Source organism: Suncus etruscus, chromosome 10, assembly GCF_024139225.1.
Source record: "Suncus etruscus isolate mSunEtr1 chromosome 10, mSunEtr1.pri.cur, whole genome shotgun sequence".
Classification (NCBI taxonomy): Eukaryota; Metazoa; Chordata; class Mammalia; order Eulipotyphla; family Soricidae; genus Suncus; species Suncus etruscus.
Genome location: NC_064857.1, coordinates 73902698 through 74046876, shown reverse-complemented (window position 1 = coordinate 74046876; position 144179 = coordinate 73902698).

Here is a 144179-nt window from a genome sequence, read left to right as displayed (position 1 = left end):
ATGGGATGCCGGGATTTGAACCACTGTCCTTCTGCATGCAAGGCAAATGCTTTACCTCCATGCTATCTCTCCGGCCCCAGTATTTATTTATTTATTTATTTATTTATTTATTTTTTTTTTTTTTTTGGGGCCATTCTATGTGGCACTCAGGGGTTACTCCTGGCTCTGCACTCAGAAATTGTTTCTGGCAGACTCGGGGCCCCATATAGGATGCCAAAGATCGAACCCGGGTCAGCTGCTTGCAAGACAAATGCCCTTCCACTGTGTTATCACTCCAGTCCCTAAATGGGAGATGACTTTAAAGCAACTCTTCATAATCTGCATCACATCAACATTGTTATCACTCACTATCTCATCTCATACATCATATTCCCAGTGTGGTGTGTTAAATGGTTCTATCTTCAGTTTGTACTCAGTAATTCTCTTTCTCCTCTTTTTATTTAAATGCATATTTTTGTTTTTAGCAGTATGTACTTATCATATATTTCTTTTGCAGTCTTTTTATACAGTGTTTTATGTATATAATTAGCATTTGTATAAGGACTTTATTTTATCTTTATGCACATGCTTTTGATGATCTATTTTTAATGATTTAATAACTAATTATCTTTCTATCAGATCTATATATAAGTATGCCTTTATAGTATAGTATCTGGTCATTATAGACAAAATTGAATAAAAAATAGTAGAATTAGTGGATATTTCTGCTTTCTGTTAGAAAATGTATTTGAGGGGCCGGGTAGGTGGCGCTGGAGGTAAGGTGTCTGCCTTGCAAGCGCTAGCCAAGGAAGGACCGCGGTTCGATCCCCCGGCGTCCCATATGGTCCCCCCAAGCCAGGGGCGATTTCTGAGCACATAGCCAGGAGTAACCCCCTGAGCGTCAAACGGGTGTGGCCCAAAAACCAAAAAAAAAAAAAAAAAAAACAGAAAATGTATTTGAATATTAGCTCAAATATCAGATAGGCAAATACTTAAGTTTTAAAGTTTTAAATTATATGGACTCAATTATTTTCTCTAGAAAATACTTCTTTCTCTCAATCTCATTATCAAAAACATTTTCAAAATATGTTGCCTAAAATGACCTATTCCTAATTTTTTTTCTTTTTTCTTTCTTTCTTTCTTTTTTTTTTTTTTTTTTGGGCCACACCCGGCGTTGCTCAGGGGTGACTCCTGGCTGTCTGCTCAGAAATAGCTCCTGGCAGGCACGGGGAACCATATGGGACACCGGGATTCGAACCAACCACCTTTGGTCCTGGATCGGCAAAGCATCTGTTTTGTAGGCATGATGTCTAATGATGTCTCAGGCACTGTCTTACATGTTGAGTATAATCTAGGGGTCTGTAGCCTTTATTTTTTTGGAATTTTTGGGCCACACCTGGTGATGCTCAAGGGTTTCCTGGCTATGTACCCAGAAATTGCTCCTGGTTTGGGGAACAATATGGGATGCCGGTGATCGAACTGAGGTCTGTCCTGGGTCAGCTGCATGCAAGGCAAATGCCCTACTGTTGTGCTATCGCTCCGGCCCCTAGTCTGTAGCCTTTTGAGGTCCCTAGCACCACTTCTTCAGCACAATGCAGTTAAAGCTGTCTGAACACTATAACTAAAGTGAGCCCTGCCCTACTAAGTACCATAACCTAGCCTGTATGCTCTTTGATCATAACAACTAAGAAGAAAGGACAAATAAAGAAAATTATAATAATGTATTTTGATTTTTTTATGATGTTTGTTTATTATGAAAAACATAGGGACAATAAACCAGTACTTGAGATGGGAAAAGCACTTTTTCTTTTCTACTACCTACAGGCATTTTGTACTTAGCCATCAACCAACAATATCAGCTTTGGGGTTATAATCCTCCACTCTTTACATTGTTTGTGTGTGGATAGAATGCAATGGAATCTTTCAAGCATTTCTCAGGGCTGGGACAGCTAAGACTGACATGACAGTTCTATACTAAGGCCTTAGGGGTACCATCTAGTAATGCTTAAGCATCCATTTGGTGCCTGGTCATGACCTCTACACTATTTGCTGGCCTCATAGTATATCTTTTATAAAATTTATATATTTATATAAATTTACATATTTTTTATTTAAACACTTTGATTACATACATGATTGTGTTTGGGTTTCAGTCATGTAAAGAACACCACCCATCACCAGTGCAACATTCCCATCACCAATGTTCCAAGTCTCCCTCCTACCCACCCGACCCCCGCCTGTACTCTAGACAGGCTTTCCATTTCCCTCATATATTCTCATTATTAGGACAGTTCAAAATGTAGTTATTTCTCTAACTAAACTCATAACTCTTTGTGGTGAGCTTCCTGAGGTGAGCTGGAACTTCCAGATCTTTTCTCTTTTTTGTCTGAAAATGATTGTTGCAAGAATGTCTTTCATTTTTCTTAAAACCCATAGTTGAGTGAGACCATTCTGCGTTTTTCTCTCTCTCTCTCTGACTTATTTCACTCAGCATAATAGATTACGCATACATCCATGTATAGGAAAATTTCATGACTTCATTTCTCCTGACAGCTGCATAATATTCCATTGTGTATATGTACCACAGTTTCTTTAGCCATTCGTCTGTTGAAGGGCATCTTGGTTGTTTCCAGAGTCTTGCTATGGTAAATAGTGCTGCAATGAATATAGGTGTAAGGAAGGGGTTTTTGTATTGTATTTTTGTATTCCTAGGGTATATTCCTAGGAGTGGTATAGCTGGATTGGATGGGAGCTCGATTTCCAGTTTTTGGAGGAATCTCCATATTGCTTTCCATAAAGGTTGAACTAGACGGCATTCCCAATGAGGTTAAACAAGATAGAATTTATACGTTCATTTACTCTCCTTTATGGGCCTCTTAGGTATTGGATGATGACAGTGGAGAAAAAATCACACTCACTTGCTCTCCAGATATTGGGTTTTATTGAATGTACCATAGTTTTCCCTAGAGCGCTTAGTAAGTTAGGTTGAGACAAGCCTCTTTGGGGATTAGTAGAACTTTAAGGAAGCAATGAGAGTCTGTATGTTTTGATCCAATGATACTCAGGATAGTTATTTTCTTAGCTAAAACACTGTTAGCAGTAATATTGGCATCAGAAACTTTTGTATAATATCATATTAGCTATGTTAGCTATGGTGCCACCCAACAGGTCCTTACTCTCAGCTTTCTCCTCCATCCAATCACTAGCTCACTTTTCTGTTTTAAGTTTTTTTTTCCCTCAAAGGAAAAAAGTCATAAAGAATGTAATGGAAAAAAATATAAATGATCCAAAGGAAACATAATAAAATTAATTCTCCCATCCAGGCTCCTAACTCTTAGATACAACTGTTTTTTAACAGATTTTATGCCTGTTAATAATATACGATTTTCCCTGACTATACAACCAGGTGCATAGGTAACTGTGTGTGACAGGCAACTTTTACTATTTTTTGAATTCAAGTAGAAATAGACTGTATTCGCTTTTCAGCAAAATTTTAAAAATAAAATCTGGCTTAAAAATTCAAATCTAGTTCATTAGTATTAATGCTGCATGATGTTTATTTTATGTCTGTCTTAAATTATTTAACTAGTTTTATATTGATGTACATTTTGACATTTTTATAAAATATGATGACCATAGACAAAGACACATGCAGTATGGATTTTTAAATATAAAATGTGTAGCCTAAATTAGTTTTTAAAATAATTTGATGGGGCCGAGAGATAGCATGGAGGTAAGGTGTTTGCCTTTCATGCAGAGGGTCATCAGTTTAAATCCTGGCGTCCCATATGGTCCCCCAAGCCTGCCAGGAGCGATTTCTGAGCGTGGAGCCAGGAGCTGAGCACTGCCGGGTGTGACCCCAAAACCAAAAAAATAAAAAAAGTGATGAAAATCATTTGAATAATGCACTCCTGTGTTTTTAAAATAAGAACCCCTTTAGAGAATAATTATGCAAGTTTATAAAAATTAAAGCAATAAACAATAATTAAACAAAGAAAGCAAACATTCACATATCTTGAACTATTTTTTATACTGGATGACTATCATAATAGACATCCATTAATACTTATGTTTAAAAAAGCTGTATAGGTAAACTTTTGTTTTCTAAAATATATGTAAAAAATATGTAAGTGCTAGTAAATATTTTGAACTGGGGTGTTAAAACAACAGGTACTGTGCTTGTCTTGCATGCTGCTGACTCAGGTTTTATCTCTGGTTTTCAATATGGTTCTTGAGCCCTGAGGTAATCCCTGAGCCAGGAGTAAGCCTTACTTAGCATCTTCAGATGTGGTACCCAAACAAAAACTAATTCTCCCCACATATTGCATTTAAGTTTTATTTAGACCGAACTGAAAAATAAAATAGGTAAAACAGGGGAATCTATATTTTTAGATAACTGTTTTATTACTACAAGAGTATCCATTGCTACAAATCCCTTTCAAAATTATAAAACATCACCAAATTACTGAGGAAAGAATCTCCTTTTAAAGATTATTTCAATTCCTCTTTTCTACCTCAAGAGATTAAGTTTTAAAAGTTCTTTTGCTAAGATCCATAACTTTAGTCTCATCTGTAATAATTATTCCCTCAGTATTTCTATATTTAGAAGATTAGATTCAGGTGTTATTACCTTTTCTAAAGTCATAGCTTTTCTATTTTTGAGGTTTTTATTTTGATTTATTTCTTGATTTCCTGAATTTAATTGACTTTATTATTATTTTAAAGAAGGAATAAAATTAGTATTTTTTTAGTTGCTTAAATGCTTGAGAACTTAATTCAGCTGTTTTTATATATAAGAGATAAATTGGAGTAAAAAAAAGAGATAAATAGGATAAGTACTAAAATTTTGGGGTTTCATTGCTTCAGAAGTATCTATACATCATTGTCTTTTCTGAAGAGGAACTGCTGTATCAATGGCCTGGTTTTCCCTTTACTTCTTACCTTGAAAAGGGCTTATATTTGCTGTATAGAGACAGAGAGACAGAGACAGAGAGAGAGAGAGAGAGAGAGAGAGAGAGAGAGAGAGAAAGAGAGAGAGAGAGAGAGAGAGAGAGAAAGAGAGACTGCAAGCTAAATTAAGCTTAAAATTAAAATTGAATATGTTTTGATATGGTTTTTCAGTGACAGAATTTCTTGGAATAAGGCATACATTTCTTATCTGCATATTTACTTCTTCCTGTATTCCAAGGACATTTTTGTTGTTGTTTTGTGTCACATTTGGCAGCGCTCAGGGGTTACTCCTGGCTCTACGCTTAGAAATCGCTCCTGGGAGACCCTATGGGATGTCGGGATTTGAACCACCATTCTTCTGCATGCAAGGCAAATGCTTTACCTCCATGCTATCTCTCTGGCCCCTCCAAGGACATTTTTAATGCTATTTTTAATATTTTATTTAAAAATATTTGACAGCTCCTTTTTTGATATGCTTTATTTTCCCCCATCTATCTCTTATTAATGTTAATTCATGTTATTTGGTTCATTTTATTCCTTTGTGTGTTTTTTTTCCCACACAGTGTGGGAAAAAGAAGAGTGTGTCTTTCCAGTAGGAAAATTTCACCTGGAAATAGAAAAATCTCATTAATAAAAATCCCAATAGAATTCTGGAGTTTATTCCTACAGTTTCTTTGACTTATTTCCTACACCTTCAATATGCCTCTCAAAATTGTAGCCCTTCATGAGAGTTTTGCCTTTTGCCTTTTTACACTTTCCCTAGTTCCATTTCTGGGCAGTTAAATTGTAAAGAGTGACAAGGGAAAGTGTCAACATCCTTGATTTATTTAATTGGCCATAGCATTCTGAGATCATGCTATTAAGTTATTAATCCTTACTTATTAAGTTATTACTTTGTTCTTTGTTTTCTCCTGATTTTTTGGTTGATATTTATTTAGGATGGGGAGTAGGTTTGGACCACAACCAGCTTAGAGGCTATTTCTAGTTCTGTGCTCAGGAATGACCCCTGGCTGTGGTGGAATTGAACTGGAGTTGGCTGCATGTCTGGCAAATATCTTACCTCCTATACTGTCTAGCCAGCTACTGATTATTTTTTTCATATCATTATCCTGAGAGTTGTTCTTGATAATTTCATTAGATATGGAGGATGGGGGAATACTTTGATATGGCATATTTTTATTTAGGCTTCCTCTTCACTGTGTGTGATGGAGTTTATACTTTGAAGTGGTAGCACTCCATTGAAAGTGACTTTGGAACCCCAAACTACCAACCTTTTAATTTTTTTTTGCTAATTAGATATATAGCAATATTATTAAATTTTAAGGAACATTTTTATTGAATAAATTTAGGTAGACACTTTCATACTGATTTGTGTGAACTTTTTATTATAGAAAATGGCTCTTGCATTTCCTCTTGTAGTTCTCATTTTTAGCTTTGCTTTTTATATGAATTTCTATGAAGTCAGATGTTACATTTTAATTATATTTATAAATTAATGTAATCTACTTGAGAAAGACCTTCCCCATATATTTATATTTGTAATTTGTTTAAGTTAGCAACTGAATGTCCCCCATTTCCTTCTCATCCCACCACCATCCTTAATCCTCCCAACATACACACGGCTAAACCTAATTAATAATGGGCAAAGGACATACCATATGTTTTAAAATATTTTTCTGATTGAGACTCAATAGACCTTGATATTCTTTACCGTGTCTTCCACACTTGATTTTTCTCTGGCAGTAAATGATACCTCACAAATAGGAAAATAATCAGCATTTTGTGAGGACAAGGTACTTACAAATAATTAGTACCTGCAGCCACTAATTATTTTTTAAAAGTTAATGTTTCCAAACTAGGACATCATAACATCCAGCGATTTTCTAAGTTAAAATGTATTTCCATCATTTAGGGATAAAAGGTATAATTTCTCTTGTTAAAAGGGCTTTACTTATTAAGACCAATAATGGCAGGAAAGAGTCGCTCTTTTAACCTGCAGAACAAATACTCCATGAAATTAACAAACATTTGGACATTTGGAGAAAAACAAGAAACAAGGATGGATTATTGCTAGGTTAGAAGTCAAGCAGATCAAAAGAGGACAAGTAAGGAAAGAAGAGGGGAAAAATGAATATTTAGTCGAGCTTTTTTGGGTTACTGTTATCTCAGAAACACATTATATCAAAGGCAAAAATAAAACTAAGCTTGGTTAAATGATTACAACACTGCCTGGCATCTTCTGAAGTAGTTTGATCTGAGTATCCTATCATTATCAAATATGCAGGCTTCATACACAGGATCTCTTTTCTGTTCAGAATGATAAGGTGGAGAACATGGAGCCAAATGAAATTATCCAAGTGGCAGAACATTCGCATATAAAATAATTTATAGTTCACCATAAATGGTGTTAAATCTGGGACTTGTACAATGCTGAGTTATGAATTCAGTCCTTGTTAATGTTTCCTTTGCAATATGTGGTGGGAAACAGCTATTAAAAATACTAGCGTCACTATTTATTCAAAGATTCCACATTACCAGAATAAATTGCCTGAGAGGAAACATCTTGTTCATAATGATTTGGAATACAGAGCTTGAAGTTTAAGGCACTGAATGTTTAGCTTATAATAAGGAAGCATTCATAATATATGTGTGATATTTGTTAGTGCTAAAGATATAGCTAAATGTTTCATGAAAGAGCTATTGTGCACTTGATTTTACAATAAACAGTTAAAACTCTTAGAGTAGGTTTGATGCAAATGGAATGTTTGCTTAGATTTAGCAAAGAGAAATACTGTAAATAATTCACAGGGTATAATTTGACTTGATATTTTCCTGGCCTATGAGTACATGGACCTATTTTTTTTCCATATAGTTTGACTTTCTTTCCTCTTTAGGTAGCAAGTTCCTAATGTCTGAAATTCCACTCTGGGGTTAATTTTTAAATTAATTCAGAAGACCTACTCAAGAAAATGTATGTGACAGATCAAAAAGAACTGTATTAGTTTTTCTACATCTTTATGAAAGTCAGTGAAAGGAAAGAGAGACAGGAGGACTGAAGTCAAGAGGGAGGACTGAAGTCAAGAGGTAACTTTTAGTTTCTGCAAAGATCTTTGTCGTGACTTTTTCCTACAGGAAAGTAAGTGTAAACAAAGTATACAAAAATGGTATCTTAGGGCTATTAAACCATGGTGTAAAATCAGTTAACTAGAATCTTTTTAATTATGGTACGCAGGTCCATCTCAATGACTTGGATAGAGGTCTGTGCTCCTTGAGACAAAGACATTAAGGCAGAAATTGTCCCAAAAACTATGAGGAGCCACCTTGGAATAAAAAATGGAGAAAAAATGTGGGGAAAATAATTTTTCTTAGTGAGATAGAATGCTTCATAAATTTCTAAATTGCCAAGGTCACCTTGTTACCCATCACCTTCCTTGGAAAATGTTTTACTTATTTCCTTAACTACTTTTATTTAAGTATTAGGATTCTGAATTCACATTTTTCATTTTTAGTCATTATTAAACTATAATGAGGTTCCTGATTATTTCTTTTCTTTGATTTATTATTTATTAATATTTCTTTATATCTTAACAAAACAAATAATATTTTAAAGTTGGCTACAGATAACCCATTCACTGAGTGCAATTTGTATCCAGAGAGGTTTTTTTTTTCTTTCAAGTGTGAGTTGTATTGAAACAGGTTTCTGAGAGGGTAATTATTAGGCCTTATTTGGTCCTCCTTGACCCTTACCACAAACACAGAGAAGGAAACAGTCCCTCAGGCCTTCAGAAGGAAATAGTTTTAACTGAGTGATAAGTTATTCTTAAATCAGAGAAACAAGTCTTTAGAAAGGCTCTAACAAGAGCACTAAAACTTTAAAATAACAAGGGTGTGGTGCACATACTCCTTCTTATCTGCTTTCTTATGCCAGAGCTGGAGAAAGGTGTGCTAAAAACTATTTCCTCAAGGAGCATTTTCTATATAGGATACAGTTCACAAAATTCTAAAAACAGACAATGCAAATTCTGGCCTTGGCTTCAACAGGAAGTGGTGACTTTACTTAGTCCCTTCTCCATTCAGTTTCCTTGTGTTAAACTGAAGAAACTAATTAGGGATGATTTTTAAATCTTTTCCAGCTATCATCTCTTGGTATTTAAACATAAGTTTCTGGAGACCTAGTAGAAACAGACTAGAGGGTTTTTGTTGTTGTTGTTGTTGTTGTTGTTGTTTGTTTTGTTTTGTTTGGGGGCCACACCCAGTAGTTCTCAGAGTTACTCCTGCTTCTGCACTTAGGGATCACTTCTGGCAGGCTCCATAGACCATATGGAATCAATCCCGGTCAGTTATGTGCAAGACAAGAGCCCTTTTTGCTATCGCTTTGGCCCCAGAAACAGACTAGAATTAACCGGTAAATTCTAGTAGAGAAAATTGTGTTCCTTGCAATGTGAACAGAGGAGTTATTCTCTTTACACAAGTCTGAGTCTGTTGAGAAGAATTTGATTATTTTTTCTATGATCAGAGTCTAGAAAAGGAAGCTTTACTAACTGTGGATCCACTAGTAACCCCAAATATGCCATCTTGATCCAGTGTTACTTACTGATAAACTAAGGAACTTGGGTACTTTGATGCACCATGGAGGGCATGTGTAATTTACTACACAAGACTGTACAAACATCCGTCAGTACATCATGGTATTATCATGGTGATACTAGATCACATATGTCATGTCACATGAGAGCCTATCACAAGGATTTTATAGACCACTGTGAGATGGTCTCATAACCCCGAGGAGATGGACTCCATTTGTTTTATTCTTGTTTGTTTCTTTGTAGTGCTGGGGATTCATTCTAGGACCTCATACAATGACAGAACATGAGCTGCACCATCCCTACCTCAAAATGACCTGCAAACAGGCAGAGCTATCAATCTCTTCAGTTTGACTAAGTGACCTTTCACCACCTTCCTCTTCCTCTCCTCTAAAGCATAAACGATGGGCCCAGGTAGCTCGCCCTCACCAATCTTGATTACTAATTCCCAAACCAAAATAAGCTCAATGAAATTTGTCTGATGAAAGGGGGAAGAAAGGGATATTTTTAGTGAGAAAGGTAAGGAAAATGTAAGAGATATGATTGGAGGCCAAGAGCCCATATAAAAGCAGTGACAGATCACCCACACAGAGATTCAAGAGGCCACATGCTGCCCTATGGTTATAAATTTGGAGAACTATCCTCTTGAGGCAAATTATTTATCCAGAGAGTCCTTTATAATTATTTTTTGTTTTTTTTTTTCTTCCTAGTAGCCAGGGACTTGAGTCGTGAGCCAGTTCAGAGGCACACACCTCTTTCTGAGTCACAGCTTTCTAAGACAACACTCCTGTTTTCCTTGTAGCTTGTCCACACAGGCTCTACCAGGATGCCCCTATTTAGCCTGTGAAACCTGACAGTTTTGTAGCTAACAGTGGGTGAAGAGGGAGTTCATTAAGGTTCAGATCATGATAAGAGGTCCTGCATGAAATGGGAGGCTAGACTTCCATAAAGGGATATTATTTTGGGAAAGGTTGGCATGTTTATGAATCTTGAGGCTATGTGAGCTCAGTTTTTCCTTTTAAACATCTGCTGCAGGTGCTGAGGAAACACTGTATTTTTGTATTTTTGTATGAACATGGTGTAAATAATGTCCACTTTCAATAAACCTTTCAAACCCAAACAGCTGCCACTTGAGACTTAAAAACAACTTGTGACTTTCCGTAAGTCTCAGCGACCTTATCACCAGTGTTCATTAAAAAAAAAAAATAAAACAAAACAAAAAAAACTTCCCAGTCATCCCACTGTCACCTTCAGTCTCTAGCCCGGTAATGTTTACAGTCTGTCATTAATCCATAGTAGTGATTTTTTTTAAAGGCAAATCAACACTTGACCTTGATTCTGGGAAGCAATGCAGAAGCCTAACCCTGTACCGCTCACCCAGTGCAAAACACCTCCTGCTTTGTAATTTCTCAGCAAATCTCTGGGGTCAGAGAAATAGCCTAATGGCCTAAGTACATACTTGCATGTAGGAGGCCTTGATTTTGGTCCAACACATGCCTACCTCCCCTGTGCATGTAGGAGCAATCCTTGAGCATAGCGCAGAGAATAGCCCCTGAACACCAGTAGGCATGGCCCAAATAAGCAAAACAAAATCTTTGTATAACTCTGGTACTCACACACTATCTCTACATTTGGTAGGAACTTTGTAGTGATGGAGGGTTGCATGCAGGCCTTATGGTGTTGTTCAGTGGGGGCACATAGAGTGGTTGAAACATTTGCCTGGAATTGTTGTGGTGCTCACTGGGGATTCTTCTCTCAAGCCTGTGAGCTCACATATTTTATTGTACATCTATAGTACATTTGTCTCTGTTCATCCATCAATGGGCATTTAATTTGCTTTCACCTTTTGACTACTGTAAATCATTCTTCCACAAAAAAAAAGAGTATACAAAATACCTATTTGAAATCCTTGCTTTAGCTGACTTTGGCTATACAGCAAAATGTAGAATGGCTGGATAATAGAGTGCTCTTATGTTTAGTTTTATGAGAAACCATGATGTTATCTTTCACAGAGGTTGCACCATTGATAGTCTTACCAGTAGGATAGAAGAATGTTGATTGCTCCACATCCTGGATGACTGTTTCCTTTTCTGTAGTTTTGATAATAATCATTCTAGTTGTTTAAGTGATATCTTACTTTGGCTTTGATTTGTGTAAATTGAAATCATATGATTAATTCACATACAACATTTATTTATATATTTATCAGTCATTTGTATTTGCTTGTTGATGTGTAAACATTTTCCTCAAGGGTTTTGGTATTCTTTATTCTAGATAACAGTGCTATCTTTATCAGATATCTTATTTATAAATAGTTTCTCCTCACCTCTGAGTTGTCTTTTTACTGATAACATTCTTTGATTCACAAAGGTTTTAAATTTTGATGGAATCTTTTTTCTCTCTCTTTTTTTAATTGTTTAGGATTTTGGGATCATAATCAAGAGCTCATTAAAAAGTACAGTGTCATAAAACCTCTCCCCTATATTTTTTCTATAAATTTTATAGTTTCAGTTACTACACTTAGGTTTAATATAAATGTGGGGTTAATTTTATATACAATATAAGGAAAGAGTCTTGATTTCCTTTAAAAAAATCATATGACCATCCTGTGAAGATTTATTTTAGGACTCGATTCTGTTTCATTGGTCTTAGTATCTCTTTCTTTGTCAGTCTAGTGTTATTTTGCCTAATTGCTTTTTTTTTTTTAATTTTCTTTACAGTTGGAACTTTAGACTAAGCAAATAAATTGAAATCTTGAACACGAGAGACCGATTTATAAACAATTGGTATCTATATATTATTGCCACTTATCAACTATGATCATGCCTGGTCTCCTTTCTTTTCATATTTTATGGCCTTGAGTAAATTGTTATCATTTTAATATATCTTGTATATTTTATTTGTTTTATCCATTTATTTTAGTTCAGTATTTTATATCGTTAAACATTTTTTTTATTAGGGGGGTCACACCCAGCTGCGCTCAGGGGTTACTCCTGGCGATTTGCTCAGAAATTGCTCCTGGTAGGCTTGGGAGACCATATGGGATGCCAGGAATTGAACCAGGGTCAATCCTGGGTTGGCTGCGTGGAAAGCAAATGCCCTACTACTGTGCTATTGATCCAGCCTTTTGTTGATTTTTTATTAAATGTTTTTCCATTGTACTTTCTTATTGGTTGTTGTTAGACTGAGTAAAGATTATATAGTAGGTATGGGGTTTGCCTTGCATGCAGCTAACCTAGGTTTGATCCCTGAACCCCTATATTCCCCTGAACCTGTCAAGATTGATGCTTGAGCATGGATCCAGGAATAAGCCTAGAGCACAGGAATAAGCCCTGAGCACCACTAGTTTGTGGTCCCTCCATAAATGATTATTTTGAATTTTGATGTTTTTATCCAATAATATAATTGAATTCAATGACTTATTTTAATACTATTTTGAATAAATTATACCTTACATATATTAAATCATCATCAAAAGTAATCAGTTTTAAGTGTTTAAATCTCATTTTATATATCGATTATTAATAATTATATACTAGTCTCAAGAACATAGTATTCCATGAAAATAGTACTGGCAGACATTCTTTGCATACTCTTGGGGGTATGTTTGCTCAACCTTAAGCCTTAAGCATAATTGTAGCTATCATTTTTACTTTATAGTCATCATAAAGATAAGACTTTTCATATAAATGTGTCACCATAATAATAATTATTTATCCTTAATTTACTGTAGTATGAAATTGCATCTTAATTTTGAATTGTTCCTGTAGTTCTGTGATAATCCTTCATTGATTCATAGGTTCAATTTAATAATTTGCTCTTTTTTGGGGGGGGGGTTTGGGCCACACCCGGCGGTGCTCAGGGTTTACTCCTGGCTGTCTGCTTAGAAATAGCTCCTGACAGGCACGGGGGACCATATGGGACACCGGGATTTGAACCAACCACTTTAGGTCCTGGATCGGCTGCTTGCAAGGCAAACACCGCTGTGCTATCTCTCCGGGCCCAATAATTTGCTCTTTAAGAATTTTTGTATTTATATTTATGAATTAGATTGATGCAGAGTTTTGTTATACTTGATCTAAATTTGATGTTTTTGCTTACCTTGTGATATGAGCTTTAATATTTTGATTTTATGTTAAAGCTGGAAATATGTTACATAATAGAATTGACCTTATCATTAATGATCAATAAAACAATAAAATAGAAATTTATATTTAACTAACATTGTAAGCTTTTATGGTTATCAGGCTAAATAGACTTTAAAAAAATTTCATGAGTCAGTGTTGTCTTAGACTTAAAGAGTACTCCATTTTATCGCAATTTAAAAATCTAACATAGCATACTCTTAAGGTTTCAAAATTTATGCCTATAACTAATTTCCTCTTCTCACTTCAATATTATTTGTAATTTTTTTCCTTGAAAAGTTTTTACTTTTCAAGTTGTATTCTTTTTCATTTTCTTTTTTTTTAATTTATTTTATTTTATAAAGACAAAGATGTAAAGAAAGAGGACAAGGTGAAGTTACCATGGGAAGACAATCACCCATAAACAGAATTCTCAGAAGAAATCCCCTTGCTGACACCTTAATTTTGAACTTTCAGCCAAAAAGCATTAAGAAAAATAAAACACATGCACAATTACTTTGTCCCTCAAGTCACCGGATTGTAGTACATTATAACATTTCTTAGCAGTACACAAAGCAATATAAAGCCACAACATTTATTTAACTCCTTTAACATTGAAGGCATAGTATTTTTTTTACAGTTCCATGCATATGCATATTAATTTAAGTTAACCTCAAAAGTTTAAGTGATAGACCTTGAGACTTCCTAATCTGAAATTTAATACTATTATATTAGTCTGCTTTTGACTTTTTCTTTTTTAATTTATTTAAAGAAAGTATATCACATAGTTGACACAATTGATCATAATACATTTATTTCAGGAAGAACAAAGCAAAGTTATTATTTTCTTCTCTCTCTTTTTTTTTCTCTCTCATTTTCATTTTTGTTTTTATTTTCGGAGGAGGTAGTACACTGACTCACTTATCCTTTAGCTTTTAAAATATGAGTTCAGTTCACTTGCTTTCAAGAAATTCCCAGTAGGGCCCAGAGAGATAGCACAGTGGCGTTTGCCTTGCAAGCAGCCGATCCAGGACCAAAGGTGGTTGGTTCGAATCCTGGTGTCCATTATGGTCCCCCGTGCCTGCCAGGAGCTATTTCTGAGCAGACAGCCAGGAGTAACCCCTGAGCAATGCCGGGTGTGGCCCAAAAAGCAAAAAAAAAAAAAAAAAAAAAGGAAAGAAATTCCAAGTGCCCTGAACTTACATATGTAATGCCCTCTATATTATACCTTTATAAATAATATTAGATTTAAGTATGAGACCAATATATAAATGCATTAAAATTTCCTGTAGCTAGATTTTAATTTTTTAATTATTTTTTGTAAATATTTAGTTGCATTACATCATAGCTGTAGAATATAATTCAGGATTTCTATTAGTGAAAATCTTTTGAGAATATTATTTGGAATCTAATGTATTAGTATTATATATGCTATATAATTATTTGTAAAGGATGTTTGTTTTTTTTGTTACAATCTTCTTCATATATTAATTAGAACAAGTCGCACAACTGTACAATTCAAAATCCCTTTGTTTCTTGAGTGTGTGTGTGTGTAATTCTGCTATCAATTTCTGAGAAAGAATGTTTACATTTTATCATTGTGCAATTTAGTTTCTTAGATGCATAGGTTTCAAACAGATTTTTATAGCATAGTTTGATAGCTAAGCATTAAGTGTACTGAGTTTTTATCATTGATGTGGGTTACATCTATCATGCTACTAGACTTGTTTAATGCTCCTGGGCTTGACCTACCACAGTGCTGCCATTATTGCTTTCTATTATTAGCATTTGCTTACTATATCTTTGCCCATCCCTTTATATTTAATCATTATGAGTCATTTTGTGCAAGGTGTTGCCTTTGGAAAAAATTGTACCTAGATTTTCCTTAAAGGAGAAACTAAGCTGAGAGATTCTGGTTTTGAATCTCACAAAACCAGAACTTATCTATTGCCATTTACTAAGAAAATGAAGACTTTTTTAAATGTTTGTTTTTTGGTCACAAAAAAAACAGGGTTTATTCTTACATCTATGCTCAGTGATCAGTCCTAGCTTGATGCACTAAGCCTGATGCATTATCAAACCCAGATCATCTCCATGCAAGGCAAATGCCCTACCTGCTGTATGTACTATTGTTCCAGCCCCCAAAATAGAAACATTTGGCTTCTCTGACATCTTCTTTGATTTTTTTTTAAATTTAAATTTAGCCTTTAACATTTTATTTAATATTAACTACATTTATGTTTATTTAATATACAATTGTATTTGATTTATTTACATTTAACTTTAAATTTTTAACCTTTCCAGGAGTAATTGACATTTCTTTCCTCTTTTGTTTATTTATTTAAATGGTGTTTAGTTGTATACAATACTACTCTAGGACTTATGTTGATTCTCTATTAACATATTTGAACAAAGGAGATCAATCTTTTCTTTGGGGGGGATGCATCCAGCAGTGCTCAGGATTTAATTCAGGCTCTGTGCTCAGTATCACTTCTGATGGTGCTTGAGTGGCTTTATGTGGTGAGATGTACTAGGGATTGAATTTGATTACTGATGTGAGATTGGTCACATACGAATCAAACACTGTCACTCCTATCCATGTCTCCAGCCCTGGAAAATTAGCATATTATAGCATATTTTACTTGGTCCTGAAATAAGACAAGATGAACACTTTGCCTCTTCATTCCTTTTCTCCCTTATTTTCTGTGTTCATAGTCAGCAATTTTAACTTTATATATTTTTATAGTTGGCCTTTAGTTTACAAGGAATTATTTCTTTTTTTTTTTGTACTGAAACTCAACCACAATCATGCTTGTAATCACGGTGTTTAAATAAAAAATATTTTAAAAAATGTTAAGAACAAATAAAAATAATAAAGTGGAAATCAAATGTTTCCTTGAAATAAATAGAATGAAGACACACACAAATTTTTATTTTATTTATTTATTTATTTTTTCCTGAAGAAAACAGCTTGTATTCCATGGAAGAGGCTTAAGCCAAAAGGCCCCAGAATCAGCCCCAGGAAAAAAGCCCTCACCTTCCACAGACCCTTGCTTTTATCCCCCAGAATCAGGAGCCACCCAATGGTGGGATCAGATACCACCCAATGGTGGGAGCAGAATCAGGTACCACCGTTGGGTGAGGGCAGAATGCCAGGTCACACCCTAGGGTAGGGCAAAATCACCTATCAGTAACATAATAATTCCATTGAATTGTTTACATACACAACACATGTCTTGCATGAGAATGACTGTAGTTTAATCTCTGGCACCTCATGGTCCTTTGAACACCTTAGATACAGCCCTGGAAGTTTCCAAGCATTAGTATGGATGGTCTGGGAAATTCACAAGGAATTATTTCTAAATAATTCAATTTAGAATAAAAGCACAGTAATGAATAGTGATTTGATTTCACTGTGAGTTTTGTGTTCGCCTTACTTCTCATGCTTTCTTGAATCTCAGATCCATCTCATTGGGTTTCTTTTTAATTTTTATGGCACAAGCTCTTGAATGTTTTAAAAGGGTGACATTTTTTTCTCCAGTATCTATAATTGGATTTATTAAGTTATTGTCCTTACAAATAGAGATCCCAAACCTTCTTTCTTTTAAACTTTGCACCTATAGATCTTAGAAATCCATGTTGCTTATGTTCTATGAAAGAATGAGAGGCAGTGTAGTAAATTATTTCATACTTTAGCTACCATATTTTTGGCACAATATAAGGTCACTTTATTTTTCAGAGATGGAAATACTAACCTGTAATTCTGTGAAAAGATGAGAAATGGAGTCACTGTATTTGCTTGAAGTAGTATTTGAAGCAGCAATAGTTGAACTGCTCATTGAAAAAGAAAAAAATTAATAAGAGCTTTTCATAATTATCTGCATTTCATGTTTTGGTTTTTATGTTAAAATGGTAGATGAGGGGCTGGAGAGATAGCACAAATAGGGCGTTTGCCTTGCATGCAGCTCAGCCGGGAGGAACCTGGGTTCAGAGTTCGATTTCTGGCATCCCATATGATCCCCAGAGTCCACCAGAAGCGATTTCTGAGTGCAGAGCCAAGAGTAACCCTTGTTTTTTTTTTTTTTTTTTTTTTTTTTTTGTTTTTTGTTTTTTTTGGTTTTTGGGCCACACCCGGTGACGCTCAGGGGTTACTCCTGGCTATGCGCTCAGAAGTCGCTCCTGGCTTGGGGGACCATATAGGACGCCGGGGGATCGAACTGCGGTCCGTCCTAGGCTAGCACAGGCAAGGCAGGCACCTTACCTCCAGCGCCACCGCCCGGCCCCAAGAGTAACCCTTGTAGCCCAAACACCAAACACCAAAAACCAAAAAACCAACCAAACAAACAAACAAAACCCAAGAAAGTCCAAAAATGTTAGATGAGATGAATGTAGAGTAGATTCGTATTTCATAGAACTAGAAATAACTGTATCTTTCCAGGGCAAGAAACTGCATTCTAGTCCTGCTTTCTAAATACAGACTCTCTTCGTTACTAGACTTCCTAGGATGGAGTTTGGTAAATAGAGACCTAGCACCTGTGTTTTGTACAGGAAATTGGGTTGAAACAATGATGCTCGTTCATTTCCATTTCCATTTTGCCGAGGGCCGTTCCCATTGCAACAGCAGGACTGAGTACTTCTTGCAACAGCCACTGAATGACTCAGAGTCTAAAATATTGGCTCTCCTGTTCCTTACAGGAAACCCTTGCTCTAACACTGCTCTATGTCATTCATCAGCATGGAGGACCAGGGCTCACTTCAGTGTCCCGACAAGCAATGAAGGTTAGGTTACAATAGCAAACTCTGATCTCTTTAAAATCTAGAGTCAGGCAAGTTCGCCAGTATTTCCTGTAGAGAGAAATGAAAGCTTAATGCTCAGTCATATCGAATTGCTAATAATAACTTGCCCTTTAAATTATTCCCTTCTTTCATTTTTGTTTCTTTCCTGTGTTCTAGGAGTTGTGCAATTCGGCATTGCAGATTTTTGTTTCTTTGACTGCGTGATGTGAGGGAAGTTGGCATATTTGCTAATGTGCTCTTGTGTGGGCTCGGGCTGTTGATTGCTTTTGGCCTAGGTGCTGTGCAGAGCTCCAAGGTTTGGCTTTGTGAACACTGCCTGGCAAAACGGAAACATTTTGTGAAATTTCACAAATGTCACACACACACACACACACACACACACACACACATTTAAAATTGCAAAATTCCTCTGCATTGGCACAGAATCCCCCCTCCCCAGTTTTCGTTCTTTGTAAAAAAAGAAATCTTTAACCATCTTTAGTTCCACAGGAACTCCTTAGCTAAGGGTTGACTTGCTTTTGCTCTGATAAAACTTAGACTTCAAAGTTCTTCCTTTCCAGAATGTTCTTATTGTTTTCCCTTTCTCAAAAACTAATATAATCTATTATTTAAATGAGAAAGCAGTTTTAATTTACTCTCAACTGTTTCTGTTTTAAATCCTTAGCAAAAATCATTTTTCAAGACAATATTCATAGAAACTGACTTTTCAGCTTCACTGTCCCAAGCTTAGTGTGATACACAGAAAGTCAAATGCAGAGAAAAAAGAGGAATAAATTAAATGGTGTGTGTGTGTGTTTGTGTGTGTGTGTGAGCATGAATGAAATAGCTAAAAAATTATACTAAGTTTGATTAATTAAAATAAAACAAAACACCTTTTAACTCATTTTCTTTATGGGTAGTTAAGAGTACTTTACCAACAAGACATTGGCTTTAGAATGAGAGGATAGAATTTACTGTCATTGGGTCACAGATGACGGTAAACCATGGAAATGTAAACTTTTGCTGAACATCATTCAGGATGTCAACAGGATCAGATTCTAATTTTGCGGGTAGTGCTTCTGTTCTGAACATTCTACCAATGTCTGTTGTAAGGGAATTTTTCAATTTAACACTCAATCTCCCTCTCTTCCCTCTCAACACTCCCCCCTCCTCTGGCAATTTGCATCTTTCTATGGACTTAAAACTAGATTCTATAGTTTCTTGGCATTGTACTTCCTAAGACTTTGCTTCTGACATTATTTTCTACCCTTACTCTTCAGTTTGACCCCTAGTGGCCTGCTGCTGCCCATGAGCTACCATCTTGACAGCATAATTAGATAGCCTTGACTTGTTCATATTCTTAGTTTAATTTTTTCAGGGTAACAGTAACTGAATAGCCGTCTGGATTTGGACCATGCTAATGCAATCAGACCAAATGGGACCTTCTCAATTCTATTTTGAAACACAACATATTTGTAGAGACCAGACATGCTGTCGAAAAACTTAAAAGAGGTAACTTGTGTCTTTGTTTTGTCAGGTACAAATCTGGCTTCCACTGTAAGAGGTGGAAAAAAAAAAAAAAGAAAAGAAAAACCACCAACAAACCCTAAATGGTCCATCCAGTAAATTAAGTAGCATCATTAGGCAATGCTCACTGTTCTGAATTAATTAAACAGGCAAAATTAGTCTTAAAAATATTTAGCTTTGGACCCGGAGAGATAGCACAGCGGCGTTTGCCTTGCAAACAGCCAATCCAGGACCAAAGGTGGTTGGTTCGAATCCTGGTGTCCCATATGGTCCCCCGTGCCTGCCAGGAGCTATTTCTGAGCAGACAGCCAGGAGTAACCCCTGAGCATCGCTGGGTGTGGCCCAAAAAACAAACAAAAAAAAAAAACAAAAAAAATATTTAGCTTTAACCCATACTTTGAGGTATGCAACCTTGGATAAATTGCATTACCATTTTGTGTCTCAGTTTCCTCCTGGAGATCAATCTTGGACTACTTCTACATTATTTAAATTTAAGATCATTGAAATGAAATGAGCCAACTAATTTTCTTACTTGCCATGTTTCAGAGATCATTAGTCATGTGATTTTGAAATGACAAGATTAAAGGTATACTTGAAACTGGACATACCATTCCCTTTCCCTGGGTGGAAATGACCCCCATTTTAACCCGGAAATAGGTTTAATTAAACTCATGTGGATTCTCTTTGGGAATGAGGTCATTTAGAGCAAGTCTTTGGAGCAATGAGATTTCTCATCCAGACATTCTTTAAAATTGACAACCATTCCAAAGTGCTCCAAAGTGCCTTGAGGAGGTTTTGGATGATCTCCACTCTGGGCCCAGAAATGCCTTGAGAATGACTCCACTACTGGTTTCTTATTCATACTTAGTCCTACTGGCTTAAGGTATGTTTGTCCTGACACCATTAATGACCCATAAGTTGGGTTTTAATTGGCAAGTGTGGCAGAAATGCAAGTGAAGGAGGCAGGAAGTAACTTGATCAAACACTGTATAATTAGTTAGTAGGTGGGACCACTGATTAGATGTAGGAGGCAAGGAAGATTCAGATCTGACTTCAAGGTGTTAAAATTGGTGGTTGGGAAAACCAGCCATTAATTTTCTGTTGGACCTGAATCTGATCAACAGTCTGAAGATGAGCTATGTAATGTAGCTTTATCAAATATATCCTGATGGAGTTATATGTTTTCATAGGTTTTTATAAGACATGTCTAAAGGCAATCATATTTTATAACTTGACACTATGAAATTGTACAATGAATTAACATAAGAGGCTTGAAAAATTATGATATTCAGGTAATATTGTGACTGTGTTAACTGAAAAATAAATAACTGGTTTTTTATTTCAAGTGAATACTCAAAGAACTAGAATAAAAAACAAAAGTGGTTCTTTTCTGGAACAATATATACTAATATTTCCTCAGCTTGATGTTATAACTACAATACTGCTTCATCAATTTAGAGGCAAGAGAAGATCTTGGAAAGGGAAGTTGTCTTTTCCTTTTCTAAGTGAAAATCTGCATGGTATTTAAGATGTGGGCACTGTCATGGAAAAGTAATATGTCCTCAAGTGCTCACGAATATTATTAGATTATGACGGGCACTTGATGAATGATTTTCACCATTGTTTATAATTGTTCAAGTAACAGTAATTATAGATCTCAAAGTTAAAAAAAAATCCTAACTATTAGTTCTAAGAATAAGAGGTTAGACCTCATAGAAAAGTGATCGTTTTTAGTGGTTGTGGAGACAATGTTGAAATGACTAAAGGAACATATGGGGAAGTACCAGCAGACCAATCCATGTGCTTCAGCTATTTAACAGAATTACAAAAGCAAAATGCATTCTTTTCCCAGTTTCATTCCATTTAAACCCAAATGGTTATGTGAAATGGTGTCATACCCCTGGTGAAAGCTTTGCTGTTTAGAAATTGTATCAGTTCACCAAAATGCCTATTGTTGAACCAACAATTTCTTCTGCATTTTTAAAATCAAGTTTAAATCAATTCTTTCTGTATTTTAAAATTAAGTGTAACCCCTACAGAATTTATTTCCCTTTTCATGAAAACACTGAACATCTAAAGAAATTTAAAGGCACTTTCCTTTCTGCCTGTTATTAATCTATTGACATCAGTAATGATAATCATCAATAAGGAATAAATGAGAAGAATTTTTTAATTGAGGAAAAAGGGAAGAAAAAATATTGTGATGGGGATGTAATTAAGAATGGGGGTTCAAATTCTATAAATTAAAAATCTTGAATTATACCTGAAAATGTAACATGAAGAAAACCAGAAGTAACAGGTGATGAGGTAAAGAAACAACAACCATGTCTTTCATAAAAGTAAAGTATTTATTTGATATATTTAGAAACAAGTCTATATTTAGTTATAACAAATAGTATAAAATTTATGCAGAAAACTGTGTTCCTTAGTCACATCTGACAGTTGTGTTGTTATCTGATCTACTCACTGTTCAAAGGAGTTCTTATTGGCTATCAACATTTAACACTTAGGAGCATTCACATAAAAATCCATATTATTTATTTAAAAAATTTGGCAACAATGAATTTGTATTTCTTCAAGGTGTCAGTTGACAGCAACTAAGAACAGCTGCTTTTTTATAGGTGGGGTGTATGTTCTCCAGATTACCTAGTCTCTGTGACAGAGAGATGGTACAGTGGTTAGGGGCATTGCCTTGCACTTGGCCAACCTGAGATCAACCCCTGGCATCCCAGATGGTCCCCCATGCCTTCCAGGAGTGATCCCTGAGTGCAGAGCCAGGAGTAACTTCCAAGCACTATCATGTGAGCCCCCCCTACCAAAATTAAAAGCAGATTACTTAGTCTTTACCACCCTCCAATTGCCTTATTATGAGTCTGTTCCTCTAACTGTTGTTTGGCCATATAAACTAATCTACCAGGTTTATAACTCTGCTAGTGATCTTGCAATTCCCCTGCAAAATTATGACTATGAGTTTATGCATAATGAAAGCCATGATTGCAGTCACATGAGTGCTAGAACTTGTCTGCTTCTAGATGAAGTAAATTTGGGATGTATTGCAGTATGAGTCTCCATTTTCAGTTATGCTTGAATGTTCTGGTGACTGTTGTCTATTCCAACAGAAATCACTGGGATTGATTTAGATATTTTTATAATTGATCAGGACTTTCAGGACAGAGAAATAGCTCCAAAATATCCTAGGTAATTGATGCCATTTGTTTGGCTTCATCCAGGGGATTGGGTCTAGAAAATATTGACTTAACCTCAACTTCCCATTCTGAAAATAAGACATTTAACTCTCTTGATTGAAAATGTCAATACAGTTGTAGTCTCAAGTCACCATAATAAAACTATTTCAAGTCTACAACACTCTTGGTTGTAGACTGTAATATTAACTTATAAAACATATAAAGTAACAACCTATATAAGTTATGAAAGAATGAATTAATAAACTCCTGCATGTGTTTTAAACATCGTAAAAACACTGTGGGATATAAAAAAATGGTTTGTTTATGTGACTCTTAAAGAGTCTGTCAAATAAGATTCATATAATGAACATATTATATATAAATATATGTTTATATTTTTAAATATATAACTATGTTATATATACATATATGTTTCAATACATAGTATCTATAACATATAATATTAACATGTCACATATATTCTTTATATATTATATGTAATATTTATTATATTATTATATGTTATGTATTATATATGATGGAAGTAATATTTTGGAGAGGTTGGACCACACCCAAAGGTCCTCAGGGATTATTCCTGGCTCTGAACTCAGAAATCACTCTTGGCATGCTTGGGGGACCATATGGAATGCCAGGGATGAAATTTGGGTCTGTCCTGGGCCGACCATGTGCAAAGCAAATGCCCTACTGCTGTGCTATTGCTCCAGCCACTTTGGGTAATATAATTTAAATATAACATTTAAAGAGAAAAGTTATTCAAAGATTTTTAAGAAAAGTTTTCAAAAGTTTGACTTTTCGGTGTATTCAAGAGCAATTCTAATTACAGAATTATCATCTAGAATAATTTTTCATTGGGTTTGTTCTACAGCAACTGAGTCATCTAAGGACAGAGAAACAATCAAATTTCTTTAACAATAATAATCATAATAAAACTATTTCAATTCACTGACTGCACAATCAAATGGCATTAGTATTGAAAAATAAAAGAAAATAAGAAGAAAAGAACCAGATCCACCATTAACCAGCAAATAAGTATTCAACCCATTTCTCTGGTAGGAGAATCTGAAATTTTCCATGAGAAGATGAGTTTCTTGTCATCTTTCGTTGGGGCCAGAGAGGTGGTGCTAGATGTAAGGCGTCTGCCTTGCAAGTGCTATCCTAGGCGGGAGAGTGGTTGGATCCCCCCTGTGTCCCATATGGTCCCCCAAGCTAGGGGTGATTTCTGAGCTCATACTCTGAGCATCAAACGGGTGTGGCCCCCAAAACTAAACAAAACAAATTTTCTTGTCACCTTTTGTTATTTGCATTTTACAAATGAGAAAACTGGAGTCTCTGTAAGATATTTTGCATATGCTCACAGTGTTACTGAAGAAAATACCCAGGGTGGAAGAATGAATCTCTCCAGGAAGAAAGACTGTCTCTTCTATGAGTGCCTATGAGCAACATTGAAGCTAGGAACAAGTAGTCCTAAACCTCAGTTTTCTTTTTTATTGTTGTTGTGCCTGGGTTAAATATCCCCTCTGGTGTGGGATGACAGCTCTTTAAAGCCAAGCTCAAGTGACATAGATCTTGTGATTAATATCAATTTGCTGCAGAACTCAGCAAATCTACTCTTTTCACTACATCTATATTCTTCACTAGATTTTTCCTATTGTGATTTACCTTTGGTGATTCATATTTTAAAATCCTTTTGACAGAATCCAGCAATCTAATAATGCTACTTGATGGCTCTATTCACAATATACTGCTGGACCCTGTTTAGCCCCCAGGTGGCCTTTTAAGCAAAAGCACTTAATTACTTCCTAAACCTAAGGGAATGGGGAATTACAAATACAGCTAGATGACTAAAGCACATGTTTGGTTCATAATTTGTCTCTTCTCATTTCCATCATGCAATGGAATAGTTTCAAGTAGAAAACACGTATAGCAATGGGACATTTGAAAAACATGACTTTAGTCTACTTTTGAACAGACTATTAATTTTTGGTAGCCTAGAAAATTGGGCAGATAATAAAATACACCATCTTATAATGTAGCATCATTACTTAGTTGAAGAATTATAAACTTCCTGAATGCAACTTACTTAATGGTTTACTGTAGAAATGCCTATCATATATTTTACCTATATCTCTAGCCAGTAGAAGGTATAACTAAGATTATCAATTAATATTATGAATTAACTGCTATATAACTAGACAGTTTACTGGTATATTATAACATTCATCATTATTATTATTGTTATTATTATTTTGTTGTTGTTTTTATTGTTATTTTTCATTACTCCCTGCAGTCCTTAGGTATACTTTCTGATGGTTTTCTGAGGATTCTACAGTGATGGAGATTGAACCCAGAGTTCCAGCATGTAAAATATATTCTTCAGTTCTCTGAGCCATGTCCCCATCTCAGCATTTTAAATATCACACTCAAGTAAAGCTCATGCTTAGATTGCTATAGGACTGTAAGAGGAGAAAAAGTTCATGTTTGTTTTTAAGTGATTTTGAATAGAGGGCCCTCTCTAAAAGCTGAGGAACTCTTAAAAAAATATCAGATTCTGGGGCCGGGCGGTGGCGCTGGAGGTAAGGTGCCTGCCTTGCCTGCGCTAGCCTAGGACGGACCGCGGTTCGATCCCCCGGTGTCCCATATGGTCCCCCAAGAAGCCAGGAGCAATTTCTGAGCGCATAGCTAGGAGTAACCCCTGAGCGTCACAGGGTGTGGCCCAAAAACCAAAAAAAAAAAATCAGATTCTAAACTATTGCTTTTTTTTTTTTTTTTTTTTTTTGGTTTTTGGTTTTTGGGCCACACCCGGCGTTGCTCAGGGGTTACTCCTAGCTGTCTGCTCAGAAATAGCTCCTGGCAGGCACGGGGGACCATATGGGACACAGGGATTCAAACCAACCACCTTAGGTCCTGGATCGGCTGTTTGCAAGGCAAACACCGCTGTGCTATCTCTCCGGGCCCAAACTATTGCATTTTCATGATCTTTTCCTTCATGAGTAACTCAGAAAATTTGATTCAAATTTTCCAAAATAAAATTTTCCATTGGCTTGGGACTAAAGCACAATGATTTTCAGTTCAAAAGGAGCTGTTGGTGGACTTTTTTTTTTTTTTTTGACAACATGAGAAATGAAAGAAATTAGGGCCTCACATAGAACACTAGTTGTTGGCTTTCTTAGGGAGCAAGGATTGCAGTGCCATAGTTACTGTAAATGATGCACCCACACCATCCATATTATTTAGCTGTAAATGCTTTACTTTCTCTTTACAAATGTGTGTTTGGAGCTTAAAAGTTTTGACCGGTGATAAGTATGTCTGTGTCTTTTTTTTTCTCAATAGGAATCTATTGAGAGGTGAGTTAGGTAAAATGTCCAGGTGAAGGGGCCAGAGCGGTGGTATAGCAGTAGGGCATTTGCCTTCCAGATGGTTCCATCACCCTGCAACCCAAATGGTCGACCCAAGCAAGGAGCGATTTCTGAGCGCATAGCCAGGAATAACTCCTGAGCTTTACCGGGTATGGGCCCCCCAAAAAAATGTCCAGTTGGAGAGGTTGGAAGGAAAGTCTGGAAGATGGATAAGAAAAAGGTGAGCAGGAAAGAGTAGCCAGCAGGGCTACTTTGGGATTAGCGCCCAATTTAGTACTATTCCTCCATCAAGGCCCAATTCCTGAGATTTTCAGGATATATGAGAACAGAAAGGGGTAAAGATGTGGAAAGATGCAAGGGGAGGGAGTTGCTGGAAGCTCTGTAGAAAAGGAGGAAGAAAAGATTGGAAAATGTTCGGAGCATTCTGTTCATGTGTCACTTAGTGCAGTCTTGTCTCCCCAGCCCACCAATCTGGAACGCAAATCAGTCTCAAACATAACAACAGACACTGGGGAGCTCTCCAACAAAAGATCACCTCCCCCCCAAAGAACAGGATGGCACTGGTGACTGAATGCCAGCCACCACCGAGCAGCAGTAGAGTGAGGAGCGCCAGGGCCTGCAGGTCTCTGAATGAACTGCTAAAAGACCAAGGATTGTGCGGGCAGATGAGAAGACCCAGGAAGCCCACTGCTGTGATGGTGTTGGGGTGCACTGCAACCTGCGGGCAACACACCATTCTGAGTGCTGTACCTCAAAGAGTAGGACTGTGACTTAGAACCACGGAAGGGTGGTCGATTTCTGGCATTCTCCTGGGGACAGAGCAAACACAGGGGCTTGCTTGGAACAAGGTGTGTATAGATACTCTCTCTTCAGTTTAGAGGTTTTCTCTGAACCACTCCCAAGGGTGGGTAACAGAGGAGGTGGTTGGTGTCTACTGACCCTGCAGTTTTGCAGTGGCAGAAAACCTATGATTGGCCTAGCCTGTGGCCCTTTACCACACTTGCCTTTTCTCCCTTACCATCGGCCTTTGCTATAGTGTCCATCAGATATGCCCTGCCTAGTGTGGGATGATCATTTCCATATAAACTATCAACTGCAGTGGAGCCCTGGTCTCAGAGGACAAGGCCCTCGGCTCAGCCTGGCCTTGCAGGCAGTGACTCAGCACTTTAACAAGTGGTGAGGAGGGACGGTCCAGTTGTTGCTGAAAATATTACTTAACTCTTTGATATATTTTTATTTTATGTTGGGGGTGTTTGGGAGCACACCTAGTGATGTTCAGAGCTTACTCCTGACTCTGTGCTCAGGGATCACTCCTGGTAGATTCGGAGTACCATATGGAGTGCTGGTGATCATACCAGATTGGCCATGTGCAAGGCGACTATCCTGCCTCTGTACAACTGATTGCTCCAGCCCTTAGTTCTTTATTTGACCAATGTTAGTGTTTTAGACTCTTTCTTTATCTTTGCCTGCTTTGTGTCTGTTGGCATTTTGAAGTTGGCACCAGCAGTATGATGAATTCCCAGCTCTTATTTTCCAGAGCTGACCCACTCCCAGCAGACTTATTACTCCGCATACCACAAACCTCAGAGATTTCCTCACTGGTCCTTCCTCACTCCACAGCAACTGGTGGGGCCATTAGTCACCAAATGCTGATTTTATCCACAAACATCTTTGGAATCAGTCCCTCAATCTTGCGTTCTCTACTCTCCCTCCAGAACATATTCTCTCCCGCACCTCTCTGCATTGCCCCACCCTCCTGTTAAGCCTTGCCTTGTAGTGATCTTTCTAGTTTAGAGATCTCATCATTGTACCCTACTATTCAAAATCTGTTGTGGTTTCCTCCAGAAAACAGAACAAAATCCAAACCCGACTATGATCTCAAAAGTCCTTTACAAATATTTCAGCAGACACCACTAGAGAAGATATAAGATGACAAATGAACACATGAAAAGATGCACAATTTTATTTGTCACTGTGAGACGGAAATTGGAACTACACTAAAATGTCATTTCATAACTATTAGACAACAAAGAACTAAACTGAAAAATTTGCCATGTCAACTTTACCAACTATATAAAGATAAATATATATTATCATATGATACAGCCACTCCAAACATAGGTTTTACCTAAAAGAAATTAAAAGCACATGTCTTGAAAAAGACTTGCACACAATATTCGTAGCAACTTAATTCATAATAATCAGACATGGAGAGCAATCTAAATATTCAGCAATATTGAATGAGTAAACAAATAGTATAATTGTGTGGTAGAATGTGACAAGAATTTATTGCTGTATCTAATAAAACAAAGTGCTATTGTGGTACAGAATATATCACAGAAATTAATTTTTTCCTCATGTCTAGAGGTTAAAAGTTGGAGATCAAGGTGCTGCTACCAGTATTGGTTCCTCCCAACTTTCCTTGACTCATGAGAGGATCTTTGTTCTCTCTCCCACAGACTGTTCTTCCCCTATGTGCATATCTGTGTCCAAGTGCTCTCTTATAAAAATGAATGCCAGTCATATTGCTTTTAAGATTCCCCTAACACTTGAATTTAATTAATCTCTTTAAAGAACCTCTTTTCAGGACCCGAGCAATAGCACAGCAGTAGGGCATTTGCCTTGCATGCGACTGATCCAGGATGGACCTTGGTTCTATCCCCCACTTCCCATTTGGTCCCCCAAGCCAGGAGTGATTTCTGAGCGCATAGCCAGGAATAATCCCTGAGCGTCACAGGGTATGGCCCCAAAAGCAACACAAAACAAAACAAAACACGAAAAAGAACCTCTTTTCAGAGTTCTGAGATATTAGGAGTTAGGACTTTAAGATGAAATTGGGAAAGAAATATAATCAATCTCATTATACTGTATTATTCCATTGATATAAGATACTAGCAAAACCATACTTGAAGGAATAAGATGATTAATAAAGGGTCCAAAAATTTACTTGGAGAAATAACAAAATATTTGATTTATTGCTTATACAACACAGCCTGAAATGAGATTTAAAGTATTACAATGATTAAGGAGAAATTTATTTAGAATATTCAAGGTGCCTTAAAATATAGATATAATGAGGCAATACTATGATTTCTAAACCAATGAGCACAGAGATTCCCCGTGGAAGATACATTGGTCTGAATGTCACATCTCCAGAGTTTTGCTCAATAGGTCTGAGTGAGCCAAACATACTAATATTACTATTCCATGGACTACAGTGAGAATTACCAATCTATAATTAACCATTGAGTACACAATTCCATCCTACTATATGAAGGCATAAACCTCGATCTATTCTATAAAAGGAATATATAATATATTAATATATTATCAATTTCATTTTATAAATGAACAAGTTAAAAATAAGCTAATTTAATAAAATTTTAACTTAATTAAAATTTTCACTGAATTAGGGGTAGGGAAAAATTATTTTTCACTGAATTACCTCTGCATGTTGGCCCTCCTATTCATTTGCTCTTAATACACTGAGTAAAACTGGATCTATCTAAATGATAATTATCTGAACGTCTAAAAGTCAATTGTTCTCCTGACTTATATGAGTTCTTCTTTGGGCTTATGAGTATGGCATTATAGAATTGTGACATCTTAAACAATCTGTTTGTTAAAGAGAATAAATGCTATTTATTAAATCTGTCCAGAAAATGCTCCACAATATTCCATAGTTGCATTCTTGAATATTAAATGCATATCAAGAAAAACCTCTAGAAAATTCAAATCAATATATAGTAACGGGATGATCAGAATTGTTCTGAGACATGGAAGAGAAATTATTAGGAAGTACAAGAAAATTTGAGGGACTATAGAGACATACCTTGATATGGTGATATTTTGTGATTGAACACATGTCAAAATGGATGCATTCGATAAAGAAGTTGATGCTGAAATAGCTTAAAACTATTAATTAGCTTCACTCTTAACTTGAGCCTGTAGGCAACTTATATATATTTGTTAGACACATGAATTAATTTATAATTTCCTTATCTGGCTGTTAGAATGGATGAAAATGCAGAATTTGTAGGAGATCAGATCTTCTTATCTAATAGGACACAGTCAATTATGAAGGAGAATCTGGTAGTCGTGCTTTGGCAGGAACTGAGTCTCTGTGCCTCATTCACAGATGATAAACCAGCCTTAAAGGAAAAACTGACAGGTCTACTCTAAGACAAGAGAGACCAACAAACACAGCAAACTTATCTACAAAGATGACATTAAATCCTATGACAATCATCTCCCTCAATGTCAATGGACTAAATTCACCAATTAAAAGATACAGAGTGGCAAAATGGGTCAAAAAGATGAATCCAACCTTCTGCTGCCTACAAGAAACACATCTGAATAGTCAGAAAAAAACATAGACTCAAAATCAAAGGCTGGAGGAAAATCATCCAAACAAACAACACCCTCAAAAAAGCTGGGGTGGCCATATTAATATCTGATGACACCAACTTTATATTCAGAAAAGTGGTAAGGGCCGGGGCTGGGCGGTGGCGCTAGAGGTAAGGTGCCTGCCTTGCCTGCACTAGCCTTGGACGGACCGCGGTTTGATCCCCCGGCGTCCCATATGGTCCCCCAAGCCAGGAGCAACTTCTGAGCACGTAGCCAGGAGTAACCCCTGAGCGTTACCGGATGTGGCCCAAAAACAAAAACAAAAACAAAAAAAAAAAAAAAAGAAAAGTGGTAAGGGACAAAGATGGACACTATGTACTAATCAAGGGAATGTGCAATAGGAAGAAATCAGACTATTAAACATATATGCACCCAATGAGAGACCAGCAAATTATCTAATACAATTACTGACAAATATGAAAGAAGAAATCAATAATAACACAATAATTGTGGGAGACCTCAACACGGCCCTATCAACACTTGATAGGTCAACCAGACTGAAACCCAACAAAAACATACTTGCCCTGAAAAGAGTAATGGAAAAAAGAGGACTAGTAGATATATATAGGACACTCCAACCCAAAAAACCTGGATACACATTCTTCTCCAGTGTACATGACTCATTCTCCAGGATAGACTACATGCTGACACATAAAACATACCTCCATAAAATCAAGAGGATAGAAATCTTGCAGGCTACCTTTGCTGACCACAAGGCTCTGAAATTATATGTGAACTACAAAGCCACACAGAAGAAAAACTTTAACAATTGGAAATTAAACACCCTGCTACTGAACAGCCAGTGGGTCCGAGATGAAATCAAAAAGAAAATCAAAACTTTCCTGGAAACAAATGATAATGAAGACACAAACTGCCAGAATCTATGGGACACAGCAAAAGCGGTCCTGAGAGGAAAAGTTATAGCTCTACAAGCACACATCAGGAAGGAAGAAGGGGCATACCTGAATAACTTAATGACAAAGCTCAAAAAATTAAAAAATGACCAACAAAAGGAACCAAAAAATAGGGAGACAGAAGGAAATAACAAAGCTGAAATCAAAACTCAATGAAGTGGAAAACCAAAAAACAATCCAAAAGATCAACGAAAGCAGAAGTTGGTTCTTTGAAAAAATAAACAAGAATGATAGACCATTGGCAAAACTCACAAAGAAAGAGAGAGAGAGAGAAATTTGATAACCCGTATTAGAAATGAAAAGGCGGAGATCATGACAGATATTACAGAGATCCAAAGGGTAATCAGAGACTACTTTGAGAAACTTTATACTACTAAACATGAGAACATAGAAAAAATGGGGAAATTCTTGGACACTTATAACCTTCCACATTTAAGTAAGGAGGATGTAGCATATCTAAACACCCCCATCACTACTGAGGAAATTGAAACTGTAATTAAACATCTGCCCCAAAGAAAAGCCCAGGCCCAGATGGATTTCCTAATGAATATTTTCAAATCTTTCAAGAGGAGCTACTACCAATCCTAGCCAGGCTCTTCCATGAAATTGAAAAAATGGAAACACTTCCAAACAGCTTTTATGAAGCCAAAATCATGATACCAAAACCAGACAGAGATGCTGCCAAAAAAGAAAATTAAGACCAATATTCCTGATGAATGCTGATGCAAAGATCTTCAACAAAATCCTGGCAAATAGGATCCAATGCATCATCAAGAAGATCATACACTACGACTAAGTAGGTTTCATCCCAGGAATGCAAGGATGGTTTAACATCTGTAAATCTATCAACATCATATACAACATCAACAAGAAGAAAAATAAAAATCACATGATCATATCAATAAACACAGATAAAGCATTTGATAAGGTCCAACACCCATTCTTGATCAAAACTCTCAGCAAGATGGGAATGGAAGGAACCTTTCTCAATCTAGTTGAAGTCATCTACCACAAGCCAATGGCAAATATTATCCTTAATGGAGAAAAATTAAAAGCTTTTTCTCTAAATTCAGGTACAAGACAAGCTCTCCGATCTCACAAATCCTCTTCAACATAGTACTGGAAGTTCTTGCTATAATGATCAGGCAAGAAAAAGATATCAAGGGAATCCAGATAGGAAAGGAAGAAGTCAAGCTCTCATTGTTTGTAGATGACATGATACTCTACTTAGAAAACCCTAAAGATTCTACAAAAAGCTTCTAGAAACAATAGACTCATATAGCAAGGTGGCAGGCTACAAAATTAACGCACAGAAATCAATGGGATTTTTATGCACCAATAATGATAGGGAAGAGAAGGAAGTTAAGAAGGCAATCCCATTCACATTAGTGCCACACAAATTTAATTATCTTGGAGTCAACTTGACCAAAGATGTGAAGAAGCTATACAAAGAAAACTATAAAGCCCTGCTCCAAAAAATAAGAGAGGACACACAGAAATGGGAACACATACCCTGCTCATGGATTGGCAGGATTAACATCATTAAAATGGCAATACTCCCCAAAGCAGTATACAGATTTAATGCAATCCCCTTAAAAATACTCATGACATTCTTCAAAGAAGTGGATCAAATACTTATGAAATTCATCTGGAATAATAAACACCCTCGAATAGCTAAAACACTCTTAGGGAAAAGGAAAATGGGAGGCATTGCTTTCCCCAACTTTAAACTGTACTACAAAGCAATAGTTATCAAAACAGCATGATATTGGAATAAAGACAGACCCACAGATCAGTGGAATAAGCTTGAGTTCTCAGACAATGTTCCCCAGACATACAATTACCTAATTTTTGAAAAAAATGATTAAGACATCCTAAGTGGAGCAGGGAAAACCTCTTCAACAAGTGGTGCTGGCAGAACTGGTTAGCCACTTGCAAAAAAGCAAACATAGACCCCCAGTTAACATCATGTATGAAGATAAAATCCAAATGGATTAAAGACCTTGATATCAGACATTATACCATAAGGTATATAGAACAACACGTAGGTAAAATACTCCATGACATTGAGACTAAAGGCATCTTCAAGAAGGAAACTGCACTTTCCAAACAAGTGGGAGCAGAGATCAACAGATGGGAATACATTAAGATGAGAAACTTCTGCACCTCAAAAGAAATAGTGCCCAGGATACAAGAGCCACCCACTGAGTGGGAGAAACTATTCGCCCAACACCCATCAGATAAAGGGTTAATATCCAAAATATACAGGTCACTGACAGAACTTTATAAGAAAAAAAACATCTAATCCCATCAAAAAATGGGGAGAAGAAATGAACACTTTGATAAAAAAAAAAAAAAAGAAATACAAATGGCCAAAAGGCACATGAAAAAAATGCTCCTCATCACTAATCATCAAGGAGATGCAAGTCAAAGCAATGATGAGATACCATCTCACACCATAGAGATTGGCAAACATCACAAAGAATGAGAACAATCAGTGCTGGCGGGGATGTGGAGAGAAAGGAACTCTTATCCACTGCTGGTGGGAATGTCGTCTAGTCCAACCTCTATGGAAAGCGATATGGAGATTCCTTCAAAATATGGAAATTGAGCTCCCATTCGACCCAGCTATTTCACTCCTTGGGATTTACCCTAAGAACACAAGAATACAATACAAAAGCACCTTCCTCACACCTATATTTATTGCAGCACTATTCACAATAGCCAGGCTCTGGAAACAACCAAGATGCCCTTCAACAGACGAATGGCTAAAGAAACCGTGGTACATATACACAATGGAATATTATGCAGCCGTCAGGAGATGAAGTCATGAAATTTTTCTATACAGGGATGTACATGGAATCTATAATGCTTAGTGAAATAAGTCAGAGGGAGAGAGAGATGCAGAATAGTCTCACTCATCTATGGGTTTTAAGAAAAATAAAAGTCATTTTTCAACAATCCTCAGAGACAATGAGAGGAGGTCTGGAAGTTCCATCTCACTTTATGAAGATCACCACAAAGAGTGGTGAGTGTAGTTATAGAAATAACTACACAGAGAACTACCATAATCATGTGAATGAATGAGGGAACTGGAAAGCCTGTCTGGAGTACAGGTGGGTGGGGTGGGATGGAGGGAGATTTAGGACATTGGTAATGGGAATGTTGCACTGGTGAAGGGGGTGTTCTTTACATGACTGAAACCTAATCACAATCATATATGTAATCAAGATGTTTAAATAAAAGAAAAAAAAAAGAAAATGCCCAAGTCTGTGAAGGAAATCAGCTGAAATGCCCCTGAAAATCTGAAAGCAAGCTCAGCATGTCCCCAATAGATTTTAAATGCTGCTTTGATCAATAAAACAGACCAAGCAACTTTCCTGGTTTATCTCTGGACATTCTTGTGGTTCCTTGAAGTCAATGGCTTTGCTATTCTTCTCTCTAGGTTATTCAGCCTATCTTCACTGCCAGGATATGGTTGATAAAGTTCTTCCAATTGGGTACAAAGTATATCAAGACAGTTTACTGTCCACTCTTAGGGCATCCTTTACATCCAGCATCCAGGAGTCTGGGTTGAGGCATGCCAGGAAGTTATGTTTAGCTTTGACCCTGTTGGTTTAATAAATGGGCTTTGGGGTTACAGAAAGATCTAAGAGTTCGCAAAATAAGTCATTTTTACAAAATTCTTCCCAGAAGGTTGTCATAAATGGGTTTTTACTGAAATGACAGAAAGACCTATAAAGCATTTCAAAGATCTCTAATTGAATTCGTAACAACTGTTCTATTCCCTGGCTTTATAGTCTACTCTACAGCCACATGGATAAGAAGTGATGAGTAATGAATGATAGTGAGTGATAAGAGAGCACAGATTTGGGGTTCTCCATTTCAAACCCTCTTGCATGCTTCTATGAGGAGGGTTCAGGCACCCTGCGACAGCTCTGGGTTTTTCAAGACACCTCAAACAGGACTCTAAAACAAGTTGGTTGTCCCTAATTTTTCCCCAATGACAAGTTTTTTGTCTATTTTCCTGAGCACTACAATTAGAGAGTGGCATCTTGGGGGAGAGTTCAAGCAATTTTCATATAAAAGTATATCTCTTGTCCTTAGAATATCACAAGACAACCTACCAAACAGAAACTGAGGTTAATCTAATTTCCGGTTTCTCTCACTTTGATCTAATTTCTTAAGAACTTGATCTTATCCCGTGAGCTCTTTACCTTAGATCAGAAGCTGGGAAACATTTCTTGTAAGAGATTAGAAAGTAAATATTTGAGGCTTTGCAGATTACAGTCTCTGTCACAACTACGCATTCCCACTGTGAGGTTTTCCCGGTAATAACAATAAAAACATGAAAACAGTCATTGACAGTATGTAAATGAATGAGCATTTGCTTTCCAATGAAACTTTCTGCACAAAAACAGGTGGTGGGTTGGATTAGACCCATGGGTCATAATTTGCTATTGCCTGGCTGGCTAATAGATTCAAAAAGCAAACAAGAATTATTACTCTTTTCTTGTAGTATGCATTTTTTCTTTTCAGTTGGGTGTTTTTGTTTGTTTGTTTGTTTTGGGGGCCACACCCAGCTGCACTCAGGGTTTACTCCTGGCTCTTCGCTCAGAAATCTCTCCTGGCTTAGGGGACTATATGGGATGCCTAGATTAAATTGGTGTCCATCCTGGGTCAGTTGCATGCAAGGCAAATGCCCTACCACTGTGCTACCACTGCAGCCCCTACAGTTGTTTTTCTTTTTTTTTTGGGGGGGGGCACATCCATTTGACGCTCAGGGGTTGCTCCTGGCTATGTGCTCAGAAATCACCCCTGACTTGGGGGGACCAAATGGGACATTGTGGGGGTGGGGGGAGCAGACACTTGCCTCTAGCACCACCTCTCCGGCTCCTATAGTTGGTATTTTTATAAGTTATACATTTGTGAAGCTTATTGGAAGGAAACATCATATTAGTATAAGGATTAAATTTTGAAACTGATGCTTTTGACAAAACTATTTTTATAACATAAAAGTCACTACAACCCAGAAACAGCAACAGTCTGCATTTAGGGTAGGATTCTCTGCAATGCTATCTTAATGATGAGATGAAACCAGGAAATGCTACTCACCACCTAGGATCTGTACAGAAACCAGGATCTATAAGTACAGAAACCTGACAGCAACAACTATGATGATGAAGAACTCAGATTAGGACCACAAAGAAGGACCCAGGGGTTGGACAACCTAGTATGCCTGGAGCCTATAGTTGGTCTTTTGCCAAAATACTTCTGGGGTAAGGTCTCCCTGTTTTTAAGGTCAGAGGTTTTCCTTCCAATTTCTTCCATATTTTGTGTGCCTATGCAAACAACAACAAATGCCACACACATCTTTTTTTTTAGTGTATCTCCTATTTAAAAAAAAAGTTCTGCTATTGTATTAATGACTTTATTGGTGATACAATAATTTTTATAAATATAACTGCCAATGAACTTTCCTCTTCTTTTTCTAATTCTTTTTTTTGGGGATTTTCTATTTTCTTACTATTTTTTAATAACGTCACTTTCTGTCATCCTGAAACAATTGTATTATGATCAGTTATGTCAACTATGTAATATGTTTTATTTAAATTAATAAATTACAAATACAAATAAATAAATAAATATCACTATTGGCAATTTTTATTTCTTTTTTTAATTATCCTTATTTAAACACCGTGATTACAAATATGATTGTAGTTGTATGACTAAAGTCATGTAAAGAACACCCCCTTCATCAGTGCAAGATTCCCACCACCAATTTCTCAGATCTCCCTCCTCCTCATCCCACCCACACCTGTACTCAAGACAGGCTTTCTATTTCCCTCATTCACTATTGGCAGTTTTATGAAAAGTGCCAGTAAAATTTTTCTACAAAATTTTCTCCATAAATAATTTATGCTCCTCCTCCTCCTTCTTCTCCTTCTCCATCTCCTCTTTCTCCCCCTCCTCCTCGTCCTCGTCCTCCTCCTCATCCTCCTTCTCCTCCTCCTTCTTTTCTTCTTCTCTCCTCCTCCTCCTTCTCCTTCTCATTCTCCTCCTCCTCCTCCTTCTTCTCATTCTCCTTCTCCTCCTCCTCCTTCTTCTCATTCTCCTTCTCCTCCTTCTTCTCCTTCTTCTCCTTCTCCTCCTTCTTCTCCTTCTCCTCTTCCTCCTCCTCTTCCTCTTTCTCCTTCTCCTTCTCCTTTTCCATCTCCTCCTCCTCCTTCTTATCCTTCTCCTCCTTCTTCTCCTTCTCCTCTTCCTTATTTTCCTTTTCCATCTCCTCCTCCTCCTCCTCCTCCTCCTTCTTCTTCTTTTTCTTGTTGAATTGGAGGGTGTAAAGATTTCATGCTGTTCATGTCCTGAGTGCTGGGGACCTCCAGAGTTATCCTAACAGTGCTTGGGGGCTTCAAGGTTTGCAACCTGTGGATAGTGTTTAGGGACATCTTAGTGCTAGAGCACTGACTAGTGCTTGTGGGAGGACAAGGTGTTTGTTTTAATTTTGGATCAGCCGCAAGTAATGGATATGCTCTAACCCACAGGCTATTTTCTGTCCCCAGAGGACCTCTACTTATATTATCACTATTAGCTTTATAAGTGAGGCAAAGAATGAAGAGAAATTACATGATAGACTTAAGGTAGCAACTTATTACATGAAAAAGATATGTGTGTATATACATATATATATCAGTCACCCTAAAACACAAGCTCTTGACCCCTTCAATCTTCCCACCAATATATTTTGAGTATTCCAGCTCTTGCTAATGTTGTACCATCACTGTACATATGAGAAGGTAAAGCTTATTAATAAGATAAAAGGGCACAAAACAATGTAAAGTATCTTTAGCAGTTTTCGTTGTATTTGAAATATGATGGAAATTCCAAAGAGAAAAAGAAAATCATAGACAACAAAACTGGGAGATGGGGGATATTATTCTGAACTGAATTCTTAGGAAACTTTGGCTATACTGTGATACACATATTAAGAATGTCAGAATGAGTCTTTCTTGTTTTGCTGAATAATGTTGTATAAATGAAGGATAATTGGACTTTGGTTATTGAAATGTTTTAGCTCTCTGGCTACTTCAGATACCATTTTAAATTCTAATACTAAGTTGAGGGAATTTCACAGTTTGCTCTTATTTTTTCTCTTTTTTATTATAGCATATTGATTGCTTTTTTTTGTTGTTCATTTTCAGAACACATAGTACAAGTCATGATGGGCCAAAAAAGGGAGCAGGGGCATGACAGGAATGTTCACTGTCAAGAGAAATGAGCAAGATGGTCATTAAGTATCATCTCTGCCAATGATAGACCACAGTGATCACTGCCTGGTAAAGCTCAGGAGGAAACAGAGGAGGACACCAGGCATCTGACACTCTTGAGTATTAAAGAAGAGGATGATGTTTTGCTAACTGGATAGGCAGGGACACCGTATGACAGAATAAACAAAAGCCACAAAAAACAAAGCATAAAGATAAGATCCTCATGAAAAGAACCAGAAGCAGTTGGTTTGTTTGAATATTTATGTCAACCATATTTGGAGTATTTAAAAATCCAAAATGGACTTTTTTATGGGAGGCCATTTTGGATTTGAATGTCAGATATTAGATAAAAGCCAATCCCCTTTTGGGGGGTGGAGGTAGGATGTCCACTAAACAGTGCTCAAGGAAGCCTGGAAGTTCTGCCCTGTGGTTCTCTGATGCTGTGAGACCAATAAAGTCCCAAAGAGTGTAGTGGTGTTGGCCACATGAAAGCCATGGACTTTCACCCCTGTTCTATCTCTTCAGAATTCATTCTTCTTGACTGTTGTCAAAGACTGTAAGCAAATTAAGAAACTAAGAATGGTAGTTTCAGCTGCTCTTTGTACCCAACCTTATTCTTACTGCTTTTCATAAATGCACATATATATTTAGTATATATAATATATATTTAGTAATAGTAGGTCCAAGATGAATATATATTTATACATATAAAACACACATACATATTTAGTACCAGTAGGCTAAGGAGAAAATTTACTGTTCTTTGTGTAATCAATAATTTTGACACGGCACTAAAATATTTGCACAAAGAGATCTATTTAGTACAGATGTCAGAAAGTACACGGAAGGTGTTGGTGCCTAGATCCTCAAAATCACAAAGCTCTGGTGACACATTGTGCCAGATCCCCACCTTATTTTGCTTTAATCAAGTCTTGGCGTTTTTCCACTAATTACTTTCTTTAGAAAATGGGGAATGGATTGGATTAAGAAGCATGACTGACATTCCAGATTGTCATTGCTTTTCACAGTCCCTACAATAGTTGATGATTCTATATATTCCAAAATCAGAGAATAAGCATCATGATTGAGACCAGCATCCAATTTAGGCATTCAGATGTTTAACCACTTAACAAAAACCTGAGTTTCATTATTAAAATGTTTATTGTAGCTAATTAAGCCTTCATAATCTTCTAAATGTCATAGTTCTAATGATATGACAGAAATAATAGTCATGTCATCCTTCCTTATGCTACCTGCTTTCTCTAACTTGGTGCATAGTTATTGTAGGATATTCAGAAATACAAAAAGCCATCAAGAAGGAAATCAAAATTAGAAGTTGGAGCTCGGGAGAGGGAGAGAGAGCAAGGGACTGAAATGCATGCTTTGCATGTAGGAGGAGGACTGGATTCCATTCCTGGAGTCACCTGATTTATCAAGCACTGATCTGGGAGTAGCCTCTGAGCATAGCCTGGTGTGACCTAAGAGAAACACACACACACACACACACACACACACACACACACACACACACACACAAAATGCCCCCCTTTATTTAATAAAAGCTATGGTGACATTTTGATGGATACATATGATACAGTTTTGAATCATTTGAGTAGTTTATAGTTTAGATGACAAATTGCTTTCTGTTTTCATGTATTTAAATTGTGTACATTTATCTTATTTCCTCTATTATAAGTGAGGCTCTTTAAAAGAAAGATCAGTTTCTATAACTAATAATATATTTTAAGCTAATTTATACTAGTGGTTGAAATCACCAATTACTGCTAAGTATCTATTCTCTTCTTAAGAGTGATAGAAAACAAGGAGCTGTTTGTTTAGGTGGGGAAAAAAGAAAGTAATAACACTATATTTCAATTGGGAGGGCATTAAAATATAAGTAGAATTTATTAGGAAAAACTTTTTGGAAATTGTCTTTGAAAGGCTTCAGGTAGAAGGGTGGCTAATTTTTGCTTTATCTTATTTTCCTTACCTTGTGTAAGGAATTTGAATGTCTTTTTTTTTTTTTTTTTTTTTTTTTTTTGGTTTTTGGGCCACACCCTGTGATGCTCAGGGGTTACTCCTGGCTATGCGCTCAGAAGTTGCTCCTGGCTTCTTGGGGGACCATATGGGATGCCGGGGGATCGAACCGCGGTCCGTCCTAGGGTAGCGCAGGCAAGGCAGGCACCTTACCTCCAGCGCCACCGCCCGGCCCCGAATTTGAATGTCTTGACTGGAGCTTCTGCAGCTATTTTGGGACCATGAGAAAATGGCCAAGAAATGTGGAGGGACTTTGCTCTGAGATTCTGAACCAGTTGTGAATTAACATCAAAACTGTTTATACAGACTTTCCATTACATGAGAAAATTAAGCCCTTGTGTGTTTAATCCACTGTTTTGCAATCTAGCCAACAATAGCTACAAGCTTGCAACCACATACCCCTTCATTTCAAAATGATTTGAGAGGACCATCAACTAACATCCCTTTATTTTCAAAAGTAAACCCTGGGAAATGTCCAAACTCTTTATTTCAATTTGCATTTTTCATATTCTAATATTTTATTTTTCATATTTTATACTCATTAGTGCCTGCATCTAAATAATAACTACTATAATAAAATAATACTTTTGTTTTGGTGCCACACTCATCAGAACTCAAGGATTTCTCCTGGCTCTGTGCTCAGGAATCATTCCTGATGGATTCAGTAGATTATTTGTGGTGCCTGAGATCAAACCCAGGCATGCATGCAAGGCATGCATCTTACCTGTTGTACTATCACTCTGACCCCAAGAATTGCTCAGCATGTGACATGTATAAGGAACTAATTAACTCCTTATTCTCTTTTTCAAAAACATTTTATCTGCATCCTGGAAGAAGGATCAAAATAGTGTGAATTTGCATGGGAGAGATAGCACAGGTGGTAAGGTATTTGTTTGGCAATGTGGTCAATCCAGTTCTATCTCCATCACCCCTGAGCACCTCAAGGGTCATTCCTGAGCACTACTGGTTGTGCTTCAAACCCCAAAACAAAACTTCAATAGTGTAAATAACTTAGGTTCTCACATTTCTTTATTTATTGATAACTAGTCTGTTTTCTCAAGAGATCTCAAAATTTTGATCTAGTGTGTCAAACTCTTTACTTTATATTGCACAATTTGACCTTATGGAGTCATGTTAAGTAGCATTCTGCAGCCATGTTAGGCAAAATGTCATGAAATGGTTCAACAATTTCTCTGTTACAGACATGAGGAGTACATAAGAAGTTGTCTGTGGCAATTCTAGTAGTACCTTGCACTTGTCATCATAACTCTGTACCAAGATAGATTTATTTGCAAATATACATAAATCAAAAAGGGGTCCTATCCTAAAGTTTAGAAGGATGATCTCAATTTGAAGTTTCTCTACCAGTCTATTTCTGCTCATGTATATGTATTCAGTCTACTATATATACACATATAATATCTATGCATCTACTACTTATGCCTATGTATATATGTATATATATATACAATGTCTATTTATATGTATACTACTCTCTATTTTTCTGTGTCCCAATTTAGATGAGGTTCCCTAGGGTAAATCATGCATCTCTTTTAAGTCTGATGTTTTATATAAAATTACTAGAATTACAACATGGTCACACTGTATACCAAGATAAAGGTTTTGAGGACAGCATGCCTCTGAATTGTTAAATAATGGTAAATGTATCCTGACCAAGATAGAAGAGATGCTTAAGGCATCTTAAGGTCATTCCCAAGTATCCAAATGAACAAAACCAAATCTGGAAAGCCACAATCTTCTCTGTAAAGGAGCAGATAGAAATATTTATGGCATGGCAGCCTTTAGGTCCACAGACTACAGTAGTATTTTATTTATTTACTTATTTATTTATTTATTTTGGTTTTAGGGTTATCCTAACCACATCAAGGGTTATCCCTGGCACTGTAATAAGGAATTACTTCTGGCTGACTCAGAGGACCTTTTAGAGTACCTGGGATTGAATCTGGGGTGGGCCATGTGCATGGCAATCATTCTACTTATTGTACTACCTCTCATGCTCTCATAGTAGTCCCTTAAAAGCAGCTGCAGCAACATTGACAATACATACAGAAATGTTTATGACTATGTTGGAAAACAAAAAAGGGGGAAGCTAATGTAAAATTAGAGACTGAGATCTCTAGATATAGAGGTCTGATTTTATCATCCAGATCAGAGCAGAAGTCTTCCATACAACACAAAAACACCAGGGGGAGAGTAAATGAACTTGAAAGGAGTCTATAGATAATCCAATGACAATATATTCCAGGGTGGAGAAACCCTGTATCTCTTAGGCCAAGGGGATTCCCTTTTCTAATAACCCCAATTTTTACTGTGCCTATGCAGGAGGGGAATAAAGGTGGGGGCGGAGAGATAGCATGGAGGTAAGGCATTTACCTTTCATGTAGAAGGTAATCGGTTCAAATTCCGGCGTCCCATTTGGTCCCCTGTGCCTGCCAGCAGCAATTTATAAGCATGGAGACAGGAGTAACCCCTGAACACTGCCGGTTGTGACTCAGAAACCACACACACACACACACACACACACACACACACACACACACACACACACACAAAAGTAAAATTGAGTCTATTTTGCTGATCCCAGAGACAAAGAAACAGTTTACTGCAGAGGGAACTGGAAGACCTGAATGTTCACCTACTAGGGAGCTCTTCTGGTACCAGTCTATCTCTGCATATCATTTCATTATCTAAGATAAGATTGTGTCTAGTAAGATGACATTGGTGGGTGATGTTAGATCAGCTTGTCTTCAGGGATGTTGTGAGACTCAAATGATAGAGCGAGTGCAAATTAATGGTACTATATGAGAGACATGAAAGTGTCAGTCATAGTCCATCTGCCTGCATGGGCCATGTGGGCCATGTGGGTCATGTGTGTGAGCAGCACTCCAGGGAAGAGGGGCTGGTGGAGAGCAAATGTCCTGCTTAAGGAGCAGGTGACTGCTCAGCTCTGCCTCTCTGCTGTCATGTGTCAATAGGGTCTTGTTACTGCCAGAGTTTTTGAGTTTTCAGAAAACAAAAATGATATTTCAAGTTAGGTTAGAATTTTCGATTTTTAATATATTTAAGTTTTATCACTTAATCATGGGAGTTAAAAATGATTTGAGAATAGGGTTTAGACAAAGAGACCCCATTGTCTGACCTTAGGTCAACTATGCTCATGGTCTGGATATGAAGGAGTTTAGGGACAGGGGATGTATTAATACCACATCTCACATAGTCTTACTTGTTGCACTCTAATATACTAAGAACAGTTTAGTGAGTTATCAGAATTTCATTCATTTACCCAGTACAGAAGGCCTGTGAATAATTAGCATAACAGGTCTACAATTGATGCTGTATCATTACAATGTTGATGAGAATTGATTCAAGGCCAGGGCCACCGTCCGTGTGGAGTTTGCATGTTTCTCATGTCTCTGTGGTTTTCCTTCAGGTACTCTGGCTTCCTCCTACTTCTTAAAATTGTGCTGTTAGGTCAGTTGGCATGTCAGAATTGTTCGTGTGTGTGTGTGTGTGTGTGTGTGTGTGTATGTGTATGTGTGTGTGTATGTGTGTGTGTATGTGTGTGTGTGTGTGTGTGTTGGTGAGGTGTTTGTTTGTGAGGAGGTATTTGCTGAACATGCCTTAGTGTGCCCTGTAATCCTATCTAGAGTTGCCTAACCTTATATTCTGGGCTACCAGCAGAGACCGTCATCAACAGGGACTCTGATTTGGATAAGCAAGTTGGAAAACAAGTGAACAAATGAATGAATATAAATGGCTGATTAATACTAGTAGTGTTTTAGGTCTTTAGGACTTTAGAAATTCAACATTCAGGCCAGAGAGATAGCACAGCATTAGGGCATTTGCCTTGCATGCAGACTACCTGGGACAGACCTGAGTTTGAACCCCAGCATCCTATAAGGTCCCCTAAGCCTACCATGAATGATTTCTGAACACAGAGCCAGGAGTAACACCTGAGCGCTGCCGGGTATGGATCCAAAACAAAAAATAAAAAACAAAAACGAAAAACAAAACAAAACAAAACAAAAAAAAGAAATTCAACAGTCTTTTTCTGACTTTGCTATAGGAAGTCAACTCATTTATATTAAACAATTGGATTTTTTAGCACTAGTTTTGCTTACAGTCACATGAGGATGACTGAAGACTCCTCTATGTGCTGATGAATGTCCATAGTTCCAATACTGTTTTAGCTAAAGAACACATAGTGGGAAACCAGGCCTGAAAGATTCCCGGTGCTCATGGAACTTTTATCCTGTGACAGTGGCCAGTGAAGGAGTAAGTATTAGAATCTGTCCTTGGAGGCAAATGATTCAAGAAATAGAATCATTTGGCTCCATAGTTGAAAACATGAAGGTGTTTATAGGTTAAGAGAAAAGATTATGAACAGATAATTCACCTTCTCTCTTCACTGAGATCATTCTCTGGGTGCACAGGAAAGAAATCAGAGGAAACCTGGTCCATGCATATGGAGGATGAGGGTGTGTGAATCAGGTATGAGGAAGAACTTGCAACATCTTAGTTGTAAATAGAAGGGGGTGGAGTTTAGACCTCTCCTGTTGTACAATATTGGGAAAGGCTCTACACATTTTTCTCTTGCAGTGTGGAAGGTAGACTGGAGCCAGGGGCCTAAGGACCCTGATGATAAAGTTTTTAATTTCCACATTTCCTAGTTAGGTCTAGAGAATCTTCATGTTTAAGAAGTCTTAAAACTTTGTGCTTAGAAAGGTCTCTTCACCCATACATCAAACTCTATAGTTGAGTTCACGTAGGAATGTATTTTTTAATTTTAGCACTTTCTATAAATGGGTTTTTGAAACCTTGAACTGAAGTTGTTACCACAACGGGGAACATGGAGATAATTTTTCATTCTTTCATGCTATGCTGAATGTCAGCAGTAGAAACTCCTAAAAATAATCATATCTCGTATTTATATAGCACCTTTCCTGGAGGTTCTCAAACTGCTTTGCAGACATCATGTAATTAATCCCAGTAAAGCATCCTGAAGACTAGTATAATATTAAGTTAATATTTTTCTTGGGGGCCGGAGAAATAACATGAAGGTAGGGCGTTTGCCTTGTGTGCAGAAGGACAGTGTTTCAAATCCCAGCATCCCATATGGTCCCCGAGCCTTCCAGGAGCGATTTCTGAGTGTAGAGCCAGGAGTAACCCCTGAGCACTTGCCAGGTGTGACCCAAAAACAAACAGACAACCTCCCCCCAAAAAACAAACTGAAAACAAAACAAAACAAAAAATATTTGTCTTGGATATAAAAGGTTATTCATTTCATTCTTGCAGATTATATTTTTATAATGCTCTGGGACTTGTATATCAGATGAATAATTCACTGTCCCATATTACTTTCTGATCTTCGGATTTTATGACCTGACACTAAGAGAGATGTAGAAACTTGAGTTGCAGGCTGCAGGAATGGAGAGTGGGTGAGTTCAGAGGAAGTCACTCTGGGACTCCTTGGTTTAGTGAAGGTTTAATTTACTCATAGGTCTCATGTGGGGAGTCTTAAAAGGAGTATGAGAAGGGGACACAAAAAGAGGATTCTGACCCCCCATAAACTATTTGTCAACATCCTGAATGAGTACATGCAAATGAAAGAGATTTGGCCAGGACACAGTAGGGGATACTGTTAATTTAGTATGTTTTGTCTCCCAAGATCATCCTCTTCCAGCTACAGCACATAGTTTATTTTTGTTTGTTTGTTTGGGGCTACACTCTTGGCTCTGCACTCAGGTGGACTTGAGGAACCATAGAAGATGCTGGGATCAAACCCAGGTCAGCTGCATGCAAAACAAGAACTTTACCTGCTGTTCTATGTATCTAGCCCTGCACATAGCTTCTTGAGATGCTTTTATCTCCATCTCTCCCAAACCATCTCTTTGTATTTTGAGAAAAGATCGTAAAAGGTACCAAACTTCAAGTCATTGTGTACATTTTAGCATGGGCTTCCGTTGGGAAAACCTCTGCTCATTTGAACACTTTACACTTCATCTCTTATTTTGTCCTAATAAAATATAATGCCACAATACATGTGCAACTCCCTGTATATCACTAAAAACCTAATAGATATCTATGCAAGTCATGATTATATGTAAGAATATAGGGCATTGTTGGGTAGCAGTGACCATGTACTAATCTTTAAAATCATTCACAGGCAGCACTCCACTCTTAGGTAGAAAACTGGACCTGGTGGTGATTACAGGAAAGGAACAGTCAGCTGAACTCCAACAGGTAGCTGGAGTAAAGAAGTAAGAAGGGAGGACATCCAACCCAAGGAGCATTGCCTGGAAGAGGAGTGGCTGTGTGATGATAAATAGGACAAAGAGCAGCATCTGGAGAAGACCCTGGGCCCCAGCTTGGAGGAGTGGGCACTCAACCACTGTAGAGTCCAGTATGCAGGTTTGGAAGTAGAAAACGTTTACATAGGCGCCAGCTTGTGTCCAGCCCAGCAGGCTGCCTGCAGGTTTACAGCTGAACATTAACCATTATGGCACTCTCTCCTTTGGAGTGGCCAACAGGGGTGGACAGCCAGGGACATTCACGCCAGCCCAGAGGTTCTGGGCTACCCTTGAGTATTTTTGAATTGGCAAGAATACTCTGGTTATTTTCCTCCAGCCAGCTGAATAGTCTATGCTCATGGACCCCAATTTTAACATTTGTCTCAGTCCCAAAACTCCTCTCTTTGACTTTGATAATCCCTTTCAAATAATCTGAAGACTGAACATCAAACCCACTTTTAAGTGTCAGCTAGGTCCATATAGTCCTAGACCCTATGTACATTGTCGGTTTTAGTAGGCCTTTCTCCAGGCACCAAGCTTAGGTTTGGCTATCTGTGAAAAGAAGACATTTTTGAGCAAAGGCCCAAGGCTATGGAATTCTGCCCTTGGAACTAAATTCAAAGGAGTCATTCAGAACCATCTTAGATGCATCAATGGTCCCCTGCATGCGGCCATAGAAGATTCAAGGCCACCCAAGAATACAATGGACAATGTTCTCTTATTAACACTCACTGCAAGGAAAATCATTCCTCTTAAAATTTAGTCAGTTTTTAATTATGAAAGTCACCTCAGATATTTGTATCTGTTTAAGACTTTTTGAAAATATTAAGATTATGTTATGAATGCTTATTGAGCATCTATTAAGCTCTGATTGGATGCTAAAATAGGTGGAGCAATATTGTAAGTTTTATATTCTGAAAAGGTCAGACTTTCCATTATTTTGTCTGGAAGTATGTATTTTCTGAATTAATATTGGAAAGGGAGATTGGTGGAAGTGATTGCACCTTAATGATTGAGGAGTTAGCTGCCTACATCTGAATGGGTCTTGGAATTCCTGTCACTGAGCTGTGTTCTGATGGCAAGTATCTCTGCAAGAGAAACACATTGAAACTAGCTTGAACCATGATGACAATTGATCAACTTAACTGAGAAGCCAAAGGATATAAAATTCCTGAGATTTACTGACCAGGGAGTGCATAAATACTCTCAAAGGTTTCTCTGTTTCTCTCTCATACCTCCTCAAACCTGTGTTCTTCTGTGTTGGATGAATCTTAAACGGTTTACCTTTGCACCTTGCCAAGGGTGGTTTATACATGCTCAGGTTATTTCAGTAGCTGGGAACAAAGGGAAGAGTCATCAGACTTTGGGTTGGGAAGGTAAGCAACCAGCTTAAATTTTCAGGGATAGAGGCAGGAGGTCTAAGGAAAAGATGTGACTCAAAAAGTTCCAAATTGAAACTTTTCCAGGGGTGGTTACCAAACTCAGGGTCAATGATCCTGCATTAAAACCATTCCATTGTCAATATTCCAACTCCCTGTACTCTGCTTTCTGTTTCTTTTATCTTGTTTGAACATAGATATTCTTATACTGTTGGGTTGTTGTTCATGCCTTTTATGATCTGAATATGTGGTTAAGGTCAGAATGAGAGGGTTCTGTTCTGCATGGAGGGTAGGGGTGGGCACTTGGGAGCAAAAGCAGTCAGCCCACTGCAAACAGTGGTACTGCTCTACACATCCTCCTTAGTCCTGGCTGATTCTTGCAGATGGGCAGCCAGATATTGAATAGAGTTTTAAAGACTCTTATTATTTTTTTTCAGACCCTTTGATTCTCCAACTGATTCAGCCCATATAAAGTGAGAAAATTAGGTTGCTTTATCTTGAACATTACTATGCAATGCCTTATCCCATGCCTATACAGATACTCCTTGCTTAATGACCTACCTGTTTAGCAACCACTCACACTTATGACCATCTCTTCACCGTTATTTTATTTTATTTTAAATATCCTTTTTCCATCTTGTACACTCTACAGTTCAGTACTGTGGTTTTTGGTGCTTTAATGTCCCTACTTTACTAACTTTATGTTCTGTAATACAATGCAATACTGTGTGTGAATGACACAACCTATGCAAATTAAAACAAGTAGAAGTTTTCAGTTTGATCTTTCTCGTTATTTTACTTATTCAGAATACTGTATTGTCAAATACTATGCATATACTGTACTACTGTATACAGTCTATTAAGTTCCTCACTTAACGACCAATTCGCTTAACGACCAAACGGAACTTAGTCATTAAGCGAAGAGTATCTGTATTCATTTTGATTGGAACTGGGTGCATGGTAAGAGGTAATTCTGCTGAAATATTGTAGCAAGTCAGCCCCTGAAGAGGTTGACTGATTGTGGGATGGAGAATGAGGCCTTTTTCTTCCAGCTCGGAGCACGGGTCTGCCACCCTGTCTAGCCCACGGTTCTGAGGTGAAACGGCGGGTAAACAGCTCGCAGACAGTCAGGCTCGTGGAAATATTTGCTTTATTCGGAGGACAAAACTGAAGTCCAAAGACTCAGCTTCAGTTCCAGCCAGCCAAAGCCCCGGCCTTCCACAGACCCCTGTTTTTATACTCCAGAGTCAGGTACCTCCCAATGGTGGGATCAGATACCAACCAATGGTAAAAGCAGAATCAGGTCCTAAACTAGGGTGGGGGCAGAATGCCAGGTCACACTCTAGGGTAGGGTACAATCACCAATCAGTTTAGGGTGAGTAACATAGTAATCCCCCAAAATATTTACATACACAACAAAATATGATCTCCATAATTTGAGTAATAGCAGAGGCATGGTTGACTGTAGCAGAAGCAGCATTGTCTGCTTTTACTTCGTAAGAGCTTTAGTTTTTATTTATCTGTGTGGGTACATGGCCCTTTAGAACACAAATGATATTTTCAAGTTTTGAGTGTGAGGTGTGGGGCAGGAGAGATAGCATGGAGGTAAGGCGTTTGCCTTTCATGCAGAAGGACATTGGTTCAAATCCCTGCGTCCCATATGGTCCCCTGTGCTTGCTAGGAGCAATTTCTGAGTATGGAGCCAAGAATAACTCCTAAGCACTGCCGGGTGTGACCCCCACCCCCCCCAAAAAAGAGAGTGAGGTGTGACCACTTAAGGTCCAATGGATGGTATGGAGTGAAACACTTAGGTAAGAGGCATCTCTTCCTTTCTCTGTACCCGAAGCTGGAGTGGGTAGAGTGGTAGGCCATTTGAGTGAAGTCATTCAGGAAAAATCCATGAGAATGTTGAAACAGTAAAAAGAATCTGTCCTTGAGTCCCTAAAGTCACGAAACAGTGCCTGGTCCTGACAACCTCCCAGCTCAGAGGCACATCTTCGAAGGAATAAGAGAGAGAAATAAATGTGACTGTGAAAGAAAAATAAAACAATCTTTTATCTTGCTGAAGCCACTGTTATTTTGGGTTTATATCACATGCATGAAGCCTCGATCTTAACTAAAACAGCAAACCCAAAGCATTTATGGGAACATTTGGATCAAGCAATCCAGAAGGTGCAACAGTGAGAACTGGGCTAAAATCTAAGAGAACTTAGATTATCTTAAGTAATTACTGTCTTGACATTCAGCAGAAAGAAAAAAACATAGCTTACAAAATGGAGAGTGATAAAAATAATTAATTGAACAGCCTGAGAGCATGGCATTTACAATGCATTATGGAAATGAAAGACTTCAGAAAGTTTTGAGCTGAAAGGAATGGGAAGTTCACCTGGTCCAGTGACCTGGCAGAGTCCTTGCATTTAAGAGTTAGATTTTTTGATCTTGACAGTTTGTGTTGGATAAGTTTTTATTTGGGGGGATATCCTGTACCTTGTAAAATGGTTAGTACCAGACCTTGCTTCTAGATCTACCAACTGCTGGTATCAACCAATTCTCATCATATTCTTGATAAAAAAATAAAATAAAAATAAGTTAAGGGAGCAGAGGGGAGATGCACTTGTCTTGCATATTGCTGACTCTGGTTCTATCTCTGACTAGATGGTCCCTTGAGAATTGCAAGGAATAATCTCTGAGCGCAGAGCCAGGAGCAAGCACTGAACAATGATGGATATGAACCACCCCCCAAAAAACCCCTACCAAATATTCATAAAATTGGGGAAACAAATTTATTTTTTCCAAACAGAGATCGAGAAATTGGGACTCACCAGTACAACATTCCCATCACCAATGTCTACATCTCCCTCCTCCCACTGGTGAAGGGGTGTGTTCTTTTTATGACTAACTACAATCATGTTTTAATCACTGTATTTAAATAAAGATATTAAAAAATTGAGACTCAACCAGTTAAAACGTCAGATTCCTTCTGAGGTCTGTTTTATTTTTATTAGCAAGTTTGAGTTTGATACATGAAGTTCTAAGCTGATTTGGAACTTCAGAAAACATTTTTAAGGAAATCATGTTAAAGTACACTAGAAAATGTACTTCAAAAAATGAATTTCTTTCTGGGGTCCAGTGCTCTCACTGTTCAACTACCCTTTGGGGCCAGCCAGGTTGGTGCTGGGTAGGAAATAGGGAAGCTTACTACTTTATCCCTTCCACCAAACACAAACAGGGCTGTCTTTTTTGGGTCTCTCCCAGCATTCTTTCAGGTCCCTTCACCTTTGCTGAATCTTTATTCTCTAGAGACAGTAAGATCTGTGTCTGGGCAGGAACAGGGAGGCTTCAGTCCTAATCCCCTCTGCCAAGCTTGAATAGGACCTCCTCTCCAGCCTTCCCTCAGTCTCCTTCTGGGTTTCATTGCCATTACTATTTATCTGCCCTTTGGGGCCAGCTAGGTTGGTGTTGGAGAGGGAATAGGGAACTTCAGGCTTTAATCCCTTCCACCAAACAAAAAAGATGTCTTTTTGCATCTCTCCCAGCATCCTTCAGGATCCCAGTGCCATTGGTGGGAACAGGAAGGCTCCAGTCTTAATCCCCTCTACCAGGTTCTAACAGGACCTCCTCTCCAGCCTTCCCTCAGTCTCCTTCTGGGTTCCGTGCCATTACTAAAACTCCCTTTCTTTCCATCAGTCTTCCTTTCCCAAATCATTTCAATATATTGACGTCATTTCAATATTTATAATATAGTTCCTGGCAGATTGGAACTTTTTTCAACACCCATCCAGCACTCCAAACCACTAAAGCACCATTATTTTCAACTTATTAACAACATAATTAAATTAAACAATATTCTATCACCATCACCTATTTTAAGTGTCTGCTTCCATCCATCAATGAACCATGGTGCCCTATAATCCACATATTGCCTCCCTGGAAAACTTAGCTATAGTTATGGTATATATTTTTAAATTAACATTTTTTTACCAGTCCATTGCCTTAACCGCTCGGCCACAACCACATTAAATTAACACTTTTTTAATTTGGTTTTTGGGTCACACCCAGTGGCGCTCAGGGGTTACTACTGGCTCTGTGCTCAGAAATCACTCCTGGCAGGCTCAGAGGACCATATGGGATGCCAGGAATCAAACCCAGGTTCATTTTGGTCAGCTACATGCAAGGCAAACACCCTACCATTGTACTATCTCTCTGACCCCAAATTAAACATTTTTAATTCAATTTCTATAAACTATAGTTACAAACTTATTTTTGATTAAAATTTAGCCATTCAAGGTCCCAAATCCATCCCTTTGTCAGTGCACTTTTAGGGCTACCATTATTTCACCACACCAATAAACCAATATTAAAATGCAAAATTCTAATATTCTAAGACCCCTATGTTCTGTCATCTTAGTATTTCAAGATTCCAACATCATAATATTCTAACATTCCAATTATCCAATATTCTAATATTCTAACATCCCAATATTCCTCTATTTCAACCTCACATATTCCATTATTGTCACATCTCAATATACATTTTTCAAAAATTATATTTTAATATAAAATCATACACATTATCATAGATATTATATATTATACATGTTATTTATTAATATTAATTTATAATCCTTAACAATATTAATGCTAACTAGTAGTACTATACATTATAAATATATACATATTATTAATCTAACATGCTGATATTCCAACAACTTTAAAATGCCAAAATTGAAAAATCTCAGAATTCCCACATTTCAGAATTCTAATATTCCAACATCTAAATTTTTCATTATACCTATATCCAATCAATCTACTATTATATAATATTATCCAAAAATACTAGGATTCCATGTGATTGATGTATGTGAATTGTGTGTGTTCTATGGGTGAAGGTTATGTGTGATGGGTTGCAACCTCCCGTGGGGGACCCCCGACCGCGGGGGTGTGGAAATGAAGGTTGCTAGTTATTCGTGGGTTTACCCGAGCAGAACCGACCTGTGAAGAAAAACTTGAGAAGTTAGTAAGAGAAGTCCTCAAGACAACACATGCTGTTTAAAAGGGGGGTTTATTGTCGGGGTGATCAGCTTTTAAGGGCTGAAATACAGGTTCTCCACCAATTACAATTGCAAGCACTCATTAGCATAAGCTGGGGCAGGTAATAGGGAGGGGCAAAGAGGTAGACCTGAGCACATGTTTATACTAAAAGAGTTTATATTGAAAGCACAAGATCCAAACAGAGTCTTATAAATTTTACTCAGCAAGCATAAATAAAACATCAGCTGTAATCATAATAATCTTTTGCTAACACAAAGGCAAGTTGCTCTATATTCTCTTTCTGGCTGGATGTATTGGGCTGCTTTGAATTACTTTAGTATTTGTCTATTTCCTTTGTTCTCAGGGCATGGGCGCCTTTGGTCACGTGGGTGACAAGATCAGGGATTACTGAGGTGTCCTTTGTTCTAGGTTTCATCAGCTAGGCTCCCCACAATGGGTGTATGCAGCAGCTCTGTATGAAGGGGATGCCTGAAGATCCTCTTTAAAATACTCATGAAGTACTTTTTGGGATTGCTTCATAAATTTACAAGTCATTCTTGTGTAGGGACTATGCTAATTTTCTAAATTTTCCAATTTAACACATAAGATGCTAGTGGAAAGCACTAAAGTACCATCTGATATAAGACATATTTGCATGTTATGATTTTATATTTTTAATATTATCTTTATTTAAGCACCTTGATTACAAACAAGATTGTAGTTAGATTTCAGTCATAAAAACACTCCCTCACCAGTGCAACATTCCATCACCAATGTCCCCAATCTCTTTCCTCCCCCACCCTGCATGTATTTGAGACAAGCTTTCTACTTCTTTCACTCATTGACATTGTCACCATTATTTGTCAGTGTAGTTATTTCTCTAACTGCACTCACCACTCTTTGTAGTGAGCTTCATATTGTGAGCAAGTCCTTCCAACCCTCATCTCTATTGTCTCTGAGTATTATTAAAATAATGTCTTTTATTTTTCTTAAAACCCATAGATGAGTGAGACTATTCTGTGTCTATCTTTCTCCCTCTGACTTTTTTTCACTCAGCATAATAGATTCAATGTACATCCATGTATAGAAAAATTTCATGACTTTTCTCTCCATTATGTATATGTGCCACAGTTTCGTTAGCCATTCATCTGTTGAAGGACTTCTTGGTTGTTTCCAGAGTCTGGCTATTGTAAATAGTGCTTCAATGAATATGGGTGTGAAGAAGGGTTTTTTGAATTGTATTTTTGTGTTCCTAGGGTATATCCCTAGGAGTGGTCTAGCGGATCATATGGGAGTTCAATTTCCAGGTTTTTAGGAATTTCCATATTGTTTTCCATAAACATAAGTCCATAAGGCTGGTCTAGACAGCATTCCCACCAATAGTGAATGAGAGTTCTGTTCTCTCCACATCTCCACATCCCTGCTAGAACTGATTGTTCTTGTTCTTTGTGATGTTTGTCATTCTCTGTGGCATGAGATGGTACCTTAGAGTTGTTTTGATTTGCATCTCCCTGATGATTAGTGATGTGGAGCATTTTTTCATGTGCCTTTTGGCCATTTATATTTCTTCTTTGAGGAAGTGTCTGTTCATTTATTCTCCCCATTTTTAACAGGGTTATTTTCGAGATTAGTCCCTGACTAATGAGTATTGGCTGAATAGTTTCTCGAATTCTGTGAGTGGCTTTTGTAGCCCAGAGCCCTAGGCACTATTTCCTTTGAGGTGCAAAAGCTTCTCAGCTTAATATAGTCCCATCTACTTATATCTTCTTCCACTTGTCTGGAGAGTGCTATTTCCACCTTAAAAATGCCTTTAGTTTCAATATCATAGAGTGTTTTACCTACGTGTTGTTCTATATACCTTAGGGTTTTAGGCTAGCTAATATTTGACCTTTGCGCATGGTGTTAGATGGAGGTCCAATTTAGCTTTTCTGCAACTGGCTGATCAGTTGTCCCAACACTTGCTGAAGAGGCTTTCCTTGCTCCACTTTGCATTTATTGTCCCTTTATCAAAAATTAATTGACGGTATATCTGGGGAACATTCTCTGAATACTAAGTCTATTCCACTGATCTGAGAGTCTGTCTTTATTCCAATACCATGCTGTTTTAAAAGACTATAGCTTTGTAATACAATTTAAAGTTGGCAATAGTAATGCCTCCCATCATGGGTGTTTATTGTTCCAAATGAATTTCAGGAGTGTTTGATCCACTTCTTTAAAGAATGTCATGGGTATCTTTAGAGAGGGATTGCATTAAATTTGTACAATGCTTTAGGGAGTGCTGTCATTTTAATGATATTAATCCTAACAATCCATGAGCAAGGTATGTGTCTCATTTCCTTGTGTCCTCTATTATTTCTTGAAGCAGGTTTTGTAGTTTTCTTTGAATAGGTCACCTCTTTAGTAATATGACACCAAGATATTTCAGTTTGTCTGGCACTATTGTGAATGGGATTGTTTCTTTTTTCTTTTTTTCGTTTTTGAGCCACACCCAGTGACGCTCAGGAGTTACTCCTGGCTAAATGCTCAGAAATCGTTCCTGGCTTGGGGGACCGACCATATGGGATGCTGGGGAATCAAACTGCGATCTGTTCTAAGTTAGCACATGCAAGGCAGATACCTTATCACTATGCCCGGGATTGTTTTTTAATGTACATTTCTTCTCTATCATTACTGCTGTACATCAATTTTTGGCATGTTAATTTTGTAGCCTGTCTCTTTGCTATATGAATTTATTGTTTCTAGAAGCTTTTTGGTGGAGTCTTTAGGGTTTTCTAAATATAGTATCATGTCATCAGCTTCTCAACAGTAACCCATGGATTGATCTTCAGTGTCTATGTGTGTGCATGAATATATGTGTTGGCCACCTCAATGTCTGTCTAATGTCCGTCTGTAATATACATGTTTGTCTATGTTGTATACTGCCCTTTCCCCTGTTATATACAACCCTTCCTTCCCCCTTCACTTACACCTTGCAAAATTTTTTCTAACCCTTCACTCTCTCACCCCCCATCTCTTATTTACCCCTATTTAATCATTTTTACCCTCAGTTCTTAACTCCTCAGGAAGTTGTATATTTCCCCCACCCCATCCAGCTGCCAACCAACTCCCAAAATGAAAAGATAGATTCTCTGCCTGAGAAGAAGCTGCTACTGCTGCTGCTGCTGATTTGTTCTTGGAGGCCCTTCCCCCACTCCCCCCCCCCAAACTTCCTTTGCTGTGGATTGTTGCTCGCTACCAGATTCAGTTTCTGAGAAGCCACTAGCTCATGGACATTTCCTGAAATGTGACTGCTGGGAGAAATTTTTTAGACTTCACAAGACCAAATCACATGTTGCGGCTGTACTCCAAAAATTTTATTTCCCCCCATCTGACTATTTCATAAGACTTAAAGGGTACAAGTATATCTCCTTTGAATATTTCTTTAGATGTATTTCCTTACTATCTTATTTTTTTTGGGGGGGGGTTGGTTTTTGGGCCACACCCTGTGACGTTCAGGGGTTACTCCTGTGTATGAGCTCAGAAATCACTCCTAGCTCGGGGAACCATATGAGAGGCTGGGGGTCAAACCAAGGTCTGTCCTGGATCGGTCACGTGCAAGGCAAAGACCCAACTGTACTATCTATGTTCTGATATAGAAGCAATTTACCTAATTTTTTGGGATTTATTTAGTAGAGAATTCTAGTAGATAAATTTCTCTAGTGTTCTGAGTTCATGTTAGAACCAGGTTATAGGGATTGTTTAGCTTGTTATTTTTACTCCCATATGCACAAGTAATACCATGTGGCATTCTTCCTTTTTGCATAGGCACATTAAAATGGGGAAATCTTATGTGTCAAACAAGTTCTTATCTAATTGAGATAGGGACACATCAATTTTATATTACAGTGGGGCCTTACACCCTGAACACTTGTCACAGTGACTTGGCTTAGGCTTCAGAAGATAGGACATTGACCTATTCATCCCTGAGCCTTACACCCCATCTATGGAAATAGCAGTTTTCTACACCAGTACCAGGAATTGGACTTCTACCAGGGAAGACACTACTGCTGCCTTGGCATAGATTACTCCAGAGTGGGTTCATATGACACCCTGATGAATTGGTAACAGCAACAACCTGCTTTCAGGGCAGGGTTCTCTGCATTGCTACCTAATGGTGAGATGAAACCAGAAAACACTCTGCATCACCCTGACTTTGACATATGATCTGTACAGAAACCAGGATTTCTAATTACATAAATCTAACAGCAACAACCGTCATTGGGAAGAGCTTTTACTGGGACCACAGAGAAAGACGTTGAGGTTAGACAACTTAGCATGCCTGGAGCCTGTAGCTGGTCTTATGGCAGGATGCTTCATGGGTAAGGTCTCCCTGTTTTTAAGCCAAAGGTTTTTCCTTTCTATTTTCCTCAAATTTTGCTATGCCTATGCAAACAACAACAACAACTGCTAGGGATTATTTCATTCTCCCTATAACCCTAGAATCTGCTTTTTTGTTTTGTTTTGTTTTGTTTTTGGGCCACTCCCGGCAGTGCTCAGGGATTACTCCAGGCTATCTGCTCAGAAATAGCTCCTGGCAGGCATGGGGGACCATATGGGATGCTGGGATTCGAACCAACCACCTTAGGTCCTGGGCCGGCTGTTTGCAAGGCAAACTCTGCTGTGCTATCTCTCCAGCCCCCCGCTTTCTTATTTAAAGGTGAGGAAAGGAGCTCTCATCCACTGCTGGTGGGAATATTGTCTGGTCCCATCCTTATGGAAAACAGTATGGAGGGGTCTCAGTAAATTCAAAATTGAGCTGCCATACAACCCAGCAACCCCTCTTTTGGGTATCTATTGCCAGGACAGAAAATATTCATCTAGGACTTGGAATCAACCTAGATGTCTAACAACAAATGAGTGTGTAAGATGACACCCAGTTAACAATCTGAAACAAAGGTATTTCCCCAACTTTCTTCTTCCTTAAATCTTCCTTTGATGTGTAAAAGGACCCTGGATATGTACTTCTCTCTTTCTCTCTCTGTCTCTCTATCTCTGTCTCTCTCTCTGTCTCTCACTGTCTCTCTCTGTCTCTGTCTCTGTCTCTCTCTCTCTCTCTCTCTCTCAATCTACCCCCTCCTGAGATTGGGAATTATTTTAATAATGAAAGGAAGTTCTGGCTTGTTGGTTCAGGCAGAAAGAATGAGGCAAAAGTCCACAGATACCACAATCATCCTTTTCTGATTGACTTGGTTGATTATTTCTTACTTTTTCAGACTCGGCTGCATGGGTTTAGAAATATGGTGCCTGCGGTGATCTCCCAACTCGTGTATTTTATTTTACACGAGTGGTCATGAAGATGTGGTACGTATATACAATGGAATACTACATAGCTGTAAGGAATGATGCCATCAAACAATTTGCAGCAACGTGAATGGAACGGGACAATATTTTCTTAAATGAAGTAAGCTAGAAGAAGGTTAATTACAGAATGATATCACTTATATGTAGTATTTGGAATGACTGAAGGAAAAAACACGGTAGTCTAGATGATAGTTGTCTTGAACACCATTGGATCTAGAGTATAGTGAGGAGAAAAAAAGAAACTGAGTGGAAGAGGAAAAACACAAATATGAAAGAATTGGGGCCAGGGGCTAAGCGGTCTCAGGTGCATTGGTAGCATTAAAAAAAAAAAAGAATAGAGCTAAGTATGCAAGCCAAAGGCAACAGCAATGGAATCAGGATACCTAAACTCTAACAATAGTAACTTTATATGGACCTGTTAAACTTGCAGGTCGGGGGGATGCATGGCATGGAATGCACCTGGGGAATATTGGTTGTGAGAGGTAGACACTGGTGGTAGAAGTGGCCCTGATTCATTGTATGCCTGCAACCCAATTATGAAGGATTTTGTAAATCACAATGGTTTTAATAAAGTTAAAATAAAAAAAAAGGTGAAGAAACTGAGCATCCAGTGGGACCAAATGAAATTTGATAAGGTCACTCATCTTAGGCACCATAGAACTAACATTGGAACATGGCCATGAACACATACTGTGTTTAGCATTGTTAAATTAGTTAACTATTGACAGTAACTTCACATTTTATTTAATTATCTTATGCATTTCTTTCATTAGAAAGATTATTAAAAGCATAGCAAAGGAGGAATAAAAAGTACATTTCCAGGGCCCAGAGATAGCACAGCCTGTAGGGCATTTGCCTTGCATGCAGCCAACCTAGGATGAATAGTGGTTTTAATCCCAGCATCCCATATGGTCCTCTGAGCCTGCCAGGAGCAATTTCTGAGTGCAGAACCTGAGGATAGCCCCTGAGCGCCACCAGGTGTGACCCAAAAACAAAACAAAAAAAATACATTTCCATTTTGCCAGATCCCACTGTGCATTTCCCATGTAGCTCTCTTCTTTGATTCCTTACAATTATCCTAGGATAGTGGTTCTATTATTATGCTGTTATGTGAGATAAGGCTATGGAGGTATCACTTGTTTAGGTAAATTGCTACAAGGTCACATGAACCAGTCATCAGCTCAGCAAGAATTCCAATTCTGACAGCTTGTTGTATGAATGTCACCGGGCTGCCATAACAAAAGGAGCACCAAACAGAGTGACTCACAACAAGAAATTGATTGTCCTACAGTCCTTGAGGCCAAGAGTTAAAAATCAAGGTGTCAGTGGAGACATGCCCCTTGAACCCTTGAGAAATCTTCTCTGGCCTTTTTCCAGCTTCTAGTAGCTTCTGGCAATTCTTGACATTCCCTCCTTTGTTGCAGCCTTCTCCTCTCTTATAGTTGTTGCCAGGCTTTCTCCCTGTTGGCTGTATTTGGAAATCAGTCAACATCTAAGAAAACCAGTTTGTTTGGCTAAAGGGGCTGCCCTTTTCCACAGAGAGCTCATCTTAACTAATTCTATCTCCCCAAATATGGTCCTCACCTAAGGAACCAGAGGTCAAGCCTTCAACATATCTTTTGTGGGAAACTCCTGGCAACCTCTAACAGTGCTTCTTCATCAGTCCACAATGCCTCACTATAAGTAAGCTGGAAAAAGGTAGTAATTATTGAAAATTCCAGGATACAGACTGTTTAAGTCCTGTGTTGAGAGTCACAAAGATGTCAAAACAACGAGCCCTGGGAATGAGAGAAGGTGGAGATTGACTTGCACCTGTTCATGGAAGAGTCAGTGGATAGGCCCTTGCCAGGATAGTCACAGAACAAGTAAGGGGAGTTATAAAGGTAGACAGAATGCATATAGGAAATGCTTGTGGAAATTCCTAATTTGTATCTAGAACAGAGTGTTTACCAGTAGTTGTACAGAAAGTGTTTGCAGACTCTCCTAGCAGTGATCAAGGAAAATCATAAAATCAAAACTTTTCCATTACAACTTCATGAGATCAACCAGACCAATATGGCCTTGAAAGATGGTGACCCTGTTGCTTTTCTAAGATTACTAAAGCTAGGGTAGTTTAACTGGTTAAGAATGGAGAATGAGGGGCTGGAGCAATAGCACAAGGCTAGGGAGTTTGACTTGCACACAGCCAACCCAGGCCAACCTGGGTTTGATCCCAGGCATACCCCAGCCTTCCAGGAATGATTTCTGAGTACAGAGCCAGGAGCAACACCTGAGTGTTGAATAGAATGGGGAAGCGGGCACCCCCACCATAGGATGTGACTATTATTTTTATTTGCTTGTTTTGGGGCCACACCTGGTGGCATTCAGGATTGCTCCTGGTTCTGTGCTCAGAAATCGCTTTTGACATGGCCTCTGGCAGGACCCGCTGTTTCCTGGGGAACATTCTGACTCCCACTCTCATGGTCTGTTGTGTCCTCCTACTTCAGACAGAGAAGTTGTCTTCATCTGATCAGACACAAGTTCTCTTCTTGGGCTGCTCCAATGAGCTTCAGCAAAGGCAGACATGAAGCAGGTGGAGCCAGAGGAGCAGCCCAGGAAGAGAACTTGTGTCTGCTGCGTCCCTAAGCCTTTGATCAGGTGCGTGAATGGATGGACATCAAACCACTGCCCACAAAATAGAACAAAATATAAAATAACAGAGGAGGCACTTGGAGCAAGGTGACCTCTCACTTCAAACATCCTCTGCTGACACATTGCAGGCACAGGAGTAGGTGAGGCCAAGAAATGGTGGGAACCCAGTGAGGCTCCATATCCCCCGTCCCTCCTGCTTCAGCATTCCCCGAAAAGAACCAGAACAAGGCTTCCCAGTGAGCGGGTTTCCTTGCACAGTTGGATGGTCAGTCTGAAAGTCTCCAATCTGTTAAGACTGAAAAGAAAAAGAAAAAAAAAAGTAATCAGTCTTGACAGGCTGGGATCAAACCTAGATCTGTCATGAGTCTGTCATATGCAAGGCAAACGCCCTACCACTGTGCTATTATTCCAGTCCTGGTGTCTACTTTTTTTTTTATCAGAATTCTAGAAAAAGTTGGGAGGTAGCAGTCATGGAATGCCTGTTAGAATCATTAAACTAAATGTATAAAGAGGATTTTCATATCATAATGTTATCACTAAAGTACAGTAGAGGCTGAAAGAGAAGCCAGGCTAGCAGGAAGTGGGGTGTAGCTTACACAATTCAGAATGAAGAGCAGGAGAGAAAACAGGAGAGAAAATGTAGATAAAGAGAGGAAACTGATGGAAATTCTTGATGTCTAGATGTTAGGACTAGAAGACCAAGATTTAACTTTGATGTTTAGAGTCCCAGACACAAAGACAGTGCCATTAAGAGAAAATGCAATATACAGGGGGCATTGTAAGGTGATAAGTCTTTTTTGGTTTGCCTAGAAAAGATACACTTATTTGTCCTTAAAGCTGGAAGATCTTTGTTGAAAGTCTTGAACTGAATTTCTCACTCTAGAGGAATTTCCTTGTTTTTCTTCAAATTATAAATTGATAAATATAAAATACTTGACAGTCTATTTAAATATGCTACTAATTTTCTACATTTAACCATTAACTCTTGTTTTAAAAATGCCTGACTTCTGGGGCTGGAGAGATAGCACAGTGGTAGGGCACTTGCCTTGCACACAGCCAACCTAGGACAAATGGTTGTTCAAATCCCAGCATCCCATATGGTCACCTGAGCCTGCCAGGAGCAATATCTGAGTGCAGAGCCAGGAGTAACCCCTGAGCACCACCAGGTGTGACCTAAAACCAAAAAAATTTTAAAGAATTAAATTTAAAGAATTAAATTCTGATTTAGGCTTATAAAAAGACAATTATTTCAAAGATGTCTTTCAGCTTAAAATTCTATAACTGAAACCCAATACAAACATGTTTGTAATTATGCAAGATGACCATAGCCAGTTGCATTTAGTGTTGAAGACAATGGATGGGAAGATCAGTACCTGTTGGAAGGCTTCTGTCTTGTATATTGCATAATTAGAAGTTTCTGGGAAACCTATGCTTTTTATGCTTGGGAATAGAAACAATAGTAAAGCTTTGATAACACTTTCTTCCCTTCCTTTGTTAGAGCAGATTCTTGATTTTGGAGTTGTTCAGATCAAATCTGCCTTGAGGGTATCCATGAACAATGTCCTTAGTGTCACTATGCTAAGTGCTGTGAGTCAGAGTCTTTGCTCACAGAGGACCCTAACTCATGTTGGAAGAGCTCCTGATTTTCTGTGCTCTTCCTGAATCTTATTTTAGATAGTAAAAAGTAATTTTTCAGCACAGTGCACATGAAATTAAGCATGCAACTGCTATTATTAATGGGACTTGTACATCTTACCCCTCCCCACGCACACACAGTAACATATACACATGTGGGAGGCTGAAGCTGTGCTACAGTTGTTCTATCAGAATGATAAAATCTGTAATCTGTCCCTGGGGATGAATGCACAATTCGTTTTCTCATGGAAGGAAGACTCAGCTCAGGCCGCTGACATCTCAAAGGGTTTACTCAAAAGAATCTCTGGTGGTAAGTGTTTGAGTCTGAAATGTTTTCTCTTCTAAAAATACCTCCATTATACCTGAACAAGGTGAAGAATATCTATAGCCCATTCTTTTGTAATGTTGTGGCTTCAGTGTTGAACCCAGCTCTGCTCAGCATATTGACACCGGAGGAACAAATTCCTTCTGTTTATTTATGAATGGCCACACTTTCAGAACCAGAAGAGCACCTCCATTTTTCTTTATTGTGTGCCTTAATGGTGGAGAGAGATTCCTATTTTGCTCCTTGGTGTGTGAGAACTGGGACTCTGGTGCCTGAATTTTGACAGAGAGAGAGAGAGAGAGAGAGAGACAGAGAAAGAGAGAGAGAGAGAGAGAGAGAGAGAGACAGAGAGAGACAGAGAGAGACAGAGACAGAGAGAGAGACAGAGAGAGAGAGACAGAGAGAGAGACAGAGAGAGACAGAGAGAGACAGAGAGAGAGACAGAGAGAGACAGAGAGACAGAGAGACAGAGAGAGAGACAGAGACAGAGACAGAGAGAGACACAGAGAGAGAAACAAACAGAGACAGAGACAGAGAGACAGAGTTTTGAATTTTCATTTTTTCCCCTCCATAATCCAAGACTGGAAACCATTAGTGCCAGAAAATATTTCTGGTGATCTCATCTGGACTCATCCTATTTGGGCTGGTTAAATTTGGGGCAATTTATAATTTGTGCCTAGAAAATCTGTATTAATTATAACGGACAAATGGCATGGAAGAAAGACAGGTCAAGAGATGGCAGCTCTTAAGAATTAAAAGCCAGTGAAATTATCTGTCCTAAAGGAATGTCAGTGGCCTGGCATGATGGTACCAACTGGAATTTAGAAAGGGGGTTTACTTACATTCCGGTGAGCACTTTGTGGGCTTCTCTTGGCAACATTATTGATTGTGGCTGGACGCCTACAGGTGAAAGCCATTACTTCAACTCTGAACTTCAATAACTCTTCCAGCTTAATCATCTGGGTAGGCTTAGCTACCAGATCTTTTTGCTGGAAGCAGATCCAGTCTCCAGAAGGCCAGTGCTGTTATTAACATTGCTCACGGCAGAGTGCTTTTGTTTTGTTTTCTCTGTGTTCCAAACTGACAATAAGTATAACTGACATCGACCTAGGAAATCGGAAAAAGATGTAGAACTAAAATAGAGATTTTTTTTTCTAAATCTAACTTGCCTATTTAAAAAAAAAAAGACTTTTAAGTTGTTTAGTTGTCACTGTTTTTCCCCATAAAAAATTTTCCCCTATATTCTCAGTTCCCTTTTGTTAAGAATTTCAACTTTGAATCTGCTCGACCATGGAATAAAATCTACTGAGCAAGTAGTCTCACCAGCTGCTACCAGATGATGTTGAAGCCGTTTAATTTAGTCTCTTCCAATCGTGGAAAAACTGCCTAATTTGGGGTTGGGTTTCACGTGCCACCCTATTTTGTATTTTTGGTGTCACTCTTAACTGGCTCGAAAGCGTAACATAGAACTGCAAACTGGGTGCTCCGAGTATGGCCAATACTCTCTCTGCAGAGAACACTTACCCCTTTGTGGCATAAACTCAGAGCATTTCTGCCAGAGATGAGTAGACTGAAGCCAAATAAGAGGGAAGCTAATCCACCTGCCGAACTGTCCCTGTCATTCCTCCAGCGTATTCACAACACCACACAAGATCATTCCAAAAGCCCTTCCTTCAAAGTCATTTGTTTCATATAAGTGTATACATATTTCAGTGGAGAAATTCCATCTCCTTCAAAAAAAATAAAACACAAACAGAGCAAAATATCCTGCATTATTTTACCATGCAGGCAAACAGCTGCAGAGAGAAAACAGAATATTTAAAATAAGTTAGCAAAACAACAGCCCCCCCCAGAGAATTCCTTCTGCCTTAAATATGGGAAACAAAGCACCTTAAAGACTTTGTTGTATATACATATGCGTTATTTAGTTTCCAAGGCCACTGTTGTCACATCAAGAATGTGTGCATTTATGAATTTTTTTTCCTTGATAACTTTCTTTATGAAGGTTTGTGCCGCTGTTCAGCAGAAATGTTGTGGCATTGCTCCTCAAAGAGAGCTGCATTCCTGTGCCAATGCCCTTTTATTCAATGCATTTTAAAATTCTGACATGCCTTTTGAAAAGTATGAGGGATGTTGGAGGAAGTCTAATCCTCCTTCTGCGTGAGGGAGGTGGGCTGTTGTGGTAAGGTGGTGCTGGAATCTAGTTGTAGCTGACAGTGTCTCTCTGGTACAGCCCTGCAAAGATACTGGTTCATTTATATATATTTTGATGTCAAAATCAACCAGCTAGAAATGTCTCTTCTTCTGCCTAAATCAATCAGAGGAAATTCAACTCCTCATCACTGGAAGTAGTGAGGGACAAAAAATTCTTAGGAATAGAGGGATATTCGGAATTATTCCTGTGAAACTCAGCTTTGTGAACAAACTTTTCCTTGTGCTCTGTGGTATGTGTGTTCTACACTATGTTAGCTAGACTGCATGCCTGTTATGATTTCCTACCTATTTTTTTTACAAGTGTCTTAGGATACTATCATTTTGATTTTTGGATCGAATCTACTTCCTTTTATTTTCTACCACTCACCCTTTTCTCACCGGATGCCTCCTTTTGGATCTTTTCCCACCGCTATCCTTGTATCCTTTTGCAAAGTGTTTGCTGTAAGATTGAAGTTCCAAGGACATTACTTTCCCTCTTTGAATAAAATGCACCTTCTTTTTTATTCAACGCAAACTGCCTGTGCCCTGACTGTACAATTAAAACAACGGGAAATACACCCAGTGCACTCAGGCAAAATTGGTCTGCGAGTCTCTGGGAAGTATCCAGTAACAGGTGCAGTCAGGGAAGCTGGCACAGCATTCTGGTTTCATAACAATTACTAATAAGAAAATAAATGTTAGGTATGCATTATTAAAATATTTTCCTAAAGTTTTCTACTTAAAAATATACCTATCCAGTAACCAAATCCATAATTAAAAAAAAAAAAACAACTTACTCTGGAGGTCTTTCCATTTAAGTACTTTTCTATTTAAATAAGATTTGTACATAAATGCTTGTTTGCAGGAAGAAAAATTAATATTTTTCCACCCCAAAATTCTGTTTCCTATCAAATTAGGAGGAAGTTCTTCTAGTTGTAATTTTGGTGGTTGTACCATCACATATATTTATGGATTTTATCTTCTAAAAGACTCTATTGTAATGACCCCATAGTTATGAGTACATATTCTTCCTCTTTTAATAAAAGGAAATACATTTGCTTATTACTAGGAAATATGGGAGTTTATACAAATATAGATTCTATACAGTCTTAGGACTAGTTTAAATACAATTTGGCAAGAAATGCTGTGTTGTCATTATTCAAGCCTCAAATGTATCTATTAGGAAACTCCAATTTTTATTTTGCAGTTGGAAACATACATATATAGGTCAAAATTTAGTAATTAAGTGTGATTTGTTATCTTTGTGAAATCTTGTAAAGAAATTGATAAAAAAGAGAAATGGTTTCATTTTATAACCAACATAAGTGGGCTATCTGAACCTAATAAGTTTTTTTTTATTAGACTTTGGATTTCTACCTATGAGCATAGTAGATGTTTGGAAATATAAAAAAGCCAATTTGTCAGTTTTTGTCTGAAAGAGAGGATTGTTAGAATCTAGAGATTTTGGTTTCAAGTTTAATAGAATATTTTTTGTAAAAAAAATGTACTTGAAATATATTAGAAGAGTAAAAGTGAATAAGAGAATCAGAGGAAATCTAAAAGCAGGGGGCAAGAGAAAATCCATATACTTAAGCAAAAACATTTAAGAGCCTTAAATTCTAATGACTGTATTGAATTAACTGCGCTGAAATGTGAAGATGTATTTACTGAAGTGGAGTTCTAATTTGATACACTCTATAGGATTTCTAGAGATTAAGGTTGAAAAAACTTGAAAACAACATGGGTCCAGATATCATCAATGCACTAAAATAGGAAAATGACTACAGGTGAGAGGAAACAATCAATTCTGATCCATCTTTGAGAGAGGGAGCAGGAAAGGCCAACGAATTGCTTTAATTCTTCTGTTCATAAAATCTCTCATCACTCCCTAGTTGAGTCCCAAATGCTTCTATTTGATTTAAATCTTGAGAAGCCAGAGTTGTGGTAAGCCAGAAAGGATAAGGAAAGGGAGAAACTCATGCTGCTGAGGCCAGTCACCTGTGAGGTCTGGGATAAAACAGCTTGAAGAACAATTCTCCTGTCCAAATATTAGCTCCAAAGCATAGAGGACTAAAATGTGCTAAATTTGTGTATGTGGATGTATGGATATGTTTGTGTATTTCTCCGTGTGTGTGTGTGTGTGTGTGTGTGTGTGTGTGTGTGTGTGTGTGTGAAAGAGAGAGAGAGAGAGAGAGAGAGAGAGAGAGAACTGGGAAGGAGAAGAAAGTTGTTAACATAAATTAAATTGAAGAAATATTTCCTTAAGGAGCATAAATATATTCACATAAATATATTCACTAAAGAACACATGTGGAGTTGTATAAATGGAATGTAAGTATTTTCAGTCATGAAATTAGCCATACATATATAGTATATACATGTATGTGTGAGGTGTTGTTGTTGCTGCTAGTAGTTTTTTTTTTGGGGGGGGGGGTGTGGGGAGGCAAGTAAAGAGAAACCCATGCTGTTTTGCCAGTTTAATCATGATATTCAGAACTACAGCCTCTAAGTCTCTTGACTACACCAATTAGCCTTGTTCAATTACCCACAGTGCCCGACCTGCTTCTATGCTTAATAGGGTTAATCAAAATGAAATTAAATCTTTTGATTTTATTAATTTCTTGTACAGTATGTCTTCCAGAATACCTACCAGTGCTAGGACATTAGGGAATACTCGTTGTGCTAAATTTTGCTCCCTCTGCTGGCTGTCTTTGAGGGCATGGTAAAAGTAAAGGCTCACACATAAAGAGGATTATTGTTTGGACACACACACACACACACAAACACACACACATACACATTCTTAGGGGACAAATACCATTGCAGTGAAAGCCCTGCCCTCAGCCTTGACAGCATAAGCACCTCTCATAATATTTTTCTACCCAGAATGCCCTGGGTCATGGAAAAAGGAATAGAAGGTCTGTTATGCATGTGTGTACATGGGGGAAGGAAGAAGAGAAAGAACAAATGGAATCAGAAGTGGCATTGTGGGCCCGGAGAGATAGCACAGCGGCGTTTGCCTTGCAAGCAGCCGATCCAGGACCAAAGGTGGTTGGTTCGAATCCTGGTGTCCCATATGGTCCCCCGTGCCTGCCAGGAGCAATTTCTGAGCAGACAGCCAGGAGTAACCCCTGAGCAATGCCGGGTGTGGCCCAAAAACATAAAAGAAAAAAAAAAGAAAAAAAAGAAGTGACGTTGTGGTATATCTAAGAACTCAATAAGTATCCAGTTCCTACCTCATTTATTTATTTTGTCTTCAGTGCTTGCTGTTATCTTTAATGGACATAGGGTATCTTCCTTCAGAAACATATCCTAGTATAAAAGTTATTTTATATTAATAAATATATCCCATCTCTGAGAAAAAAAGTCCTGGGAAAAAATAAAAATAATAAATCTATTCCATTTGGTTGCACAGAACTAACTGGACATGAAACAGGGTCCTAGAATAAGGTAAAAAGCACATCACTTTCTTTGACTCTCTAAAAACATGCAAATATCAGGCTAGTCATACATTTGTAACATTAAAAAGAATGAGGTGATTTTTCAAAATGATGTAGAAAAAATTGGAAAGAATAGGAAAAATCATGAAACTATATAACATATACATGTTCATTTAAAGATCCTTATGCTTAATATTAAAACTAGTTAAAGGATGCTTAAAGTTCTAAGGATATTTTATCTACAAATCTAAATGTTAAGAAAATCAAACAATTCTGAAAAAGGTTCAATAAATGGTTACTTTAATGAACCTGACATAAGATGTCTTTTGTGTCTTAGAAATTATGAAAAAATTACCCTTCAGGGATAAAATAATTCCTTACCCTTTGTGAAGAGATTAAGGAAGCTGAATCTTAGCTTTAAATTTGGAGTCATTAGGAGTTTATATAAAGAAGAAAGGAAAGAAGAATAAAGGGGCGAATAAAAGCTCTTGGAAGAGAAACACGTTATCTAAGGTATAAATTAATTCAAATTCTGTAATAAAGTTTCGTAATAGACTCGCTCATATGGCAAAATTTCACATTAACCTCCCCTCTATAATGCTTAGGAAAAAAGCCACAGACCCTCAAAAGAGAAAGTGAATAAAAGAAATGCACTTATAAAATCGGAATAAATTGGAATTTACACTTTATTTAATGCCAATCTGTTCCCATTTTAATGTTTCTTATGTGTACCTGCATACGTGCCCCGACATCATCATTTAGTGAATTGTTTTGGTTTCGAAATACATTGTCTTGTCTTTCAAAATCATACAGACCTTACTTGTCCTTCAAAAAGGAAAGCATCCTGTTTTGGTTAATGGGCTTAACAAACAAACAAACAAACAAAAAACCCCAAAAACAAAAAACCCAATAACAACAAAAGTAAATTGTGATAGCAATTAGGCTTCTCAGTGAGCATGCTCTGTGGGTCTCTCATGGTTGCTAGGCAACCAACGGAAGGTGTGTAGCAAAGGGGGGCCCCAAATGGAACAACATAAGCACCTTTGGCATAGGTTTCACCTAGTCTAGAAGCTCGCCTTCATTTATATAATTAATTGGAACAGATCCTTGGGTACCTTTCTTGGATCCCTCCATATCTGGCAGGAGCCTTGGGGTGAAGGGAAGGCGAGCAGAGAGGGGGAAAGCCAAAGAGGATGGGTTTGAGAACTACAGCGCACACATCCACAAAGTGCATTGTGATAAGGGGATTGTGTTGTTTGTAGTGTAGATGCGTGACAATTTGTTTTCCAGCGTGGGAGTCAAAGTCATCTCTTCCCCCCGCTGCACAAGGGCTGCTTCTCATGGGTCTCCAGCACAATTCCCCCTTCCCAGCCCTCCCCAGCATCTGCATCTAACAGATCTTTAAGCCTTGCGGATAAATAAATCCATTTCCACCAAATTCCAGTCCTACAACAGACCGTTTCCAGTTCTGCTCCTAGATGGAAGGTTGCCGCCCGAATTCCAAAGCCCATTTGCGCGCACTCAGGGCTTGTGCTGAAGAAGCACTTACAGTAGTTCAGAGCATGAGGCGGTGAAGTCAGAATGAAGCAACCTTTAGAAACCCCACCAAGTGCTTCAGTCTTCGCCGAGGACTTTGCCATCTCCATCAGCACCTCTTAAGTAGCAACCCGACCAAACACCTGGTCTGTCCACGGTGACAGCTCACTGTCTCTCCAGTGGTAACAATTTAGAGGCACGATGCTAAATAAGATATATACATGATGTCAAATATTGGCTGCACACATCTAAGCCAATCACTTCTAAATAAATTAACCATGGCACTGCCTAATACGATCCACCTGCTTTCTTCCGTGCGTTGTTCCAGACCCTACCTGAACCCCCTTTGATTAAATGTCAAAAGCTTGCCTTGTGCCTACAGATTTCACTGAAGGCGGATAACAGAAAGGTTCCTCCTGTGACTACATAAAACTGAAATAAATTCCACTGGCATCTTGTAAATTTTTATTTTCTACAATGACTGCAGGCCCCATCTGCGGCCCAGCTGTTATTAGAACGGAAAGCGTTGGCCCTTCTGCATTACAAAACAGCATAGAACAGTAATTGCCAGTGGAAGAGATTAAGTGTAGACACTAAAAATGTTTACTCGCAATGAATATGCATAACGATGGGTAGGAAACAGCACTGGAAGATTAAAAAGAGAGAAGGGTTTGTTTACAAGGCTGGGGAAAAAAAAAGAAGAGTGGAATGTCAGTTGGCCCCGAGCCTGAAATAGGAACGAAAAACCTTTGGGCAAGGCATTAGGGAGAAAAACAGATGGTTTGTGAACCTTTTATTAGATAGAAAAATCATTAATCAAGCCCAGGCTGGAAATGGCAGGGTTTTTGGTAGTTCATATTTTAGTTTATTTTTTCTTAAAGTAACAGCCTACCTTTTTGGGGGGTCTTTTTGGGACAGTCATCTGTGACCTTCTGTCAGTAGACACTGCATTTGTGTAGCATTCCACATTAAAGCTACCTTCACTTAAGATTAGTGTGAGCACGGATTTGTTAGATGGAGGAATTCTTCCAAAGGGGTTCACATTTCAGCACCTGTTTTTCCTGCATAGCACTGTTTTTTGTTTTTTTGTTTTTTTAAATACTGCAGCTTGAATTCCCTCCCACCCTCCATTTATGTACCATTCCTTTGCTCTTAAATTTGGGAAGGAAATGGAGAAGAAACTGTTGCCTCTAATGCTTTGCTGACTGGGTTGATTCATGGAGTTTAAGCAAAATATAGAGTAGGTAACTATGATTACAAATGGATTCAGCTCCTGAGAAAAATTCATACTACTTCATTGGAAAACGTCATGGAGAGAGTGGAAAGGGCCCATTTGAAATGTAACCTTGCAAAAAACAAAGTCATGCCCTTTAGTTTGAAGATGGGTTTTACGTAGTGGGTTTTTGTTTGTTTTGTTTTTTGTTTGTTTGTTTTTGGTAGCAGCAGTAAAAATCTCAGGGAAGGGCATGTCCTAGAGATGAACAAAATCCTGGAATTAATGGTGCAAAGCCCATCACATGCTACTAACCAGTCATCAAACCCTAGGAAATGTCCTACGCCAGGGGCTTCTATTGTTAATGAAAGGCGGATAATATCCGAACACTGCCATAAACACATACTGAGCGTGTTCGTAAACCTACTCATATCTGTGCGCATATACTTACGTCAGGTTGTGATTGTGTGTACATACACATATACAGTGCTCAAAATTTCTTTCCTGAACTGTGTGTGCTGCAAAAATGAGATGGCAGGGTAGGGGAAGATCATGATGCAGGACCCAGGGTTGAGTTGGGTACCTCATTTTTGGAGTCTTGCCATAGACTGCCCTGTGCTTAGAGCTAGTTGCTTTATTCTACTTTGGGAAGTTACTTGTCAGCTCTCCTGTCAAATGTTCTTATTCTCGCTTGAGGTATTTATTTCATTTTGGACAGGAGCTTGACCTCATCTGGAGGATCACTCCTAGGGCTAAATGCTGTTGAGGCAGGACTTCCATGAATTTACAATGGAGCCATTTCTTTTTAATGAATCAGAAGGTACTTGGAAAGTCTCTCATTCATATTTTCATTCTTCTAGAGGAAAAAATGTTTTAAATAACTCTATTCACTAGTGAATGTCAGCAGTTCATAAGGCCGTTCATTATTTTTTGGCAGAACGTGCTCATAGATGATCTATTGATTCCCTTACCTCCCATGAGAGGAATTGTAGAAATCAAGGCCAGAAAGCAGCTGCTACATCATCTGATTTTTTTTCCCCCTCTCTGAACATTATACTTAGCCACTGTGTTCAGGGACTGGAAATCCACTGAAATGGTTAATGCCAGCAAGAAAAGATATTTGTTCTGATGTCATTACCAGTTCCCTCAATGGTCATTCTCCCAAAAAATCTTCAGCTTCATTCTTTACCTTTCTTTCGCCCTGTTTCCTCCATAAACTTATTTATATTCACACAGTTGGTGTGGAGTTAATGTCATTGTCAATAAGAAATGTCAAAGTGGAGTGAGATCAGCACAGATTAAAAAATCTTGTCCTCCTACTGCTGTGTCCCTGGCTGACTTATCACAAAGACAGAAGTTCAAAGGCATGGCTGCCGGGTCCCTTTAAAAACACTCTGTAACACAGTTAGCATTTTCTGTTTTCTGACATTCTTTTTTTGAAGAGATGCTTAAAGCAAAAAAGGTTTCCTGCCACAAAAATGACATTAATATTTCGTAAATCAAGAACTAAGATAATGTTTTGGCTGCTGTAGAGACGTTTACCTTATGTCGTTTATCTAAATGCTTTTCGATTAAAACATGACACAATTTTTGGACTGGCTGTAACCGGAAAAAACAATTCCAAGAACTTTCTGATTTTAGTGCCTGAAATTCTTTAACATATTCCTCACCAGAATTCACTGTGGTTTATAAGGCCTTTCAGCTCAGCGACAATTATTTGAAAAATAATACATCTCTTTCAATGATAATTCCTGTGCACCAGATCAAATCATTTATCAGAATCAAGAAGTCTTTCAGTGTAAACATGTCTGTTTTGTAACTTTGAATTAACTGTAATCTTGACAACTTTTCAGAAAGTTTGACCTACTAATGAATTATTCTATTTAAAGAATGAATATCTTAGATCAAAAAATACCCAAACACCTGACATGTATAGATAATAAAGCTCCCCAATGAGCACCTGCTGGAGGAAATATTAAAATCACAAAAATAATTATGAATATTAATTTTATATGTTTACATATATAGAAGGAACAAGGCATTGGAATTGATTTTAGGGTAAAACTATGATTTTCTGATAATATATACAAAAATATTTTTCAACATGGTTGTTTGATATCTAACTTTTCATGATTTATTTTATCTGGAGTTAATTTTTTCCCTGATTAAACCTTAAGAATTCCATCAACTGATTTTTGTCACATTAGATCTATGGAAGAAAAATACATTTATGGGGTAGTTAATAACTAAATGTCAGGAAGAAAAAGTTATATTAAAAAATAGCATTGAGATTCTGCCATAAACCAATCCAAACAGCAAATGGAAAGCTACTATTAGGGCCAAACTGATTCTAAAGGGAATTCTGCAGTAGGATTTCTTTTCCAACTGTGAATACCACACAAGAACTGCCCCCAGAATTCCTGGACTAGAACTTGGAAATGGTCTTCATGTAGGAGATGGGCCCCCACAAAATTGTGAGTGGCCAAGGCTGGCTGAACTTTGGGAATGGGAGAATGGAGCAAGATCTGGAAGGTGACCACACAGTGTTGGCAGAAAGGAAAGGAGCTGGGGTCACCATTGTATACATTGTAGTACATTATTAAAATAACGATAAAGGGTAACCCATAGTAACAACACATAATAAAGAGCAGTCTGGCATCTTGGTGACATGGGTTTGATCCCCAGCATCCCATATAATCTCTAAACTTTTCTAGGAGTGATTCCTAACTGCAGAGCCAGAGTAAGCCCTGAGCACAGTTGAGTCTCTCTCTATATATACATATATATACGCACACATATATTTATATGATATACAGATACAGATAGGAAAACAATATTTCCCTTGAAACACTTTACACATATGCTCTACACAAGAAGACCATTAGAAGAGCAAGTTAAACCTATTCTTTGAAGATTTATAAGGAAATCTGAGGTTTCTTTGGATTCTTGTAACCAGGCTTGAAATGAACAAAAGGCAAGTAAAATATACTTAGTTTGAATATGCTTGATTTTGTGATTATTTTAGAAGATGCCAACCTTCTTTAGTTCTAATATGGACATAGCCTTGTCCTATGACTATTAAATCCTAAAGGCATTAGGAATGTTCCTTCAGGCCTGTTTCTAAATATTCAAGAGGAAGAACAGTCTTGGGAACCAGATGTACCCTGTAGTTTTCAGTGACTGCTGCTACCATATTTCTTGCAGGACAGATAAAAAAATCACTGGCAACAGGAACTCCAGAAGCTGCATTTCTTGCTGTATTATCTGTTCTTGATGCACCCCAATTCTTGCACAATTTAAGCATGTAGTGCAAAAAGCATCTAGATTACAATGATCTTAATAATCTTATATGAGTTAATAAATTTAAATTTGAAAGTGTGTATGAGTAGGTTTTTTTTTATAAGGATTGATTAATCTTTAACACTAGGTTTTAGACTTGAATTATCGAAGGATAATTATCAGAGGATTTACATTTCCAAAAATATTTAGCTAGAGGCCTCAGACCAATGAGGTAAAAATCTAGAGTAAAGGACCCATATATCTGCATTTTAATAAAATTCCACTAGTCATTTTGATACAAAGCCAGGTTGGAAAAACTCTCTATATGGTCTCATAAACAAGATTGTATAGGCAACCTTTCATTTTTTGGTGCTTTTGTGTACCAGTTGACTGTATCACTCAAGCAGTAAGTGGTTGAAAGAATTACACATTTCCAGGAGTATAGTGGTGTATATTAGGAGAATAGCTCAGTAATTACAGCCTTGGAACAAATTGTCAGAATATACATGAATATTTAACAAACATAGGAGGCATATTCAAAATGACTGCAGTATGTCCAAACAACTTGACCCTGCTCAATCCATTTGCTGGTTTTATTTTTGCCCTAAGTAAACACTTAGGAGGTAATTTCTACCTTTCACCTTCCTTAGTATCAATAGCCTGATAGTCCCCAAGGACCCCTGTGCGGCCAGTGCACCAGACTGTAGCAGGAAGAAGCACAAAGTACTTGGCAAACATGATGGGCACCTTCAGGTCAAATGTCTTTCATTCTCCTTCTGCTTGAAGCTGCATTTTCATTCCAAGCAGGCTTTTTAATTTTTTAAAAATATGTTTTCAGAATGGAAAAATGTGGAAAGATAAGGTCTTCTGGGGGAGTAGATCATCCCTGGGAATGACTTGGAATGAGTTTTCCTGATGAGTTATGGGAGCATGAACACATATCCTGTTTTCCTGCTCACTTCGGAGAGGTTTTCACCCAGAGGCCTGTTTGCTCCAACTCATTCATTCTGTTTGCACTCTGATTTCTAAGACATCTGAAAGGAAACATTGGCTGCAAGGTTCCGTACCAGGTGTGATGAGAATTTCTGGAAGGACCATTCTTGTTGAATATTAGGATTGTCTGCATTTCATTTTTTTTTCCTTTCTAAGGAATTCCAAAAAAGCGTTCTCCACTCTCCACATCCCAGATGTTGTTATAAAACAGAATTTTGGAACATTTGGACTAAAATTCAATCCCCTAAAGTTCAGTTGAGTCCCAGCTCTCAAACCAAATGCTGACAAAAATGTATTTGTGCAGAGGTTCACATGACTTCCTCTGAGCGCCATGTCCCAGGCTGCATGACTCAATCCCTACTGAATTGACACATGGACAGCAAATTTTATAATCACCAAACACTGGAAGGCTACTAGATGTAAACCCTGGTTCATGCAATTCAGATTATACTTTAGGAAACATCACTCAATGTTCAATTTTGTAATTTGAAGAAAACTTGTTTTGAGTGGTGAAAAACACCTAAAAAAAGCCCAACCCTCAAAACATAGACTTTGAAATTTGTTAAGAAGTTTCCTTTGAAGTGCACTGGAGAGGTAGGATGTTTCTCTTGCATGTAGCCAATTTAGTTGTAATCCCGGCACTCCATATGGCCCTTAGAGCTGTGTTAGGCATGATTCCCTAAGCACAGAGCCCTTTCTGATCCCAACTCTTCCAAAAATAAATGAATAAAATGCTTTCTACTTAGCCACGGGCATCATTTTGTTAAGAGTAGCAATTTAAAGAACTAGTGTTAGGGGATGGGTATTCGTCATTATTTTCCAGTCCAAATTTGAGCAGATCGTTTGGAAAATATAAATATTCATGAATTAAAAACGATCAAGAGGCAGACTACTATAAACTTAATAAAGGGACACTTTCAAAGTTTTACCTACCATCTTCAGTGTTAGATTTTAATGGGTACAAATCTCAGTTTTCCATTTCTCCCTCTGCCCACTATTCACCTGTGTTTATCTAATGAAAACCAGTTACTACAGCTCTCGTTACACATCTGTTTCATGCATGTGCGATTACAAGCGGTTTTAGCAACTAGTAAAACTACAGGTGTCTGGATTTTAATGTAACAATTTTAAAAGAGCAGTTCATGGGTCTCTGATTATTATTTTTTTATAGCTGGCAATCTGTCTACCATAGATTTCCTGCTCAAGGGTTAAATGAAACTTTGTTATTCTCTGATCTGGTGTGATCTCTGAACCATTTGTAAACTGACTGTCTCAACACTGCTGCAGATAGCTACCCCTGTATTCTATAATTTTTCTTTTTTGGGCCACACCCAGTAGTAGACAGGAATTACTGCTGGCTCTGAGCTCAGGCATGTCTCCTGATGGGCTTCAGGGATCCTATGGGGTACTGGGCATTGATTCCCAGTCAGCTGCATGCAAGGCCAGCTCCTTGCCCAGTGTACTATTTATTGCTCCAGTCCCAATGCAGACATTCTTACTGCTGTTTCCAATGATTCCAGCAACAAATAATTAACTGGATTTTGAATGTGGATGTTAAAGTCATTAAGTGTGCATGTGCGTCTATTGGTTATACAATTATTTACTTTTATGCCATAATAAAGAGTACAATTATCATCCCAATCTCTTTAATAAATGACATCGACATGTTTTATAATAGCTGAGGATTGTCTGCAGTGCCTTTATAATCAGAAGCTTCATTCAGTAGAAATGAAGAAATTGAGTCGAAAATACCTTCATTTCATCTTTTCCTATCTTAGTGTATCTTGAAGACTCAGGGTTCCAAGAACTATTGTTATAACTAAGGGTTATAAGATCTATGATAATTATCGACCCCTATTTACTAGGAAAATATTCCAAGAACACATTGATCTGTTCTTAGAACAGAGTTGAAGGTATGTAAAAATTGCAAGTAGAGAAAACTGGTAGATTAATTAAACTAAAATTAGAATTTAAATTTTATTTTTAAATTCTATGCCGCAAAATGCATTGTAGGAGGTACAAGTCAAAATCAATTACAAATTTAACTTTCCTGCACAGAAACAGAGACAGGTCACACTGTTATATTTAAGGCTCTCGTGACATTTCTATTACAAATGTGAGCATCCTTTTGCAGGAGCTTATTATTCAGCCACAGCAATTTTTAGACAGAATCATTTATGAATTACTAGAACTTGCCTCCCAAAGCAGATATTTTGTATTTACTTCTTTTAAATGATTAAATAGGGTTCAAATGTTCTGGGTGAATGAAAACAAATTATTAGTGATAATTGTGAAACTTTTCTTTGTGAAATGAAGTCTGGCCATCTCACAGCAACATTAGAGACTGTAGTTAATTCCTTGGTAATATATTTTCATTTGCCCTTTATCCATAATAGCATGATGATGTTTCTGTGGCAGAGATGGAAGCTAGGATTGATGACACCCCGAACATTTTAATCCTCTATATGCTAATTAGTTACCCAAATGAAAGAGAAAAATTTCCTTAATATGATAGCTTTAAACACAAAATAAATGAAGACAAACTTCTTTGACTATATGAGACTTTGACATGAGCGCTATTTTGAATGCTATTTTAAACATGTCAAATTCCTGATTAAAATCCTATTAGTGATTGCTGTCTTCTAAAGTGATAAATTTTTTAGGTGCCTCAAAATCATCAGCTCCCCATTTACCTTTTTTTTAGATTGGCTTTCACAACTTTTCTTTGTGGATTTCACTCCTCAGGTAGTCTAAACTTCCAGTCACTTCTCAGATATGTCTTCTTGTCTTTACTCACAACCCAATTTTATCCAAATCCTTCTCATTCTCCCAGGCATAGCTTTTATACCTCCACTTCCAAAAATGTTCTCTTGGTATTCCTTGAAGATATAATTTCTTCCTTATGTACATGAGAAATGGGTTTTTCTTTATAAAACACATGTAGAAACCTCTAGAACCTAGAGACTCTATCCTAGATCCTGACCTATAACCCGCGCAAACACCAAGATCGCTAGCTACAGTGGCTTGATTTTCTCACACACAACAGAGAAGAAACTTTCCTGGCATCACAAAAAGGCCTTTGGGATGGGGTAATGAGTATATCTGGAGCCAGGGGTTGATCTCATGATGGTATGCATCAAGGATGGAGAAACCCTGAATCTCTTAGGCCACGGGAATTCCCTTTCTTCCCCAATGCTTACTGTGCCTATGCAAAAAAAAAAAAAAAGTGGGGGGAATGCCAAACCCTACCACTCCAGCACCCATACTTTTTCTTGTTTTGTTTTGATTTGTTAGTTTTTGACTTTATTTTCCTTCTCTTTTTTCTTCCACTTTTCTCTTTCTTTTTCACTCTTGTGGTTATTATTTAGAGATTTATTTTTATTTTTTATTTTTATTTGCTGGGTCCATTTTTTCTTTTTTCTTCCATTTTTCTTTTTCTTCTCTCTCTCTGTCTCTCTCTCTCTCTCTCTCTCTCTTTTGGTAGTTGTCACCAAATTTTTTTCTCCCTTTTTTCTTATCCTTTTTATATTCAATGACGGTGGAATGGATGCTCAATCTACAATAAGCTGTAAAGTGGAAACCAGTTGCATTAGCATTCTGGAGGGTAAAGGAGGGAGACATAGGATGCATACTGGGAACAGGGGCGGAGGGAGGACAGCACTGGTGGTGGGAATGCCCCTCATTCATTGTCACTATGTACCATAAATGATGCAGTGAAAGATTTGTAATGCACTTTGGTCACAATAAAAATTAAAAAAAAAACAACAAATGAATAAAACTCATGTACTTAGTTATACATAACCCTGTCATATACAAAAGAGATAACTCAGTTATCTGAGGCTTTGTCAGTCATATAAATAGATGGATGCAAAGGATTATTAAGATATTACTTTTGGAATTACACTTTTTTTTTTCTTTTTTCTTTTTTTTTTTTTTAGTTTTTGGGTCACATCTGGCGGTGCTCAGGGGTTACTCCTGGCTGTCTGCTCAGAAATAGCTCCTAGCAGGCACGGGGGACCATATGGGACACCGGGATTCGAACCAACCATCTTTGGTCCTGGATCGGCTGCTTGCAAGGCAAACACTGCTGTGCTATCTCTCCGGGCCTGGAATTACACTTTCTTTAGTACCAGAATATAATCATTAATATGTTAATGTATACAAATAAACTGGACACACGATTACAAAGAAATATATAAGCTCATCAAATGGAGGTAACATTTTTGAAAATAAGCACAATTGAAACAAAACTGACTTGGTTTAGTAGTTCAGAGTATTTTGTTCACCAACCTTCCTTTTCCATCATGATATATCTAAAATTTAATAGTTGTCTATCCCCTGTCTTTTTTTGCCCCCTGTGAAGCCTGGACCATCTCTTGACAGCAAGACCTTTCCTAACAGGTTTTTGATTCCAGCTTTAACCATCCTTCATGAGCTGTCAGAATGAACTCACTTATACTCAGATGAGAGTATGTCAATCCCCAGCTTAAATATCTTGGATGATTCACAAGGTAACTTCTGATGCTTTACACATTAAATTCCAATCAGAAAGTGCTGTCACTCAGTCTTCTTTATCATCTCCTTTTAATCTGCCTCCCAGCTGCCATTTCTTTTACCTCCTACCATGGGCCCTTGCTCCTTCTCTTTATGAATATCTTTATGAATATGCCATTATACTCCTTCCTCTGGACCAAATACGCTTCCTCACTTTACACCTACTAAATGTTTTCTGTTGTTTGAGGCTTAGATCCAGTCTTCCAATCTCTAAGGCCAAACTTTTGCTGATTCTTTTTTTGTCAGAATCTATGTGTTTCATATCTTTGCTATAGAACTATGTTTTACTCTATTTAGACTTATGATGACTAGTTGACATTTTAGTTTTATCAGATTATGCAAACACTTTTGAAAACAGGAACCAGGTCATTATCAGGTTTGTATCTGTATTAACTGTTCCTTAAAAAAAAAAAGTCAGTACTGCTTTTTTTTTTGTTTGTTTGTTTGTTTGTTTGTTTTTTTTTGTCTTATGACCTCTTGGAGATCTTGGAGGTCTCATACTCTGGTAAGAATTATATACCTGGAGTTAGGAAACACAGTACAGGACTCAAAGCTTTTGTTTGGCATACTCTGACACTGCATATGGTTGCAGTACTATTACAACCTCTGGCACTGTGTATGGTGTCCCTAACACTAGAAAGAGCACTACCTGAGCACAGAACCAAGGAGTGGTCCCAAAACAAATAACAAATTGTATGCATTTAATAAATAAGATTCTGATTAGCAATGGTAAATCATCAATATGTTTATCACTGATGAAATATGGAATGATCGGCATATAATGTCTGTCCATTTATTTCTATCTGAAATATATTGATTACTGAGGAAATTAAAGGAAGTTTGACATTTAGTCTCTAAAAACTCTTTTTTGGGATTCTAGGAGAGTTTTGAATGAATAGTCTTCAGTCTCTGTATGGGTAAGCACAAAAACACCTTTAGTGTTGGTACTTTTATTTTGGTTTTGAAACTTATGTGGAGTAGAATACCTATGAAGTGATGACCTCATTCTTCGCAGTAATAATCTACTTTTTTGAAAAGGTCAAACATGCTTCTTTCTTTCTTTATTCTTTCATTAACCTTTTTATTTTTAAAACAAGTTCCTTTTGTAAAGAACAAAGCAGTCTTGAATTGAGGTTCGCTGGTTGTCTGGGCTGTAAAAATGTATGTATAAGCCAAGCTACCAAATGAAAAGAAACAGGGGGTCTCTTTCATTTGGAAGAGAAATTGAAAAACACTCCTCACACCAGGCATTTATTCATTTTTCTATCCCATGCATTTTAAGAGTTGCTATTGCAGCTATAATATTTTGAATGCTTAATTGTGTGTGGAGTGTGTGATTTCAGCTAAGTTTTGGTTCTAAATCGTGGGATAGTGCTAACTTTCCCACCTCCAACTCTTCTTCCTTTTGTTGCTGCTGGTGCTATGAATGGGGGTGACAATGTTATTGTGGTGCTTGATGGATTTACATACTTTGATTGTAGTGATTGCACACACACAAACACACATATGCCTGGTTGTCATGAGTCAGAGATGACAGCTATTGAGCCAGGATCCCAAACAGCAGTGCTGTTAAGGTTGCTTTGGGCATGTGAGTAGGTGACAAGGATCAAACTCAAGTCTTTGTGCATGTCTCAAGGCAGGTGCCATGTCACTGAACTATCTATTTCCAAGGCCTTCATCATTCCTGCTCAGATGCAAGAGTTACCAACTACCATTATAGAGAGTCTTTCTTACTCTGTACGGAAAGTTCTAAAATCCCTACAATTTATTGTAGTACATGTCTGATGTTAGCTTTCTCTCTGGCAGGTGAACATTATCAGTTTGTTTCTAGATAAAACTGGCTCTGTGATAACTTTAGAGAAGTGCATGGAGGATAATTCCAGCATGATAACTTTGGACAGCTTACATTTAAGGTCTTTGGCCTTGAAACTGTGTTCAGGAATTCAGACTTTAAAGAAGGAAAATAAATTCTTCAGACAGGGGCCATTTTGTCAAAGAGCTGATTCCTAAATTTTTTTCTCTTTTATTTTTTTAAATCACAAGCTCATCCTTCTCACTGTTATAGATTAGAGTTGGGGGGACATTTCCTCTTTGGTAAACATTGTGCATTCTATGACTTTAATGGAGTTCTGTTCTTTCTGAGTGTGGCTGTACATTGGAGGCAAGCACAGCAGCATGGATACTGAGCATGAGTCCAGAAGCTTGTAGTTAGAGCCAGAAGATCTTGTATTCTCTAAGTTGCAGCTGAACAGGTGGTCAAAGGTCAGGAGTGCCTGTACACAGTTACTTGTACATTTCCACCCTGCTCTACTGACTGAATTGTAAGGGTCCACATGTCCTAATTCAAGGGAATATTTAGTAACTACTTAGGGATTCCTAAGATTGTAGCATGCTGCCATCTCAAAACTACAGAATTGAGTCAACAGACAACTTGAGAGGTGCTACTTGGCATATTCTCTAAACAGTGCTGTCCAATGGAAATGTGGCGTTTTCTTGAAATATGGCTGGTGGGGCTGACAAATGAATGATAAGTTTTATTTGTTTTGATTGCAAATAGCCATTTGATTAGCAGCAGCCATATTGGTGAGTAGCTCATATAATATTTTTAAGTGGAAATGTTATAAGGAACAAAAGTTCTAGGTGATTCATTCATAGTGAGTTGTTGCCCATTCTTTGTATAATCAATAACTATCTAAATATACTTTTGTCTATATGGGACAGTGAGTAATGTGGTTGAAGTACTAACTAAAACTGCAGTGTTACAGTCAAATAATGGGTATGCTTACTTAATTTTTATTTAAAATAATCAGCACATGCCAGACAACCAAAGTATCTGCAGCCAGAAAACTAAAACTTGAATCTGGTGCTACCATTTTCTGAGTGACTTTTCAAGTGAAAACAATTTTTAACATTAGGTATTTTCTTCTATTTTCTTTTTCTGGTATTTTTTCTTTTGGGTGAGGGGGCATTTCCAGGTGGTGCATGGCAGCTCCTTTGGGGTTTCTTAGTCAATGTGTCAAGATGTTTAATATAAGGGTCTAAGTTTTCTTGGGGCTCTGCAGTGCAAAGGACTACTCAGAAACTTCCAGGATCACAACTAGACAAGTTCAAGGAACCAGTAGGTTCTGAGATTGCACCAGAATCTACCACATGCAAGATAAATGCTTTAATTCTTGTGCCATTTTCTTGGTCTTTTTCATTCTTTTTTATTAGCAATTTGCTTTCTATCTTCTCTATTTCTCTGGTTCAATGATTTCCTCCTTAATATTGCAAGAACTTTTGCCTCAAATTCAGTGCCTTAATATAACAACCCTTGCTTCTAGGTTCATGTCCCTAGGTTTGGTCACACTACAAGTATATAGTAAACCTATAATAGGTTCAGATCGTGTGACCACCAAGCTGGACCAAATGTGCTCCAGGTGTCTTCATACTCTTGGGCCCTGTGGACCAGTCTTGGGCATGATGTTTTCATACTGAGGACAGAAGTATAGAATAAGATAGATTGCACATATCTTCTCAGAGCTCAAACATTTTGTATGTGGTAATGCTTCATTGGGTAAGCTGAGTACATGCCCAAATCTAACATCAGTGAAGCATGATATCATATTCCTCACATGAGGGTACATGGAGAAAGTGACTATCTGCCAACCCATCATTTGAATTCTTTAATTCAGAATCCTCAAATTGTTGACATTTATCAGCTGATAAGCACAGTGTTCATTTATCAAAATCCGAACAGTAGCTATAATACCTATCTTACAAGGTTATTTTTAGATTAAGATCTTAGGAAAAAAGAGCTTTTTACAAAATGACTAAAATAAATTTAAGCAACAGTCTCACCCATCATGGTTACACATCATAAAAACAGACCAAACATTTAAAAGCAAATATTTCATTTTCTTACTATGGAAAATGAGATATAATTTCAACCTGTAATCTCCTACATACCTAATCACTTACCTACTGGCATTAAAGTCAATTATTTGCTGGAGTGGATACCTTTGTTGACTCTCCAGGATATATTTTCATCCTTCTTGGTAAGAACTAGCACTATGGGTAAGGAATTGACCACTGCTTCAAGGATAGGCCAGATTGGTCTACAGGTAAACCTCATAATCTTTGTTAGTCCTTTGAATATGAATATGTGGGTTTCTTCAGTGATGCCCAACATTAGGTTATGGATGCTTCTAAGAAAGTTTTTCCATTAATGAAAAAAGCTGTGGGAAGCTCTTCTCTTATTCACTAAGTTTGATTGAAAGAAGTTCATTGACTTGGGTGCTGTTAGTTGGCATCCTCCAATTCTAGGTTAGAAAAGGGATGAGCCAGGAAATATTGGAAAATTTATGGTAGGATCTGGGGCCAAATCTATTCAACTTGTGAACTTTGAATTATGTTACTTTTAATTGGTTTGATTAAGTTTCATTGAATAGCATCACATAGCTTCATCTTTTTATTCATGATCTTAGAGTTCCCCCTATATCATTCAGTCATTTCCCTTCTAATATGAACACAAGAGGGGTGGTGTAGTGCATCATCTCTTACCAGACATTAGAAAAGATGCAAAATAAATTTCACAAACAGCTTTTTAGAAATTTTGGTTAAACATGCTAGGTGAATGTATGCTTTAACAAATGTCTCCATTTTAAACACTTGGAAGATATGGCTGGAATTTAAAAGAAGACATAAAAAATAAGGAGAAAGGATGAACAGAAACTTCATCAAGGAAAACATACAGATGGCCAACAGGTATGTGAAAAAATGTTCTGTATCACTTATCATCACAGAAATGCAAATCAAAACAACGTGATGCCAAAAAGACTGGAACAGATCAAAAAGAACAACCCAAAGCAACCAGTGTTGGCAGCAATGTGGGGATAAAGAAACCCTCAGCCATTGCTGGTGGAACTGTTGATTGGAAACTTTTATGGAAAAGAGTATGTGTTTAGTAAATATATTCCAGAGTCTTTAATTTTTTTTACTAGCAGGAAAATCTGGTGCTTCTTAGTTTAATGATGTGGACCTAGTAATATGAGGTTTAAGTACTAAAGTATTTGGGAGACACTAAGGCCACATCCATTAATGCTCTGGGGATCTAACTTAGTGACTCATACACTATGCATATGCTTTACCTTTTAGTTACCAAAACATCCCTTGAAAGAATTCTGTAGAGATCTACACCCTGCGTTGCTCATTGCTCAGAGGATACTACCAGCGAGTGCTTAGAGTTTACTCCTGATAGGATGTAGGGCATCAGTATCAGTGATTATGCCTATGGTTCCCAAACACAAAATATGCACCCTATTCTTTTGAGATATCTCATCAAAAACTTTCAAACAACAGAAAAATCAAGTATAGGATAATATAGGTTGTGTGATACAATTGCTATAAAGCCCAATATTATAAAAAATTTCCTTCTTTTGACCATACAAATCGGTGCTCAGGACTTTAAAGCACTCCTGGTGGTTTTAGGAAACCATATTGGATGCCAGGGATCAAACCCAGATCATCAGTGTGTCAAACAAGCATCATACCCATTTTACTACTGCTCTGTCCTGATAAAATTATTATTAAAATATGTACATGATAAACATGACAGTTGGGAAATTCAAATTCAGATTAGTGGTTATCTTTTAAAAAAGAAAATATGAAATATAAAAAAGAAGAAGAAATATGCAAGTATGAAATATTTGAAATATGAAAAATATGAAATATAAAAAAGAAAAAAATAAGCAAATGGGATAGAAAACTGTTATCTAGACATGCATTAATATATTAAAAATTATTTGCAATATTTCTTCAAAAATATGAATGTACACAAAAGAGCTCAGATTTGGCAAAGATGGTAGGGAAGATTCCTTGGAATGCCTTTTTCTTTGTATTTTTAAAAATTTTGTCCTTTCTCTCAATATCTCATGAAGAAGATGAAAAAAGAAAGGGTAAGATTAATGTTTTTAAGATGGAGTGATGCTCATTATGAATGGTGATGAATGAAATAGAAAACCATGGAGTTCAAATAATATCACAGACTGAGTTTCTGATCGAGTTGTGGCTCTTCTTCACCAAATGTGCTTCTCAATAACCTCATGCTCATCACCTCAACCACTTTCAGCTCAATATACACTTTCAGATTCAGTCAAGTGGGAAGTGGAAAACCAGTATTTCCAGAACTCTCTCTTTATGGGAGGAGTGTGTCTGTGACTGGAATTAACTTGTCAAGATTATAGAAACAAAGTCACTTTCAAATAGTAACTGTTCAGAGATTTGGGAGGTCACGGAGTTCTGAGGTTAGCAATTGATTCACTGAGCTAGTTAATAGGTGCACAATTATTTTTCAATACATCTAATAATTTAATAAAAATTGAACAGTTACCTAAACTTGGATGATTAGGGTTAATTAATGTTTTCTTCAAACACACGCATGCACCCCACCCTTGCCTGGCATTTATTGGAGACATATACTTTTTTTACTAGCTATTTTATGCTCTTAAGTGTCTCTCATGGATTGGTATAACATTTTTATTAATGGAATGTGAACATCTTGGGGGGGGTGTAGAGAGATACTAGAAAAGCCCACAGTTAGATGGAAAGATTGAACAAGTTTGTATCAATACAGGGTTGTAACTGAAACAAGAGAAATACAGAGATTCACAATTTACTCAACTCCATTCAGTCAAGATATCAGAACTAACCCTGATTCCTTGAAGCAGGCAATCAGAGAGGAGAAAAGGGCTGCTTACATTCATGTGAACTTCATACCACTTGTTCTAGCCAGAAGTTCCATTACTTAAAGAATAGTTCGTATGATATGGTTACAATAATCTTAAGCACGTATGATATTGATATTTAAATTATGTGCACCCATCCCCACTCCCCATCAAAATGCCCATAGCAGAAGTTACTTATATTACCTCAGGATCAAGTTGATGAAACAGAAGCCTATTTCCCTCCTTCTTTCCCCATCAGCTCACTGGAGGCAGGAGATGCAAGATTAGAAGGTGATGGTGCAGATGCATGGAATTTCTGTAAATGAAATCACCTGTACTGTCTTCTCTACCCAGCAGACATGCCTGGAAGGGGCTGCAAGCTTTGAAAGTAAGATGTATTATATGATGTAATTAAATGTTGGTATTTATTGTAACTACCTGACAGCATTACCCTAACTAACTACAAGATGAGTTCTGCCACTGAATGAGCTTCACTTTACTTTATCTGCAAAGAGAAATAATAATCCCTAGATTCCTACCTGATTGTAAGAAGGTGTAAGAAGGTAAGAAGGTGCTTTCTAAACTGTAAGGTGATGTTGTTACTATCTCTGCAGCAAATTGAGGGCAGCCACTTAGAGCTCTACAATTTAAATATCCTTCTAGCAATTACAGGCAGCAGAATAGGAATTATTTTGCAGCTGCCACCAAAATAGAATGAAGTGTAGCATTTAGTCACACCAATCTCTGGTAATTTTTTAAGATTCATGCTTGCTTCCCTTCACTGACACCTTTTCAATCAATCAATCAAACAAACAAATAACTAATATATAGCTATTTGGTAACTACCATACTCAGTGCACGCACTTAAGCTGTTTGTGATATTTTTTATGCATTTGATTCTAATGATTAATATTGACCTTGATGTCTGTTTTCCATATATGGAGGAAAGGATGAAAGGCATACAAAAAATAAAATAAAATTAGCTAGAATCCCACATCAGTGGTAATCACACATAGGTGAATATTTTTCAAGTCTTTTGCTTTCTATACATATGTAAATTTCAATATAAATATGGAGACTAGAGTCTCCAAAAGCATACAGCTTTGTAAATGTTTTTTTTTCACCCAAAATATGGATATTTTTCCAAGTCAATAAGTAAAAAACTGCCTGATCAATTTTATTGGTTATGAGGATTTCAGTGGTTGACTATTTAATTATTTAATCAATCCTCTGTTGATGAACTTAGATCACTTAATATTTATTAATATTAAAATTAAACTGCAACATTATTTTTAGATCTGTGAACATATTACTGGCATACTTGTTTTCTCAGGACAAAATCCTAACATTTGAGTTATTGCATCAAAACAGTAATTTCAAGTTTTTTCCCATTCAGAGTACGTTTTTACTCCCAAAACATTTTTTACCTTTCTATTCTCTCTATGAACAAAAGAAATAGCAAGTAATGCTATGTGCACACTTCATTTTTCTGGTCTTTACAATTAGAACTTATGTCAAAGTGTCCTCATGATCTTTTATTCTTCTTATCCCTCTCAGTGTCTGGAGGAGGTGAATAATGGTGCTTTCTTGCTGCTCACAGGTATCTTATGCAGAGTTCGGTATGTCCCCTTTGACAAAGAGTTGATCTTTTAGACTCATGGGCATCAACAAAACCTGGGTAACAGATTCTACTTCATACTCCATACAACAAAGTTCTTTTGACCTCTTATGCTCTCTTATTTTCTCCACTAAATCTGTTAAGCTCATATGAGATAATGAAGTTATCTCATCTGATATTTAGGAAAAATTCTTTAATTTAGATAATCATAGATGAAAGTTAGTCATTGGCCTAATAGGTTAACTCTTACAACTAGCTCTCACCCTACTAAAGATTTCTTTTCAAAACATTCCATTTGGTGAATTTCTCAGTTCTGGATACCAGTTATTATCACTGTACAATAAAACCTTTTTTTGCAAGCATTTTGAAATTTATATTCTTGCTGTTGATATTTTTTCAAATTACCAACTAATTAAAAAATGTATGCCCCCCTAAACCTAGCAGATACCTTTCTCAGTGATTGCTCATTCTGTTTTTAGAGTCTTCAGCAACCCCAATCAGTAAATACCATCAATAAATACTATCAATAACACTGTTAAAAAGAAATACTATCGATAAATACCCCAATCAATAAAATCTATCACAGTTTTCATATGACCAATGATGATCCTGGTTGCTAATTAGTATTGAACTCTCATTTCATGTTTAATAATTACTTCTTTTCAAATATAACAAAGAAAATATAATATAGTATTCCTAAATTTGATAATTCTAAATAAATAAATAAAACATACCAGGTACAAAAAATAGTATAGGAACTAGGTTAAATAAATTAAAAATTAAGATAAACAAAACATCTCTACTAGTAAATCTCACTGACTGAACTGCAGTGAACTGTTCTTTGAATAAAAATGCACTACAATGAATTTCTTTAGAAATATTCTGCTGGATACCAGGAATCTAAAAATGAACCAAACATTTCTTAGTATTTATTTTCTTCAGACTCTAGGTAAAGTCAATTGAATAGCAATATTAAAGGAGACAATCCTCTTACTTTGACTCTCAATATAAATATGATCCTTAGTTGAATGTGGACAGCTGTCAAACAAACTGACATTATTTGGGAGGAGCATCTAATTAGTTTTGTTCTGTCTCCTGCTTCATTTTATTGAGGTATAATTGACATACAGCAATAGATAAATGTTATAAGTTTAAGGAGTACAGCATGATGACTGATATGTGTGTATGTTGTGAGGTTCCACAATAAAGTAATATAAACACCTCACATAGGTACCACATGTAGATGGTGACATTTAAAATATACGTAAGCAACTTTCAAGTTTGAAATACAGCACTAGTATCCTCAGAACTTATTTTATAACTAGCAGTTTACTCTGCCAATTTAATGGGTTATTTTGACCAGTACCTCTGCACTTATTTTTCCCTGTTTCTTGAAATTAACTAAGCTACTTCCTTTCTTTGTTCTATTAAAATCCCATATATAAGTAACATGATGCCACATTTATCTTTTTATGTTTAACTTTGAAAATTTAATTCTCCTAAGGTGCTTCTATATGTGAACTTACTTTTTGATTTTTTTTGCTTTTATTATTTTTAGTGTCATCTCAAAATAGAAAAATAAACGTTTTACTACTTAACTTCTAAGAGTTTTATAATTTCATGTCTTATCCACGTAAGTTAACTTTAATCCATTTTAAGTTCAGCTTTGTGAGAGGTCTAAGATAGGAGTTCAGTTTCATTTTTTGGCATGGGATTCTTTAGTTTCCCAATATTACTTAGTTGCAAAAGCATATTTTGAGTGTTTTTGGCTTATTGAGTGTTCTTGGCTCACATGACAAGTGTTAGTTGACCTTATTATATACATGAGTTTATTTCTTCTTTTTCGAAAAATATGTTCCATTGGTCTACGTGTTTGTTTCTTTTCAAGCACCATGTTATTTGGTTACTATAGCAAATATATTTGTGATAAAATTTAAATTCAGAGCTGAAGACGTGATGCCTTCACTTTTGATTGTTCACTAAGGTGACTATGACTATTTAAAATACTTGTGTTTCCAGACATATTTTAAAACCCTTCCTATCTATTTCCTCCCCCATGTAAGTAAGTTCAGTTAAAAATTCAATTAAAAAGACAAAAAATCTTTAGTTCTGTTGACTCTTATCATTGGTTGTTACCTTAATATGGTTCATTTTTATTTCATACATAGTCAATCTTCCTCTTTATTGTAGAAATGGTCACATGTACACACATGTAAATGAACAGAGAAAACCACTTGGAATTCCATAATATTGTAAATCAATCATAATTGATAAAATAAATTTTCGTCAAAAGCTATACATTTTTATACAACTATAAAATATAATATATAAATACATAATATAATACATAAGGTATAAGATATATTATAATATATAAATATATAATATAGGTTAAAATTAATATTGTGATTAATTCTATGCCAGTAAATTTTAAATTTACATGAACAGATAAATCCTACAAATGTAAATTTTAGTAAGAGTGAAAATAATTAATAAAAATTTAAGGGAAAATATGAATAGATCTATAAGTGTATAAGAATGTGTTTTATCCTAAGAAAGGAATAATGGCTTTATGTTAGAAAATATTATATTATAGATACTGTTTAAGAGCCAGTGTTAAGAAATAAAAGATTATGGCTGGATTTGCTCTTGTTGTTGTTATTATCATAGCTTTTGGCCTATATGCAGCTGTATCCAGTGCTGGGGATCAAACATGGGTAGGCCACAAGAAAGGCAAAGATCTTATCTACTGAACTATCTCTCTGACCCCAAGAAGTAAAAGATGAAAATGAAAATCTCGATGGATGTAAAATAAAATGCTAGATAAAACAAGGACAATCAATATAATGAAACATTAATTCATTTTTGTGAATGTATAAAATGCCTTAGCAATAAACAAAAATTTAATTTTGAACCATGCCCAGTGGTATTCAGGGCTTACTCCTGGATCTGTGCTTAGAGATCTCTCCTGGCAGTCTTGGGGTACCATATGGCATGCCAAGGATTGAATTCTGCTTAGATACAAGTACAACAAATGTCTTACCCACTGTACTATCTCACATACTCCATAAACAAATGCTTACAAATCTCAGACAGGGTAAGTGTTATATAAATGAATACCATACTCAAGCCAAGTGCTGAAAACTTTGTCTTGCGTATTAAAGTTCCTTTAATTCCTCTTGCAAGACTGTTTTGAGGCTATGAGTTATTTGAGCTGTTAACTATTCAATTCTATTGACTCTGACCATTGATTATTCCCTTACTATGGTTTATTTTTATTTCATGCATGAAGGATCTTCCTCTTTATTGTAGAAATGGTGATATTTATGTTTCTGAAGTGCTGTATCATTGCTTCAAATCCAAATGATAATCTAGCTGTATGATGTACTACTTTCATTGAGCTTGTGTATTATATCCTTCCATTCTCTTCTGACTTGTAGATTATAATTTGATAGCTCAGCTGTGAATCTTGTGGGATTTTTTTTTCTACATAGATAAATTCCTTTCTTGATCTTTCTGCTTTCAATTTTCTCTATCTTTGACTTTTTAGTCATTTTAAAAACAATATATATTAGACTTTTCTGATTTGAGTATGTATATATAATTTTATTTTTTTATTTTAGGGCCACACCCGGTGTGGTTACTCCTAGTTATGAGCTCACAAATTGCTCCAGGATTGGGGGACCATATGGGATGCTGGGGATCAAACCACTGTTCGTCCTAGGTCAACGCATGGAAGGCAAACGCCCTACCACTGCACCATTGCTCTGGTCTCTGATTTGAGTATATTTTTACTGGGACTCTTTTAGTTTCCTGTATTTTGTTGTATGTAGTCCTTTACTCTGGAAAATTCTTATCTATGATTTCTTTAGCTGTTTTTTTCTTTATCACCTAGTCTTCATATCACTTGGGGACTTTGATGATTCTTACATTGTTTCTCTTGAATTCATGCCAGAGTTCTCTGGTGAGCTGCACATTTCTTTTCTTTTACCTCCACCTTCTGTTCTTTTACAAAGGCTTCCACCATTTCTCTTCAGAGCACTTCAATATTTTCCTCAGTTGCTGTTATTCTGCTGCTCAGAACTTCTGAGTTTTTTTAATATCCCCTACCATCCTCTTAATTAGTATAATTTCTCCTTAAAGTTTTCTCAGTTCAGCTCTTATAGTTTCTTTTGAATTGCTGACAACCTGTACCATTAAATTTTCTTTTCATGAATCAAAGACCAGAATCCATAATGTATATAGAAGAAAATATAGACAGAACTTTTTATGACATTGAAGTTAAAAGTATCGTTAAGGATAAAACACCACTGTCCAATCAAGTGGAAGTAAAGATAAATAAATGGACTACATTAAATTAAGAAACTTATACACCTCAGAGGAAATGGTGACCAGGGTATGAAGTCAGTCCATGGAATGGAATGAATTATTTCTTCAATACTCATAAGAGTTCATATTAAAAATGGTAAGGCAATAGTAAGGCTTGACAAGAAAACACATCTAACACATCAAACAATGAGGAAAAGAGGACAAACATGTCTTAAAAGAACAATGAATGAATATTAAATGACCAAAAAGCACATGAATAAATAAAGGATCTGCATCACTCATCATGACGGAGATGAAAATCAAAGCAACAGTGAAATTTTATCTCACACCACAGAGGTTGACACATCAAAAAGTATAAGAACAAACATTGCATGGATGTGAGGAGAAAGAGATTCTTATCCACTGCTGTGGGGATGTTAACTGGAAAACTTTGGAAAAATATATGAGCATTCTTAAAATCTTCCATTTTAAGCTTCTATTTTACCAAGCAACTTCACTTCTTGGAATTTACCCAAGGGCCCCAAAGTAAAATGTAATAGAAGACATCTGTGCTGTATGTTCCTAGTAGCACTAAACACAAGAGCTAAAATCTGAGAGTAATTCAAGAATTGCCCAAGAATAGATGACTAGATAAAGAAACTATGGTACATATATACAATGAGTATTACACATCATAAGAAAAGTTAGTCATTAATATTTCTGCTACATGAAAAGACCTGGAGAGTATTATGCCCACTGAAATAGGTCAGAGAGAGACCCACAAACATGTAATATATAAAGAAATATAATGGTAAAATAACAAATACCCACAGACAGTGGAAACAAAGAACATGAAAATTGGTATTTGGTAGGACACATGCTACTTGAGGGAGCTTGAGAATAGAACAGGGGAGGGCTTGTTTATGATGGAGTGAAGTCTTCAACCAGAAGGAAGAAGAGTTGTTGACAGGTGGTAAAGAGTTATGTATAAAACCCTATCAACAATAGTACTATAAAAACACATTGCAGCCCAGACCCGACGTACCGGACCCACAATTCCTGGACCCACAAGCTGGCCCGGAAGCCGGTGAGGGACCGAGCACCCCAGGTACACCCTGCGCTCGCCCCAGACCCCGCGCGCCTGATCCACAGGCTGGCCTGTTATTCACAATTATGTAATCTCTACAGAGATATATGCTTACTACATTGCTCACTTTCTTCCAACTTCTTAAAGCAGTGTTATTAGCATTCATATTTCTACTAGCATGCTAGTTTGAAGCAATTCACATTCTTTCCTATTATTTTTCCTAAAATTCATGTAACCTTTGCCTATTTCCTAATACTAAAGCTACTACCATAAGCTTAGGAATTTAATGTATCAGTACTCCACTTCCAAGTAGGTGACAAAATCTACTTAATATAAATATCTTTCATGAATATGGCAAAGAACTGAAGAGTTCAAAATTACCTATGTCCTATGTATGAACAGGTAAGATAATTGAATTTTTATAGCATTTTATGTACAATATGACTTTTCCATTTGTAGACAATAACATTAAAATACATAAAAAGGAGGGAAGAGAGAAATGCGAGAAGAGGGAAGATAGTGGAAGACCCTGGCCTGGGGATGAGGGTCTTAGGAAGATTTTGTGGTCTTAAAGTGGTTCTACTCCTGGAGAGAGTCAGTCACCTTGGATCAAGAAACAAGAAAAGAAGATAGGGGCAAGATTAGAGTGTCAAAGAAAATTAAAAAAAAAAAAACAGACATAGTTTTCTCTGGAACATAGTATGAAAGACAGGACTTGGGTCAGACACTACTATTGTACTATTGTCCTTAGAACAATTTTTCATTCTGGTTACCAAAGTGTAACCTGCTTTTATAGAAAACACACAGTGTTCTCAAAGTGGAAATTAAATTTGTTTAGAGTAAAACTCAAGTATTTACAACATGCACATATGTTACGCATACACAGGATAACCGTGTGAAGTGATGGATATTAATTCATCATTATTGTGCTATAATTAGTTCACGAAATGTAGATACCAAAATATTAAGTTGACCCTCAAGTACATACAATTTAAATTTGTGGACCATTCCTCTTAAAGCTGAATAGGGAACAGGGAAAGAAGAGTCATAGACTAATTTAAAAACATTCTTAGGACTATTCTAGAATGTATAGGAGAAGGCACTGTTGCTTTCATTGAACCTTTTATCTTACTAAATTCCTACTACTTAACTTTTCTACTCCCTTTGAGATTGGGGCCTGATGTGTAACATTACAATATAATTTCTTCAAATGAGGTCTCAAAGCTTTCAAAGAATACAAGGCATTTACTACATTCTTTATAGCAAATGACCATCCAAACAAAGGAGTTGGGCAAAAACTTCAAGAGTTCTGATGGAGGGCAAAGGGGATAGGGAGAGTCAGGTTCAAGTTATTCAAGTTGCTTTAGTTGCTTTGTTGTAGCCTTTCCTGAGGGGTTAGCCAAAGTTTTAAAAAAGAACTAAAATACTATTCTCTTCCAGATGAAACCTTCCCACAGATTATGAGTATATTCTCTTTCTCTCATGGAGCAAATCAAGAAGGTGTTAAGTAGCCTATCAAATCTTGTAAGAAACTAGTTTATTCAAATCTTTTTTTTTTTTTTTTTGGTTTTTGGGCCACACCCGATGGTGCTCAGGGGTTACTCCTGGCTGTCTGCTCAGAAATAGCTCCTGGCAGGCACTGGGGACCATATGGGACACCGGGATTTGAACCAACCACCTTAGGTCCTGAATTGGCTGCTTGCAAGGCAAACACTGCTATGCTATCTCTCTGGGCCCAAGTTTATTCAAATCTTAACACTTTCCTGTGATTAAAAAAAAAATAGAACTGTAGTTAGAATTTTGTGTTTTCTTTTGTCTTTCCACACTGAAAAATGGGAAAATGTTTCACATTTTACCATCTACTATGTTTGAGGTTTGGATTTTGGAGGAAGTAGAAATAGCCTATTTAAAAATCTTTCATTATTGCCCTCTGCCAACCTCAGCACATATATATGATTTCTACGATTAAAATGTACACTGACTGGGGAAAGCATATTTTGTTAGAAATAGAATATCCTGGGGATGGAGTGGTGGCACAGCGGTGTGGCATTTGCCTTGCACTCAGCTGACCTAGGACAAAGTTGGTTCGATCCCTCATCATCCCATATGGTCCCCGAACCCAGGAGTGATTTCTGAGCACATAACCAGGACTAACCCTGGAGCATCACTGGGTATGACCCAAAAACCAAAAGAGAAAGAAAGAAAGAAAGAAAGAAAGAAAGAAAGAAAGAAAGAAAGAAAGAAAGGAAGGAAGGAAGGAAGGAAGGAAGGAAGGAAGGAAGGAAGGAAGGAAGGAAGGAAGGAAGGAAGGAAGGAAGGAAGGAAGGAAGGAAGGAAGGAAGGAAGGAAGGAAGGAAGGAAGGAAGGAAGGAAGGAAGGAAGGAAGGAAAGAAAGAAAGAAAAGAAGGAAAGAAAGAAGAAAGAAAGAAGAAAGAAAGGAAGAAAGGAAGGAAGGAAGGAAGAAAGAAAGGAAGGAAGGAAGAAGAAAGAAAGAAAAGAAATACAATAGCCTTTTTATAATAAAAAGACTGACTTGCATCAAAATTTTAAAGTGACTTATATTTTAATTTCTAACCGAAGTTTTTTTCTTTTCTGTAATTCCTCTTTCTTTACTTCCTGGGAACTTTTTCTAACTTTGTTTTTTTTTAATAATTCCTTTGAGGTCAGAAATAAAGCTCTGAAAGTCAGAAAGAGTAAGTTGAACCACCATTCTAAAGGTCTGATAATCTACTCCAGGTAGTAAATTTTTAATTGGAAGGTATGAGTTTCCTAAAACCACTTCCTTTCTCTGTCTATATATGTATATATGTGTGTGGCTTTTGGCCCTTGAAAATATACAGGGTTATCTTAGACTTGTGGATTATCAGAGGAGCATGGCAACAGATTCTTGGATTTTAATATTCTGCCCATCAGTCAGGCTGGAATGGAAGACCAGGAGATAAAAAAAGCAAACTTATCTGACATAGGTCATATATATATATATATGTGTGTGTGTGTATATATATGTATATATACATATATATATGTGACCCAAAAACCAATATATATATTGGTCATATATATATATATTGGTCATATATATACATATATATACATATATATACATATATATACATATATATATATATATATATATATATATATATATATATTGGTTTTTGGGTCACACCCGGCAGTGTGTGGCTCTATGCTCAGAAATTTCCCCTGGCAGGCACAGGGGACCATATGGGATGCCGGGATTCGAACCACCGTCCCTCTGCATGAATGGCAAACGCCTTACCTCCGTGCTATCTCTCCGGCCCCACAAAGATCATATTTTAACAGTCATTTGTATTTGTATATTATGCACCTAGTAAGGGAAAAATAACTTTAAGTCAAGAAAGTACCACTTAAAATTCAAATAAAAGGGGGGAAAAGTATTGAACAATTTCTGCAGATAAGACCATAGCTGGGGCATGGAATAAAGGCTATGGACAAACAAGAACAGAGATAGAATGAAGATTTTAACTGAAAGAAAATAAACCTTCTCTATTGGTTGTTACTCTTATTAAAGAGAAGTTAGCTACTCTGAAAAATTTGCAATTGGTATTTGTAAAAAATACACTCTGTACCACCTTCCTTTATTGTGGGGAACACCTAGGGTGTTCTTCTGGCTCTGTGTTTAGGTATCACATCTGGCAGACCTTTGGAGACCATATGTGGTGCTGGGATCAAACCCTAGTCAGCAGCATACAAAGCAAACAGCATACTTCCTATACTATCTCTCTGGCCCCATTTTGTATGACTTGAGTAGGGGAGCAGAACCCTCTGAATGAAGTGCAGAGGACTAAGAACTATATATATGAACAATTACCACTGCTGGTAATTGGTATGCATAGAGCTCCACATTATTCATGAATTGCTTCTGTAGTTTTGAGTGATCTGTGTCTTTGCTGTTCTTCCTTCTCCCTTCTGTTTCCACCATGTTGGCATTTCACTGCTCATTAATAACTGTGGGAAGAAAAAAGGAAGTACATTAACTGATGACTGCATCAATCAATGCATAACTCTACACTGGTATAGAAGTGTGGTGGGCATTTTTAAAAAGTAGATGCTAATGTCTAAAGTTCCAGTGAGGAGTGGGGAGGAGGTCTGTGGTCATTCTTGCACATCAGAGGAATGTGGCATGGCTATCTGGTTTTCTGTGAGCATCTCAGATATCCTGATGGAACATTTGTTGGAAAAAGAATCATAATTCTTTGTCATTTCTATTTCATCTCTAATTCTGAAGATGTAATTTTTGATTTAATTATTTTTTAATTTTATTGACTGATTATTGGCTTTTGGACCACAACTGGCAGTACACAGAGTTCTGAACCAAGGGATCACTCCTGGTGGGCTCAGAGGGTCTTGTATGGTGCAGGGAATCAAGACTTTGTATGCCATGTGCAAGGTAAATGCCTTACCCACTGTCCTCTCACTCCAAACCAAGATTTGGATATTTTTTAAAATTGAAGTACTGTTGGTAGAGGCCTTTGGATTGGTCTTCATATTGCCTTCTAATTAGATGTCTCTCAGTTGATTCCTTTGGTTTTCCTGTTAAATCTAATCTGACTTTTCCTCCTTTCCTTGGGGGTGGGCTTTGTTTTCCCCCCCCCCAAAAAAGGCTACCAGGTGGCCTGGAGGGGCAGCTAACATCTTGTCTCGTGGTTCCACATGGTAGAGAGACTCGTTTGTGGGTGAATAGCTTGTAGTTAGTTTTCTGGCCTGCTATACCTTCCCAACTGTGTGTGAAATATTTTTTGCTCAGATTTGCTGCTAGACCTGTGTCTCTTGTCCTACCCAGAAAGGGGGCATGGGACTCCCTCTTCCTCTCTGAGGATTATGAAACACAACCCACCATTCAACAAAGTACCACTATCTTAACATTGTGCAAGTTTTAGCATTTGTCATTAAAAACAAACATATTATATAATATATGTATTTACACACATTTAATTTGGGGGCCATACTCAGCTGTGTTCATACCTCGCTCTGCCCCTCAAAAATAACTCCTGGAGGTCTCTGGAGACAACATTGGGTGCTGAAGATCAAATCCATTTTTATAGAATATAAGGCAAACAACCTACTTTCTGTACAGTATCTCTAGTTCCGCATATCATATATACGGTATATATTTTTGGTTTTGGGGCCACACCCGGCAGTGCTCAGGGGTTACTCCTGGCTCTACCCTCAGAAATCACTCCCGGCAGGCTCAGGAGGGGACACCATATGGGATGTAGGGATTCAAACCACCATCCTTCTGCATGCAAGGCAAACCTCTTACCTCCATGCTATCTCTCCAGCCCCCTCATAACATATTTTAATAGTTATCTTGAATGTATATATACACCACATTATGTTTAACACCAACAGTCCAAAATGACATAAAAATGACTTTTGGAGAGCAGAGACAGAGTTGAGTTTTCAAATATCTGGGTCCATTTTCAGAAGTGATTATACCCAGAGCGAGATAGCCACTGTGTAATGGCACAAAAAAGTTAGAAAAAGTGCCACCTCACAAAATATTTCTTTTGAAGTGTTCTCATAGCCCATGATTCAAGAATCCTCAGACATAGACACCTGAGTTGATCACAGTGAATATGTAGTAATGTCAGCAGGTTCACTGCCTGCCTCAAGAGAGTCCCTTAGAATTTGGAGGGATTTTGGTTCCAGAGGTCTCAAACTCAATTTACCTGTGGGCCGCAGGAGGCAAAGTCGGGGTGATCCTTGAGTGCAAAGTCAGTAGTAAGCCTTGAACATTGGGGTGTGTGACCCAAACAACTAAAACAAAACAAAACAAAAAAAGATTCCTCTAGGCAGCGCCACAAAATGTTGTATGGAGGGCCGTTTGCGGCCCGCGGGCCACGAGTTTGAGACCCCTAAAACTGTTTAATTTAAGAATATTTCTAGGAGCCGGCAAGATAGCATGGAGATAAGGCATTTGCCTTCCATGCAGAAGGAAGGTAGTTTGAATCCTGGCATCCCATAGGGTCCCCCGTGCCTGCAAGTGGCGATTTCTGAGCATAGAGCCAGGAGTTACCCCTGAGCGCTGCTGGGTGGGACTACCCCTAAAAAAAAAAAAGCAAACAAAAAAAAGAATATTTCTATATGGAGCTAAAGAGATAGTACAACTGGTAGGGCACTTATTCTATCCTCATCCCCACCCCCAGAGGTCCTGGGCACTGTTAGAAGTGATCCTTGAATACAGAACCAGGAGTAATCCTTGGGTATTGCTTGTGTAGCTTCAAAGTAAAACAAAAACTATTGTCACAATTTTTTGTGTGATGTGTACTTGTGCCTTTAATGATGCACAATGATCTGTGCAGAACCTGCTATGTTGGCCTTAGTGTTCATAGTATACCTGGAGAAAAATAACAGGAAGAGAGAGTAAGATACATATAATGAGCCAAACATCAAGAGGAAGGTACTGACACTGTGTGCTAGAGGGATTCAGAAGGTTCAGAAGAGTCACTTGGGACTAAAGTGCTCAGTGTATTCTTCCTTTAGAGCAGGGCTGGAAAATATCAGCCCATGAGTTAAAAACATGGAGTCTAGCCCTAGTACAAGACAGAACAGATGCATATACTTTTCATCAGTTTCTCATGACACATAAGGATGTTACAAATATCCAAAAGGCCATTGGTGGAAAAAAATGTTCCCTGATCCTACTTTAGAGGAAGAGACATACGGAGATACATCTGAGTGGAAATCTCAAGCCACAGAGAAGGGAACATTCCATATCAGGAGAATGGTAGGCATATGGCTCTGACCGCAAGGGCTTGGCATATGAGGGATGCAGAGGCCATCTTGGTAAAGCAGAGAACACATAAGGTGATAGGTGAGGATCAGGAGAAAAAAAAGGGCTTGAATAACATGTGAAGGTATTGGATGTTGTTTAGTGGATTGTCTTTCAAAGTGTTTTTAGTGGATTTTGATACTGGACTTTTGCCATGGTCTTATTCCAAATCAAAAGCTAGGGTTCAGGTCAGGGATGTCACTCAAGGGATAAAACACAAACCTGGCATGTGAGTGTGTGGAACTAAGTTTGAGGAATCTGCATAACCAAGTAGAACCCTTATATGGGTCCAGTAAAAAAGAATCCTCAGACATCCTTTGAGGCAGACAATGGTAGTGGCGGCAGTGTTATGGGAGATGAGCCGATGAACCTCTTGTGTCTGTTCCCTGCACTAGAACTTCAAATAGATTTGTAGGTCATCTTTTAGTCTCTCAGTGCAGAGGAGAGAGCCAGGTCATTAGCTCAGAGCTCAGTGTACCATATTGGCTTACAAAACAGAGACTTCTGAGGCAAAGAACCATCCAGTATAGATTACATTATAGGACAAACGACCTTTCATTTTCTTCGTTAGTGTTGATAACTATAACAATGTTCTTGTTACTTTCCTCATGGACTTTATAGCTTTTAACATGCTTTCAAGTACACTGGATCTCTTATTCTTACAACAGCTCTGTTAAGTAGGCAAGAATTTTAAATTATAAAGTTATTTCTGGGCGCCCAATTATCTGTGCAATTAATCCTAGTTACATATGCAGTACTCTCATTTGTATTGTTGCAAAAATTATAATGAACAGTTTGCCCTTCTATTTTTTTCCAAAATAGTTTAAAATTCAGGACAGGTTGTTGAAATTCTCTCCAAAAGAGTAGGCTTATTTTAGCATTGCATTTTTCTCAGATTAAGAACCTCCGTTCCGCATCAAAATAAAAGCTTGGATGCCACGAATAATCATTTAGAACAAGGCGCTACATCTTTAACATTCCTTAATTACAACTGGATAAGGTGATGCACTTGAAAATCCTTGGAGAGTAGGCAGGTGATCTGTTACATGTGTTTATTTATCTAAAACAATTTAGCAATTTACAACCGTATCAACTCCAGTTTGCCTGTCGTGGGGCATTTTCCAGGTCTCTTTGATTTGATCGATGTAAAATTTTCTTTTCACATCAGCTCCTCTTCCACGTAGTGTACTTTTATTCTTGTTGCTGAGCCTAAAGTTGCACATACCCCTTGAGTAAATTAAAGATCATGGTGTAAAATACATAGTTAAAATTCCAATCTGTGCCAGACTCACTTCATTGGTATGAAACTCAGACCCCCTCTTATTAAACACTGTTAAATATTCTCTTCATTTTCAAGACAAATATGAACAGAAACACAACTGAACATGCACTATATTAAAATCATTGATTCACAATATTTAAATTTTCAGCTAGCCTCCAATTAGCAAGCTTTCCAATATTTGAACAGAAGACCATTTTAATGTAATTACAAACACATTTTAGGCATCTAAATTTTTTGCATAATTAGTTTCCTATTAAACTATTTATGTAGCCCTTTTACCATCAGAAACAGAGAAAGCAGAACAATTTTATTCCTTACTGTTACAATAATTAACTATGCAAGTAGAACAGCATATTAATAGAGTATAATTTGTTTACATTTAAAAGAAAATTGTGTTAGATTAGCATAGCAAAAGACTATTTCCATATCCAGGCAGTAATATGCAGGCCTAATAGCAATTTACAGTGTAGTTAAAGAATATTATTAATAAAGTAATACAGTGTAATTCTGTTTGCCCCACCATATTTCACAATGTCCTTAATTACAGCTAATTTCATCGAGACTAATTTGGGTGTTATTAAGCAGTAGACACAAGAATCTTAAATACAACCTTTGCTAATAATGAATTTAGAAGTTACTATATAACTTGTTTTTATAAAACATAGGTATAATATGAATATTTGTATTTCTATCCCTGGGGTGAAATCTGTAAATATAGATGTATATAGTTGATATAAAAACAAATTTTCTTTCTGGATTCCACATTTTACTAATCACTCAATGAGAGGTCTATTAGAAATAAATTTAGCTAAGGAGAGGTGGGCTAGAGAATGGCAATTGGGTGACACTTTAGATGGTTAATCTAGAATTCTTGTTATGTGAAAATTTTCACTTGGTGTCTAGAATTTGTTCTAATGGGATTTATAGTAACTATCCTTCTCATTGAAGAAAATGAGCACAAGAACACTTTATCAAATATTTGTGTTTCTCCATGCACTGTGCTGAATTTGATACATATATTATTTATCTGTCCTCAAGAAACCCCTAATGTATATGTCATAGAATACCCATTTTTCAAATAATAAATTTGAAGTTGAAAGTATTATGTAGAGGTTACACAATACAGAAAGAATAACAATTTGAACTAAGATATAGAGGAACTTCAAATTCCAACTTCAAATTTCAAAATTTGAATTTCATGCCATTTTATGGATGTATGGCTTGGATATAGTGGGCTAAGAAAACTCTAGTCTCTGTTGTACTCTTGCAAGCACTTCAGTCTATTCTCATAGTCTTAAAAGAAGTAGAGATACAGAACTGGATAATAACAAGTACTCACTGAAAATTATGAAGTTAATATTGGACAAAGAATAGTGTCTGCTTTCTAGTCTTAATATATATACTTCATATAATATTCTTAATATGTATAAGATATTTTTGGTTAATAAAGAACGTGACAAGAAGAGCCTTCAACTAGATTTCCATGTAATGTGATTGCCAGTATTGATTTCTTGTTTTTTTTTTTATGTTTTGTTTTATATTCAAGGTCTTTAAACTAGAGACTGGACACTCACAGCACTGAAGATTCTTTATGCTTTGCATATATGGAACAAAATTAAGTTTCAGGCTGCTAGTGAAAATGCTCTAGATAGACTTAGCACTTTGTTCAGATTTTGCTGGTCTGCTCTGTTTCCTGATGGTCCAGAAGATTCTGTAATGTGCCTCCTAACTACCTCTTAATATATCCTTTAAGATGATAATACCAAAAACTAAAAATCAAAAAATGAGGATGGCAGAGAGATAGCACAGTAGTAGGGTGTTTGTCTTGCGCGAAACCAACCCAGGACAGACAGTGTTTTGATTCCCGACATCCCATATAGACCTCCAAGCTTGCCAGGAGCGATTTCTGAGCACAGAGCCAGGAGTAACCCCTGAGCACCACTGGGTGTGAACAACCCCCCACCAAAAGATGATAATAGATTGGTTTGAAGTTGTTTTTTCATGGACCAACAAATTAAAGGACAAGAAGGAAATAATAGAAGGTAGACGGTAAAAAGAGGCTGTTCTGGGTGCCAATAGATTTCTAACCCTAAACTAAAGCTCTGGCATGACCACTTTAATAGTTTTGTCTAAGTGGCTAGGTACTAATCCATAGGACTGTGCAGTGAACTTTGTGGAGTAAGGGAAATGCTGCCTATCTATGCTCTCCTTTGGGCTACCACTCTCTACACATGACTTTTGAATACTCTAAATATGTGACACCAAGAAACTTAAAACTTAAAATTTAAAACACCAAGAACTTTAAACATTATTTCATTTTAATGAACTTAAATGTATAGTCTTAGAGAATCAATCACCATGTTCCATAAATAAAGATTCCACTCTTGGGCTGGAAAAGTAGAAAAAGGGTAAGGCTTTAGTGTGCAGTTGATCATGGGTCTATCCCTAAAACCACATATGGCTCCCTGAGTATCACCAGGGATTTCTCCTAAGTATAGTAACAAAATTGGATTCTGGGCAATAGTGGCCTGACCTCCATCAACAATAATAATGGCATAACTCTAAAAGTATCATGATCCAACTGTCAATTTAAGATCATACATTAGAATGATTCAATCTAAAGTATTGCTCTATTATAAATAATTCATAATAACTATGACAACAGCAAAAGTAATGACCCTATAATGTTTGAACATAATCTATATTATTGAATATAATCTTCAATTTACCAATTTAGACTATCATGTCTTCTATGTTCCTCTTTTCTATCTCTCTTTTCCCTCCCTCCATATATAGATGTATATTTTTTGATCTGTGATTTTGTGCTTCCTAGGGGCAGATGGCAGTCATTGCAAGCTTAATTATGTAGGCTATAGGGAGACTCAAGTAGATAAAAAGGCAGGGAGTCCAGAGAATTAGTTTCTAATTGTAACTTTGCCATTGACTAACTGTGTAATCTTGATTTCCTCTAAAATGCCAGGAGCCAATTTCCTATAAGCTTTGACCATGAAAATTCTCTTGAGTTTATGTGCTCATAAAATACTATTGAGCAAGAGGACCTGAGAGATCATCTTGACCAGTTCATTTCTTTTTATAGATGAAGATCTGAAAGCCTAGAGTTGGTGCCTTTCTTGCCCAAAATGGCTTGACTCATTGGTGCTAGAAGCAGTCCAAGGGTACAGCTCTTTATCCCTTCCCAACTGTATTCCATGCTGCCACTGTATAATAACTCCAGCATGGGGAGAGTCACCGTTTAATACCATTGAAGAGAGATAGCAAATTGGTGATCACATATCCCCACAGGACTTAATCACAATTCTATAAAGGCTGTATAAAGCCTACTGTAATTAGCTTAGCACCATGAGGTAGATTCATTCACGGAACACACATTCCATTAAGTAACTGTGCAACACAGCTTCCACATTTGAAAAAGAGTGGGTTGGATGAATAGATCTCCAAGGTCTCATTCTGCTCAGAAAGTCTGTAATTCAAAGACTCATGCACTGAATTTTTAAAAATTTAAACAATTCCTAACTTATTTATGACAGCAGCTCCTACAAATATTTTAAATATAATGATACATACATATGTGAGTCATAACATTCTTTCCACATATACTCTTTGATGTACAAATGTACCTGCATGGTTACACTCTAGTTCTCGAATGGCCTGGAATCTCCATTTAGCACTGCTGGGAAATCTTTTCTGGTGGGATTACATTGAAAGCCAACAACATCTTTTTTTTTAATTATCTGACATGTTATCTTTTTTTTGGGGGGCCACACCCGTTTGATGCTCAGGGGTTACTCCTGGCTAAGCACTCAGAAATCGCCCCTGGCTTGGTGGGACCATATGGGACGGCGGGGGATTGAACCTAGCGCTTGCAAGGCAGACACCTTAACTCTAGTGCCACCTCACGGACCCCTCACATGTTATCTTTTATTGCAAGAAAGTTGTTAGATATCGTTGTTGTTTATAATTCTAATTAAAATTTTTTGAATAAGTAACTACGTGTGCAACACAATATTTAGATTTCCAAAAGCCTTTCAATGAAAGCCTATTGTCTCCAGGCACTCTCTAATCATCCGGTTTATCTAGAACTTTGGCATTTCATGGGCTCTAAAACTACTAAAAATTTTTTTTGTTTGTTTTTTTGGGCCACATCCGGCGGTGCTCAGGGGATACTCCTGGCTGTCTGCTCAGAAATAGCTCCTGGTAGGCACGGGGGCCCATATGGGACATCGGGATTCGAAGCAACCACCTTTGGTCCTGAATCGGCTGCTTGCAAGGCAAACGCCACTATGCTATCTCTCCAGGCCCAAACTTTACTAAAATTTTAAAAGTTCCAAATAAACCAGAACAAGACCAGTAACCCCAGTATCTTTTTGGTATACCCGACTTCTGATATTTTAGTCCCAATTTTTGCAATTGCCACTGACTCATAATTTCAGTGGGTGTGAAGCAGGACTTCCTCTGTTCCCATCCTTTGTTGTTAGAGAGACCATGGGTCAAACACATGCCTAGTTATGGTGTTTGCATACATCTATTTGCATGTCTTTAGTTATGATGCTCATACATATTTTGATTGTAGCACTTGCTAGAGATCCCTCTAGTACTCACAGATGTGAACCCCAGGGATTGCATTTCCTGATCACAGCGCTCACAATCTTGGTCACAGTTACTGGACTATCCCCAAATGAAAAATAAATAGATAAATACACAAATAAAATATATTTTTAAATTGAAACTACATAAAATTTGATTTTTCCTTTTTATTAATGTTATATTGCCAACTTACTCGAATTATTTTAAATTTATGAGTCAGATCTTATGTGGAGGGTATTATTCAAAGTGAACTGAGAATAGAAAAATTTTTCTGAGAAACCTTAAACTGAGACGTTATGAAATTAATACCTAAACAACTCTAAGAGTCAGGCATCAAGAAATTTTTATAAAGAACGTACACAATTTTGTAAGATGAAAATTTTGGGGCGGGACATAGCCGGTAATGCTTAGGGGTTACTCCTAGCTATGCGCTCAGAATATGGCTTGGGGGACCATATGAGACGCTGGGGATCTAACCGAGGTTCATCATGGGTCAGCTGTGTGCAAGGCAAAAGCCCTATTGCTGTACTATCACTCTGCCCCAAAATGAAAATATTTCTTGACAGAATTTTAAAAGAAGTAGAGCAGCAAACTTAGGCTTTTATGTTTCAGGAACTGGTTTAAGTAAAGCTGGACAGGCCTGTCTAGTATACAGGAATAAATCAAAGTTAGATTGCATAAACTCATGTGATCATGAAGAGCAAGCAACCAAATTCCTTGAGCATTGGATAGTAACTTTCAATGATCTGGCAGAAACAGGGAACACCTAGTTAAGTTTTAAAGTTAGGCTGACTCTGATTCTGCATAAATTAAAATGAAAATAGAAACAGAGAGAAGAGGCAAATAGACAGGATGAGAAGTGAGGGTGTCTCAATAAAGGTAGAAGAAAAAGAGGGGGCTCCATTGTAAAGGAATGTGGTTTAAATTCTTCCAGAGGGGGCTCATTGAAAAGGAATGTGAGTTAAAATCTTCAGGATTCAGAGGAGTAACAGGAAGTCAAAGGTGACTCAAGGTTGAGCTTAAATTAGGGGAAGTTGGTGCCTGACAGCAGAGGTGATTGGAGAGGAAGATAGATAGTTCAATTCCCTTGAAAACTTTCCAATTGTATTGTTTGTTTTTGATCATTTCCAGCACATTTTCTTTTTATCTAATGTTATACATCTCTATTTTAATTATTATTATTTTTTTGATTGTGGTGCCATGCCCAGGAGTTTTAGAAGCTATTTCTAGTTCTACAACTAAAGAATCATTCCTGGTGATGTTTGTGGGAACAATTTTGAGCCCAAGATTAGAAATAGGGTCAACGAATGCAAAACAGGCATCTTACCTCTTGGATAATCTCTCTGGCATCTCTGATTTGTTTTCTTTTCTATGTTTTAAAAAATTCCTAATATCTTTCAGTCTTCCCAAATTACACGTTTATTGTGACTCTGTTAGGACTTAATTATTCACATTGTATTAACTAGTATTTATTTGTGATTTTGTGCTCACTTTACTATTTTTTTTAAAGAACATGGAATGACATTCAATATTATTTCATGTGCACAACAGAATGACTTAACATTTGTATACATTGCAAAATGATCATTATATTAAGCCCATCATTTTCTCTTAGCATCTTTCAAGTGTGTATGTTTCCTTGACTTATTTTGTCTGGAAATTTATACCTATTGGTTGTCATGTGTTTGAATCACCCCTCCCCCCAATCCTGTCTCAACCTCTACATTTTCATATCCATATCCAGTCTTTCTTTTGCTCCATATAAAATACTATCCAGCTTTTTTTTAGCTGTCAATTGAATAATTGGGGTAGGGACAACAATTATGCATTTTTAGAACACCAAATTGGTATTAATTTAATTTTGAAATGAGATTTGAGCTATGCCTGTATTTTGGGCTTACCACTGACTCTGTTCTCAGGGATCACAGTCCTGATGGGGCTCAGGGACACATGTGTAGTGCTGGAGATTGGACCTGGTCAGCCAACTGCCAGGCAAGTGCTTTAACCTTTCTCTGGCATGTTGGTTTTATACTAGGAGCAAAGACCAGCTCTCTCATGGTGCTTTGGATTGGGTTAGCTTCAGCCTCATTGATTCTGGAGTATCTTTTATTAGTTTATTGATAGTTCAGACCCTACCAAATCAAGCCCCTGGGTTCAAGTAAAATGAGGTGGCTTCCCAAGTATCTTGGGCATGCAAATAATTTTATTTCCTCACCTTTTTTAATAAAAAAATATCAATCAGTTTGGTAGCAAATATGTTGTCTCTAATAAAACCAAGAGCTATTCTCTGACTGGAGCTATTAAGTTGGAATCCATCAGTCACCTTATCAGGCAGACAACCCACCAGCTCTCCCTCTGAGTTAATCAAATTAGAAGGTGTTTGTCATTCTTTCCCTAGCTAGCAGGAAATTAAGTTTCACTGAAGCATTTGGATCACACCCCTAGTATCTAAGAAAGATCTTCTTGTAAGATAAGTTTAAAGTATTCAGTTGCTTTGGGGCATTACCTTTTGATTACTTTTCCCATACAGCAAACATTTTTAAGGCATCTTTAATATTTCACACAGCTGTTCCACCTCGAGGACCAACATCTTGGGGGTCACCCTGAAAAACGATCACATATGTCAGAGGAGAATCTAGAGGAAAATTGTAGAAACCTTTTCTCAAAAGCTGTCAACTTTGGTTTTGTTTCAAGTAGGGTATTCTAGCTAATATAATTAATATAATATAATATGATGTACATAACATAACATAATATAATATAATATAAAATGTATATTACATATTTTTAATATATGTTATATATAATTATATATATTTTAAAAACTCCACAGGCATTAATCAGTAATACTAGCCTAATCTTAAATGAAAACTGGAAGATGACTCTGTCTTCAAAATGGTAGCTTTCTGCAAATGTGTTTTTCCCATTCACTTTTTCCCATTTCCCATTAGTGAGCCATTTCTTTGCAGGCCAGGTCTAGCTTTTACTTGTTTTCCAGTTATGTATTTATTCCCTAATATGAGTCAGACACTCTTAGTACATTACTATTCAGCATGTTACCAAAGCGCATGCCAGTTTCTCTGTGGTTCAAACTTAGAAAGTTTTATTTTAAAGTTCTACTGTTACTACTTATATTCATGGTTTGAGAAACCTTGACTTGTAAGAAAATCCCAATTGAACAGCTAGTAAATCCCTTGACTGGCTTACTCCAGATTTACCGTATTACGACCCCCTAATTTTTCCAGTTAAAATATAGGTTTAGGCCTATATTTGCTGTCTCAGACAGAACGTTCCTGTGCTGCAACTGTATGTACCACAGTGATCCAATCCCAACAAGCAAAGGTTCAAAGGTTATACTGTAATAGACTTCCTCTCTGACTCTGGCCAATCTGAGCAGGCTTTTTACAGTGTAGATTCGGGTCCAGAACATTGTCTAATTGGCATGCATGAAAAGCCTGCTTGGATTGGCTGAGTTAGAGAAGGCGGTCCAAGCAGCCTTGCAGTGATTGGTGCAGGATCAAGTTGGAAAATTCGTTTCGCACCAATATCCAGACGATTTTCGTTTATTGTCATATTGGGATATACTCGGTGTATAAGACGACCCCTGATTTTCGTTTGACTTTTTTTCGTTTCAAAAGTTATCTTATACGCGGGAAAATACGGTACAGTCTCTATGTCATACCTACATGCCTAGTGATTTCCATGATAAACCTTAAAAAGTTGTTCCCCTACCTCCTCCCCAAATCTACCAAAATCAGTAACCCTCTCTATCATTCATTCATTCCATTTTTGTTTGTTGATTCTATAAGAAATAATATTCTATAAAATATCAGCAGGGGCCAGAGCGATAGTACAAATGTAGGGCCCTTGTCTTGCATGCAGCCCACTCCAGTTCTATTTCTCACACTCCCTATGTTCCACTTCAAGTAATTCCTGAGTGTGGACCAGGAATAATCCTGGAGCATTGCCAGGTGTGACCCCAAAGCCAATCAATCAATAAACAAATTAATCAAGAGACCAAATAAATAATAAAACTTTCTATCGGCACATGAATACTTAACTTTTAAATCAGAATGAAAATTCAGAATATGATAAAATTGTCTCTGTAGAATAATATTCCTCTCTGAAGTGTTTTGTTTATACATTACCCAGACTTAACAATTATGATCAATTTTTAAAATATTCATATCAATCAAAACACATTTACTTTTCATATTCCTGTAAAAAATATAGAGAAATCACCAGAGGCTCATATGAACAGAAGTTCCTAAGCTGAGGGTCAGAGGAAGGAAAGGCAATACTTCCATTTTGATGCTTTGCACTTTTTGATCCAGTACAAAGTTGCCTCATCAAATGTAATCTTTGTGCTTACAAATACGTTCAAGCAGCCTGCTACTGTTTGTCACAATTTTCATTTGGGACCTTAGCATCTTGCTCTCTTTTTGTAAAAGCCACATTTTACATTCATAAACCATTGCATGTTGCTCATTTAACCCTGTTCTGATGCTTCACTCCAAATGCATTACTGAGTGACCCCGCATGTCAGCACTATAGCATTGTACAGTAAATAGAGTGTTTTGCTTCATAAATCAAGCATAGAACTTATGGCCAACTTCAGCATAAAAAAAAGTCCCTGAAATAATATGGCCCAGCTGCAGGAGATAGACACTGTATGCCTAAAGCTAGCCTTAAATTACTGACATGTAAATCCAGATTTGACAAAGCTAAGACTATTTTGAGGGCTTTTGAATAATCCTCATGAAATGCCGAATGTCTCTTTTGTTATTTTGAAGATTCATCTTTTTGAAGGGAAAGGGGATGGAATGTGTCCTCTGCAACATCTTCCAGGGGATCAGAAAGGTGCACTTGGGCAGCCAGCTCACCTAATTATGCCAATCACTTGCTAATCATCTCATTTTTTCCCCCTTGGGAAATCTGCTCTCTGGGGCATAGCTCTCTTATTTTATTGTGTTAAGCAATAAAATGCAAATTTGATTTAGAAAACTCTGGTTTGATTTTCTTTCTCATCTAAATCAGAGAGAAACACTAACATCTCACTGAACATTTCAAAGATAGAAACCTTTTTTATTACAAGCAGGGATCTGTATTTTTCCAAAATTCTAAGGACCCCACAATGGCCAGTCTTCCATTTTTCCATTTTGTATTGTTTTCCATTTACATATGTATATACACACATCTACATATATATTTAAATATATGTTGGTTTTTGGGCCACACCAAGAGGTGCTCAGGGGTTGCTCCTTGTTCTGTGCTCAGAAATTGTTACTGGTAGACATGGGGGACCATACAGGATGCTGGAGGGGATTGAATCCAGGTGTGTCCCAGGTTGACTGCGTGCAAGGCAAATGCCCTACTGCTGTGTTATTGCTCCATCCCTATTCAACTTGTTTTTTTTTTTTTTTTTTTTTTGGTTTTTGGGTCATACCCAGCAGCACTCATGGATTACTCCTGGCTCTACTCTCAGAAATCGCTCCTGGCAGGCTCAAGGGACTATATGGGGTGCCGGGATTTGAACCACCATCCTTCTGCATGCAAGGCAAATACCCTACCTCCACGCTATCTCTCTCCCCCCCCCACTCATCTTTTTTATAGGCAGAGATTTTAGTATTCAAATTTTAAAAAATATGACCAAACAATGTACATGTCCCGGGCTCTCTCAGTAAATCATCTGTGATGGTGATGCCTTATTGTTGGAGAATTGTCACTGTTCCAGCCAGGTTAGGCCTAATCTCTAGTGAACACAATTTGCTGAAGTATATTAAAACCATTTTCTTCCCCATTACAATTTTTCCTCCCCATCTCACTTAAAGATAATTGTTTTTAGGAGCTGTAATGATATACAGCATATAAGACACTTGTCTTACACACATGTAACCCAGGTACATCTCCTGAAAGTTCATATGACAAATTTCACAAGAGTGACATCTGAGCACAGAACCAGAAGTCAGCCTAGAACTAACTTCTTTGTGTGTGGCCCAAAAAGCCAACAAATAAATAATCTACTTTATAGCCCCAAGCTAAATCCTGATAACAAATATACTTACAATAACATTAGCTAAAGCTAATGTCTATATTTTATGTTAAATTCATGTACCTACACCCTATTGCCACTTTGTCCAGTGTTTATTTGGAACTAAAATTAAATTAACTAGTTTTCTTTTCTTTTTAATGCATTCAGCAGTGCTTAGGGCCTACTGCCGACTATGTGCTCAGGAATGACCCCTGGCAGAGCTTGGGGAACCATATGTGATGCTGAGAATTTGAATCGCAGTCCATGACAAGTAAGGCCAGTTAGTACTTTAACCCATGTACTATGTTTCAAGCTCCTAGTTAGACTAGATTAAAAAAATATTTTTATATCCTTACTACAGGTAATTTAATTGTTCACCCAAGGCAGAAGAGGCCAACTGAACTATATTCTGCCATAAATTGCCTTCTGGAACACAACTACTTCCTTTGGGAAGTAGCAGTATCTTCAAATTAACCTCAGTTAACACGAATGGGCTAAAAAAAAATTGTTCCAAAATTTATGTAGTTCAAAAATTGTCAGATTTGTTGAAATGAATAATGTGTTTGGATTTTTGGAAGACCTTTACAAAATTTGAACCTCCTGCAGCTCCATTTGGTGTAAAGAATTATACTATAAACAAGGGGCTCCATCTGTACTTTTGAAATAACTATTCAGCTTTCCATTTCAGTGCTCAGACAAATTGACACGACAAACTGAAAAGCAGAAGTTAGTGTTCAAAGAAGTTCAAGAGTAAACATTTAGTCAATTCATCTGCGGGGAGGGAGCGAGGTTTGTACACAGGAACACAGGATTCTGCTGGAGGTTCTAGACCCGTAAAGAAAAGTACCCTCTGCCCCCCCCTTGTCAGGGCACATGCAAAATGGACCCCCTGTAGGACTCTCAGTGTTTGGGGTGTTTTATATACATTTGTGACATTTGTAAGTGAGGAAAAGATTTATATTAAAATTTCATCTACTAGTATTTCTGGTCCTTTTCACTCATGATTTAGACCACTAATTGGTCTCCTTATTTGGCAAAGGGGTAAGAAATCATATTTTGAGGAAGGAGCAATAAAATGATAACAGCTGTTGGAAAACTTTGATAGAGCTCAGTGAGATGAATTATCGGATGCGGTTTTAGCCATATTCCTTGGCAAGTCAGCTGGACAGGAAATTACAGATACCTAAGGTTTTGCGATAAGTGCTCTGTGATCTGCTCAGGGCAGGAACTGTCAGTTTTTTTTTTTTTTGTTTTAAATCAAAATCAAATCTAATCAAATAAAACACAAAATCTCTAAGTAGATGAAAATGCAGGAGATAGAGGAATAATCTAGAATAATACTATATTTGCTACGTTTTCATTCTCCAGATCTTAGGATCTCAATTTCCACCTCCACTGTTTTCTGGAGTGGGATCTGTTATGAAAGGATTCCAGGATGCCAGGACACAGGACTTGGGGTGGCCTATCCCTGTCATTCTGCTCAGGAGAAGTGACTGTAGAGAGCCTTACACACACCCATGCAAACTCACACCCATGACTCACCTTCTAGTAATGTCCATCATTCCCCTTTGGCCTTCTTTCAAGTTCTCTGTCTTTTTAGGCCTAATGCAAAGCACCCATGGTCACTCTCTCACAGAAACCCAATGCTGCACAGCAGGCTCTGTTCTTCTCAGACCCCCAATAGCACAAATGGTCTCTATCATTCTTTGGAACTCATCATGCACAGCCTAGCCATCAACAACTGGCTATTTGATAATCTCTATTTTCCTCTATCCAACTCTATCATGCACTCTCTGAGAAATGGTGATAAACTCTATGTCTTCTGAGCCAGATCACTTGCAATAACAACTGGCTAATTTAGTGAGAAAGCTTTGGATAGACATCTGTGTTGGATGGGCTGACATGATGTATTACTGTGGCTGTTTATCCTTCCAGATTTGCCTCAGGTCCAGTCCATACCACCAGGTCTAGATCAGGCCATTGCAGACACTGGTATAGGATTATTTTTCCAAAACTAAGACAACTTCTCTCAACTATGAAATATAATCAGAAGCAACCTAAATACTGATTGAACATTTATTACAGAAAAACCATTCCATTTCTTAAATACCCACTTTGATGGGGAAACATGGTGTGATGAGAGTTATGCTTTCAGCCATCTAGAAATTCACATTTTAGTCATCCCTTTAAAAGTTGGATTGTCTCTGCTCATTGTCCTAAACCAGGTAACAAGGAGGTTCAGGTGGAGTTAAGAGAAATTTATCCACTGAATTTATACTTTTGGGTATTTACTTCTCTGTGACAATCTCCCAAGGAAAATAGAATTATATTTATTGTTTGCATAAAAATAATAAAGGAGAAAATTCAGACATGCTAAATGAATTGCTCCAGTTGACACTTCACACCCCCGCTAGGTGATTCAAATCTCTCTGTTGTCTGAGTCTCTTGCCCTTTACCAGCAATACTGCAGTAAGAAAACATTTATTCTTCTGATAACAGGTCAACATCTTGTTAAATTGCCTCCTTTCCTTCCAACGGGGACTTGCCAGCACTATTTTCCTGGATGGCATAGTGCCATTTCTACAGATTTGGGAGTCAGAGTGGTTCTGCTTCTGTCTAAACATAACAAGCACCCTTACTGTCTTCTCCAATTAGGCTGTTCCCTAGACTCGAGTTTGTCATTCTTCGTCCTGAGAAACTGAAGTTTCCTGGTTTCCTTCAAGGATCCCTAGAGACTAAAGTTTGGAGAAGCAAGATGGCATATTTCCTGGAAAAAATCAGCAGGATCACTGACAAAGAACTTGTGTGTGGAAGTTTTACAAGGCCAAGCCAGGCCAGGGACACATTTTCTGTGCTGGGTTTATCAGTTACTATCTGATGGAGAGCTGGACTCATGGCCCCCTCAACATTTCTGGCTCTTTGATCATGTGTTATTTTCACAGGACCCCAAGAGTTGACTTTCTTCTACTTTTCTTTATTTTCTTTTTTTTTTGGGGGTGGGCTGGGGGAATAGAAACAAACAACTATCTTTGTTTCTATACTACTAACTTGTTTTTCTATTTCTCTAATCAGTGGATGATGATTGGGTGAGTAGTCTCTAAAGATGGGACTCATCACTGAGGCCACTCCTGTCATTACATGGTGATCTCCACTTCCTTCCTCTAAAATCTCTGTTAACCTTGTGATTTTCCTTTGCCAACAGACTATGGAAGAAGTTATAATATGCTACTTTTAAGCCTTATCTTTAAGTTGTCTTAGAAGCATCTACCATCTATCTCTCTTGAGCACCCATCCACTGTGCTTTAAGAAAATTCATGCTAGGGCCAGGGGCCAAGTGGTCTCAGATACACTGATGGGGAAAAATAAAGACAGTAGTTTTTTTTTATTTATAAATATTTAGTTAATATCCATGCCAACGTCAACAACAATAGAATCAAGAGACCTAAACTTTAACAATCTAAACTTAAATGGGCCTGTTATACTGGCAGGCCAGGGAACAAAGGGTGGTTATAGGATGCACTCTGGGTCCATTAGTGGAGGGTGGTTGACACTGGTGATGAGACTGGCCCTGACTCACTGTATATATGAATTCAACTATGAAGGACACTGTATACCTGAATTCAACTATGAAGGACTCTGTTTCAATAAAATAAAATTAAAAAAAGAAAAAAGAAAATCCAGGCTGGTCACATGGAAATGTACTCAGTTAACCTCTAGCTGTTCCATTTGTCCCAGCTGGGATAGGATTTTAGATGTCAAGCACTGAGCTTTAAGGATAAATAAGACTTAAGTCTGTTCTGAAGTGTTTCTGGAGGGAAGAGATCTCTAACAATTAAGATCAGTCATTCTCAGATAATATAGACTGTTTCTAGAGGACACAAATGTATGAATCAACTTCATGGAGCAGATGAGGAAAGCCTACTGCCAAAGAGGGGCATGAAAATCATCTGGAACTAGACCAGCAGAACATTCCAGATAGGACGATAAAGACAGGAAGCAACTATGGCACAGAAACTTTGAAGAAAGATTTACAAAATTGGCTTCACTGAAGTATTCGAACACATTGTGTGTGGAGTCACAGACACTAGGCTAGAGGGACTGATGGGCAAAGCTATTCAAGAACCACCTTGTTCAGCTGTAGCTAGAGAGAAGGTTGAACCTGGGAATTCTTCACGTCACTTCCATGGAAGTGAGGAAGACCTCTGCCAAGATCACCCAACTACTCTAGTCATATTAAAATATTAAAGAAAAAACTAATTACAATTTTCAGTTGGGGGAAATACGTGGAATCAAACCCTGGGTACACACAAAACATGCTTTCCCTCAATGAGTAATGTGCTAATTCACTCAATAATTTAATTTTTTAATTTCAAAATTAATAATAAGCATGTGTGGGCCATTTACTGATTATCCGAATGTAGGCTTAGCCATTAGGATTGTATCTACAATAATGGTATGACTGAGGGCACTGGAAAATGTCTTAGTGGACTGTAGATCAGGCTCTTCAAGGCAGGAGGCCTTGGTTTGCTTACGATCTGAAGGGTTTCTCCAAGCAAGCTTGATGAGGCCTCCAAATATTAATAGCTACTTGTATGGTTGAAAGCTAAGAAGCCGCTATCAGTTTTAAAATACAAGAACCTAAACCTAGGAAAACAAGAATACTTAGAGGAAACAAGTAGGCAGGCATCCTCAAACTATGGCTAGTGGACTACATGCAGCCTGCCAGGACATTTATCCTACCCTCTGGGTGTTTTAGCCATTGCTGTGGGTTTTTTTTTTAACTTCAAAATAGGATAAATACAATATACATAGGAATTTATTATAGTATTTTATTAATTTATTTATTATTTTATTTATAGTCTGGCCCTCCAACATTCTGAGGGACAGTGAAGTGGTCCCCTGTTAAAAAGTATGAGGATTCCATAAACTTAACTGCTGAAAACAACAAAGTGGGAAGGAATTATTTTCTTTCGCAAGAAGAACTAGTCACAGGATGCTAGTTTTGAAACCCTGGGCTGCCCTATGGGGCCTGAAGTTACTTAGAGACTTGCTCAAGGAACACACTACAGTTGTGGGAGAAATATTAGATTGTGTGGTATTATGTGTGCTCATCTCTCCTCTGCAGGCAGAATGTTGGAGGATGAGTAAATTCTAGTGCCTGCTAGGACACAAAGAGTTAACCATCAATCCTCAGACTCCTGTTCTGAACCTTTCGAGGCCAGCAGTGAATTGAACACAGCAGCAGCAGCATGAAGACAACAGAGTAGCTTCTGCTCACCCATGGAGACAGCCAACCTGCCATCATTTACACAAGGTGCAAGTAGCAGAACAGCCTTTCGGAGGACTCTGCCCAAGCTGCATCCTGCGACAGTCTCACCTCCGTCACAGAGCTGTTGCCTCACAGCTGGGCTGAAGGAATTAGTTTGCGCACCAGAATATTAATGTCAGCATCTTTTATTGCATGGTCTGGGGATTTGCAACTATTGAGGAAAACAACAACAACAACCCAACAGCTCTGCTCAGGACTATTTATGATTTAGAGAAAGGGACAAAGTCATTATTGAAAACCATCAACAACCTTTCTGTCCTCAAAACCCCTTGATGACAATCTCTGTGTAAGAAAATGGAAGTAAAAATATTTGCAAGTCGTTCTTATTTAGAAGCAATCAGGACAACATAAAAGCAAAACAAAACTTCCAGAAGGTGCCTAGAAACAGAAGCAAAGGAGCATCCCAATTCCTGTCTGTGTCCTCCAAACCACTTTGCAGTGAGTTGCATAATCTGGCAGAGAAGTCTCCTAAATGGTGTTTAATTTACCTGCTGCTGTTTGTTTTTTTGTTTGTTTTGTTTGTTTGTTTGTTGCTGTTTGGTTTATCTGCTATCTGTTACCCAATCTGGAAGACTGGACAACATTCCAAACGGGGGTTTGGAAAGGCTGGGGACTGGAGGAGCAGAATGAACTGGAGGTGTAAGGACCCAGTGCTCACCAAGATAGGAAGACCTTGCTGGAAACCAGGTGAAAACTTAGGGTTTGCTACTTTGGCATTCAAATGAAGCCAGCTGGCTCACATTTCTAGACTGGGAGCAGCAGGTCCCCAGCCTCAGGTCGAGCAGGGTCTCACTTTTGTCACCAAAATCACAAAGTCAAAGCAATTTCTCTTCATGCTTGGCAGAGTCTGTCTGAAGCTGCCTCAGAACCAACAAGATTGCTCTATCAATCTATCAAGTTCTCTATCAAGTGTCAATCAAATATGTGATCTGCCCTTAAGCAGTGACCCATTGGAAGACAGCGAGAATTTCACATCATCTCCTCACCATGGTCAACTTCTGTTCTAGTAAAACCTATTGCCCTACAACTTCAATGTTTACTCCTTAAAAGACCTCAAAACAAAATTCCAGATGTCTCCTGGCATCGTTTTTTTTAAAGTTCTTACTCAAAAAAATAATATTTCCTTAGAATGTTTCCCAAAAGGTGATATTTGGTACTTATTACAACATCTGTCTAAATTGTAACCTGCCCCAATACATACTGAGCCTTGGCTTTACCTTAGAGAGTATCTCTCAATCTTGCCTTATGTAAAAATCTTTACCTTTATCTCTTAAAAACTCACAGTGCTGTGTTCATAGGTGCATAGCTTTATTCTAAGGTGAAGAAAAATTAATGAATTCTATGGACCCCAAGTAGTGATTATCTAGCAATGATAGAGTAAATAACACATAATTTGCTGTTTGATACTAGAGTCTCCATTTATCAGATGAATGATCTTAGGAAAGTTACTAATGTTTTCTCGTCTCTGCAATCAGGGATAAGGACACGAATCTTACAAGAAGGCCAAGTGGATCAACTGAGATAATAAACAGACATTTCTTGACATAGTCTCTGCCATAGAGTGAGTGCAAGGTAAATACCTTTTATTAACACTTGGGTTCCAGAAAATATTGGTTGATAATTAAATTTAAGGTCGATTCTAACTGAGCTTCATATTGACTCAGGACATTTTCTGATCTATAGCAAGATTAGTAGAAAGTTAGTACCTACTTATGCGTAGGTATATTAGCCTATTGTTTAATCACTTAACATATTTTAGGGTAAATTTTCTTATTTTAGGAGGATTTCTCTGATGAGAAGAAGGCAAACAGAGTGACTGAAGCATATTATTGTTTGGTTGAAAATGTCTTCATACTACAAGCACTCACTGTGTTACATGAAGTCAGTAGCTTTGAGTCCTGGAAATTTTAAGCCTGTAGTCATTCAGGCATTGTGGATACTTTAAGGTTTAGATGACAAGAGGGCATCACTTCTGATTTCCAAGGACAATAAAACCACTTATAAGAGATTGCCATAAGTTCTCACTTGCAAAGTCTCATCAGTTTTGGAATTTATCCTTGGGATGAAAAGAAGCACTTGTCCTCTCTGCTAAGATACTAAGTGAATGAACAGCAGGCCCACATGGAATGGTGGCATATTTGCCATCTTAACAAAACACATGATTTTTAAGCAAGGAGAGTTGTATATGTTTTCATAAAACAACATACTTGCAATGCCAACACAGTCAGGAATTCTTCAGATGGAATCTCCATTTCCTTTTATTATAGCTTTAACCCCCTCTGGGCAGCACACGGTTAAACATATTCCTATTTTTCAGGGCTTTCTTATTAGTGTTTTCTGTCTCCCCATTTGGCCATTTCCAAATTTTTTTTAAATAGAAACTAACTTTCTTATCCCTTATCCATGTAGGCGTATCCTCCCAACTACTACATCATGAACTCTTCTGCAGATAACAGGCAATGTCTAAACTTTTACTGACCTTCATCTAGGGCAATCACAAGCTCTTGGAAGAGCAAGCACTTCATAAAAATGGATTCTGTTTCTTGTCATCTCCACCTACATTGGAAACACCTGTGCTTTCACTCCTCATTTCTGGAGCCAGATTGAATGTCGTCTACAACATGAGGAGGAGGAAGGTATCTCTGAGAGGCGGAGGGAACATCTGGCTCCCTCCTGTTCCCACCTGGTCTCCAGTCCCACCTGCCCAAAGTGACACCATGGAACATTCCAGCATCCTGGAGGGAAAGTCAAAGCTCGAAAGGCCAGATCCATACTAGAATGCAAAAACATGGAGCTATACAAAATGAGCTACAAAAACTGTGAAATTTAAATCACAGTCTGTTCTATGAAAGTGCAAAAATGGCTAACTTTTCTTCAAGATGGAAACTACAAATAGAGGAAAACTATTTATACCATCTTGTGGCAAGTCCGGCACTATTGCATTAGACTATGTCTCTTTGCTCACTCCCAGCCATCACCATCACGCTGTGCCTCTGCTGAGTAGACATCATTACAACCAAAGGCAGTAAGCTACTAAAAGGGGTCTCTTTCTCCTTTCATTTTCTTGATGCAACAGACAGTGAATAACCTGTGGAATGATGCTTTCAATGAAAGAGTGGCCAAGCTCGATAGCAGGAAGAATGGAAAGAGAGAAACCCAGTGAGCCATTTTCCCCCCTTATTGAGTGATTGGTTCTCATTAAATTCACCAGCTGAAATAAAATATCAGGGCAGATTGTTTGCTTGAAAAGTTGGAAGAGAATTCAACTTGGCTGTCTGGCCTCAGGAAAGACATGGAGAAACAATGTCAAACATAGGCTTGTTGATGGATTTCATGTGACTAAAATGATGAGATAAAAGCAGGACAACCTGGGCTATCTCTAATATATCAGCTCATGTCTCCCCATTCATGAATATTTCTACCACTCTAGGAGGAAATGCTTTCCATTTGGCTTGAGTTCCTCTCCTCTTTATAACCCATTTGGATGTTTCAATAGATTATCATCAGATAAAATAGAGTTATCTCTGTATGAAATATAGGGCTTATTTAATGATGCTCCTCTAATCTCTCTCTCTTATATATAAATACTCAGTACACTTATACTTGTCTAGTTTGTAGTTGTGTGTATGTTTTATGGGGGAGTGTCCGTTAATGAATTATATAAAATATAGATATTTTTAAATAGTTGCTTTATTATTTTAAAAAGTTATGTTAATAAAAGAAATGTAAAAGTTATGTTAATAAGAGGAATGGTAGGGGTCAGAGCAGTGGCACAAGCGATAAGGCATTTGCCTTTCACGTGCTAACCTAGGACCGACTTCTGTTCGATCCACCAGCATCCCCTATGGTTCCCCAAGCCAGGAGCGACTTCTGAAACCATAGCCAGGAGTAATCCCTGAGCATCACCGAGTGTGCCCCCCCCCCCAAAAAAAAGAGGAATGGTAAAATAATTATGAAATAATTCTCGAATCTAGCAGGTGCTGTCCTGGGAACGAGAACTCCAGAGAGTCCATTTCAGGCCAAAAAATTCTTCACATGTGGGAAGTCATGAGTAAAAGTATATAATCAGAAATAGGATATATCTAACTAAAGTTGTAACAAATATATTTGCAGTATGTCTAAGAATCTTTGCCCTTAGATTCATTTTTAAAGAGGTTAAGATCTTGAAATATTTGAGAATTTTTATTTGCACTGACAGATTTTTTTTGTAAAAGATCTGTGCCAATGCAGAGTAGCATCAACAGGGTTTGAAAATGCCTACATTTTATTTTTATTATCAATGGAGAATATATCTCTATATATTTTTAAAAATGTGAATTTACTCAATCTCTGGTATTCCATATGGTCCCCTAAGCCCCAAAAGGAATGATTTTTGAGTACAGAGGAAGGGGTAAGCCTTGAGCACACTGTCAGGTATGGCCCAAAAGAACAACAACATGAAATTAACATTTCATTTAAAAGATAGAGTTTTTGGGGCCAGAGAGATATTACATAGGTTAAGACACATGCTTTGCATGCATTCAAACTTGGTTTGACCCTCTAGCCCCACAAAGTCCTCCCATCACCACCTTTCCCAGCAGAAAGTTATCCTTAAGCACAATAGGGTATGGACCCCCCAAAATAAAATACAATATAATAAAAATAGACTTTAATTTCTAGTAAAAATGGGTTTCTTTTCCTTATATTTCTTCTTTTTGTTTAAACTATCTTTATTTGTTTAAATTATTCCTTAATTTTGTTTTGGTTCATTTACCTATTGGCTGCCTGTATTAAGTTTTAAAATAAAATCAATTTCCTTTCTTTTTTTTTAATATCTTTATTTAAACACCTTGATTATAAACATGATTGTGGTTGGGTTTCAGTCATGTAAAGAAACCCCCTTCACCAGTGCAACATTCCCATAACAAATGTCCTAAATCTCCCCCCTCCCCACCCCACCCCTGCCTGTGCTCTAGACAGACTTTCTACTTTCCTCATTCATTCACTTTTTGTTATGATAGTTCTCAATGTAGTTATTTCTCTAACTGCACTCAACACTCTTTGTGGTGAGGTTCATGTAGTGGGCTGGAACTTCTTTCTAGCCCTCCTTTCTTTTGTCTCTGAACATTATTTCAAGAATGTCTTTTTTTTTTTTTTTTTTGTGATTTTTGGGACACACCCGGCAGTACTCAGGGGTTACTCCTGGCTATCTGCTCAGAAATAGCTCCTGGCAGGCACGGGGGACCATGTGGGACACCGGGATTCGAACCAACCACCTTTGGTCCTGGATCGGCTGCTTGCAAGGCAAACACCGCTGTGCTATCTCTCCGGGCCCTCAAGAATGTCTTTTATTTTTCTTAAAACCCATAGATGAGTGAGACTATTCTGCATCTATCTCTCTCCCTCTGACTTATTTCACTCAGCATAATAGATTCAATTTTCTTTCTTTAAGCTTCCTAAAAATGCATGTACTCACTCTTTAAAAATTTGAACACAGCTTTTTTCCCCCATTTTTTTTTTCTATACCATTCCCCCTCAATTTAAGCTTGACTTAATTCAAAATTCTTACTCTGATTGTCAAGAGAGCACATTTTCCTAGTTTCTTTTTTTAGGCTATATACCTCTTTCATGATTTAACCATGCTGATTTGTTCTCATGTAGAAATTTTAATTTTGGCACTAGTCTTCATAATCTTGGCCTGAGATGGACTCTCTCTGGAGTTCTCATTCTCAGGACAGCACCTGCTGGAGTCATGGACTACCTCATAATTATTTTACCATGTGTAGTCAATCCAATGTGACCCTTCTGCCTAGTAACTGACCCTGGACATTCAACGAAAGCATTTAAACTGCGCTGAATCAAATATCTTATTATTTAACAGGTTTTCTCTTCCTTCCCTGGTACGTTACACTAATTGGTAAGACAGGACTAGAATAGAAAGAACACAATGATGATAGATGCTATTTTGGTTTGGGGGCTGCAGAGTTTTCATTCCCAAGGTATAACACACATGCATGTTAGCTAAGCTCGGGAAAGAAATAATGAGAAACAGGCAAGGACCTTGAAAGCATCATGGAATCTGTTCCCTGGGCGATTGATTACTCTCCTAAATGATGCCCTGAGAATGCACAAGGGAAAATTTAAAAGCATATAAATGCAGCATACTGGTCCACAATATCTCTGGTGTGAGTAGAACTGGGACACAGACTAACCATTAGGATGGACAGCAGAACAAAATCTGTGAGTTCTTTAGACAGATTCTATTCTTCTCTCTTCAGTGGTCCACTTCTTTCAGTATCCTGAGAGGCAGTGACTTTTTAAAACTTTCACCTTCACATAGAAGAGGCAGCAACATTGAGGAGAAGGTGTAGCTATTTTGTTGACTTCTGCCTCTGAAGTCATAGACAAATGAGTTAACCTCTGCGATTCAGCATCGTTGATGTTAAAATGAGGAAAATAAAATAAAAGGAAAAGAAACCTTCTAGTCAAGTTTTTGTAAGCATTCAAGGCAATGTCTTCAAATATTTAGTCTGATATTAGTCTGATCTTAGCAAATGGTGGGCTCCCATAAATTGTATGCTGTTGGCTACTACTATTTTGATTAATGTGTGGGGTTAGCTCTTGAGATGTGACCTTGCTATGCATTGTAAATTACCATGTGGAGAACAGAACTTGAAGCCAAGTGTGCAGAAACTGTTAACATTCTTGCAGCAGTGTTTGAGGTAGAGAATGGAAAACTATATAGGTTGTTCTCATAAATTTCTACTCTCATTAGGGAAAAATACTTTCCATTTATTGAGGTTTTCATTGTGCCACAGTTTTGCAGGTTAGTCTATGTTTGTAATGGAAAGGAAAAAAGAAATTCTCAATATTTCTGATTAGCTATATAGCAGGTTAAAAGGCACAATAATGGCTTTGTTAACTTTTGTACTCTCTTGTAAATTATGACAGTGCTATTAATATTTATTTTATAAACCCCAAAGGGGACATACAATATTACAGAGCTGTAGGAAACATCTATTTATCTATAAACTAGATCTCAAAATAATCAAAATCTCACAGTTATAAAGTAGCAAGAAAAATATGCGAGTCCAAAGTAAATTGCCTGCTACAACAAGGGTTAAACTTTTTAAATATATGGAATGGGTTAGGAAAATACTAGGAAAGAAAAGACAGTGGATCAATTATTTCAGCTAATAACAGATCCTCATAAAAAGGGGTGGGGGAATCTTCAGAAGTTCCTTGCCATCACCTCTAAAGATGTAAAGCACTGACAAGAAATTATTGTCAACAATGACTAAAAATAGGTTGGCAATCGTAAATTAAAATTAAGGAGCTTAAATACGGTATAGAATAATTTAATCGTGATGATTTATGCTGGTTCTCCGAGGCAATTATTTACTGATGCTTAAGTTTATTGCTCTTTTTGACTTTTTTAATTACAGTAAACCCAAAATTCAATTATACACATCAGTATATATTTCAAGCAATAGTATTGTAAATAAAAGTAGAACCAATTAATAATGTACTTCGTCTGGCAAAGCTAAATCAAGGATAATACAAAACATGAGGCAACTTGATCAAGGTTTGAAAGCGGCGGAAAAGATCCCATCTGGTTAATTTGGAAAATTTGAAGGTTGGAAATGATGACTCTTTTTTCTGATTCTTTTTGTTTTGCTTTCTTTCTTTCTTTTTTTTAATTTTTAAGTTGGAAGAACTCCTTAATAAGTAATTTTTAACACAGTCATGTAAGTTGTATTTTTTTAAGTTTAGAAGCAAACTAATATAGAAATGAATATAGAAATGTGAAAAACCACTACTTTCTTATCAATAATCAGGGAGGTAGTTTTCAGTCAAAACTATAGTTTTGTGGGTTTCTCCTTTGCCTAGGCTGCCATTGGCACATGCTCTTGGAAGGCCAGAGGCTGCTCCAGCTGTGTTTTGGGTTCCTCAAACATCTCACACTCTTCCTCCAGTGTTTGGGGTTTAACAAAACCCCAAGTGCATTTGGCCAAGCACGTTTTCTCTGATTTTTAAACACATGTGGGTTTTATGGGAAATTTAATCCATGTGTTTTTGATTCCTTTACACTTAACTCATCAAAATGTTGTTGTGTAAGGTCTCTTTGATGTCCAAGCAGCTTTTGGAGCTTTTTTTTTTTTTTAATGGGAGACTTTAATCCTTTTTTCTTAGAAACAGGAAGTTACATGATGCCAAGAAAATAAAGTAAGTCCCTCCAAACCAGCCTGCTGATATTTGATTGAACATTTAAAACCCCAGTGTAAAACTTGATTCAGTGTTTGACTGAAATAATTCTCTGGTCACCAATTTCTCAGTAAATGTGTTGCTTCTTGGTGGTTTTTTGAAGCACTAAATTTTTCTTTTTTTAGGAGAAAAAAAATATACAAAGATGGTTGAAAGGCACAGAGAGTTTTAAAATAAATTGTGGCATCTCATAAAGTTGGTATTTTAAGCCATATGTTTATATATCCACATATGTACATATATAAGACATGCATTTTAACATGTATGTGGTATTTCCATATCTATATACTGAAAGAGGTCCTATAAATTGAGGATAAATTATGTCGTCAATATGCTATAAAAGAATCAATTGGAGAGTATGAGACTGAAAGTTATAGTGAAGGGGAAGCACAAAACATTTTGGGAAAGTCATACATAGATAGGTCTTATTGGCATTTAGTGTTTAAATGTGAAGCAAAAAATTAGAAACATTGTAAATACACATATAGTGAAATGTGTTAACAGAGGAAAGAAGCAGAACCTGAAATACGGATAATAGCTTGCACCTCTAAAAATGATCACAAAGTTTCACATGTTGATGCTGGTATGTACCACCAGTGGCTCACATTTACATGTAGTTTAACACAAATTTCATTGCCTGCGGCAGTGTGTCTAAATCAGCTAAGCTGGGCTTCTTAAACTGGGACCTTATAATTACTGCATGTGGAGACCATGAAAAATTTGTCTTAAAATCAATATATTATTTACTATTGGTAAATATTTTATTTATGTGCCTATTTTATATATCCAGAGGTTGCTAAGAATTTCTGGAGCAAAATGAGGGACTGAAGGGAAAAGTTTTAAGAAGACTTGAGCTAGTATATGTCAAGTTCTGTATTGACTTGTTGGAGTTTAGCAGGTAAAGATGGTTTTGTTGTTTAAACTAACTCTAACCTTTGAATTCCATCTTCGTCAATTAGTGCTTTTCCTTCTTCACCCTTATTTTCTTCAGCACTGATTTTCTCTTGGGACTCATATGGGGTGTATTTAAACACTAGGTCCCAGAATTTGAACATGTCAGTGTTCTGCTCTTTAAGACATGAAATTTCATGACAAGTAGGATTTGAATTCAGTTCCTCTGACTAAATAGTTACTATTCTTTCTATGGTTTTTGTAAAAGACAGCTACTAAATTTTAAACAAAGAACAAAGCCTAGAAATTGCATTGCCTATATTTCTTAGGTGCAAGTACTATTTAAAAAAATTTTAAACACCATGATTACAAAGTTCTTCAAAATTGAGTTTCAGTCTTCACCCATGAATATTTGCCACCAAATGCCCCTGATTTCCTTCCCACCCTCCTCCATACTGCCCCTCCTCTGGGGCAGGCATTTTCTTCTTCTTCTTCTTCTTCTTCTTCTTCTTCTTCTTCTTCTTCTTCTTCTTCTTCTTCTTCTTCTTCTTCTTCTTCTTCTTCTTCTTCTTCTTCTTCTTCTTCTTCTTCTTCTTCTCTCTCTCTCTCTGTCTCTCTCCATTTTTCCCTTTTAGACACTATGGTTTATACTATTGTTAATGAAGGGGTACCATACATCCATACATATCACTTTATCTTCATCCAGTATCCACTAATTGTCCTAAGTGATCAGTTCCAATTATCATTGTCATAGTGGTCTCTTTTCTACCCTAACTGCAGTGCTACTCTATTTGTGGCAAGCTTCCAACTATGGACTGGTCTTCCTGGTCATCCTCTCTATTGTCTCCGGATATTTTTACTGCATTATCTTTTTTTTTTTTGTATCCCATAAATAAGTGAGATTATTCTGTCTATCCTTCTCCCTCTGACTCATTTCACTCAGTGGACACGAGGCAGACATGAGTCTCCATGGCCATCAATGTATAAGCAAATTTCATGACTTTATCTTTCAGAACAGCTGCATAGTTTTCCATTATGTAGCTGTACCATAATTTTTTTAGTCATTCATCTGTATTCGGGTATTTGGGTTATTTATATATTCTGGCTATTGTAAAAAGTGCTATAATGAATGTAGGAGTGCAGAAGGCATTTTTGTACATGTTTTTGTTTTTCCTAAAAGTGGTATTACTGAATTATATGGAAGTTCAGTTTCCAGTTTTTTGAGGAATATCCTATCAAAATAGGTATTATTTCTTCCTTGAGTATTTTCCATCCTAAATATGGGAAACTGTCAAAGTAATGTATAATTAGAGCATGGAAAAGCAAGAAAGGCCAACCTTATTGTTCTTTCTTTTTCTTCCTTTGTTCCCTTCTCAGACTCATTAATCAGACTCATGTTTGAGGTTAGGTAACTGAATAAAATGTTGAGGTGCAGGCGTGGAGGTCAGCTGCTATTAGTATTCTCTCTACTAGTATTGTGTAATTGAGGAATTCCATCTTACATAACATCAGCAGCTTTAATCCTTTAATCTATCACCATCAATATCAGAGTTAAATGTTTTATCTTATAATGTCTGAAGGTTATCACAACTCATCATTCCTCTGTTTCATTGATTCAGAAGACTGGATTGAAGTGGTAAAAAACAGACGCCTTAGAATGTTTGAAGCATTATCAGCTACTGACTGGGAAAGCTAGACAGCAGGAAGCTTTTGCATAAAATTTACATCTTAAGAGTGATGGCCAATTAAAGATCAATCAGATATGAAATTAATAAATTAAGTTAATGAGAAGTTGTTCTCCAATTATATGTTAATTTGTACTTGACTTGTGGACAAATTAATGAACCTTTCTTTTACTCTATTGGGAAGATATTATGTATATATTACTCTTTTGCTTACATTTTGCTCAAAAATAGAGATAAAATGATCTTATTTTCACTGTAGGCTCTATAAACTGTCGTGTAAAAGAATGACTTACAATGAATTTTAATGATCAGTACTCTATAGTAGATTTTATTTTATTTTATTGGTTTTGCAGTCACACCTGGCAGCCCTCAGGGGTTACTCCTGGCTCTGCACTCAGAAATTGCCCCTGGCAGACTTGGGGACCATATGGAATGCTGGGATTCGAACCACCTTTTGTCCTGGATTGGCTGCATTCAAGGAAAACGCCTTACTGCTGTGTTATCTCTCCAGCCCCTGGTAGTAGATTTTAAACTAAACACTCTACTAGTTTTAACTATTATCTTCCAATTTATTTAAATTAAAAAATAATATTTATTGAACTTGTATTATATACTAGTGATGCTCACTAAATCTATACACTTAGATTTCATTATTATTCCCATTTTACAGATATGTAAGCTAGAACACAGATAAGACACTTACCTAGCATCATGCGCATGTTCACTTTCTCTTCTAGTACACTTTAATCTGTTTGTTTGACCATTTTTCTGTGGTTTTCATTAACAGTTACCTTTTAAGGGAAAGGAGCAACAGTACACTGAGTAGGATACTTGCCTTGCACTTGAATAACTTGGGTTTGATCCCTGGCATCACATATGGTCCCCTGAGCATGGCCAGGAGTAATAACTGAGCACAGAGCCAGGGTTAAACCCCACGGACTACTGGGAATGCACCTGCTAAAAAAGTTTTTTCTTTCAGAGAAACGTGGTTTCTTTACATATCAAATCAGGGTTATGTGGCTGTGTGCAGTAGATAAGCAGAAGGTCTTCTCTGGACAAAACCCACCTTTATTTATTCATTCTTTTATTTAGTTAATTTGAAGGGGTCACATTCAGCAGTTCAGGGCTTACTCCTGGCTCTGTGCCAGAGATCACTCCTGGAGGAAGAATGGGGCACCATATGTGGTGCCAAAGGTTGAACTAGAGAGGCTGCAGGCAAGTCGAGAGTACCTTAACTTCTCTGAGACCTAGTGACTCACATTTAAGTAAAGAGAAAGACCAAGGAAAATAATCTTAGTCTGGAGGATCCCATTAAAGGACAATAGCACAATCAATGGCACTGAGACAGCAAGAAGTTTGATGTATTCAAGAAAAAAATGGAGAGCCTATAGGGTTGGAGTGGAGTGTCCAGAGCAGAAATGTTAGGGAAGAAACAGTCAAGATCTGTCACTAGAACATGATTGATTACTTGAAGACCAGAACCATACAACTATGGAGGCCTTATCTTTTCTAGAAGATTCCTTTTGTGACTTTCACAACCTCAGAACATCATTCTTTAAAAATGTAGCTGTAGGCTGAAATAATAGTTGACTCCTCATATCTAGATAACATTCTCTAATAATCAGAACCAATCTGTGCTCATTCTTGACAGGGCAGGCAGAGACCTGACTATGCTCTAAAACAATCCAACAACACCAGCTCTTCAGTGTGAGGTCCTGACAGACGTAGTGAAAAGAATATGCCAATATATTTTACTTATCTAGGTGTTTGATAATCTATTCATTGCTGGATGTTGGCTTCCCCCCTGGAAACTATTACCTTAGCTTAATCCATCCCACCCCAATGGATCTGTCAATCATATCTATGCAAGTTGCCAAATATGACAACATTCAAATGAATGACAGTTATTTGCTGAACTGAAGGAGAGATTGCATTTCTTCTGAGTGGAGGGTGAGAAGATTTATATCCTCAGATTGTTTTTATTCCAAATTCCCTTTCTTAAAGTGGCTTTCACATCTCTTGATTTTCTGCTATTAGGCTTTAATGTTCATAATCTGAGCCCCTCTCCAGCCGTTTCCAGCCTTGGAGGTGATAGTCAGACAAAGGAGCAGTTTGAGAAACACTCGTGCTGCTGTTTCTGCTACAAGTTATCATATATATATATATATCAATCATATATATGTTATATATATGATATATATGTATATATATTATTGGAGAGTTTCAAAAGCAATAATAAAACTTCAGCCACCTCTCTCAATAGAACTCTTCAAATCTCTGTCTCCACAAAAATAAAGCGTATAAATTGAAATTGATTTCTAGAAAGCCTTCATAAAAATAAATCTAAACATTGGAAAACATCTGTTGGATATCTCAGGAATTTCATTTTTATTATTTTTGAGTGAGTCCGGCTTTGAAAATCTGAGCCCAATTAAATCTGGCAATGTACAAAATCAATCCAATGTATAGATATACCCAATAAGAAGGGACCATATAATAGCAGTTTGTTAATTCTATTTAACAACAATCTATAACTGTGTTGCTACAATGATTAAACCATGGGCTTTGGAGATGTGTGGATGTGGTTTTAAGTTTTGGGTATACTAGCTATTTAATCTTTGATCTTGGACAAGTTACTGAAACATGTCTAATCTTCAGTTTATAGATCTTTAAAATAGTCTATTTCTAAAGCTAAAATTATGATGAATATTAGAGATAATTGATACTCATAACTTAGCATAAAGCCATATCACTTTAAATTATCAATAAAACATAACAATGAATATAAATTATTATTTTTAATATGATAAAATATATATTACCCTTAAGTACAATGCAGTATTCTAAGCACTGGAGAAATTCTAATAAAATAAAAAGAAAGTGACACAGTTTCTGTTTTGAAATTGAAACCTGTTCACATAGATGGCTAATTGAATAGAAAAGCTTACAAAGAATAAAAGGAATGGATAAGTAAAGCAAATGAATGTCAAGGAACCACGTAGTCTAAAGGATACTTGTGATAAATAGATACAAGATTCAAACAATTAAGAAGAAAGAAGATGTGTTAGATTACAATAAATGGATATTGTAATTTAGTAACTTAAATGTTGTTTAGGGGCAGAGAGATCTGAGCACAAGCTTTGCATTCCAGAAGTGTGCACCTCATGGTCACTGAGAACTGATGGGGGCCCCTCAGCACTGAGCTCCACTTGATCTGTAGGCATTACTGGGTGTGGTTTAAAAATAAAAATTATTTTTAGTAGGAAGCCTAGAGATAGTACTGTGGATAAGACACTTGCCTTCAGTTGGGTTTGAACCCTGCAGCACTCTAAACAGTCTTCATAGACCCTCCAGGAATCACTCCAGGAGTAATTCAAAATTGCACAGCCAGGAGTAAGCCCTGATCTTACTGATCACCACCAGTGTGGCCCCAGAACACAGACATAAAAACCTTTTCTTTTTTTTAAATAAAATAAAGATTCTATCAATAGAAACCTTAGTTGTTGTTCAATGAATCTAGTTAATAAAAGCAAGATTTTTAGATGAAAGTAATATGGCAATGGTTAGCAACAGTTAAGTAGATTAATTAATGCCAATTAAACATGCTGAATTAATAAAAAACCCTTACATAAATCAGAACTTTTCTTTTCTTGTAATGGATTGGGATGTTTTTGTGAGACTTTGATTGTAGCATTCGCTCGACAACTCTGATCTTGTCGAACGGTTATGATAAGGCTTAGCTGCGTCTGAAGTGAACTCGTATCAGTATTGTAACACCTTTAGGTCTATCACCCCACAAAACCCTTGTCACTTCAGTTTAATTGCAAATTCCCTCGAGAGCCTCCTCTAATGACCCATTTACATTAAAGCTTTTAAATTAGATTTCAATCTTAATTTCATTCGAAATGTTACCCTGGAGTAATCATTCCATTATAAATCATTTTGTTTGATGTTATGGAATTGCTCAATTACTAGAGAAGTATTGAAATAAAGTGCAGCTCTATTCAGAAAAGCAGAGAGACAAAAGCAGAGTCGGGTTGACTTTGGAAAAATGTTATCAGTCTGGGCAAAACTTGGTCATTTATAAGCCACACATTGTCTTGGAGTATTGAAGTGAGGTATATTGTGTACCAGCGCTAATTGGAGCTCTGTAATAGTTTGAATGGATATAAGGCTTTAAGCTTGGGGAAGGAAACATGGGAGAATGCCAGGAGCATTCACAATCAAGGTGGGATGTTTGAGAAATTGGGACCCTCAAGAGACCGTCTCTAAAGAATGAGTGACACTGAAGGAATGACATTCCTTTTTCCATCTGTGTTCCTTTTATATTTGTGTAAGCTGTTGAGATTCCTTCCATTAACAACTCCTCGTCCAATCTTATATTTTGGGGGATGCTCTCAGTGGTGTTCTGGAGGTCTTAGTCTGCCATTTGTTTTTAGTCTTTTAGATTCAGCATAAGAGAACAGGATTCATTGCTCCTCAGACCCTGTGTATTGGGAATGTCAAGGTCACATTGGCAGTTCTGATGGCCTCCAGGGCTGTGATCATTTATGCTTGGGTGAACCATGTGGTGCCACAAATTGAACCTAGGTTGACCCAGGCTAGGCACATACCCGAACCTCTGTGCTAGCTACTGACTTGGGTTATATGTTATATTTAAGCTTCACTGTGCTTTGTTATATCTTTGCTGAGAACTTCCTGACAATTCTTTTAGCCTCTTTGAGCAAGATGCTTTTTAATTTTTTATAAATAAAGCCAGGTTCTTTGGTTAACAAAATTAAGAAGGATGGAAAAGAGAAGACAGGCTTTTGTACTGTAAAGCAGCAGGTTTTATTGTTTTGTTTATTTGTTTGTTTGTTTGTTTGTTTAGCCACACTCTGTGACTCTCAGGAGTTACTCCTGGTTATGCGCTCAGAAATCGCTCCTGGCTTGGGGACCATATGGGACACCGGGGATTGAACCAAGGTCACTCCTGGATTGGCCACGTACAAGGCAAACACGCTACTGCCTCGCCACTGCTCTGGCCTTGTCCAGCAGGTAAATTTTAAATTGTAATGAACTGTTGATACCAAACAGTCCAGTTTTCAGAATTACAAAAGCAGCAATAAAGTTTAAAGTAAAAGCTTTCCTTTGAGCCCAGAAATAATTCTATTTAGCAGAGCAGAACAACTATGCAGAATACCAAATTTCCCTCTCTAATTGATATTAGAGTATATGTAATTAGAATATATTCTTTTAACAGTAGAATATATAACTCCTGAGAAATACAAAATTTGCTTTAAAATTCAAAAGGGATTGATTACATTCTCTATAAAGAAGTGAGATGATTATAAAAAACCAATTAATTATATACTATTGTTTGTCCTTTTTTAAATGTTTGTATCTGTACCCATTTTTTTTTGTGGTCAGTTTGTATAAATGTGTAACATACAATATAAAAATGTATGTTTTCTATGTGTTGATACAGGATTCTGTATGTTTATTTACTAATTTACTCAGAAAACATTAAGTTCTTAGTAAGCATTTAGCACTATTGTAGGTCATAGGGATTAGCAGTGAACAAGAAAACAAACAAAAAGTCCATGACTTCTAATTGCTGATTGTTACTAGATCCTTACTAATTTTTGGCCTACCTAGGAGCTGTTTTTGAAAGAAAGGTATTGAAATGTTCTAATTGTGAATATACCTTTTACTATTTAGAATTTTGTCAGCTTCTGCTTTGATTCTTTTGACTTTGTTTTTATTTGTTTTTGTTTTTGTTTGTTGGTTTGGTTTAGGGCCACACCCAGTGATGCTCAGGAATTTCTCTTGGTGGTATTTCTAAAGACCATATGGGATTCCTGGATGTTCTACCTGCTTTGGCCCCAACTTCTTTTCTTAAGGGGGGGGGCACACCCAATGACACTCAGGGGTTACTCCTGACTATGCACTCAGAAATCGCACCTGGCTTGGGGGACAATATGGGATGCCAGGGATGATACATCCTAGGCTAGCACTGGCAAGGCAGATAGATGCCTTAACAGCACCCTCCCTCCGTCCCCTCCCCCCCTATTTTTTTGCGTTTTGGGCCACACCCTGTGACACTCAGGGATTACTCCTGGCTGTGCGCTCAAAAAACTGTAGTGGCTCAGGGGACCATCTGGGACACTGGGATGGAACCCAGGTCCATCTTGGGTCAGCTACATGCAAGGCAAATGCCCTACCGCTGTGCTATCACTCTGGCCCCAACTTCTAAATGAAGACAAATGTGATTGCTTTACTTCACAATAAACTGCACCTCTGATTTTTGTAAGTATCCCAGTCTTGGTATATTGTTTGATACCAATATTTTGAAGCATGTGTTATCTTCACTTGTAGGAAATATATTTTGTCATTTATTTTCTAATTCAGTGTTATTTTATTTCAAAAATACTTTAATAAAATGATATCTAACTATTTTTGTGAAGTTACTGGTGTAATTTAATTCAAACATGCAAATACACCAATTTATTAGTCTCATGTATTTCCTGGGTGTTCTTCCTCCATTAGACACGTTTCCCTGATAAAATTAATCTGCATTTTTAACCCTGAATTAATAGTCTCTTTTCCTATATATTTTCACATTTACTTCTAAATTTATTTAATTTGGGAGACATTCATCTTCCAGTAGATCCTTATAAACATTCTGGTAAATTATTTGATACCTGATAATGTTTTATTTTGACTCAAGTTGAATTGAATATGTTCATGTAGCAGGGAGGGACTTCAGAGCATAAAAACCGGCTAAGCTTTGCAAAACCCGGCTCCCTGTGTGTGACACCAGGCGGGGAAAATCCGCGAAAGTACACCGGCCCAGTGGGGCTCAACTGTGAAAGACTGTGAGTGTGACCTGTCTATGTCTGTCTACTGTCCTCTTGCGTGAAACTCTTGCGAGTGGGGCAAAAAGAGGCTCAGAGGAGCACGGCCGCTCCGCTTCGCTACACGGCCGTGCACTCTTTCTAAGGAAAGAACTCCATTGCAACAAGAAGGAAAAATCACACTAAGAACGGCGCTATATCACAGAAGCAAACATTTCTCTCTGGACTGTCTTCTCTGTTGAATGCTCGGGCCTAAGATTTGACCCAGTGTGAGGCTTCATCCACGGAGGAATCCCCTCCCTTAGAGGCAAGTCAGCCCATCCAGAAAGGGAGGAGCCAGAGGAGTGTGCTGCCTACATCATATAGACAATGAATACCACCACAACACGTAGAAAAACCCACAATACAAGTGTGACAATGGGGAAACAACGCAGGCCAGCATCAGACATAGAGAATGAAGATGATAATTCTGAGGACCAGATAATGACTGAACAACTAATCAACCTCTCAGATAAGGACTTTAGACTAGCAATATGGAAGGTGCTCAACAGACTCCAAGAAACCATGGATCGAGTTGAACAGAACACTAATAAGAACCAAGAAAATATGAAGGCAGAAATGACAAAACTCCAAACTGAAATAACATGTCAACTAACAGGACTGAAAAAGTCAGTAAACGAAGTGAATGACAAAATGGATAAGCTCTGGGACAGGGTATCAGAAGCTGAGAATAGACTTGGTGCTGTGGAAGATGAGATACATAACAATTCCATACAGCAGGAGAGATTGGACAAAAAACTTAAAGCAAATGAGCAGACAATGGAAAAATTAGTCAAAGAATGGGAACAGACGAAAATAGAAGTCTATGATAAGATCAACAGAAACAACTTAAGAATCATTGGAGTCCCAGAGACCCAGGAAGAAAATTTCCAGGAAGAATCAATGGTCAAGTACATCATTAAAGAGAAACTTCCAGAGCTAAAGAATATATGTGATCAAATCCTGCATGCCCGAAGAGTACCAACCAAAAGAGACCCCAGAAAAACCACCCCAAGACACATCCTAGTCACAATGACAAATCCCACGGATAGAGACAGAATTCTGAAAACAGCAAGATCAAAAGGGGAAATCATGTTCAAGCAAGCTTCCCTGAGATTTACAGCAGACCTGTCACCAGAAACACTCAATGCCAGAAAGCAGTGGTGGGATATTGTGACAAGACTGAATGAAATGAATGCTTCACCCAGAATACTATACCCAGCAAAACTCACTTTCCGGTTTGATGGAAGAATACATGGTTTCACAGACAAAAAACAGCTCAGAAACTTCACAGACACAAAACCAGTCTTAAAAGAAAAACTGAAAGACCTAATCTAAGACAAGACTACCCAAAAGACACACCAAATTTTGAAATAAAGATGGCGTTAAATCCCAGGACAATTCTTTCTCTCAACGTCAATGGACTAAATGCACCAGTTAAGAGACACAGAGTGGCTAAATGGATCAAAAAACTCAATCCAACCTTCTGCTGCCTACAAGAAACGCACCTAAATAGTCAGAACAAACATAGACTCAAAATAAAAGGCTGGAGAAAAATTATCCAAGCAAACAACACCCATAAAAAAGCTGGAGTGGCCATACTAATATCAGATAATGCAAACTTTATACTCAGGAAGGTTGTAAGGGACAAAGACGGACATTTTATATTAATCAAGGGGTACGTAGAGCAGGAAGAATTCACTCTCCTAAACATATATGCACCGAATGAGGGGCCAGCAAAATATTTAATACAACTGTTGACAAATCTGAAAAATAATATCAACAACAACACAATAATTGTGGGGGACCTTAACACGGCTTTGTCAACACTGGACAGGTCAACCAGACTGAAACCCAACAAGAATATACTAGACCTGAGGAGAGAAATGGAAGAAAGAGGCCTAGTGGATATATATAGGACACTCCATCCCCAGAAACCTGGATACACATTCTTCTCCAATGTACATGGGACATTCTCCAGGATAGACTACATGCTGGCACATAAAACATACCTCCATAAGATCAAGAGGATAGAAATTTTGCAGACTACCTTCGCTGACCACAAGGCTCTGAAATTATTTGTGAACTCCAAAGGGACTCAGAAGAAACACTTTAACACCTGGAAGTTAAACAGCCTCATGCTCAATAACCAGTGGGTCCGAGATGAAATCAAGGAGGAAATAAAAAGGTTCCTGGAAACAAATGACAATCAAGACACAAACTCTCAGAACTTATGGGACACAGCAAAAGCAGTACTGAGAGGAAAATTTATAGCTTTGCAAGCACACATCAGGAAGGAAGAAGGAGCTTACCTGAGTAGCTTAATGACACAGCTAATAGAACTAGAAAATGCTCAACAAAAGGACCCAAGAATAGGAAGACAGAAGGAAATAACAAAGCTGAGAGCAGAAATCAACGAAGTGGAAACTCAAAAAACAATTCGAAAGATCAACGAAAGCAGAAGTTGGTTCTTTGAAAAAATAAACAAGATTGATAGACCACTGGCAAACCTAACAAAGAAAGAGAGAGAGAGAAACTTGATAACTCGTATCAGGAATGAAAAAGGAGAGATCACTACTGATATGACAGAGATTCAAAGGGTAATCAGAAACTACTTTGAAAAACTCTATGCCACTAAAAATGAGAACCTGGAAGAAATGGATAAATTCTTGGACTCTTATAATCTTCCACGGTTGAAGGAAGAGGATGTAGCATATCTAAACACCCCCATCACCATTGATGAAATTAAAACAGTAATCAAATGTCTGCCGAAAATCAAAAGCCCAGGTCCAGATGGATTCACTAATGAATTCTATCAAACTTTCCAAGAGGAACTACTGCCAATCTTGGCAAGACTCTTTCATGAAATTGAACAAACAGAAACACTTCCAAATAGCTTTTATGAAGCCAACATCACCTTGATACCTAAACCAGACAGAGACGCTACCAAAAAAGAAAATTACAGACCAATATCACTGATGAATGCAGATGCAAAGATCCTCAACAAAATCCTGGCAAATAGGATTCAATGCCTCGTTAAGAAGTTCATCCACTACGATCAAGTAGGTTTCATCCCAGGAATGCAAGGCTGGTTTAACATCCGTAAATCTATCAACATAATACACAACATCAATAACAAGAAAAATAAAAACCACATGATCATATCAATAGATGCAGAGAAAGCATTTGATAAGGTCCAACACCCATTCTTGATCAAAACTCTCAGCAAGATGGGAATGGAGGGAACCTTTCTCAATATAGTGAAGGCCATCTACCACAAGCCAGTGGCAAATATTATCCTCAATGGAGAAAAACTGAAAGACTTCCCTCTAAATTCTGGCACAAGAAAAGGCTGTCCTCTCTCACCACTCCTATTCAACATAGCACTGGAAGTACTTGCTATAGCGATTAGGCAAGAAAAGGATATCAAGGGAATCCAGATAGGAAAGGAAGAAGTCAAGCTCTCACTGTTTGCAGATGACATGATACTCTACTTAGAAAACCCTAAAGACTCTATCAAAAAGCTTCTAGAAACAATAGACTCATATAGCAAGGTGGCAGGCTACAAAATTAACACACAAAAATCAATGGCCTTTCTATATACCAATAGTAATAAGGATGAAATGGACATTAAGAAAACAACCCCATTCACAATAGTGCCACACAAACTCAAATATCTTGGAATCAACTTGACTAAATATGTGAAGGACCTATACAAAGAAAACTATAAAACTCTGCTCCAAGAAATAAGAGAGGACACACGGAAATGGAAACGCATACCCTGCTCATGGATTGGCAGGATTAACATCATCAAAATGTCAATACTCCCCAAGGCATTATACAGATTTAATGCCATCCCTCTAAAGATACCCATGACATTCTTCAAAGAAGTGGATCAGACACTTTTGAAATTCATTTGGAACAATAAACACCCTCGAATAGCTAAAGCAATCATTGGGAAAAAGAATATGGGAGGAATTACTTTTCCCAACTTTAAACTGTACTACAAAGCAACAGTTATCAAAACAGCATTGTATTGGAATAAGGATAGGTCCTCAGATCAGTGGAATAGGCTTGAATACTCAGAAAATGTTTCCCAGAGATACAACCATCTAATTTTTGATAAAGGAGCAGGAAATCCTAAATGGAGCAGGGAAAGCCTCTTCAACAAGTGGTGCTGGCACAATTGGATAGCCACTTGCAAAAAATTAAACTTAGACCCCCAGCTAACATCATGTACAAAGGTAAAATCCAAATGGATTAAAGACCTCGATATCAGCCCCAAAACCATAAGATATATAGAACAGCACATAGGCAAAACACTCCAGGACATTATAGGCATCTTCAAGGAGGAAACTGCACTCTCCAAGCAAGTGAAAGCAGAGATTAACAGATGGGAATATATTAAGCTGAGAAGCTTCTGCACCTCAAAGGAAATAGTGCCCAGGATACAAGAGCCACCCACTGAGTGGGAGAAACTATTCACCCAATACCCATCAGATAAGGGGCTAATCTCCAAAATATACAAGGCACTGACAGAACTTTACAAGAAAAAAACATCTAACCCCATCAAAAAATGGGGAGAAGAAATGAACAGACACTTTGACAAAGAAGAAATACACATGGCCAAAAGACACATGAAAAAATGTTCCACATCACTAATCATCAGGGAGATGCAAATCAAAACAACGATGAGATACCACCTCACACCCCAGAGAATGGCACACATTACAAAGAATGAGAATAAACAGTGTTGGCAGGGATGTGGAGAGAAAGGAACTCTTATCCACTGCTGGTGGGAATGCTGTCTAGTTCAACCTTTATGGAAAGCGATATGGAGATTCCTCCAAAAACTGGAAATCGAGCTCCCATGCGATCCAGCTATACCACTCCTAGGAATATACCCTAGGAACACAAAAATACAATACAAAAACCCCTTCCTTACACCTATATTCATTGCAGCTCTATTTACCATAGCAAGACTCTGGAAACAACCAAGATGCCCTTCAACAGACGAATGGCTAAAGAAACTGTGGTACATATACACAATGGAATATTATGCAGCTGTCAGGAGAGATGAAGTCATGAAATTTTCCTATACATGGATGTACATGGAATCTATTATGCTGAGTGAAATAAGTCAGAGAGAGAGAGAGAAAAACGCAGAATGGTCTCACTCATCTATGGGTTTTAAGAAAAATGAAAGACACCCTTGTAATAATAATTTTCAGACACAAAAGAGAAAAGAGCTGGAAGTTCCAGCTCACCTCAGGAAGCTCACCACAAAGAGTGATGAGTTTAGTTAGAGAAATAACTACATTTTGAACTGTCCTAATATTGAGAATGTATGAGGGAAATGTAGAGCCTGTTTAGGGTACAGGCGGGGGTTGGGTGGGGAGGAGGGAGATTTGGGACTTTGGTGATGGGAATGTTGCACTGGTGATGGGTGGTGTTCCTTTTATGACTGAAACCCAAACACAATCATGTATGTAATCAAGGTGTTTAAATAAAAAAAAAATAAAGACATCTTCAAGGAGAAACAGCACTCTCCAAATAAGTGGAAGCAGAGATTAACAGTTGGGACTATATCAAGCTGAGAAACTTCTTTACCTCAAAAGAAATATTGACTAGGATACAAAAGCCACCCACAGTGTGGGAGAAGCTATTCACCCAATACCCATCAGATAAGGGGCTAATATCTAAGATATACAAAATTCTGACGGAACTTAACAAGAAAAAATCTAACTCAATCAAAAAATGGGGAGAAGAAATGAAGACACTTCCTCAAAGAAGAAATAAAAATGGTCAAAAGGCACATGAAAATATGTTCCACATCTCTCATCATCAGAGAGAAATAAATCAAAACAACAATGAAGTACCATAAAGAGACTGGCACACATCACAAAGAACAAGAACAATAAGTGCTGGCAGGTATGCTGATAAAAAGGACTCATTCACTGTTGGTGGGAATGCTGTCTAGTTCAGCTTTTATGGAAAACAATATGGAGATTCCTCAAAAAAAAACTGGTAATTGAGCCACCATATGATCCAGCTACACCACTCCTAGGGATATACTCCAGAAACACAATACAAAATTCCTTCCTCACACCTATATTCTTTACAGTGTTATTTACAATAGCTATAATCTGGAAACAATGAAGATACCCTTCAAAATGTGAATGGCTAAAGAAACTATGGTACATATACACAATGGAATATTATGCAGCCGTGAGGAGAGATGAAGTTTTCCTTTAGATGGATGGACATGGAATCTATTATGCTGAGTGAAATAAATCAGAGGAAGAGAGAAAGACATAGAATATTGCCACTCATCTATGGGTTTTAAGAAATAAAGGACATTTTATTTACAAAAAAAAAAGAATATGTTCATGTAGAAGTCAGGTTATTTATTTTTTAATGTTAAAGTTATCTATCTTTATTATTTATTTATATTTATACAAATATTTATTTATATTATATAAAATATATATTTATATTATTTATTTATTATTATCTTTTGGTTCACAGTGTTCCTATAAATTTGACTCCGAATTCTTTGTCTCTATTTTTTTTAATCTTTAAAAAAAATGTATTAGTATTATAAAGTTTTGCAATGATGTGCCTTTGTTCTTGCCGTTGTCTTTTTATTCTAACTCTGGGTGTTTATTTTGTGCATTTTATTGATCGTTGATGTTTAACTATCTCATTTCTTTTTGTTTTTAGGACCCTGCTCAAAATCATTATTTTTTATTAATTTTAAAATTAAATCACAATTAATTACAAAGTCACAAATGTATTTGTGGTTGAGTTTCAAGTATACATTGCACTTTTTAATTTTTAAACTTTATTTAAATAAAATGCATCACATAGTTGACATAACTGATCATAATACATTTGTTTCAAAATGACAAAAAGCAAGGTTGTTAAAAAATAGAAAATAGAAGGAAAAACTAAAAAAATGAAAGAGAAAGAAAGAAGGAAAAGGTTCAGTAGCAAGCAAATTTTTGAAAATGATTGTATCACCAATGAACTCATTGAAGCAATAGCAGAAGGGTTAGTAAGCTTTTCTTTTTTCTTTTCAATTTTAAAAACATTTTTTATTGATGAAAATGAATCACATAGTTGACATAACTGATCATAATACAATTGTTTCAGGAAGACCCAAAGCAACATGATTTAAAAATAGAACATTGAAAGAAATACTAAAGAGATGGGAAAGGAAAAAAATGTTCAGTGGCAAGTATATTTCTGAAAATTATTGAATCACCAATGAACTCATTAAAGCACTAGCAGAAAGTTTAGTAAGCTCTTATTTTTTTTTTAAAGGATAAGGGTTAAAAAAAATACAGTAAAAACGGTGTGGATGGCAATTGTTGCTTGCATAGGCCCAGGAAAACATGAGGGAAATGGAAGGGAAAAGCCTTGGCTTAAGTACAAGGAGACCTTACTGCTAAAATTTTCTGGCACAAGACCTACTCAGGGCTACTGGGCTGTCCTACCCCTGATTCATTCTCTGTGGTCCTGGTAAAAAATTTTTGCAGATTCGCTATTGTTGGTGTCAAGTTTCTGTAGTTTAAGATTCTGTTTCTGTGCATCTTCTTCTTCGAAGTCAGGATAATGTTGAGCATCCTCTAGTTTCACCTCACCATTAGGGGCATTGTGGAGAGCACTGCCCTGCAAGCAGGTTGTTGCTGTTACTAAGTAGTCTGGCTGTTA